Raw genomic sequence first — 141,808 nt, 5'->3', positions numbered from 1 at the left:
TCAATAAAATAATATATATTCAGTTGCTATTCAAGAACTTAAATCCAAACCATCAATAAAATATGGGCGGGCTCAGACTTTAAAAGTGTTATGGCGACTCAAGGGCTGCCCTCACTAAAGGCATTGGTTTATCAATCAAGGAAGAAGAATATGGAGATATCAATTAAAATCTAATCAAAATCACAAACCGATTCTTGAAGATGCTAGAATTAAGGAATTGACAATTCTTATATTATTATGATAAATTTATTTTTTATTTTCCATTGTTATATTTTTTTCTTATGAAGTGTGACATTTATAAATAATGGAAATTATCTCAACAATTATACGTTGAGATTAAGAATCAAACACTTTTGTTCTTTTACCCACAACCTCCTACGAGGCTCCTGGACTCCCGTCTACTCACCAAGGAGCGTGACCCCCATGCCATCCTATCGATGGAAAGTTTGAATTATATCTTCATGATTTTATTCATGTTGCGTTATGCAATTTCTCATTATATGATTAAGATTTTCTAAGTATAGTTCAATGCGCATGTCCCAGTTCATTTTGTTATATGGGCGTTCTGCTGTGTCTCATCAAGAAATTAAGAAGCAACACCGCTCAGTTAAAGTTGGAGGGCGCCAGAAATCCTGCCGGCACGACATGCGTCATGACAAAAGTGAATGGGAGGCGAACCCCTCTTGGTCAGAGAGCAGCCACATGAGACCCCAATGTTGCTTTAACAAAGAGCCGACGTGATAACTAGTGCCCTAATTCAACACATACAATAGAGTTGGTGCGAAGAAAGCTTATAGATAATAAAATGACTGTGCATTGAAGGCCCCGCAAGGAAGCTTCTGGTCAAGTCAAAATTGTCTAGAACTCCTCTCTCTCCCTCTCTCTCTATAAAAATATATAATAATGTTATGAGTTGGTGAAATCCACCAATAACAAGAAGAAACCACCTCCCCAAAAGGTTTGCTTAGTGCACGTCCCATTCTGTCTCATTTTTCTCCATAGCACTCTCGCTTGAAATGGTATGTGTTCATGAGTGCTCTTAGCTTTTTCACTACGTGTCCCGACGCCGGTGCTTAGAGACGAGAAAATAGCCAAAGGGGTCGGCCAGAAAAAAAGATCGATTTGGCACGAAATGCCTTACGGCAACCCTACATCTACGGAAAGACACGTTGTATTTTCATTTGTACGTGGAATTTATCTTTCTACACGTGTACAAAATGGTTGGATGCGTGCGGCCCTGAACGACAACTAAATTGTATGAAGAAGCATATTTCATATGTCGCATACGAAAAATGACACGTGGACGAGTTAGGGTTTCTAGAAAGTGGATTAAGAAAAAAGCTTGAATCATCTTTGGACTTGCGGCTACAGATCACGGTTTCTCAGGGACAAGTTATAGAGAGGGGTAGATTGCCAAAAAAAAATTGGAAAAGATCGATGCAAAAATATGAAAATTGCGATGGACATCCTAACTAACGAGGTAGTCGGGAAGGCCGCGGAATCTTCCTAATTGCTCATTCAACGCGTGGGCGATATGAATTATGAAGGACCGCCCTCAAAATTTTATGTTTTGAAAGTTTCTTAATGAAAAATATTATCTAGGGGGGGTCGAGTACAACAATATACATAATGTTTAGGGCCGTGGCTTTCTAATTTTCTCATTAATGTGAATGGTTTGACATTATGTTTTTCAGTCTATATATTTAATGTTTAAGGCCAAGGCATGAGTCTTTTGTACGGAATCTCTCTCTATATATACAAATGCATTCCAATAATATTTCTGAAAGAGGGTTAGATTTTGATATCAACCGAAAATAATGCTTTTTTATGAGAAAAAAATTTTTGGCTAATATCAAGACTTAAACTAATGTTTGTGCTTTTTGTAAGACAAATAGAAGTTTGAGTTCAATTGTAAACCCGAGCTAAAGTTGGTGTTTTTTTTTCAGGGAATGGGGTCATCTTATAAATAAATTAAAACATTAATTTGAGCATATAACAATCATGATATATTTTTTAAATAGTGAACCCGTTTTAATTAACCGACCAAAAAAACCCATTTTAATTAACAACAATTGCTTTTGATATTTTAATATATGATATTTTTGTCGAAATTAGTGCCATGTCTAAAGTTAGACAAACTATTTAACACTAAAATTATCTCATTTGCGAGATAAGGTGGGTGGGCAGGCTTCGAGCATTTTAATATAGTTTTTCCCCCACGCGTGGGGCAATGAAATTTTCTAGATATTAAATCATGTTGAAACCATGCTCTTTGACTAAGAGCAAGACTAAGTAAATTAGGAGGCTTGGGGGAGAGTACTTTTCAAACCATCCCTAACCCTCATTGAAGAAATAGTCTTTATTTAAATTTTCTCAAAGCTCTCCTTACCAACCTTCTCTCTTCATATTTCAATTTACAAAATCACGGCATGTAATAAGGTCATCACATCAAGAACCCTATTTGCACTTTGACCACCCGTGATTATTCTCTCTTTTTCCTGCAATAAGCGCTCGTCCTCTTCAAAACCAAACCGAACCAAATCAGAAATTCAGTCGACTCTTTCTGTACGAGGGAGAAAATAACGATTGCGCCATTATGACGGAAGCATAACGCACATAATTAGGCATTGATTAAAGTCATTGCTTTGGAAACATCTTTTTCCACAATTAACTTGCTTCTTTTGTTAAATCAGAACACCGCTACTTAGACTAAACGACGAAGAGATGGCCACCGTGACGCGATACTTTAACATGATAGAATACTACATGACTAAAGAAAACTATTGTACATAGAAAACCTCTAGGAGTTGTGGAATAGTTGATTAAGCTATTAGGGTTTCCCAGCTTTGGTACCGGAAGTCACCCGTTCGAACATCACCAATTGAATACAAATCGCTCTTAGTTAGGGTCATCTGCATCGGCCAGGACCTGTATTGAAACGGTTCGTGGGACTTTTAAGATGTTTCATGGTCCGATAGACAGCCAAGTCTATTTGTTAAGTTTTCCTAGTGAAATTAAGGTGGTAAGAGACAAATAGGAACCCTTCTTGGGGACTCCTCTCCGGTACAATCTTTCATTCTTCACTCCACACTTGTGATTTCAATGGCCTCAAGACGCTTGAGCGGTCAATTGTTCGTAACTACGTCATCACAGGTGCCTTCAATCGTACTCCCATTTCTCCTTTCGCTCACATTGTCATTGTCATTGCAATCTTCAGCAAGGTTCATCCATCTCTAGGAACCAATATCGTGGGATGTCGGGAATTTTCCAGAATTTGACATGACAAGAAGGAGCTAATTAGCTCACGGTATCACCTTGATTTCAAGCAAAAATGTATTCCCCATTAGCCAATTCGAAGCTTAATTAGGATTGCAAACGTACTGTAACTTTGCAATTTGTGTAGCAATGCATCATCTCATTCTTCACAGTCATTTGACAGTCAAACAACCATCCTTTTACAATCTCCCAAGTTTTGAACTCGGATGGTATTGGAGAGTTGTATAAATTAGTGACGTCCCATCAAAATCATGTGGATTGACATATTGTTCAAGATGTTTCACATTGCAAATTACTAGTTTTTGTCCGAGGCATACGTTGCAAATCAATATGTACTAAGGAGCAAAAGCGCCATTAAATTGAGATTAACCGGTCATTTGGCTCGTTTCAAGACATTGGATTTTAAACTAATAATACAGGTTGCAGGGCCTCCCCACCCCATTTAATCAGGTGCACAAGATACTCTTCTTGACCAACTCAATGGAGCAATTATCCCCTTCATTTTTGTGTGCGAACCTTCGCTGAAACCCCCATCACATTTATAAAAATACACTCAGCAAAAGATTCACACCAAAAACAAATTAAAATAAATAAATAAAAGAACATGGAAAGTCCTTTTTTTATTTTCGCCGTCGTAATGGAAAGCACTTGTATAAGTAAGCCTTTGTCTGGTTCTCCGTGTCCCTTATAAATAAAAAAAATAAAATAAAATAAAAATAAAATAAAATAAAGCAAAGGAGGTTTTGAGAGAGAAGGTGATGATGGAGGGGGGGTAGGTGAAGGCTTGACCGAACCACCACCTTCGCGTTCGCGTATAGGCTTGGTCCCAAAGTCTTCTCTTTTACTGTTTCTCTCCCTCCCTCCCTTTCTCCCTCCCTATAAAACCACGCCTACCTCTCTATTTTCTCTCAGCTTGACGTTCACTTTCTCTCAAGCGAACACCAAGCTTTTGTCTCTCTCTCTCTTCCAGTTTTCCCTTTCTTTTTTTCTTCTTTTCTTGTGTAACCGGAATAGTAATAAACCGTCGAGTCAGAAACAGAAGCCGAGCGAAACAAGCGATCGAACCATGCAGGCTCTAGCTCCGTCGACTCCCGCCAATCTCCGGGCCCTGGTTCGGCCGGCGCCGCCCCCGTCCCGGATGGCCAGGGCCGTCCGGTGCTCCTTCCGGTCCGACGCCGTCTACTTCCCCAACTGCGTCGGCCACTGCCGCGCCGACTGGCAGAGCTCCTGCGCCATCCTGTCCAGCAAGGTCCTGTCCCTGGAGCAGCCCGCCGAGAAGAGCGGCGGCGGCGCCGACCACGTCGCCGCCGTGAACGGCCACCGGGCCGCCGTCGACCTCAACCTCGTCCCCATCGAGACCAAGGACAGCCCGGCTCCGCTCGTGCCGGCCCCGGTGCCGTCGGCCCCGGCCCCGCAGCAGCCGAAGCCGCTCTCGATAAGCGACCTCTCCCCGGCGCCTTTGCATGGCTCGCTGCTGCGCGTGGCCTACCAGGGTGTCCCCGGCGCGTACTCCGAGGCGGCCGCCGGGAAGGCGTACCCGAAGTGCGAGGCCGTCCCGTGCGACCAGTTCGAGGCCGCGTTCCAGGCGGTCGAGCTCTGGATCGCCGACCGGGCCGTGCTGCCGGTGGAGAACTCCCTCGGCGGCTCGATCCACCGGAACTACGACCTCCTCCTCCGCCACCGCCTCCACATCGTGGGCGAGGTCCAAATGCCGGTCCACCACTGCATCCTCGCGCTCCCCGGCTCCCGCCTCGAGCGCCTCTCCCGCGTCATCTCGCACCCGCAGGCCCTCTCGCAGTGCGAGCACACCATCACGCGGCTCGCCCCGCAGGCCACCCGGGAGGCCGTCGACGACACCGCCGGCGCCGCCGAGTACATCGCGACGAACCGCCTCCCCGACACGGCTGCCATCGCGAGCGCGCGCGCCGCCGAGCTCTACGGCCTGGAGGTGCTGGCCGACGGCGTGCAGGACGACTGCGGCAACGTGACCCGCTTCCTGATGCTGGCGCGGGAGCCCATCATCCCGCGGACGGACCGGCCGTTCAAGACGAGCATCGTGTTCGCGCACAACGGAGGGGAAGGGACGGGGGTGCTGTTCAAGGTGCTGTCCGCCTTCGCGTTCCGCAACATCAGCCTGACCAAGATCGAGTCGCGGCCGCACCGGAACCGGCCCATCCGTCTCGTCGACGACGCCAACGTCGGGACGGCGAAGCACTTCGAGTACATGTTCTACATCGACTTCGAGGCCTCCATGGCGGAGGTGAGGGCCCAGAACGCGCTCGCCGAGGTGCAGGAGTACACCTCCTTCCTCCGGGTGCTCGGAAGTTACCCCATGGACATGACCCCCTGGAGCCCTCCGCCGCCGACGAGCGGCGGCGATAGTGATTGATCGGTCAAATTTTATTTTATTTTTATGTAAAAGTGAAAGAAGAAAAGGGGATGTGATTATTGACTGCACAGAGAAAAGACGGCTATTGAATTGTAATTTAATTTTCTTCTTGTTCTCTCTCGGGAAATATTTCATGTATTGATATATACTTTTGGGTTTCGACCAACCACCAAGGAGAAGAAATATTGGTGAGGGTATAGAATGGGATTTGAAACGATCGATGGTTGACGATGTCATGTCGAGATGGGACTTACCGTTTCTTCTCCCTCTGTCGTTCTATGTTGCTTGGGACGTGAAAGACAGGTACGCGGAGCGAGAGGGGACCGGAGGATGTACAAACATAGAATGGCTCAACTCAATTGCCAGCCTTGTTCGTTTCTTCTTGATTCACCTAACATTTGGTCAAAACGAGAAATGACGAGCTGCAATTCCGATGGGGATAATACCCCCATTCATAGGTCCGAGATCCACGTCTATGAATTGAAAGGTCCGAATGATCAACTCTGCAATCATAGGCTCCTCCGGGAGGCATCGAACATGTAGTGCTCTAGAAGGATGTTCTATAAAAAGGAATAAGTTGCATTAGGGATGGGCATAGACTCGACCAACGTAAGCATTGGAGATGCTGCGCTTTAGAGGATCGTCATTAAAGAACAATAAATGGATGGCAAAGAGAACCAAAAATTTTGCGCATTCTTTGATTGATTTATCCATCCAGCACATCAATATCGATGAGCTCAATCATGACAAAAGTTTCTCGTTTAAGACAACAGCCTCCTCGTGTTACGATCTGGTGTGGTCGCCCCAAGTGTAGGGAACATGTGGCTTGTACTAGTACGATAGCCGACTCAAATGGGCAAAGCTCCAATGCCTAAGGGCGCACGTACAATTCGCACATACTTTGTAAGCAAGAAAGAGAGCTGGTCTTTGGAAAATGGTTCACTCGATTGTATTAGTCAATGGTACAGCTAATGCACCTGAAAGGGGGAGCTATCCGAATATGATAGTTTGAGTGGTTTCACACCGTAAAGGATTTTACGAGCATTATCGATCCTAACAAGATTAAATGTTACAACTGGTCAAGATGACGCCATCTAGACATAATGAAAAAAAAAATGAGAAGGCTAAACTATCCTTACACTACACGGACGTGTGCTCGACCCAAGTGGCCATAAATAATTAGCCGGAGGAATGAAAACATTCGCGATGATCAGCGGCACCGTGGTGGTTGCCGTGACGACATTGGCCTAATTAACCATTTGCCATTGGTGGCGATCATACTGTAGCAACTAGGACCCGGCGATTGTTGCCAATCGACACTTATTGTAAATTCGCAAGAACAATATCCTAATTCACGAAGATATTATTTCAAGTTATAAACTACGAGGATGATTGATTCTTTTATGCCGTAACTATTTTCCAAAAATATGAATAGATGTGTTTAAGTATTCTAATTCAAGATTAATAGATATGACTTTCTTTCTTTTTTTGTCGATTCTACTCTATTTCTATTGAAAAACTCATTTTCAGATTTTTGTCCTACTTCTTTACAAAGCATGAAAATTGCAACCCATACCTAAAACTAAACCGTCTCAATTACAATCCCTAGAAAAAGTAGGATTTGAACTCCCCACATCTCTCTTCCCACATGAGAAGGGTGGCTAGTAAGGCAAACCCCAGTGGTTTAATAGATATGACTTTGAGTGCCAATAATTACTATCATGCAACATTATCAAATACTACTATCATGTAATTCAATTTTTCCAATATCATTATTACCATATCGGATCTAATATTAAATGCCACAATGCTATTCCTTATCATTTGGTCATCAGTTTGATTGCATTTAGTAATTACGTTTTGATACACTTAGATGTTTGGAGCATTTACTTGTCATTAATTAATGTCCTCATTTAAACCTAATAAATATAAACAATAATAGTAATAATAATAACATCTATATCCCTACAATTCAAAAAATAACCAAGAAATGATTCCATTGAAAAGCTTTTAGGTTGAGCACAAGAAAACTCCCGAATTCTACCCATCGACGATCATTTAAAACCGTGGGTCTTATACGCTGTGGTTTTCATGGTTTTCTTGATAATAAATTGGACACTAGGAATAGGTGTTTTCCTTCGATGAAAACAATGATTCATCCAATTTGCTATTAAAGTATAACGAAAGTTTAACGTTAGACCACGGAATTCCTAATGATTGGGTTGTTCTCACTTTATAAAAAAATTTCATGTCCGTGCCATAAATTATGTAAGATTGAAAGCCCTGGGGTCCCTAAAGTTGCACTTCCCATCTTCCTTGACTCGTTCTTCTCCTTTCAAACCGACCCACCAAATAAACTTCAATTGTACATTATCTCTTTAATGCTCATTAATTAATATTCATCGTGCCCTTTTGGATTCACCTACCAAAGGGAAGACAACAAGAGCCATCCGTCGGCATATGCAATGATGAAAGCCTAACATCATCGCCTCAACATACTTCCGTCTGGATAAGCAAGAATATGTGAAGAACAAGTCTAATTTCTAGACCTCATTAATTAACACTTTGCTTTTGGCAGACTTGTGGCTCTAATATACCGGGAAGGGTGCAAAGAGCACATGACCCACTTGCCAGTGTTGATGTGCTATTAAATGCTAATGACAAAGGGGAGAGTTACTAATCCGTGCCCCTGGTTTTTTAGAGTCGTTGCGACTTGCCTCTCAGTATCTCCATTTTAGCATAAGTGCCCCCCGATGTTTTCCAAATTGATTTCTATGTGGCCCTGACATCGGCTCCGGCCAAATTCTTGCTGAAAAACTTGGTCACATGCACTCGCATGATTCGATGGTGCTCCGCCAGGAGGGGCAAAAGGATGCAGTCGAAGTCGACGCTGGGATACTATTGCTAGAATGCCGCAGAAGGGATAATGAAGCCCTTATGCTATTATTGCTTTAGTGCGTAAAACCACAAATTTCAAAGAAAATTTCAAAGATCTGATTGACGTCCGTGACTTTTTATCTCATTATCTTATGGTTAAATGTCGTATCTTCCCCATGGAAGTGAGGTTCATGATGATGATGGTGATTTTGGTACATTGTACACGGAGGATTTGGTGAGAAAAGGGAGGCACGATGAAAATTCAAGGGGTGGTGGTTGGTGAAGATGATGTGCTTGTCATGGTTGAAAGCCAAGTCCAAACAAGTCGAGCCATTCAACAACCTCAAATGTCAGGCCCCCTAGAGAAAAAAACCTCAGGTGCCTTAGTAGCAATCAAGCTAAAAAGAAAAGAAAAGAAAGAAGAAGCAAAAACCAGTTTCAATTATCAATTTTATAATTATTACAAAATATAAACACCATTGTCATATATAGATGTAATTTCAAATAGTTAGGTGTCACGGGCCGATTGATCTAGCGTTTTCTTGCCCGTGCGACCTTAGGATTTCTCCCAATCAGCCTTTCTCACACTCAACTCTCTAAGAAGTTCTGAATTGTATTTATTTGTGAATGAGATGATTACAATGAGACCCTATACAAATCATATCCATAGATCTCTCTTCGATCTAACGGTGGAGATCTCATATCCCCAACTACCATCTACTCGCATTTATTACATACGTGTACAATTACCGTATCACCCGCCCCTAAGAGTATTTTAGAAAACTTGAGAAAACCCTAGATCTCGGGATACAAGCCGAGGGTTGCTTGTTCCACGGATAGGTCACGGCCGTCGTTCAGATACCTCTTGATCGGGTCTTCCTTGGGGCCGTGACATAGGAGTCTGACTTGGAAGACGTGAAAGTACTGAGACACGAAAGATACAATTTTTTGCACATATTTATTAAGAGTTTTTGCTTAAGAGGGGGCTTGTGACCAAAATATTATAATTTATAAGCAATATGACAGCAAGAGATCTAATTTCAGGTACAAAAACACGATCGGTTGATTGCAATGCCGGGCAATTAGCCAACAGCTGGTACTTTAAATTCACGACGTCAGTATCGTACAAGCAATCATTCTAAAATTTAATCTAGATGTATTTTCGGAGAATACTTAGCATGGATACTTAATTTCTCGCGAGTTTTAATCATGGAAACGGGTAGCAACCGTGAAGATTTTCCCGATTTTTCTAGATAAACAAAAGAAATAGGGAGAGAACCATAAGATTTTTATTTTTATTTTTCATTTCTAGTTTCAACTGGGCTTCTGAATTATTTACAGATAAGGGTTTCTAAGCCTGCGAAAGAAGTACGAAAATAGTCTATCAAAATCTGATCCAACATTCACATGCCAACCAGGATGAATATGCAGCTCGATTTGCTACATTTAATATATATATATATATATATATATATATATATATATATATATATCTATATCTCAGGGGACCTAATTTTATACGTGAGCCCAATTTATCAGTTATTATATTTGGTAAATATTATAAGGAAGCAAGCCGCTTATTACGGAATTTTCTTTTTTTAAATATTCGGAAGAAGAAAAGGGACCTTCCCCAGAAGATCTCAAATCAAACCCCAAGTTCATTTAATCTGCCCCTCATCATTAGAAGGTTCGAGTCGAGAGCGCGTTGGTTTTTAATTAATTCCAGCACTTTTTTCATGTGCACAAATAGTTTGAATAATTTGACATTCAGAAAGATCCGGTCCGAGGGTGATCTAAGTAGAAGAAAAGGGACATTTTATATCAGGATTAGGTTAGGGTACCTAACATCAAGGGCATATCCTAGTAGGTTTAGGCTCCATTTATATGACGGAAAATAAATGATTTAGAAAATACTTTCTTAAAAACGATCATTTATATTGCTTACAAAAATAATTTAACAACAAAAATTCATTGTTCACAATGATATTTAAACATAAATTGCTATTTATTTAGAAATATTTTTATTAACTAATTATTTTGAGCATATATTTTTAAATTATTTATTTTTCGCAAAATAAATGGAGACTAAAGGTGGCGAATGACGTGATTTCTAAATACATTCAATTGCCGGGTCAAATCGTCTGTCTTCCCCTAAATGAAGTGTCGTCAAATCGGTTGACTAAAAATTATGATTTTTTTAATAGTTAGGTCAAAATAAAAAAGATAAATCTGAACCGATGATGCAGAATTACATAAGCGGGCTTCACCATGCAACCATAGATTTTGCGTCATTCCCATGGGTTGGGCTAGGAAGGCTGGGCATATTGGAAAGCCCGGCCTCTTACAATGTCACTTGTTATATGATGGGAAAAGACCAAAAATTAAACTTTTTATTATTATTTTCAGAAGGAAATAGTAAATTGTACAAAATTTGGGGTGGTCGTTCTGTTTCGGAAGATAGGAATTTGCAATTTATCTTGAGCGAATAAATGTTGAAGAGATGAAGATCCTAAGCCTATTTAAGTTCTAGTCCAACTTCTGAGTTCATTACCAGGAATTAACGTTGGATAGAACATTGGTTATCCAAGAGGGCTAGCTGAGATTTTGTCTCCCTTTTTTGTAAGGCCTGACATTGCACAACACAAAGCTTACAATTTCAGCCCATTAGGTTATAAAAGCTAAAGAATAATGGTAGGGACGATGCAATTGAGTGGAGTTGAGTCAATATGCTATCGGACATGAGTTGATGATAGATAAATACACTGTCGAGTTTGAGTTCGACTCCAGTTGCGTATCTAATGCTTGAATCTTGATTTGAGTTCTCGATTGAGCATTACATTCTTGCTTGGGCTCGACTCAAAAGATGATTGCAAAATTTGTGCTCGACTTGACTCTTTTTATTACGAATTTCTACGACCAATAGAAATCTTCTGTGAAAAAGAATCATCTAGATATTTGGCAAAGCTTACAAGCCTTTGGATTTGAATATCAGGGAGTTTGAGCTCGAGCTAACAAGCTCTTTAGTTGCTCAATCTTAAGCTCGACTCAAAATCAATCAAGTCATTTTCTAACGTTTAGCAAGTCGAGTACGGACTATTTGCGAGTATCTTAACTCTCCTGGATACCTAATGAAGATAATCACCATCAGGGACGAATCTTGAACAAGCATGTTGGGGAGGCCAAACGTACTAGTAAAGTAATTTTATTTAGCGAATGTGTGGTAGAGAATTCTATCATGATATAAGAATTTATTCATTTCTATGATCACAATCTAATTCATGTAGCAAATATGCATTTTGTTTCTTGAAGTAGAGAGGTATCTAATTAATATATTAAACTGTATAATATATTTATATTCAATTATTGTTAAACTTTTTATGATTATAAATTTATAATAACAAGACTCGCCATATGATTCTTTCCTTAAGAATGGATTTCTTTCCTTAATTCTCCTACAAGAGTTAACAGGTGCAAAATTTTAAGTCAATACAATTATTTCCATTGGCCAAAAATTTGCTAGTCCTCAAGTTGGAAACGATCGATCACTTAATTGTCTTGTATTTTATAAATTAGAAGTATTATCGTTGTAGAATTTAACTTTTAAATTAAAATTTTTCTATTGAACAGTTATTGAAAATACTTTCTAAGAATATCAAACTTCATGAGATTCAACAAATTTGAGGCAAAGTTGAGGATGATCGTCGCAATTGTTTTTCAAAAGCAGGGGCTAGAGCATAAGCCGTCCTTGACTAGTGCAAATAATGAGCACTAATTACATTCTACATCTGAGTAATTTACCAAAAGGTCCCCAGTTTGGGTCCAACCCATTACGTTAGACTACTTTAGGTTAGAGCCTTGCATACAATAAAGATTTAAATTTCATCGGTTTATCATACTTGCGCATGCCTCTTAGGTGGTTGGATATACACGCCTGTATTCTTGGACTATAAAATAAACAACCAGAAAACTGACAATTTTGACCCAATATGTAGTATCTTTTTTAAACTTATGAATTGTTCGATACGACTTTTTTAATTATTTTTAAATGTTCAATCTAGTTCCTCAATTCATAAAAAAAGTCAAATTAGTCTTGCAGTACTATTAACAAGTATTCAAGACAATATTATTATTAAATGAATTTTCAAAAATCAACAAAAAAATATGTTATTTTTCATTACCATTTTACCTTTTTGGTTTTTTATAAATGGAAAGGTAGTTCCAGTTAATGATCACTATAATACAAAAAACATAACCCTATTTAGTGTTGCATCGCTATTATAATTTTATAATTCACACATTTAACTTAGAAAACGCGACAAAAAAGTGAAAAAAAAAAAATTATCCCAAAGATTAGGAGCATGATTCAGATTAATAAACGAGTGTCTATAGATGAATTAAAATGTTTACGAATATCCTTATGAAAATATCTATTCTTCAAAGTAGTAGGAATAAGAGGTTCTATATTTAGTTTTATAGAGACCATAAGCTAAAATACACCTACACGACACTATCAAAACATTAATAAAGATAAAAAAAGATAAAATGGTCATAACAAATAGCATTTTTTTCCATAAGAAATAGATTGAAATGACAAGATACGATAAAATTGAGACAAATGATATGATGAAAAATTTGTGAATAGTACTCGAAGAACCGATTTGGCTTTATGAGATATTACATTGAACAAATTAAAAATTTACATACTATATCAAACATTTAAAAATAGATAAATGACCATATAAAACAATTAAAAAAATTCAAGGATGATATCATCGTACATTTAAAAATAGCTAGAGGACTGTGTGAAGCGATTGAAAAATTCAAAGATGATATAATTACATATTGGATCAACGTTTATGAATTGTTTATATCGTTTTCTCTACAACAAGCTACTAATATTAGCGGTCAGATACGCCGTATATCCTCGGAAGTCGGAACAGTTGGCTGGGCAAGGGGGACGATCGTGCGTCGCGCATTAAATGCCAATGCCCATTCAAGAGCTATGATTGAGCTGGGGGAAAGGAAGTCGCCGGGGGACCACCACCGCCAACCTGGTTTTTAAGCTCCGATCACGCCTAACGGAAGTTGCCGATTGGAAAAAAAAAAAAAAGACCTCCCCCGAGAGAAAATGACACTTATGATTCCATTTTGCGCAACAAGAAAGGGGCCTCGGGTGGTGGATTTTTCCAATTACAGGTCGGGATCAGGTCACGTCGGGCCATCTACGTGCCGAGGCATGATCGGCCCACGGGTTGGGCGGGCCTCACTTGGTTCACACCCGGTCCATGCCGCCGGCACATCCCGAAATCTCGAGATTGCCCTTTTTTGTCTGGTTTTGGACGAATATGGTCTTTGATTATTTTCGTGACGAGAATAATTAAATGAGTGGACACTTATCTTTATTCATACATTAGATAGTTAGACAATTAAATAGCTTTTTAAAAAAAAAAATTCAATTATGAGCACACATATCACACTTCCGATGCTGCATGTGTAAGGATTTTTTTATATTGACAGCGGGCCGGATAATAATCCTACCACCAAAGTCCCTTTTTTCGTAACACGATGATCGGACATTTCAACTAGACAAAATCAATTGATAAATTGACCAAATATTGCACTTTTTAATGTGACGAGGCACCTGATATTTGTCATGTAAGATATGTGGGTCCGATCTAGAAGTTAGAAAAAAGAAGAAGATGTGGGTACATAGATGAAGTAGAAAAATGTGATAAAAGTATCAATAAACGCTAAAAGAATATAAATATAAATTATCCATTAAAGAGAGAGAGAGAGAGAGAGAGAGAAAAACAAAAAAAAGAATGTGAAAAGTTTCCTTTTTTTTCCAGCTGCAAGGCCAGGCATATCGGGTGTGAACCTTTGCTTTTGCCTCTCGCTCAGTGGTACTCTTCCGATCTCTTCTCGGATTTTTCTTCCCTCCGTTTCTAGAACGAGAGCAGCATCGGTCCTTCGTCTTCTCCAGTGGCGACGGAGCGATCGTAGAGAGTTCCGCAAGCCGCGAAGCCCTCCGAATCCCGCGGCGGCGGAGGAAAAGAAAGGGGTCGAGCCCTCAACAATGTCTCCCACGTCCCAATTCGTCGACCATTCCGATCATCAGGCGCGACCGAGCGTCGGTAAAGGCAGTCGTCGTGGGTGTTCCAAAGCTCAGGCGTGCCTCCACAGGATTCTCCGCATAATCGCTTCTTCTTCCAAGGGCCCGTCCCCGAGTCTCCAGAGCTCGAGCGGAGGTCTGGGCATCGATCTGAACCTGCGATTTTGCAGCGCTTCGTTCGGCGAGGAGGAGGAGGAGGAGGAGGATGAGGAGGGAGGAGAAGGGAACGTGGGTCTCGTGGACGAGAGCGGCTCGTTCAGTTCGAGCTCCGTCGCGGCGCCTGAAGTGGGTAAGGGCCCTAAGGGGGATACGGTGCTCGAGAAGAGCGCCGAGGTTGACTGCGAAGCGGGGGAGCAAGCTGAGGAGACGAACTGCGAACGAGTCGTCGTGGGCGGAGATGGAGATCGCGGCAAAGCTGAAGAAGAAGGGGGAGAAGAAGAGAATGGTGACGCGGACAGTGGTTCGGAGATCACGAATGTGCAAGTTCAGAGCTTTGAGAAGAGCGACGAAGATCGCGCGAGCGAGATGAGGCGGTCGAACAGCGACGGCTTCCTGGGCTTGCTCCTCGAAGCAGCGAAATTGGTCTCCGGACACGGCGACGGCGACGGCGACGGAGACGAGGACGGCGAGACCGAGCCAAGCGAGCGACTGGGTCAGCGGCGCGAGCTCCACGAATCCCCTCGAACCAAAGCAGACGCAGCCGAGGCACCGATCAAGACCGAGCTGCCGGGGTCAAAGAAGAAGCGACAGATTCCGGAGGAGGCGTTCGGAGAGCCCGAGGCGGACGCGTCGCCGCCGCCGCCGCAGCCGCCGTCGTCGCCGCCGGTGGTGAGGACGAAGCGGGGGAGGAACCAGGTTCTCCCGTACAGGTTCCGCGACTCGGTCCTGGAGCCGTGGGCCCGGCTGTCCCGGTCGAACCCGGTCCCCACCAAGCGGAGGGTCGGGGTAAAACCGTAATTTGACGATCCGAGTGGGGTGAAGCGACGCTTTTTTCTTTCGTGGAGCGCTGCGCACGCACGTCCGACCGGATCCGTGCCGACGGAAGTTTCTATATCGCAGCAGAGGATGTTGTTCTGTCGCGTGGCGCTGTTCTTTCTTTCCCTTTTTCTTTTTTTTTTTTTCTTTTTTTTTTTTTTTTGCTATAAATCTTATTGTAACTCTCTCTTAAAGGGTGGCAATGAAAGATGAATTGAGTTTCCCGGGATTAAACTCTGTAAATCCAATTTCAGTAGTGATGCAGATATGTATGTCGTGGTGGTACAAATATAGATCAGTAGATGGATGGCTACAAGGGATATTCAGTGGGCAATAGTAATAATATCCAAGATGCCATTAACCATTCCCGCCCATTTGCCTCCTCCCGTGGCAAAGCGTGTTGTCAATCTATTTGTAAGTCACTACGATGAAAGTGAGAGCATGTACTTAGATTAGGTTGGTAAATTTATGATAATTTTACTCCAAATTAATTCGTACAATTATGACAAATTTACTTTTGTTAAATTTTATTATCAAATTGATGAGTTGAATGACGCGTTGTATTGACAAGTTACTAGTTTTGGATTTTACTCACTGTTTGTCATATGTGCATCAATTTTATAATTTTTCATGATATTAATTAAATTTAACGAAAACTAACAAAAAACATACATGTTAGAAATATACCACTTTGAAATTTTTTTGTAGTCAAAAAATTAATTTTTCTAAAATTTATTACCGATATATCAGTTTGAAATTTTTTACGATATTAATCCTTTCATGAGTACTTGATGCGATTTCTCACATTTGTCGCATTATTTTATCCGTTATACTTATCAATCGGTCTTTTGTCTATGTATATTCTTTAGGAAACTGGGTCGCTTTTCTTGGACCTTTTGTTTGGCGAGGGAACCGAAGCTTCTTTGAAAGGGAATCGACCTTATCTTAAGCTAGCAGCAGCTGGAGAATATTTTAGGGCTTCAGGCCATGCCAGTGCTCCTCGTGAAGAAAATTTGGAGTAGACATTAAGTTCGTACGAGCTCAATGCATCTCAATCTTACATAAATTTCATGTAGAGAAGGATGCGATAATTTCTCTTGATGAACATAGAATTGGGGCGATTGTATAAAAAGTCATAAGTCTATAGTACAGCAGCTAATTTAACATAAATATTTTTATTTGGTCAATTTCGTCTTAAAATCTTGTGATGATTTTGAATGTAGTCATTTCGATCAATTTTGACCAAAAATAGCTGATGTGGCCCTAGGCTATCATATATTGTGTAGTTGACATTGTTGTGGACGATTTTCGGTATTTTTTATGTAATTTTTTAATTTTTTAATTTTATTTTCTTTTATTCACTATTCATTTTCTCAAAAGGGGTCGGCAAAGGCTTTGCGGCCCTTGCTCAATGGCCAACTAGGGCAAGCCCTCACCCAATGGCAGGTGACATTGCGAAGGCCTCTGCGAGCCCTGCAAAAATTAAAAAATTAAACAAATTGATATATATATATATATATATATATTTTTTTTTTTTAAATATGAAGAAATCATTCATGTATGCTCTAGCCATATTCTCAAAAGGTTTGTAATTAAATTGATCACATTAAAAAGTTTAAAACTAAGTTGGTCGCCGCCATATGATAGGTTTAAGATGTTTTTGGACAATTATCCTACATAAAATTTGGTCATGATTATTTTAATAACAAATTCGACATTAAGAATATCGTAAAATGTACCCACTCTGCTGTGGATGCATTGGCTCGGGCGTTCCCGCCTCTTCCAATTGGCTAGAGTTTGAGTCACCGCAATCGCATTTGCGTGACTTAAGTGCGGCGCCGTAGGAAGTGGGTCCCTGCGCTAGTGTTATCTTCGGTTTACGTCGCCGGCTGCCGGCTATACAGCAGTTCCCAAGTCATAAAAAAATAATAATAAAAAAAAATAAAATGTAAGTTTTTTTTTCTTTTCATGATCTAAAATTCTATGTCAAGCTTTATCAATTTTTTTTGGGGTCAAGAGATTTATCAATGTGGGGGAAAATTGAAATCAAAATACTACAAGCTAAAATTAGTGGGGGCAAAAGACCCATCTCCTTTGTACGCAGATCCATCTAGATCTTATTCGCATAATTCACATAATTCAATGGTTCCAATTCAAGCTGTCGATCAGTTATTACAATCATCCATAATGAAAAGGAAAAATAATATAATTTTTCAAATGAGATCTAAGTGAATCCATCTCAATCGCAACGTAAATTAATTTTATATAAACATGGAACTAAACAAAACATTTATCAAATATAGACATAAAAAATGAAATTTGACATAATTTCATGCCATTTACATACATCTTATTATATTAAAACTATATAATTGGAGAATTCAATTTAGTTTAATCACAAAACTAACATGCTATATGGCTGTCCAAAGCATTTATCTAAGTCTCTTTTTTGTCTTTTTCTCCTGAGGCGACTTGTCCTTTTTCTCCTTGGGCGACTTGTCCTTTTTCTCCTTAGGCGACTTATGTGCTACTCTATGAAATCTTGGTATTAAAGGTTTAGGAAATCCTGTTTTCCGATCAACTCCTCGTACACAAATAAATCCTGCACATCAAAGTTCATTTATCAGACAAATTTGAATCAATATGCACCTTCAACTCCCAAATTAGATAGTTAAAATTCTTGTTAAACAAAGTGTTGTTAATTACTCTAGGTTGAGAGAAAAAATTGATATGAGCAGTTTGAAAGAGGTCTTTCATACCGTAGCGAAAACAAGACTGAATTTTCTCCAAGATTAATCCTGCTCGAAGAAAAAAAATTATAAGCCATATATTAAGAAATCATCATAACTGAAAAATAGGCAATTTACCTTTAAAAATTGAGGTTGCTGAAGTTCCAAAGTACACAATTCTCCTTCGTAAATTCCATATCCAACTTCTGGGAACATCGATAGGATTATGACTTGATTCATGATCGGCGAAAACCTGAGTAATCAAGACTTCCATGTCAATCTGGATATTAAATCAATTGTGCTTTACGTTTGAGACAAAATGAATATGAAAGTGATTGTGCTCACCTCATTTACTTGAAAGTATGTTCCGTTTAGCGGAAATCTTGCCCTCAAAAATGTTCGACAGGGGATCTGATTAAACGTATTCTATGCGTTAGTCGCTATTGCAAGGGAAACATATTGAGAACAAACGATTCAACTAAGGTGTGAACTGACCAAAAGTGTTCCTTTTATTGTAGGATGACCCTCTTCTCGACAAGTCTGCTCATTACAAGTTTCTAGAGCCAGACAAGAACCGCATGCGCCGTTAGGAGACTTGGATGAATCCGCGCCTTCGTCTGACCATGGAAAAGTTCACAAGAAACGACGGTTATGAAAGTTAACAGAGCCCATATAATTCGCATGACCCGTCTGTAAATCGCCACCACATGCTGTGCCTTTCACAAGATCAAAGGATCAAACGCGCGTGTTTACTCTTCGAAAACATCTAAACCAGTCGTTCATGGAAACAACTCACGCTCTTTTTATGGGCTGTTCATACCTTCAGTCCGTACAAGAAGAAGATAGGGGCATGGATCATCCGCTTCGCGCTTTGGTAACTGTCATACAACAAAAGAAGTGAGTCCAAACATATACTAGAACCAACATCACGTTCATGTAAAAGAGGGAAACCAACTGACCTCTCTAAGGAGAGGATGTGAATCCGGAAGCTCATATCTGCAGGAAAAGAAAATTCATCAAACACAGACGAATTATCGACCATGACTTTATTCACGAATTACTGCAATAATCTAATATGCATATTATAGTTCCTTTTGTTTACGGAAGCCGAACAATTATTTTTCATTGCATGTAAAACTATGATTCCATGAACATAAATTTACAACTTACACATAGTGCTCTGTCCTCAACCGGGTCACCTCTCTCAGTTTGGGCATGGAAATAACGTCGTGTAAAGTGACTAAGGCTGCCGTGTTTTCTTCAGACATGCCAACACCATTTACAGGTCTCTGCGAGCCTGTTGAGGATTTTGCTTGACTGAGGTTAATAGTTAGAAGCTCATCACCGTCATCGTCACGACAAAAATCTTCTATGTCTCTCTCTAACAATTCCTTAGATGCAGTCTTGGGCGACGCCGGCTCTTCAATAATGGGCTCGCAACTTCCGGTTTGATATTCTGACTCTGGAAGTGGAATGGCACCGGGGGCAGCAGTCGACTCTCCATTGCTATTTTCACCATTACTGTTGGGACATGACGGAAGGGAACGTCTCGCACTAGAATAAGATGTTTGATTATTAGATATCAGTCCAAATTACCAAAAGATAGTTCTAGGCTCTAGCAAAATGACTCCTTAAAAAAGTTCTCTAGAATTTTGATTACAATTCATATTTATCCAAATTCTCAATTATTTCTAAGCTTAGGCACAGAACGACAGGAAGTGACACTAGCAGCATCAACAATACTCAATATCTGTACCTCTAAATTTTATTCTGTTCTAAATATCTCCTGCGTGTTAACATCATTATATTTAAAATAATTAAACCACTATTTCATATAATAACTTGAACTAGTTCAAAACAACTGACAATTTAAAGCGGGTCTCTATTTGTTTCCCCCATTATATATTTCCATGCTATAATTTCAAGTCAAAAATTCAGATGTGATGTTATATTTAAATATTAGAATTGCCATTTTATCTAATGGTTTAAATTTTGATCATGCTTTCAAAGAGAAGCAGCAACTAAGAAGAAGAATCCATGAACCTGGCATATGCACTTGCAAAATGCTTGCACTCGCCCCTCAGTGGACATGCGTTGCAATTCGGCTTGGTCTTTGTGCAGAAAACCTATTTCCGCTATAAAACAATCAGCGATAGAGTCCACTGGCACATTCATGATACAGGAGAATGATGAACGGGGCATACCTTTCCAAATGTAATTAAAAGATAGTGCAGTTCATACCTGGAAAATGGGTATAAAAATTTCAGCAAAAAATACGCTATTAAATATCCAACTAAACATTTGGCCAAAAAAAAAAATCCAATTAAACATAAATTGTAACACAATTTCTCTGAAAGAGAAGTAGGCGTTTACAAGGTCCGCTGAGTAAGTTCGCGCAGTCGTGGCATTAAGTACTTCTGAACTTCATCCAGTACTGGGAACCTGCAAGGTAACAATTATTGAGTTTCCACTTTCCCTTCTTCTAAAAAGTCGTGCTCTCGCTTGGTTTCTGGCGGAATTCTTACTTTTCAAGCAGATGTATTTGAAGATTTTCGGGTAATGGTTCAAGGGGAACCCAACCAAGACGCACTGCTATGCGAGCAACATTAGTATCGACCTGCATTTGTGAAAAACTGGACTTGTAAGGCGATTGAACAAACTCCTTTCTAGAATGAGCTTGTCTGTCTAATCACTGCGATCTTTACCGGGAAGGCTACGTGGTGAAGTGACAAAAGTCGCACACACTCCACACTTTTCAATCCCAATCCATCTACTTCTAACAAGTACTCCCTGCGCACACAAAAAAGAAGTGAATGAGTAACAATGGCTTTTACAAAATATCCAGCGAAGTAAACAATCAATAAGTGCCTACTTTGCTTTCTCAGGTGGACAATTTCTTAACCATTCGAGGTCAATGCTGCCCTGTGTCCCAACCAGATAGTTAAGAAAAACCTACATGCATAATAAGTCCTTCATTCACTGAGCCAAATTCTATTGCACAGCTTGTCGTGAAATGAAGTTAAGGGAACATACTTGGATTCGTCCTGCTAGTACGTTATGTTGACCACGCTCTTTGATGGTTGCTGCGACTTCACTTAGCTCTGCACACCTCACTGTCTCCCAGTCCACTGAATCCATATGATCTGCGGACCTTGGTCCAGCACTGGAATATGCCCTCCTCAGTTTCTCCCACTCCAAGGGATCGGTGCTCTTCTTGTCGGCTTTCGTTTTCTTTTTCTTTTCTCTTTTAGTGGCTTCATTTTTCGTTTCTGCTGAAGGAGATGCTTGTTTTTTGGCATGCCCTTTCTTATCAACCACGAGTTGTTCCACAATTTGTTCCAAGATGTTATGGTATTCCTGAATCTTGATTGTTTCTTCTTTTTCGACGATTTGTTCCAAGAACTCCTGAATCCTGTCAGCGATCTTCTTGTTCCCGTTTTGTTCACCATTGACTAGGTAGAGGCGAAACATTGAAGCTAATGACATGAACGCGTTGCTGTAAGTGAAGCAGACACGGTCAACAAAAGCATAATTGATTATATCTTTCGTAAGTTTTATGTCATTAGTAAGAGCAATTTGTACATAGTTTTCAAGAAACATAATCCAGGAAACAAAATTACCACCTTAACTAAACTGAAACAAACCTCGAAAGATAGTCTGACACATTTTGAGTCAGATAAACTCCAACAATTGAGTCCACAACGGAGCCTTTCCAGGGCGTAAAATGTCTATCCCCTGCAGAGTTTGCAAATATGTTTTTCCATTACTTCTTCATGTAATTGTAGACACCCTCATTTTTAAATGAGTAAAATCCTAAGATATATACATTCATCTACTCCAAAATTTGGAAGATTTGACTTTCTCTCAAAGATAATGCTATCTATAGAGCCAGCAGACCAAAATGCCTACTATCAAGCAAAGCTCTATGAGCGAAAATGGCCCGAATCAACCATGAAGCTTCACTTAAATAAAATGAGACATTGGGAGTTCATTCTTCTGTTATATTATAAGTGCATAATATATATATGTATGTATTCAGTATGAAATGGCCAAAACCATTCCGATTTTTTTAGGATTCTCTAGGACTAATCCAATACTCTCCCTAAATTGTTTAAATATAACTCTTGAATGAGCCTTGATTATTTTCACAATAACAAGGATATGTGTGCCTAGAAATCATTCCGATTTCTTTTATCTTGTGTAGAGGCAATGTGCAGAAAATTCCCAGCAAGAATGCAGCACCAAGGATGACCAGCCTAGCATGCCTGGAAATAACCTAGAAGAGTTCGGTGTATAGTGCGTGCGCGAGAGAGAGGAAGACAAGAAGTTTGAATTCTGGCGAGTGAGGTGAGTGGCATGAGTTTGTGTTGAGCAAGTGAAGTTGGTGAGTTGTGCTGTGTAGATTGAGTGGTGAGTGAAAATTTGGTGTGGTTGAAGGTGTGTTGCAATAAAATTTCAAGTTAGGTTGCCAACCGTGCTTTTCCTACTAAACATTCGTTTCTCAGGTTTCTACTGTACTGTGAGGTGCAGGATGATAAAGCGCTGTCGCATTGAGATTCTCACCTAAAATCGGATGCATGATGGCAAGGAACGATCCGATCCGGCCTTGGAAGAGGGCTCTTTCCCGTTCCCACTTTGCATCATCCCTGGCACCACCATCATCTATCAACATCGATAGCTTCCACCTTTGAATCGTCTCCGAATCGAGTTCTACTCTAGGTGCCTTTGTCTTCTTTTTCTCTTTGTAGGGCACTAATGTGCCCTGTGCGCTCCGTGGTTTCTTCTTCTTTTTCGCTTTGTAGGATACCATCTGTTTCCTCGCGTCCTGGTTTTCTACATCGTCAATGTTCAATTCCATAATCTTCTTAATGATGCGCTTGAGTTCCTGCTGCAATTTCAGCTTTGTACCTGCTATAACGTGTCAGGATAAGTTGGCTTTTAATAGTATTTCACAAGACAGGATCCTACCTGAGCTTCTACACTTCTGAAATCAGATTCACTCTTAGCTTAGTCGAAGACCAAGCCATTGCACGGAATCAGAAATTTACTAATTCGAATTTCATTTATTGATATAACATGGTAAATCAATGTAAACGTGCATAAAATATTTATTCAATTCTATACTGACGACCTTATATCAACGAAAAGACCAACAAAAAAGGTTATGGGTTATGTCCAGCGTATTATGTTAATCATTGTATCTTATTTAATTGAACATTATTGTTATATATAAATTCATTTTATGAAAATCTAAAAGTTATTCACGAGTACTCTCCATTTTTTAAATCTCTCTTTATAAAGCAAAGAGATGTTTCCATATCTAAGGGATCTACATCTAATGCATGTTCATAATGAAATGTTATTATAAGTAAGATTATTGTTTTTTCGTGAAATAAATTATATCCATACTTACATGGATTAACTGATGAAACGAAACAAATTAAGTTCGACACCATACAATACTGGATAGTACCTATGTAATAATTGAAAAAAAAAACTTTTTTATACGACTAACAGATAAAAAAAAACTGGATTTTCCATAATTAATTTTCTGGTTATTATCAAGCTCTTCACATGCTACATGTAGTCATCATGTACATTAGTAGGAAAGATGACAATTTATTGGATTTGGATTCAATCAGACTATCTTATTATAGAAGACACATATAATTGGAAGTACCTTTCTCCTTCGCCTGCCCCTTTACGCTCCTTTTACGCTTCTGTCCCTTCACCGCTGTGCCATCCGCTGTCTGTCGATCGACATTTGCACTATGTCCTGCCTCAAATTTGACGCCAATTGCATTAGCGTCAATGGGAATTTCAAGCTTTTGCGTTTCGACTCTTGATCTAAAACCATTCCGCCTCATCGTCCTTTTCTTTTTCAAATCTCTAGGATATGAAACATAAAAATCTCTAGGACATAAAACAAATAACATGTACGTCATTTTCTTCGCCGCCGTCCTCTTTTTCCTTCCTGTCCTCCTCTTCTTGAATTCGATAGGAAAGTTCTGTCCAATTTTTCTGATTCTATTAAGACACCAGCTGTTCTTATTAACCCGCTTGCGTGAAAGTACTTGACCATGTGTCTCATCAGCAATATGACTGTTCCGTTTCGACTGCGCCAGTCCTGTTCCAACTAATAAATCATTTCCACAGTGCTGATCTGTAAACTTTCCATCATGATTTGCACCAAAATCCAATTGCCTCCGACATGATTTCATTTCCGTCTGAGAAGCTTGGCTAACTTTCATCTCCATTACAAATTCTGATGAAATATCCAAATCTCCTCCTTCCTCAAGCTCAAGAGATGGATGACCCTTCACCGTGATAGGATCCTTTAACGCATCAATGTCTACCGATGATGGGCGTCCTTCATTAGGTTCTCTTGCGTGCTTCTTTTTCTTTGGTGATGGAGTTGCCGAGGCCAAATCTTTACGCTTCTTTTTCTTTGGCGATGGAGTTGCCGAGCCCGAATCTTGAGTCTTTCTCTTCTTTGGAGTTGTTGAGCCCAAATCGTTACGCTTCGGAACTCGACGTGGTTTTCCTTCACGAATTACTTTAGGAGTGTGCTTCTTCTTTTTTGGCTTCTGTTGTCGGGGCTTCTTATTCAGATTTATGCCAATTTTTGAGCCGTCCATTTGCGTTGGAGTTGAAGTACCGAAGACATTGTCATGAGTACCCTCAAATGAACTTTGCTGATCAACTGCAATCAAGAGTTTGCAGAGGTCGATCCACATAATTGAAAGCACGATGACAATAATAATGTTTAAATATATCCTCTTCAAACTTGCTTGTCTTCCTTTTTTTGTAATTCAAACTAACACGAATGCATCTCCTTGAGATCATAACTAACAAATGATTATTTATTGCCATACCAACTTAAAACTGTATGGCAAAACATAAGCAAACTTACCTTTCGACGATGGAATGTTGGCATTGCGGTGGGCTGAATCCGGCAACGCTTCTGATGGCTGACCGGCCAATGGTGCAACCAAATTGGACTCCAAACAACTTGAAAAACCAGCCGCCCCTCCATCGGCCAAAAGAACATCCTTATCTCTTGCGGCGGCTGCCTCCGGAACCTCTCGCCGGAGGTCAAGATGCTCGAACGGCTCCGCAACATTAGCGCTCCTCCTCCTCCTCCGTTCCTTCTCTATAACATCTTCATTTGAATCCTCAATTCTCACAGCATTGCGAGACCCACTGAGACTGTCCCCCGATTGCCGTCTAACATAGACCTTGTCTAACTTTTCGGGAGTGATTGGCTCCCACGAATTACGTTCCTTGGAACCTATCTCGACCGCCTTGCCGATTCCCATGACCTCTTCGTCTTCCTAACCCTGGAATTTCTCCATCGAATCAGTGCACAAGACCACCAGCACTAGAAACTACTGCTACATCACCGATTTTTCTCATACTAAAAGTCGAAGGCCGAGGGTGAAAACCCGGGGAGCCGAGGGGAAAAAAAAAAGTTTTTTGAGAGGAATTCGTCAGGTACTCAACACAAAAAACGCAGCGAGATGATGATCATGGGCAGAAAAATCACATGAATCAGAGAACAAAACCCCCCAAAAAAATTACTGCTTTCGCTCGCCGGCATTGCTAGAACCTAAATCACCAGACGATCGACGTAAAGAAAGAACTGCCGAGAGCTCTCTCACCTGCAGATTACGCCGGACGGATTCCATATCTTGGGGTTGACTGACCGAAGCAGAGGAACCTCCGATGGAATCGAATTTCTGCAAAGAATCGCAGAAGAGAATCCTGCTGCGATTTTCGACCGTTGGGCGATGCTGACTTCAGTCTGAGAAGCGAGAAACTGCGCAGATGACGGCGACGGGCGGAGACTGACGGGAGCAAAGTTTGGATTTTTGAGGGACTCTGTTTTTTCCCTTTGGAGAGAGAAAGCGAAGGCGAAGGAGACGGGGAGAGAGAGAGAGAGAGTCAAGGCTGCCGATTGACTCTGCATGGGACGCGAAAGGGGAAAGGAAAAGCTCGGACGTAATCTTTTGGTGCGATGTGTATCTGAATGGGTTAAAGATATCTCTCTTTTGAAATATCCATCTAAAGAAAAAGGAAGAAAATAATTATAAAAATAATAATAATAATAGTTGGCGTGGCTAAAGAAATTATTGTTATTTTGAATTAACAAGTGAATGAAGTGAACATGATAAGAAAATTCAGCCAATTTCCATGAACACAACAAAATTATTAATGATAAAAACTGAAAGATATGTCTTATTTGATTGTACTTGATCTATAAGTTGTGTTGGGTTAATTCTTATTCCTCACATCCAAATAATACAAATAGATAAAAGAAAAACCTTTGCTTTACACATTAATGGTGTCTCGTTCGGTATCTTCTTTATTTCTGAGTAATGAATATCATTGGAAATGAAAACTCAGATTAGTGGTTTCACATTATATATATTCGTCGCCAGACACCATGAAATACTACGGGATTACACAAAAATATTGGATAAGTAAAATAGAAAATCTTGTTCCCATTGAAAGAAGTCCTCCATTTTTTGGAACTTGAAACTAACCTTGCATATCCTAAAACTATACTCACGTTCCTTTATCTATCTTGAAACCATGCTTATCCTTAATTTACATGACAAAACACAGTACTATCTACTTCGTGTTTCCTACATAAAAATAGATACACAAAACGAAGAAAAAAAGTGAATAAAATTTAGGATCGACCATTTTAAATAAAAATAGGAGGATCAAGGGTAATTTTGTTTCTTTAGCGAAAACGAGGTGAATATGAGGGGTATAATGAAATGCGCATGGTCAAGAATTAGAACAGTCGAGTTTGCAAATAGGCCAATAGCTTTTAAACTAATCTTTTCAGTTTTGAGATGCATCCATTTATGCTAACTCTTGACTTCTAAATATCCATGCCGCCCTTTTTATTCTATATCTAACTATAGATAAAGTTATTTCGAAATATGATTGTGAGCCATCTCATCTAATACATTAATGTAGGTTACTAAGAGAGAAATTCGCGAACGTCCACCAACGACGCCTCACGTCAATGACGATAGCAGTTCAATCCCACCAGCTTGCACGATTTATATATTCATAATATATCAATGGATGAAACATCAATAGCCTAGCGATGGCAGCGTGAAATTTTCATGCGTCAAATTCCGATGCCGTGAACTGTGATTAATCTTAACTCGGACGATATGTAATTAAATCTTAAACGAATAAAAAATTAAAAAAGGAAGATAATGGTGTTCAGATAATCTGTAATGTAGAAGATTTAATGCTCTAAAGCCAAGCCAAAGCTGTACATTTCAAGCGGAAAAGGGCCCTGATCTGGGTGCAAAGCCCATCACAGCCTTCAAAACTCCACTCCCTTATTGGGCTCGCGGCCCAGTCTTCGTGTAAAGCCCATCTTAGCCTCCTAAGCTCCACCAACAACGCGAACCAGCAGGAGGCCGCCGCCGTCGAAAAACCCAAGAAGCCGCTCCTCCGGTCCGGACAAAAAGAAAAAAAAAAAAAAAAAAAAACAGGTGAGCCGAAACCTCTCGTCTGCTCTCGCTCTTCACTCCTCCTCGCATCCCATCGTTTCCGCCACCTCTCTCGCCTTATCCTCTTCCTCCTCCTCTCTCCGCAATGCCTACCGACGACTCTCCGGACCGGCCGGACGAACCGTCCCAGCAGCAGCGGGTCGCCCCGAAAGAAACCGACCCGAATGCCGACCCGTCCGACTCCGACTCCGGCTCCGACTCCGACTCCGACTACGACTCCGACTACTCCTACGACGAGGATGAAGGCGCAGCAGCAGCAGCAGGAGGGGCCGACTCGGGAGCCGGCGGCGACGAGGTCCTCGCCTCCCTCCGGGCCTCCGGCGACGAGCCGGGCAAGGCCGAGAACACGCCGGAGGCCAACCTCCGGCGCTTCTCCGAGATCCTCGGCAGCCGCCGGTTGCGGCGGCTGCAGGAGGAGGAGGACCGGAACCAGGTCCCCCACGAGGACCTGTTCAACTTCCCCGAGGACCCCGAGAACTGGCAGGAGGAGGACCTGCAGGAGCTGTGGGCGGACGCGCCGCTCGAGTCCACGAAGCCCGGGTGGGACCCGGCGTGGGCCGACGAGGAGGACTGGGACATCGTGAGGGAGCAGATCAAGGCCGGCCGCGAGCCGACGATCGCCCCGTTCTACCTGCCGTACCGGAAGCCGTACCCGGCCATACCGGACGACCACTACGACATATCGAACCCCAAGGCGGTGGTGGAGGAGCTGGACAGGATCGAGGAGTTCCTGAGATGGGTCAGCTACATTTTCCCCGACGGCAGCTCGTACGTTTTCTTTTGCTTTTCTCTTCTTTGGGTTTTAAAAGATTCAGCAATTTAGAAATGCATATGCAGTTTGTGGGCGTCAGAATTTGTTCTTGCCGTACGGAATTGTGTTCTGGTCTGTATCTTTTTGTTCAATTGCTCATATTGCGTTAGCTTAGTGAGTCTTTGAAAGATGAGTATGCTGATTGTGGGAGTGAATTATTAACTGTCATTGAGATTGGCATTATTTGAAAGATTGAGCATGAGGTGTAATTTTATTAGTTTGAGTAAATTGATCCTATGTGGTCCTTTTCTGTATAATTATTTCAAATTCGGTTTTACAGGTGCTAATCCATTTAGTATGTGCAGTGTTTGCCTGCTATTTTTCCCGTCCACACTATAGTCTATAGTCTCTGCAATTGCTTGTACCATGTTGAATTCAGTGGTTTCAGAAGATTGACCTTGGTGGTTGTTATGAATTTGTAAAGTTATATTCAGTTGTTTTGGATGTGATTGTTTTTGGAGTCACTGTTCATTCTGCGGTATCCCTGTTGACTGTTCGTAAGTATGTTACTTATTCATGCTATGGTTGATACCAGAAGTAATCATCGATGTGTTAACCTATACGTTTGTGCTCACTCTACTGTTGTGCTTGGTGTAGCTTTCAATTGAATTCAACCTCGATTCCATTTCTTTTCTATTTTAATGACAATGTTGATAGGATATGTGAAAATTGTGTTCTGGATGGCTAAGCTGCTTTTGGCTTTGACTCATTGTCGATTGCCTGTTGTATTTTCTTTCAGGTATGAAGGGACAGTTTGGGATGACTTGGCCCATGGAAAAGGTGTCTATGTCGCCGAAATGGGGCTTGTTAGGTTTGCGTCTTGTTCACTTTCACATACTAGGCAGTAGCACTAATATTAATATTTTACAAGTCATTAGATGCATTTCGAAAGGCAATCAGAAGTTCAAAGTTCTGTACCTTATCATTTGATTCATTAATTTGCAATGTGATTGGTTCATGATTCAATACAGGCAATAATGTGAATATAATATTGTTATTCACTTGCTTTATCTGGCACAGTGAATTTTGGTTTATAAATTCTTAATTAGTGTGGCTTGTTGGTCCTCCTAATCAGAACATTGGTAATATCAATGTCAAGCAAAAGAATGATCCCATATATTCTGGAATATTACCTCTTGTCACCAGTTTTTACTGGTACTTTTTGCCAAATGCTTAATCAAGCATCAGTTGTGAAAGATAGAAATCTATCACAATTGATTGAACGTACATATATATCTTTGTTTATGACCTTCTCCCTTTTCTAGGAATTGACCTAGAACCCTCCATTCTTCACACGGTTAGATGCTGCATTTTTCTTGGCAGCATTCAAAGTAGAAGTAATTAAATTGCTAATATAAGTCCATTAATCCGTAAAGGTTTCTGTTGTTAAGAGCCAGGATGTTGCTTTTTAATTGTGTGATTTGCTTGAAATCTAGAAGACTTTGCTTGAAACCCTGAAGCTATCATGTGCTTATCTACAACCATGACATGTGAAATTTACTTAGAGAGCTGGATATTGGAGGATATAAATCCTTTTGATATAAATATTTTTGCTTCTCCCTGAGAGTATTGGTCAAGTTTCCCATAAATCGCTGCTTTTTCACCTTTTTTGGGTTTAAGAAGAAGGAACTATCCAAGTTGACCTTGGCTTAATGTGCCTTATAGCTCAGAGGAATGATTTATGTACTTTTTTTCCTGTAGGTATGAAGGTGAATGGCTTCAAAATAATATGGAAGGACATGGAGTCCTTGAAGTGGATATACCTGACATTCAACCTATTCCAGGTTCCAAGTAGGTTTTGAATTGTATATAGACTCCCCTACCACAGCTCCACAATGAAAATTGTAGTGATCATTCTCCTAGTATTAAGTTGAGATGATATCATTCTTTTCAGGCTAGAAGAGAAAATGCGTGCCGAAGGGAAGATCATAGAAACAGATTATATGACTCCAGAAGACAGGGAGTGGCTGAAAATGGATATAGAAGATAGTGTTCGCCTGACTGACGGAAACTATCAAGTCCCTTTCTATGAAAATGATGAGTGGATCAGACAATTTGGTCAAAAACCGTAAGTTCAATTGCTTCTTCATATATAAACTTTCCAAAAAGCTCCATAAGGTTCTAATCTACGGTTTTCTCTATGTTTAATGATGAAGTCCAAGTGTCCAACTCCACCACACCCACCCCCCCCTTCTTTTCAGCACTAAATTTTTCAAGTTGAGATACGGAAGAAAATGATTCTGTTCTTAGTTCACTTGTTTAGTTTACTAGGTTACTTTACTCCCATTGTAGTAGAAACTAGAATATTCACTTTTCGGGATCATTAATCATTATGGAGCTCCCTGACCAGATCCCTTGACTCATCCACATAGACACATCGCACGAGAGTTTTCTACTGTTAATCTGGTACTCTTAAATTGTTTTCTATGCCAGAGAAAAAGGCCGATATCGGTATGCTGGCCAGTGGAAGCATGGAAGGATGCATGGATGTGGTGTCTATGAAGTCAACGAGCGTACAATCTATGTATGTCTGTTGGGACAAGTTTTGTGTAGTCAAGATTAATTTACTTTTCGGTTGTATAATTGGCATGTGCTTTCTAGCAAATATTTTAATTGGCATGACTATCTGTGTCAGTTATTCAGAATACGTTATCCTTTAGTAATCTGCGATTTGGAATGGCTTTCCCTTAATGGCACACTAGTTTTTTAAAACACTTGGATGAATAGATAAATTCAACTCACTTTCACAAGACATATTATTCATGGGGATATTCTATATCAAGAAATATCTCTTCTAAAAACCTTTTCTTACTTTAATGGGATGATGGTTTTTTAATCATACTTCAATACATTAATCGTCCTGAATAGCATTTAAAATTTGTCTCATCCCAACTGCACAATCAAGAAATCTACTCCTATGGTACTTGAATTTAGTCAAGGTATTGTATCCGTGTTGTGCTCCATTTAATCGAGTCAATGTACTGTCCAGTAATCTTGGCATGACCATCATTCATCATTTCGTGAATCTATTCCAATTCCAAACATGGTGCAGCAGAGATGTGTGCTACATGTGAAAATACCATGTCATGTCAATGGAGTGTTTGAGTGAGGAACTTAGATGGCATGATGACCTCGTATTGGCAAAAACAAGGAAAGAGTTCTTTATATATGGCTTATGCTATGAGGTTAAAACTCCTTTTTTTAAGGAAAAAAAGAAAAAGAAAAAGGATAAATTTCTATTATGAAACAGCTCTGGCCTATAGTGCACGGCCGTGTAGATGGAGAATGATCAAGTCATAGCTTACTACTAGCCTTCAAAATTTGAAAGAGCTTTGCAATCTGGGTGGCTATGCTTTGCAATCTGGGTGGCTATCGTGTGCTTTACTTATTTTTATCTTTTTGAAAGGTCATAACTGCCTTTTTTGTTTCCTTCAGCTTCAACTTTGTAGGATAGAATGAGCAATATTGCATTATGAATGTATGCAGGGAAGATTCTACTTTGGGGAGCTATTACAGGATGAGTATGGCTGTAATGAGGATGTTTCAGCGGTATGTCCTGAAGTTGAGTTCTTTAGCTGTCTGAATAGAGATGTGACGTGTGACTCTTGCATGCTGGCCCTTTTCAGCTTCATTATGGGATAGCGGAAGTAGCTGCTGCTAAGGCAAGGATGTTTACTAACAAGCCAGATGGAAGTATGTCTTTTGAACCCTACAGCATTCATTTATGGCAGAATTTGACTTAGAAAAATTAAAATTTGTGTTAGAGTGAATGTGAGAACTAGAACCTTCTAACCTTGAGTAGATTGCTGCAATCAATATTATTCATTTTTAAGTTCTGCCCAAGCAATACCGGTTATGATATCTCTATATGTTGATATGCTTCTGGATTTACTTGGAATAAACATGACCATATCTTCGTGGTTGGAGATCTGAGAAAGGATGCTCCTATTCTCTTGAATTAAATACTTATTTTCTGTAAGGTCTTTGAGCTGATGTTTCTCTGGAAACTCAAGGGTCTGGAAAAACATCATCCTTGCAACATAGGTTCTCTTGTTAATAGATCCACAATTTGGTTTGCAGGTTTATTTTTAAAATGTCGCACCATTGTCCTTTTACTGCATGCTCCTGCTTGATACTGCTGTTAAAATTTTCGAGAACAGTGACTCGCAACACCGTTTATCAGCTAGATTTATTAAAAGCCCTTCCCTTCTAATGAGCACCCGGTTTATGAGTAACTATCATGTCAGCCTGCCCTTAAATCAAACTTCCACTTTATAGCTCTAATTTTCTTCTGGCAGTGGTCAGAGAAGAGAGAGGTCCCTATGGTGATCCTCAGCATCCTTACTTTTATGAGGAAGAAGATGTGTGGATGGCCCCTGGCTTCATCAATCAGTTCTATGAAGTAAGTTTCATACTGTATTGGTGGATTCAGAGCATTTTTTTTACGATGGGGTTTCACTGTGTTCCTCTTATTGGCAGGTCCCTGATTATTGGAAAACATACGTTGGTGAGGTGGATCAGGAAAGAGAAATGTGGTTGAATTCCTTCTACAAATCCCCACTGAGGCTGCCTATGCCTGCTGAGCTCGAGTATTGGTGGTCAAAAGGTATGCATTCAAGACGCTCCTCCTTCAGTCTCTCTACATGCCTGTGTTTGTGTGGAATGAAGCAAGAAAGGAATGACCCTTCTTGTTTCTGTTCTTTTTAAACTTCGTCGGGCTTGGGAATAATGAAGTGGAACCGGGAGTTTAGGCAGAATTTTTCACCATTCTTTTCCATCAGTGAGAAATGCCCATTTCTGCCCCATCAAAGAACAAAATCGTGAAAATTTGATTTGGGTACAAGGAAGAGCAGCAGTGAAGTTGATGTAATAAACTTAGGATATGCTTTTGCATAACTCTTTTTTTCTGTCCGAACTCTTGGATCCTTATCTAAAATGAGTCATCTGGACTCTGCGACTGCTGTAGCTAAGCTAGCAAAAATAAGCAGCTCCTGCTCACCGTGTAGCCTAGATATATTTTTTTGCTTGTTCTTTGAGTGCTTGCAGTTGGATCTCTAGCTTGCAAAGAACATATGTGTGGATCTTGTATGACATGCCCAGTATTTTCTTGATCAGATCATACTCCAGAATTTGTTCTGATCAATAAGGAACCAGAACCTGATCCGCAAGATCCATCAAAGCTTATATACACAGAAGATCCCCTAATCCTTCATACTCCGACTGGGCGTATAATTAATTATGTTGAAGATGAAGAGCATGGGATCCGCTTGTTCTGGCAGCCAGATGTAAAAGATGGCGAAGATTTTGACCCAGAGAAGGTAGAGTTTCTGCCCCTGGGTTTTGATGAGTTCTATGGGAAAGAAGAGGTGGTTGAGAAGGAAAGCCTTTTGAAAAGGATTATCATGGCAATGGAAAATGCATGTAAGCCCACATTTGACAGACTGGAGAAGTGGACGGAGGAGAAGAAGAAAACCGGTGAAATGAAGATTAAGCTGATCAAGAAGGAGCTTGACCTCATCGAAGCTGAATTGTGCTTGGAAGAGGCCATTGAGGACATGGATGAGGAGTTGAAGATGAGAGAGAAAGAGGAAGAGAATATTGAAGTGGGTTTGCGGGAGGAAGTGGAAGTGGATTCTTCTGTGTCGGCCAAAAAGGATGGGAAAACTTTGGCTGCTGATGAGGAAAAGGAAGCAGAAGAAGTGGAAGAGGAAGAGGAAGAGGATGAGTCTGAAGACGAGGACGATGAACCATCGAGTTTTGGTTCTGTCGCTGTTGATCAGGACTCATCAAAGAATGACAAAAAAGGCAGCAAACCTGGGGGGTCGCCATTTTCTACTTCCTCATTGGGATTTGCTTCATGTGGCCTTGTCTCTGTTGTAAGTATCAAGTTTCCTAGATTACTCTCATGAACCCTTTGTCTTAATTTAAGTTTGATAACTCAACATGGGCTTCTGAGGTGATTTGACCTAGGAAATTTGTGTAACTGTTCCATTATGTCTCAATGCATGTGCATGTCCTGGAACATGTGGATATTATTTTTCTGGTTTGTTAGTATCTTCACCGCAATAGCCTTGCAAACGTATATAGTGGAAGAAATCCATGTGTTGATTTGTGAATACTTTTTGGTGGGAGTTCATGTAGATACTCAATTTCTTTGTGTAATTCTTGTCTGATTTATCACGAACTCTATTGTCCTTATCCCAGTTGCTCTTGTTTCCCTATGTAGGTTTCTTCAAAGTTGCAACACTCATTTTTATCGTGGAAGGAGAGCAGATCCTCAGTAAAGGCAACTCCGGCATTGCAGATCCCAGCCTCTAGTAGCCTGAATCAAGTTCCTCACAACCTCAGTTACACACCAAATCTTTGCAAGGAAGGGAGATTAAGAGCGAGGAGGCAAGAACACCAAAAGCATCAAGCAAGGAGACCATCTAAGGGGAGTGTGGCTCAACTGCATTCCCTATCAAGGATCCTCTCGCCCGGTCCAGCTTCTAGAAAGTCCAAGATGAATGTGAAGGAGCCAAGAAGATGGAGGCATGCTTGGCTGCATGACGCTCCAAAGGATGACTTAAGCAGCGTCTTGTCTTTACATTATTCGCTGTACTATTCGGAATCATACATGGATAGTAGTATGAAGTGAGCTTTGCTCATCTTCTTCTGCAATTTTCTTTTTTTCGACATGAATATGTTACATTTTGAAAGGTCAATTTTGTTGTGTAACATTGGCATTCCTATATTTAGTCTAGCGAAGGAAATAAAATTAAAATGGAGAAGTTTTCACCGAGTTGTATCGTTTCGATTGAGAGAAATACGTGAATTGAGTGGAGTCGAAATAGTATTTTGCTGGAACCTGATTTGTCCCTGGATGTGCATGAAATCTAATATGTTCTTTTTTGCTTTCTAGAGTTATTGTTAATTTAAAGAATCTCTCATCTATTGCCTACCATTCCAGACTCTCCCTTACCATGCCAAAGCCTAGTGGCTATTGCTTGTAAAGGCCGGGAAATTAATGAAAGTCGCAGCATTCTGCTTTCTGAAGGCATGCCCCATCGCGCCAGTGAACTCGTGCAAGTTGCATCGAGGAGTCACATCGAAATGTTCCACATGTTCGTCATCTGATCTGACCTTAACCTACTTGCCTGGAACCTAGATTTTACGTCTGAATTCCACTGGGCATTCTCGATCGTATCTCTCGAAATGAAGAGCCCCTTTTCTCTCGAAATGAAGAGCCCCTTTGCTAGCCATGGATGCTAAAACCCTAACCCTAATCCTCATCAGCCCGACCCTTTTTGCTACCTGATTTCATCTTTTTCTTACCCATGGGCTTGTCTTCTTCTATTACTAAACCTCCCTTCTTCGAGCGAACTTGGACTTCTTTGGAACTGACGATGGGATGGATTTTACGAAAGGATGGCCACTGTTCTTGAATATTCATTTCTAGTCGCGATCTCTGTAAATGAAGATGGGCCCCGAGTTTCAGTTTCGTTTCCACTTCTATCGGTTTGCTTTTGGTTAGTTTCACGCCCTCTGTTCTTCGAATATTCATCTCTGCTTCTTGGCTTTTTTCGGGCCATCTTTTTATCCTTAAGCCTTGGCAGCCAACTACTCTCCTACATTGTTATGATTTCTCAAAGTGTGCTTTTTGGGTACAAATTTTCGGCATGCCATTGGAATGCACGACTGAGAAGTTGATAGCAAAAGCTGTGCAAGATATTGGTTGAGTACTTGAAGTCCGAGTTGATTTTAAAGAGGGAACAACTCCTAGGACAGTTCGTGCAAGGGTTGAACATCAGTTGCAGGATCCCTTACGATCAGGAAAGCTGATTCGTATGGATGGGAAGCTACTTTGGCTTGATTTCCGCTATGAACGTCTCTCCCACTTTTGTTATTCTTGCGGGAAGTTAGGTCATTATGCCAACTACTGTACGACGATCCCCTATGAAAGAAGGGATAGTATGGTCTATGGACAAAGGTGGCTTAGGCTGAAGTTAAAACAATCTAGCCCTTATTGGCAATCATTTTATACACCCCCGATTACAAAAGATCGCATGAAGAGACCATACCGAGACACCTCCATCACGAGATTCAACATGTGCCTCTGTTACTTCCACCACCTCTTCATTGCTTTGCAGAATATCGATCCATCACCTTCTCCAATACCTCGGCAGTTACGGGGATCTCGATCGGGCGCATGAACAGTGAAAATTCTCGATGGACCTCCTATTCATACTGCGTTAATCCGCATCAATTAAAATGAAGGGGGCTCAATCACCGCCATGGATAATAAGTATCATAGGAAGATGAACTCTTTACGATCGACACCTAAAGTAGGGGTGCAAAAAAAAGCAAACGCTATATGCCATATGATTCAAGGGTTCTCTATTGCACGACCTAGATGAGGCTACTTTGATGGAAACACCTGTGCTTCACATGGGAGAAGCTCGACAATGGGCGATGGCGGCTGGCCCTCAACAGCCACCACCTCACAAATGAAACTCATATGTTGGAATTGTCGAGGTGCAGGCAACCCCGACAATTCAGCGCTAAAGGCCATGACGGCCAAGGAAAAGCCCAAGGTATAGTTTTTAATGGAAACAAAGAATGGTGCGAGAGAAGCTAACTAGTATCCAGCGAGCTTTACACTTTCATAATGCTCATGTTATCAATCCTGCCGGTCCAAGCGGGAGGTCTAGCGGTCTTTGGAATGATCGGTATCCATCGAAGTACTTCCTTCCACCAAGGATTATATTGATATGACTTATAGGGAAGTGCAGGAAGAACGCACTATACGTCTAACTTGTATTCATGCTCCTTTTGATTTTCAAATTAGACAACTTGTATGGGCTGAATTGAGAGGGATAAGTTCGGCTAATGTACTTCCATGGATGCAGTGTCGGTGATTTCAATGAAGTACTTTATCCATGGGAAAATGTTGGGAATAGGCCACCTCATCGTTTTCGTATGCAATCTTTTAGGCAGGTTCTGAATGATTGTGCCCTAATGGAGCTAGAGAGCAAAGGTTGTCGGTTCACTTGGATGAATAACAGGGAGGGCGATGATCTGGTGAAGGAAAGACTAGACAGGGCCATGTGTACACTTGATTGGCGACTTCTATTTCCTAATGCAGAGGTCTTTGCATTACAAAGATGGGCTCACGACCATAGCCCATTGATTATCAATACCTCAGCAAAATATCATAGAAGAGGGAAGAACTTTATCTTTGAATCTTATTGGAATGAAGATGCAGATTGTCGACGAATCATTTCCGAAGCCTGGAAGTCAGTGATAGTACAAGGTTTTGATATATCTCCTAAGTTGAAAAAAGTTTCTTTTGCTTTGACACAATGGAGTCGGTCCAAATTCACTAGAGCTGATCTTAAAGTCACAACATTACAACAACGTCTCCAGGATCTCATAAACCAGCAGTATCATAGTTTCAACAGCAATGAAGTAATTCAGATTAAAGAGGAGCTAAGACGGACTTGGCACCAAGAAGAGCAATATTGGGCTATGCGGTCGCGAATTCAATGGTTAAGGTGGGGTGATAAGAATACTAAGTTTTTCCATGCTTACTCTTCGAGAAGGCAGAAAAATCGTATTATCATGTTGAAGGATGATCTGGCCGATGGATCCGTGATTCGAGACTTTGAAAGAAATGACAACATCCTTCTTTTCTAATTTATATACGACGGTGGGAAATAGAGATTATGGTCCTATACTTGCTCAATGTCCGCAGGTTGTCACCACAGAAATGAATGACAGGCTGCTGGATTTGATATCGTTAGAGGAGGTTCAACAAGCTACCTTTCGCCTGGGCACAACTAAAGCTCCTGGCCCCCGACGGGTTCAATGGCTTATTTTACCCGGGCTCATTGGGAGGTAATTGGGACGATCTCTTTCACCTTGTAAAAATTTCTTTCGGGCGGGAGGATGCCTGATTTGAACCGGACTATCATTGCTTTGATTCCTAAGATACCTCACCCGGAAAGCCTAGATCAATACGGACCAATTAGTCTTTGCAACTTTGCTTATAAAGTTATATCTAAGGTACTTGCTAACCGCCTAAAACCTTGGTTACCTAATTTGATTTCCATGGAAACAGTCGGCGTTTGTGAATGGTAGACGATTCAAGATAATATATCGTCGTTCAAGAAGTTCTTCACCGGTTCGAATTCGTAGGAGGTTGAGAAAATTTAATGTCATCCGAAGACTGATATGAGGAAAGCTTATGATAGAGTAGAATGGGACTTCCTTAATGACTATCTCCTAACAATGGGTTTCCATCCAAGGTGGGTACACTTGATACTCCAATGCATAACTACAAAGATCCTACAAGTGTACGAATTAATGGCGAGTTACTTCCTTCCATCTATCCAACTCGCGGCCTAAGACAAGGTGACCCTCTTTCTCCATACATATTCATTCTATTAGCGAATGTGTTATCTACTCCGATTACTCAAGCGCCGACATGGATCACATAAAGGGCATTAAATTAAATAGGTGGTGTCCAACCTTATCCCACCTCTTTTCGCGGACGATGCCATATTTTTCCTAGATGCAACTATTCGCGAATGCCGAATCTAGCAAATATTTTAAATCGTATTGCATGGCTACAGGACAAGAATTGAACAGAAACAAATCGGGACTTATTTTTAGCAAGAATTGTCCTTTGAGTTTACGGGAAAATCTGTCGGCCGAGTTCGAGTCTGGGTGCTACAAAGGTATGGCAAGTATTTGGGAATCCCGTCGGGCGGTCGATCTAAAGGAAATGTTCTCTTGGCTTTTGGGGAGAATACAAGGAAAGTTAGAAGGATGGAAAGAAAAGTTCATTTCAAAGGGAGGTAAGGAAATTCTCATCAAATCATTATCCAAGCAATCCCTCACTATGCGATGTCGATTTTCAAACTCCCTTTGTCTCTTTGTAAAACAATAGAACGAGCATTGCTCGTTTTGGTGGAAGAATGATCGGAATAGAGCAGGGATACACTTTGGAAGAAATGGGATATTATGAAAAGGAGTAAGGAAAATGGCGGTCTTGGTTTTCGTGATCTCATCGACTTTAACCGAGCTATGCTTGGCAAACAAGCGTGGAGATTGATGCAACAACCTCAAGCTTTATGGAGTCAGATTTTTAGGGGCTATACTATCATTCTACAGATTTCCAAGTGGCGGCGAGAGGACATCGACCTTCTTGGGGATGGCGAGTATTCTTGTGGGTAGGGATGCAATTTTGCCAAACGTTAGATGGTCGGTGGGAATGGAAGGAATATCGAATTCGAGAGGATAGATGGTTACCAAGAGGCATTCTTGGTGGACTGTGACAAGAGAAGAACCAAAATTGGTGGCTGATCTCATTGATCCAATCCACAATAGATGGAATACTTCGTGATGAATAATTTTCTAGATGACGGTATAATCGCGAGGCCCTAACCATTCCAGTTAGGCCGAACATTGCTGCCGATAAAATTATCGGACAGCCACAAAGGATGGTAGCCATACGGTGAAAAGCAATTATCATGCTCTGTCTTCTATGGACAAATACATAGCAATAGTATCGCATCAACTTCTTATCGCATCCTAAGCTATTGTGGAAGAAAGTATGGGCTATGCGAATCGCTCCTAAACTGCGTGTCTTTCTATGGTCGGTTGTCAAAATGCACTCGCCACTTCGACAATGCTGCCGTAAGACACATCATTGCCGAACCATTTTGCCGGATTTGCAAACAAAACATCCCGAGGACAGTAGAACACTTATTTCTATCTTGTTCGTGGACTAAAGACATATGGGACCATCATCAAATCAATATACGAGTAAGTTCTACATCGATTACTCGATTCGAAGTTTAGTTATGAAGCACTTTGTATTGCCGAATTGCTTACACAGTGGACCTTGTTGCCAATGTTCTATGGCAAATCTGGAAAATGCGAAACGGTTTTATCTTCCGTGGCCAACGTCCGGACCATTCTTTAGCGTGGAGAATGCCTTATCGCGACGCAGCTTTTCGGGTTTCTGGATCTCCCTCTCCGTCCCGACCTCAAAGACAACTGTACCCACATCAGCTGAAACCACCGGATCGGGCACCTTAAAATGCAATATTGATGCTTCGTTCAAACCGGGAGACACAGATGGATCTATGGCATCGATTTGTAGAGATCACTATGGCCGACTAACCGATATATACTCTGCTCGTTTCCTAGGCGCCGCCTCTTATAGCGGAGTTTCGTGCTCTAACCTTTGCTCTTCAACATCTGCTACATCAGGGGGCTTCATCGAGCTCATATAGACCTGAGTCGGACTGCGCATCGTTGTGGCAGCTGTAACAGGGGAGGATCCGCCGCCATGGGAGACGCGCGTCTTATTTGCGGAGGCGACATCTTTTCTCCCTCTTTTCCCTAACCTGAACGTGCGCTTCTGCAAGCGTGAGGCTAATGCTGTGGCTGACTGGGCCGCGAAAGCCCACAATTCGGCCATGCAGGCCCAAGACTGGAACTTATCTCCTCCTTTCCTTTTGCTAGACCTTGTGTATGTTGACGCTTTAAAGGCTGGATGTAAGTTACCGAAGCTATAATATTTTCTCTGTTTTCGTCCAAAAAAAAAAAAAATTCCACTGGGCATATATTCTCATGTGCACACAGAAAGCAGAGAGGAGTCTTGAGTAAATATGAAGCTGTGATGATGTTTTTCTTCGTGCTCCCTAATCGAGTTCAAGTAGCTGCCCATCATTGACATCTTCTTTGAAAGAACTAGAGCATAGTGAAGGATCTCTCTCCCCCTTAAGTGCAGGTGTCGGATTAGTCTTCTGATAATGAGCAACTTTTTTTTTTCCTGCGAAAATCGCGAGGGGCCCATTCTTACTCAGGACAATCACTCGGGATCAAGTCAGGAGGAAACAATTCCTCAAGGACCCTCTCTGTTCTTGTTGCGGGTGACCGGTCTATGATCAGACCGGAGACTCGAACTTGATGGGCGGTCGAAAATGAGCTCACTACACTAATCTGACTGCTGGAGAAAGGAATACACTCGGAAAAGAATCAAATCACCAACAGAATGATCGGTGAATTCAGTCATTTCACCAGATAGAATCTGTCCTAAGTTTCATGTGGTGACTGAGCCCCGTCGCACCACAGCCATTTAACACAAAGCAATAAGGAACAGAGAAATTAAATTTGTCTGCCCCACAACTTAATGTACTATCCTCAGTCCCACTCGGACCAATTGTCGTCGTCATTAGCCAGTCCGAAGATGCATTATGAAGAGGAGAAGATGCAGATGTCGATTTGAATGGAAAGGCTAGATGTAGACTGGCATTTGGTAGCATCTTAACCATTCCCTACCCGACCACCTACATTTTCTCTATCTGTCACTGCGCATGATGTCGCTTTTCTTTTGCCCGATCAAACAGATGAATAGCCTCTTCCTGTACGGTGACTAAATTGGGCGATCAAGTTATTAACCGATTTTTTAGATCGACTCTCGTTCAAGCCGCTTATCAACGCTAATTTGATCAATTCCAAATTACCAATTTTATTTGAGTCACTCGTCATTTCTTTTTTGCTAAAGTTATAAATTATGTTTGCATCAGATACAAACTTTCCAAAAAGCTCCATAAGGTTCTAATCTATGGTTATCTCTATATTTAATGATGAAGTCCAAGTGTCCAGCTCTCTCCCCACTTTTCAAAACTAAGGATGCATTTGGTAACGATTTTATTTTTGGGAAGTTTTTTTTATCAGAAATGGTTTTTTCTGATTCTACTTCCGGAAACAATTTCTAAGCAAAAGAACGCATTTGGAATCGTCCAAAATTTCTATTCTCGGATAAAAACGTGTTTGATAGGATTCTTAAATTCTTTTATTTCTTTTAATTTTTTAATACTTTTATTATATTTTCTTTCTTTTCTTTTTCTCTTCTTCCTCCTTTTCTTTGTAGCCAGTCACCGGCCATGGCTAGACAAGGTCTGGCAAGCTTGCCGGAGGCTCGCCTTGGCCTAGTGAGGCTGAGCCTTCTCCTGGCTTGGCGTTGCCAGTCCTCGTCTAGCCAGTTGCTGACCATAGCCGAAGCCAACAATTGGCTAAAAGGAAGAAGAAGAAAGGGGAAGAGAAGAAGAGAAGAGAAAAGAAAAAAAAAAAGAAATTGATTATAAGAATTATTCCCAAGAATAAGAAACTATTTTTGTACTTCTTGATTCTGTTCCAAATCTATTCTCGAACAAAAAAAAATATATTTTTGTTCCTAAAAACAAAAAATTTATCAAACGGATTTCTATTTTTTTTTTTCGTTTCGAAAAACGAAAGAACAGAAATTGTTGTTCCCCATGAGGTTACCAAACATGATCTAAACGTTTCAAGTTGAGATACGAAAGAAAATAATTTTGTTCTTAGTTCACTTGTTTAGGTTACTTTACTCCCATCGTAGTAGAAACTATAATAGTCATTTTTCAGACCGGATCCCTTGACTCATCCACATAGACACATTGCACAAGAGTTTTCTACTGTTAATCTGGTACCCTTAAATTGTTTTCTATGCCAGGGAAAAAGGACAATTTTGTTGTGTAACATTGGCATTCCTGGTTTTAGTCTAGCGAAGGAAATGAAATTAAAATGGAGAAGTTTTCACCGAGTTGTATCATTTCGATTGAGAGAAATACATGATTTGAGTGGGAGTCGAAAAAGTATTTTTCAGGAACCTGATATGTCCCTGGATGTGCATGAAATCTGATATGTTTTTGTTTGCTTTCTGGAGTTATTGTTAATTTAAAGAATCCCTCAACTATTGCCTACCATTCTAGACTCTCCCTTACTATGCCAAATGCCTAGTGGCTATTGCTTGTAAAGGCCAGGAAATGAATGAAAGTCGCAGCATTCTGCTTTCTGAAGGGAAAAGTGCCAAAAAAGTCCTAAACCTTTTGGGTTTGTGCCGATTTAATCCTAAATCTTTTTTTGGTGTCGATTTAGTCATAAACCTTTTTACGTTGTGCCAATTCAGTCCTTTCCGGCCAATTTTGGCCCGATTTTGCAGACTGGATGCCGGCCGGCTGACGTGACCTGATCGATCGCGCCGACGCGTACAATTTTTAATAATATTTTAATATTTTTAAATATTTTTTTAATTTTTAATTTTAATTTTATTCTTTTCTTTATTCTTTTTCTTTTTCTTCATCTTCTTCCTCCAGCCGGTCGCCGGAGCTCGGCGACCGGCGAGGCGGCGGGCCGGCGAGGTCGACCTTGCCGGCCACCTTGCCGGTGGCCGCGAGGCCGCCCTCGCGGCTCCTGGTGGCGAGGCTCGCCCGCCGGATTTGGCGAGGGTCGAGCCTTGCTCATGGCCGGCGAGGGTCGAGCCCCGCCCGCTGGCGCGAGGCCGGTGGACTCCTCCCCGGCTCCGTTCTCCGATCCCAATCTCGCACTAGAAATTTCCTCCCTTCTCCGCTCGTCATCGTGCGTCTCTAGGGTTTACGGGAGCTCGGGGTTTCTTCGGTCGCGCGGCTCGGCCCGGATTTTCACTGTTCTCCCACGGCGGCGATCCGTCGGGGTGGGGCTTTGTGATTCCCGGGGTTCTCCGGGCGGTAGCCTCGCCCTCACCGGCCATGGGCGAGGCTCGACCCTCGCCGATCCGGCGGGGCGAGCCTCGCCACCCAGCCGCCCTCGCGGCCCGGCGAGGTGGCCGGCGAGGTCGACCTCGCCGGCCGTCGCCTCCGGCCGGGTCGGCGGGCTCGAGCTCCGGACCGGCTGGAGGAAGAAGATGAGAAGAAAAAAAGAAAAAGAATAAAGAAAAGAATAAAAATAAAAAGAATAAATAAAAGAATAAAATATTAAAATATTATTAAAAATTGTACACGCCAGCCGATCGACATGCCACGTTAGCCGGCGTCCAATCAGCAAAATCCGGCCAAAATTGGCCGGAAAGGACTAAATTGGCACAACGTAAAAAGGTTTAGGACTAAATCGGCACCAAAAAAAGGTTTAGGACTAAATCGGCACAAAACCAAAAGGTTTAGGACTTTTTTGGCACTTTTCCTGCTTTCTGAAGGCATACCCCATCGCGCCGGTGAACTTGTGCGAGTTGCATCGAGGATTCACATCAAGATGTTCCACATGTTCGCCGTCTGATCTGACACTCAACCTACTTGTTTGGAACCTAGTTTTTCCGTTTGAACTCAACCTGGCGCATATGATCATGTACACCCGGAAAGCAGAGAGGGGTCCTTGAGTAAATATGAAGCTGTAATAATGTTTTGCTTCGTTTTCCCATTCAAGTTTAAGTGGCTGCCTATCATTGACCTCTTCTTTGAAAGAACGAGAGCATGGTGAAAGTTCTCTCTCCCCCTTGTCAGATAAGAATCAAATTATCAACAGAATGATCAGTGAATTCAGCCATTCATCAGGATGAATCTGTCCAAGTTTCATGTGGGGACTGAACCTCGTGCAGCACTGCAGCCATTTAACGCAAAGCAACAAGGAACAGAGAAATTAAATTTGTCTGTTCCCCAACTTGATGTACCATCCTCAGTCCCACTCGGACCAATTGTCGCCGTCATTAGCCAGTCCGAAAATGCATTATGAAGAGGAGAAGATGCAGATGTCAATTTGAATGGAAAGACTAGATGCAGACTGCCATTTGATAGCATCTTATCCATTCCCTATACGACCACCTACATTTTCTCTATGTCTCTGCGCATGATGTCGCTTTTCTTTTGCCCAATCAAGAAGATGAATAGCCTCTTCCTGTACAGTGACTAAATTGGGCGATCAAGTTATTAACCGATTTTTTAGATTGACTCTCCTTTGAGCCACTTATCAATGCTAATTTGATCAGTTTCAAATTACCAATTTTAGCTGAATCACTCGTCATTTCTTTTTTGCGAAAGTTATAAATTATATTTGCATCAAATGCCTTATATGAACCACTGACGAAATCTAAAATCACCGGCTTTTACATTAAAATCACTGACTCCATATGAGTCTCTTACCCACTAATTTTAGATTACCAACTCTTATAATATTGGTTTGGTTGATCTCTACGCATGTAAAAGATGATAGACTGTTAAAAAGATTTGATAATCCAAAAAAAGATCTAATAAACGTTTTCAAGTGATGCAAAGATGAAAAAGAGAAACGTTTTAATTCAAAAGCATCTAGAGCTTGTTTGGTAATCATTCTCTTTTTTCTTTTTTAATTATTTTTTGTTGTTTCGTAAAATAAAAAAGAAAAGAAATTTGTTCAGTAATTTTAATTAATTTTTCTATTCCCCGAAAAAGAATGGTGGTTAGAAAAAGATTTGTAATAGAAATGATGAGTAAAAAAATTACATTTGCAAGAATAGAAATAGAAAAAAATTATTTTTGAACATAAACTGTTTTCGGGAATAGGAATGTCATCAAACTCACTAATGTCTTGTGAGTGGCCAGTAGCCTAGGAAACTCACTCCCAACAAATATTTAAATTTCGTACATCATTTCCCATATGCAAAGGTGGGTGAGGTAAGCAATTCAATTTAATTCCCAATTCTAGCAATCGTGTGCCCAAAAATCCTCAACTCTGTCTTTCCCAATGTTCTGTTGCGCGAACCTTATCGATATTGCAGCATACATCGTTGTCGATTGGGTAAGAAAACATCATGAAATTTTTTGTTTAGATTTATGCAACTCCCCATGCCTTGCTAACAAGGGAAACCGACCCCTTTCTGGCCTGTGCCCCAATCCCAAAGCAGATCGAAAGATTCAAAGCCCGGACGCTGAATCTCTGCTCTTCGTTCCTGCCTTTTCGCCCATCGTTCCATGCATCATGAATCATGATGTGAGCTCATCTCCAAATCAGATCTCACTGACCAAAACCCAATAATTGGCCCCAAAACAAAAGAAGAAAACAACGACGAGTATACTGAAAATTGTGAAACTGAATACGAAAATATAATTAAATTATAAAATTTATCATAAAAATGCAATCAGGTCCTAAAACTCATCGAATTGGTATAATCGAGTTTTTTCGTCAATTCCGTTGAACTTGACTAACAAAAAACATTGATGTGATATTTTTTTTCCCTCTCTTATATGACGTTGATGTGATTAAAACATGAAAGATAAAAGTAAAATGACATGCTCCTGGTTCATACTTAATTTTTTTAATCTTAATATTATTTAAATCAGATTAAAAAACTAAATTTAAAGAAAAAGACAACACCAGGCAGGTTTTTCGTTCCTTCCTCTCTTTTTTTAGTCTAATTTAAATAATATCTAAAGTAAAATCATATTTAGATCAAAGTGACATTATTTTAGTCTTCTCTTTCATGTTTTAGCCATATCAACGCCATATAGAAGAGAGAAAACAATAGTAATAAAGAAAGCTACGCTGGTGTTTTTCGTAAGCTAAGTTGGGCGAAATTAATAGAACAATTCAATTATATCAATTTGACAAGTTTTAGAACTTGATTTTAAATTTTAGTTGCACGTTTGTAATAAGTTTTAACGCAATATCTTTATAAAAAAAAAATCTGATATATATATTTAAAAAAAAAGAAAAGAAGAAGAAGAGATGAGAATCCTTTTTAGATTTGTACAAGATGGAACCATTCTCAGAGAGACGATAGAAGGAAGCTCGGTAGGACAGAGGGCAAAATGGCCCAGGAAACCAAGAGACAGCAATGTACCAATGGCCCCCCACCCCCACCACAAAAGGTGATGGCTATGACAAATGACAATCCGAGCTTCGCAGCACCCGGCTCTGTCAAGTCACGTACATTAGTAAGACCCACTCTTTAAAATGATCACGGACTCATTCATGCATTCCTCCTCTTGGGGGCCTTCCGCTCTCGTCCTGTCATTGCAGTCCGGATGGGGATCGAAGCAATTGTATCGGACTCCCTCCTACAAATGCGTGAAGCTCGAGGGCGGTTTAGGCCTCTAATCAATCTGATCAGGGCGGCGCAGGAAAGTTGCCTCCTTGGTTTTTGTCATCTCGCCAAGTGCAGCTCTCGCCTCACGTCCATGTCCATACAAATTTCTTACATGTTTCTGGGGTATTCCACGTGCGATAATAGAATTTCGAAGGCTTGAGATGCGAAAGTTCATTTTTTGTGTGTGCTCTGTAAATCAAACCCAAAAGTTTAAGTCAATAAATTTGTTCCGGTATCATATTAGGAAGTCCCAATCAAAAATTTAAATGGACAGGTGGAGAGAGAATCAAGCGATGTTACATTTGCTAAGTGCAAAAATCACGTCAACTTATCAGAAATTACGTTCGAGGTTTAGATGTCGCGTCTTTTTCTTATACTTGTCCTATTGCTAGGGCCCACACGAACAATTCAGACCTAGTAAGTTCCTAAACTGGTTCTTTAGAATTCTGGTACGTGAAAGATTCGCGGGTATTCCCCCACTAAGTAGGGAAGAAATTACATTCGGGAATGAGATGTCGCAATCTTTTTCTTATCCTTGTCCTATTGCTAGGGACCACACTGCAATACCAAGTGACAGTGTCAATCATTGCAAGCACAATCACGTTTTTTTATTTTTTATTTATTCCAATTTACTTCTGATGAATCATTGCAAGCGCAATCACGTTTTTTACGAGGAACGATCGCTGAATAAGCGGCATGCCAAAAATGAAATGCCTCATCCCCCATCTATCTATTTATATAATATTATAAACTCGTCTACTCCTCATTAAATGAGCTATGTTTTTTTTTTTTTGGCCTGAAGAACCCCTTGCGGTCAGTGGAGGAGTAACTCTCTGGAGAGGACGCGAAATCACCACCCACGCACCCCGAGCAAGACACCACACAACGCTTCAGCCTCTTTGCTTCGCAGGGGCTTCGAACCTGGTTCTCCTCAGTGGAGAACACAAGCTCTACCCTCTATGCTGCAACGGTGGGTGGTATTAAATGAGCTATGTTCATTACAAGTAAATTGAAAAAAAAGAAAAGCGGTAGTTAAATTTTTTTATTTTTAAATTCTGTTAAATAATATGACTCATTATATTAGTCATTGGTTATCGAAAAAATATAAAGACCAATGGGGTATGGATAAGACTATAAGAGTACCTTTAAACTAGCGTTACTCCAAGAAGCGGTGGGAATTTCTCCACGTTCTCCTCATTTCAATTTGTCCACAAATGACTTTTCCGAAGAATTGTCAATATTTCGAAACAAAAAAAGAAAGAATTGTCAATAAAGAAAGGAATATAACAAGACATCTCTCGAAAGCAATTAAATAGTAAAACAAAAATGAAGAAGATATGAGTCTCATCAATCGCATTGCTTTTAACTGCTTGTCATTTGGAATAAACTGGATTAAGGGTCTAGACTTTTCCATTCGAAAAACAAATTAATAAATCAAATCCAGCCATTAAGAAAAATAGTAGGCCGGACTTAATCTAATAGACTATGCCAATCACAATAATAATAAAGAAAATTAAAAAGGGAGACCTACAAAAGCGGGCCATGCTTACAAATAAAGGGGATCCAATAGACTTTTCACGATGTAATTTGTCGTATTCAGTATTGGTGCTGCTTGTAATGTTACCATGAATACCCCTCAATCTATAAGCTTGTACTTGGTCCTTTGCCCCAAATGATCCACGATCACACGGTAATGAATGTTCGTTCTTTTTTTACCCCAGCATGATCATTGTAATCCTTTTTTTCAGCTGAATAGAAACAAGATTCGAAGCAAAATTAGACTACATCAATCATAATAAAAAAAGAAGAAGATAAAAGTAGTGGGACCCGTAGGCGGGTCTCGATTGGCTTTTCACGATATGATTTGTCGTGTTCGGTAGGCGCGACCATAATGTTGCCCTAGATATCCCTCGTACTTGGCCCTTAGCCCCAGACACTCCATGATCCATGAGGCGGCAACGAACGCTCGTTCTTTTTTTAGGACCCGACACGGCAAACGTTATCTGACGAGAAGGATCATCCTAATCCTTTTTCTGGCCGAATAAAAACAAGATTCGAAGCTAAGTTAGACACAACTTTCCGGAAGCAGGCGTTTCCCATTTCGCGACGGCAGGCGTGCATCCCCATCCCTATCCGTGGAAGAGAGACTCTTCCGAATAAAACCCTCCCCAAGCATGCATAAACCTTCGACCAAAAAAAAAAAAAAAAAAAAAAAGGTACGCCCATACCCATTTATGATATTTATGACATCTTTTGTATATATACAGTATAGTGCCTAAACAAGCTCCCGGTGGAACGTCAAACTTAGTTTACTTATTTGAGTGCACGGTTGTGATTTTTAACATGGTTTCACACATAAATGTTTTTAAGTACAGAAAAAATTGTTTAAAAAGTCATGACCTTATTGGATGGTAGCCACTTTCACCATAAACTTTGAATTTGAATTTAGTCTAAAATCTTTTAATGGTAAATCAATAGTCATTTTGGCCAATTTTGATAAAAAAAAAATGTTGATGTGATAGTCTAGTTGATCTTAATTATTCTATATAATATAAATGGTGTTGATGTGGACGATTTTTGTAAATTTCTGGATTTTTTAAATTTTCCTTTTTTTTTTTACTACCCTTTGCTGGTTGCCAAGATCTTAGCAATGGTCAACGGAGGTCTCCAGCCACACAAGTGCTCACAGGCCCTCGACAGAGGAAGAAAAAGAGAAAAAAAAGAAACATGAAAGGAAAGGAAAGAAAAGGAAAGGAAAAAATGCAAAAATTGTCCATGTACTTGCCATGGTCTACCTCAACAATTTCTAGAAAGATTATATTGACAAATTGTAGAAAAGATTTAAGACAGAATGAACTAAATTAAAAATTTAAAATTGAATTGGCTATTGTACCATGGGTTCTGGGCTTCTTAGGGCTTTTTTGACAATCATCCCTTCTAATATATCTATTATTACACTTATGGGTGCCACCATCATAGCCCTGAAGCAAAGAAAGCCTCCAAAGTCTCGTTCTTTAGCTTCAAGTAAAAGACGTTCTTGATGCATTTCATAAAAGAAGCAACTTCCTCCACGTAGAAAAGCATCGTCAAATCAAACTTCGGGAGCCATGCGATGACAGGGAGGTCGAGGTCGAGGTCGAGTTAGGTCAGTGTTCGGGAAGGAAGCTACGTCCAACGCCACACGTACCGTTCAACACAGTCCAAAAGCACTATCCAGGAATCTCGACGAATGATCGATAAAGAGCAAACGTGACCCACTCGAACAGGTGAGTCCACAGTCCAAAAGCCAGTCTTCTTGAGCAGCCATAGCCGAGAGTAGACTCGACGAATTTTCCCACTTGTCTCCTCCCATGTTTTGTTTCGCATGTCGTTTTGCTATCTTCCCCACCTCTCCAGACCCACCCTCCACCAGGTGAGCCCGCTTTCCTCCCCCTCTCTCGTGTCGTTTTGGGGAAGGCAGACGGCAACCCCACCCGCCCAAACATCCTTGTCAAATCATAGAGCGGGACAAAGCAAATGCAGTGAACGAATAAACAATTATTGAAGAAATAAGCAGGAATTCCCTACCCAAGATGTGCAAGCGTCGCCTCCACCAGATGCAGCCACGTACATGCCATTCTCGACCGGTACGCAATACCAGAGGCTCACGGCAGACCTTAGCTTCTCCCCCTCCTTTCGTGTTGCGTTATCGCATTCTGATCTGGGGAGGTGCAATCGAGGAGCTCCTTTCAATTGGTGCCGTTGTTTGGCTTTTTTAGATCTGTAATGATTGGCGTGGATGCTGAAAGATTTACCGTTCCCAGTCGCTATTACTTCGAGAAGTCGCACGCGGGAGAATCAGGGGCGAAAGGGACGACGTCGTCGCTGCTCGCCCGACATGTGCACGCGTGCCATGGCAGGATGGTTGGAGTGATTATTCGAGCTGCTGACGTGACTGCGATGCTCCTGCTGAATGCAACGAATGTACCCGTTCTCAGCACTGAAAGGGCGGGCCGCCGGAAAGAGGAATAGTCGTATGAAACCTCGGCCATAGGGTGCATTCGCACTATCTAACGTTTTCTACTAACTTGACTGGAAAAGTCAGGCGAAAATGAGAGGTATAATTATATACGACCTAAATCATATAAGCCAAATATAATGTGAAGAAAAGGTTGAACAGGAAATTAGATTCAAACATGAGATTATTTGTACTTCAACGGCTTGGAAAATGGAAGTACAATGTTTACTTGATGGCTAATATTTGTCAAGCCATACCCGGCATGCTGTAAAATCATGTTTCAAAGATAACGGATCTTGCAATTTAAGTCTAACAAGGGGAAAAGAAATAACGGGTAAAATCAATGAGGAACAATAAGGATATGGATATTTACGTGGTTCGATTCAAATACCGATACCTACTTTATCTAGATAGCCAATTATTAAAAAACCAATTCGGAAATTGCAAAGTTACTATCGTTCAAGTGTTTCTCAGATTAGATTATTCCCCAAAGCAAGCCACAAGTGTTATTTCACAAACTTTCAAAAATGAGTCACTCGAAATACTTATAGAGAGAAAATCATGACAATCCTATTATTTGCCTTAACATGCTAAAATCAAAATCCACCTCTTATCTATGAAATATTTGCATCCAAACAAGAAAACCCTTTTAGTCGAATCAAACTAGAAATCCAATTCCAACAAGGATTTGTCTGTCATTTGACATATTCGGTCCAAGTTTAAGGTCGAGCTTCGTTCACATATTCAAATTCAGGATACAATCTAGCAAGACATTTCATGCAGCGGAAACGAGCCCCCCTTTTTGACCTTTGATTCACTCCTACATGCGAGATTCACCATACTACGTAGGCCAAATATCATGCGGGAATCTAGTTGAAGCGCAGGCGTCACTTATTAACTGTCCTAAGTGTCAAAGCTCAAGCATCTTCTCCCGCCTGAACGTATCCTTTTTCGTGAACTTGCGTTTGGCGTCAATTTCCAGTGGTCAAGCCGCCTTTCCCTTTCCTGATGTCTTCCTTTCCCGCACGAAAGCTAGAGCAAGTGCAGGAAGTCATCTTTGGTGTTGAACTTTTGCACCGAATGACGTGATGACCCATTTTGCTAGTGCGTCATCCTTGGAAGATTTACGACCCCCCGCCATGCGGCGAAACAAATTCCAATTTCCGGGGCCCAAATTTTGCTTCCTAGGTCTTGGTACGTCAGTATCTCTCGTGATTTCGTATTTGTCGTGTATTTCTTCTCTCGTTAATGAAGTGATATCTCAAGTTCCCACGATGTTGTGATTTGAAAAGACTTCGATTGGTTGTGATTTTTCTCTATGTGAATAAAATTACTTGCGCCGACATTTTGAATGGATATAAAGCCGTTGTCACTTGATTTTGATAATTAATATGTTAGATAACCTTTATTTAGAAATATCGAATCTTGACCGTTTGTGGTATATTTTATACGAAGGGCTAGTTCAAAATAACGATTACCATATCGAAATTATAATATTTTCTTTTTGATTATTTTACAAGAGACATCAAATATTTATACATGTTTGTTCTTTTCAATAATTACAACTTATTGGGTATATTATTTCAATCTCCACACAAAATTAAGCTTATGGTTTGATTGGGGCTTGGCTAAGAAGTATCCAAACCATTTCCTTATTTGATTAAAGTTTACTTTTGAAAGTAAGTCAATCTAATATCCCAACGACAAATGTTTCTACATCACATCATTTAAAAAGGCATTTTGTATGTCATCTATATTGCATGATACTTAGTTGTTATTCTTTTCGTAAATAAAACACAATGAATAATATAGAGCGCGAGTTGTAATTAGTCATATTTGCACGGGGATATTAATGCTTTCGAACATTAGATTTTCTTTTTCGGTTCGACGGCCACCAGGACTTCCATGTAAGTTCCGACAATGGAACGATCGGGTCGCCTTCACGCGCACGTGACAAACGCATGGATTTCGACGGGCCCAACCAGGAAAGCCGCCTAAAAGAGGTCGCGTGGCTTTTTTTGTCTGCTTTCCCCGGCTCTATGCGAACGCGAAGCGATTACTCGGCGAGGTGAGGCCCACGCCACTCGCCTCCGTCCACGTGTCCTGCCACGCCAGCCGTTCGAACCCGGCAAGCGCACGGGCACCACAGACGATGCCCCGGGCACGGGCGATAGCCCGTCGACCGTCCCGCGTCGACGGGTCCAGCAACCGGCTGGTTGCTCCGTCAACAAAAAATCGTGCAACTCTATCGTTCTCTCCATCTCCTTCTCGGCCTTATCTATTTCGCGGGTATAAATAGGTACGCGGGGCGTCGCTTTTTCTTCGTCGTCCGCCACCGTCTCCGAGCGAGAGTGATAATCGTTTGCCCTCGGGAGTCGCGTTTATTACGGGAATACCAGCGCTGGTTCATGGTCGCTTCCGGTGACCGGGAATCTGAGAGCCCCAGCTCCTACGTCGCTCTCGGTTTCCCCCGCCCCAGGTTCTTCCGCTACCGCCGGTTGAGGTGAACCCTCTCGCCGACCCTTTTGATTGATTCTCGCCTTCAGGCGATGCCGAACTCGAAGGCTCACCGGAGAGGCCACGAGGAGAGGAGCCGGAAGGGGAAGCCGCAGCTGCTGTCGGAGAAGGCGTCGTCGTTCCACGGGAGGAACCCGGCGGCGATGGACGCGGCGAAGCAGCTCCCGAGGCCGCGGACGGTGCCGGACCTCATCGCCGCGAGGGCCCAGGCGGGGGGCGCCGACGAGAGGCCCCGCCTGACGAAGCTCCTCCTGAACGTGACGTTGCAGGGCAGCCTAGGGCACGTGCACGTGGTGATGACGCCGGAGTCGACGGTCGAGGATCTGATCGCGGCGGCGCTCCGGCAATACCTGAAGGAAGGGCGCCGGCCGATATTGCCCACCGCCGATCCCGCCGGCTTCGACCTCCATTACTCTCAATTTAGCTTAGAGAGTAAGTCTTGTTCTCAGCCGTTCGATCTCCTGCTCGCTTTCGAGTTTATCCCGATTACGAATGAGCGCGCGCACGTGTAGCGAGATGATTGACGGGGTTTGTTTGCGGTTTGCTCGTACCAGGTTTGGACAGAGAGGAGAAACTGATGGCGTTGGGGTCGAGGAACTTCTTCCTCTGCGCAAAGAGGCCGCCGAGGGACGGCGTCGCCGCGGGAAGCGGCGGCGGCGCGTCGCCGGCGTCGTGCGGGAAGGAAGCCGAGAAGGCGTCGAAGAACGGATTCAATTGGCTGAAGTTCATGGATTTCATGAAGTGAATATCGCTCTGATCGTTGCGCTCGTGAACGTCAGCGCCAATTTTTATTTTTTAATTTGTATTTTTATATCAATTGATGATGCTTGTGCAAAAAATAAGTCTTGAATTGGTGGAAATTTGTTGCTGGTTTGTTGGGTTAGTTCTCTTGGGGGATCCATCAATTTTCCTTTTTTTTTTCCTATTTACCAGATGAAATTTAGATTGCAAATCTCAATTGTAGTTATTCTATCAAGTGTACAGTATTGTTTGGACTTGAATTATTGAGCTTGCTTTACTCGGGGTATTTCGACGAAAGGAACAGAGGAAAGAAACAGACAAAAAGAGAGATCATGTGATCCCGTAAGAGTAAAAAGGAAAGAAACATGGTCTACTCCGAATGAATAATTAAATGATTAAAACATATTCAACTGCTCTTTAAAAGTTGCTATGGAATCATGAATTGATTTTTCCATCGTCGTCACTCTCATCATCTGCTTTTGCACTTAGCAAATTCTTAATCTTTCCTTTGTCTGGTGGTCCGTCATGTATTTGATGGTTCGATGGTAGCGAATTTCATAATATTCCTTGATATATCTTGACTGTTTCACAAGCTTGCGACTCGGTCGGCATGGTCCAACAATAAATGATCCTGGGGAAGAACTAGCTCCAACCTACTCTTTGACAAATATTTTGCCCAAACTTCTCCTAGATATTTACTCAACCTTCTCTTCATATTCAAAAAAGAAAAGTCAAAGTTCAACTTATTAGTTGAGACGTCGGGAGTATCACCTCGAGCAATAAATATCATCCATTCATGTCTCATCAACTACCTATAAACTATTCTGAATTAGAGTCATTTGCACAAATATAAAGTTTTGACTTGATCGATTTGTGGTTGTTCTATTAGCCTTTAGGTGATGGGGCCTTTGCATGTGTGCTCTTGGGTTATGAAAAAGAAAAGAAAGAAAAAGAACTCGTTCCAATCATATGTCCTTGGCGTTCTTTGATGACCTTTATCCGCACCAATCCACGGGGGACAAGTGTTTCTAACACTATCCAAACTCGCTTTGTGACTAATGACTTCCCCTCGAACATGGATTTGGTAAGTAATGAGTGATGATTACGAGACGATAAGGTTAATGGGAGTTTTTCATAAGAAGAATTAGATGAAAAAAAAGGCGAACAATAATTTAAGAGAGAGACCAGAGTGAAGAGTAATAATAGATTACAATATAATGGAGAGAATTACAAAAAAAAATTATAAACCTATTATAATATATCAATTTAATCTTAGTTTTTTTGCGTCAATTTAGTTATAAATTTTTGTAATTATGTATGTTCAGTCTATCTAATCAAATTTGGCTAGTTGGCACCAAAATGGATGCCAACCATTTGACGAACATTAATGTGAACAATTTTTTAATTTTTTTTTATTTTTCCTCTTTTTTCTTTTGCTTCGCTAGTCTCGTCTTGCCATTGGCAAGGGTGAGGACGACCTCGTCATCGTTGGATGAGGTCAACTTTGGCCAATCATTAGGAGGCAAGCCCTCACTAGACCTAGTGAAGTCTCACCTTGCCCAACGACAATGAGGTACAAGGCTATCAGGGGCGAGCGAGGTCGCCCTCACTCTTGCTAGTGGTTGGGCAAGCTTAGTGGCAAGGTGAGACTATCGATTGGCCCTCACCTCTGGTAGGTTGTCAGCCAGTTGCCTCTAATCGCCCAAAGGAAGAAAGAAGTGGAAAAAAAACCTAAACAAAAGAAAAGAAAAAAAAATTTAAAAATAATTAAAAATTATCTACATTAACACTTATTGGTCGGTCAAATTTGGTTGAATAGATTAAATTGGCACAATTGTAAAATCTTTACAATTGAATTGGTCAAAAAAATTCAGAATTAAATTGAAACAATTATAATAACTTTAAGACTTTTTTTTTGGATAATTTTCATCAAGATAATGTGCTGTAAAATTTGTATGCCTGTGGACATGTTTTGAAGTTTCTGGAGTTCTTTAAAATCACTCATTCCTTTATTTCCTTTAGGTGGAGTTCAACATCCATTCTTGGATATTCTTCGGAGGAAAAGATCCAGAATCTCTTGAAAAAGAACATGGAGTAAAAGACGCTTTCTTGTATCAAAAAGTGTAATTGTGAATCATAAAATTTTCAAAAAATTGATATTGATAATGTTCTAAAAGTCCAAATACATATATTTTTAAAGAAAGGCTAAACTTCGTCTCTCCTTTCTCCACGCGCTTTGCTTTTCAAGGCAAGTGGTTCTCTCCGCACCTCAACAATTATGGAGCAATACCATTAATTAAGTACCCTAATCCCAAAAACAAACAAATAAATATATATCAATGTCGCTAATCATTGCGGTTTGGAAGAAATTTGGAACACCCCAAAAATTTCAAACTCGCAATTCCTTATTCACACCGAAACCACAAAATCATACAAATATCCTTTATCCTCCAATAACGCGAAGAAAGCAGGAAAAAGTATTTCCTTTTACATTCATGATCTAATGAAGTCGGCTCCATCATTACTCACCACTAAGACCCAAAGAGAGAGTACAATAATTCAAATAATGCTTGTCGTAATAATAATCTATAAAACCTGTGAAGAAAAATGATATAGTTTTCCTCTTTATATATCATGCGATGAAATATGCGAAAGAGATAAGAGCTACTCACTTAATTTCTCTCGAATCAATATAATCGGAAAACCAAATAAACACCGATTGTCCTAGAACAACCCCCTTCAATATGCTTACAAAACTCGATTCTCATCAGAAATTCAGTTCCTATCTTAGCTTAATCCTGTTTTAAATCGCAATCAACCAAATCCAGAAGAATTTAGAGCTAGTCCAATTGTCTACGGAGCAACCACCCTACTGTAAAACAATCTAATAATCTCCACTAACATAATAATCCAAGAACAAATTAAATCGACAGCCAACGATAGTATCTTCCCACAAAACTTAACTTGCTCCTTAACAGTTTATTTCCATAATCATCAAACAATAAGTTTCTTTTTATATTGGTATGTCACGATTCAATTGAAAGTTGGGGAATGGAATTGCCTATCAAGCAAACACTCGGTAATCTCACTTAAATCCCAATTCGAAAGTTAGATTCTCTCGTGGTTAAAAGAAAGGCAGCATGGTCGATTAGATTAGCCATAAATGGTGAGAATTTTTTTCATAGGCACTTGAAAGCACGTGAACCCGATATATATTAACCGTTAGATCACGCGAGCTTCTCTTGGATCCAGGGTATTTAGCGCTAGGGATAAGACGGGCTAACGATGCTCAAGGAGCACACGCAAGAATTGCTGCAGAAATTGGATTACGTAGTTCCGTTTTTCAAGATATAAAAGAAAAGACAAAAAAAAAGAGGTTGGGCTTTTGGCCATGGAAATAAGATGGGCCGGGCCTAAAGCAAACCCCATGGCGAGACAAAGATACTCCGACGCCGAAGGGAACGGGCCCATTGGGCCGAACCCGAGCCCCTTCCGAAATAGAAACCGAAGGCGGAACTCCCATCCGCCATCTCCACCCGACTGGAAACCGAAAAACCCTAGCTCGTTCCCCGCCCTGGCAACGAGCGAAAATCGCTATAAATTCCCTCCTAAACCCTCGCCTCGCTCTTCCTCCCTGAACCCTCGATCTCTCTCTAGCTAGCTTTTGGCGCCCGGCAGAGCTTCCTCTCCTCGCCTCGCCTCGCCTCGCCTCGCCTCGCCTCCTCTCTTCGAGCTAGAAAGCTCTCGATGGCCCTTCCGATGGAGTTCTGGGGTAAGCTCTCGCGACCTTTTGCAGTTGCTCGCCGCGAGCTTCGCGGTGTTTCTGTGTGCGTGCGTGTGTTTCTTGGCATTTTAGTAGTTCTCGCGGCGTCGCTCGTGGTTTTTCTGTTACGCCGCTGCTGCTGCGTTTTGCTTCGAACGTGCGTGGGTGCTGGTTTGTTGCTCGTGTCGTCCGGACACGTGTGGATGTGCTCTGGCGTGTCGGGGCGTTTTGCTGGTGCTGCCGAGGTTTCGCGTGTTGTTGTCTGGTGAGTCGGAGGGATTTGATCGGTCGTGTTTGATTGGCTCGACGGGATTTACCGATGCCCTGCTGATTTATTGTGCGCCTTTTTCCTGGCCTTTTATTGGGCACTCGCTGTTTTAGTTCGTTTGCGACCGTGGAGAGCGTCGGTTTCGCTTTTGCCGGGCTTTGTGTCTTGTTCTGCTCTTGGAAGTTTGATTTTTGCCGTTTCTGTAGTTTTTTCCCTCCAAAATAAGGCATTGTGCATGTATCTATGCAAGCCATGTTGATTCGTTTGGGTGTGTTTTCTTGTTGTTGCATGAGAATGCGTTGTGTCTGACCAGTAAATGGTAGTCCTTACTGGGTTCGCTCTTGGGTACATTCGTTTGATCTTGAATGGTCATCATCGCCAGTTCAAATGTTTCTGAAACTGAGCGACTGTGTTCCAAACTACTTCAAACTTTAGATGGATCCTTGTTTTAATAGCTGTATTTTGGACAAAAGCGAGAATAAATGCTGGCAGATGATTGGATGAGACTGACTATTGGAATAATTAGCTTGCTCTCTCTCTCTCATCAGCTTAGCCATTCTCATGGGCTCGATCTATGTTTTGTTCTCATGAAATTTCATTGCTTCCATTTTTGCAGGAGTTGAAGTGAAGGCTGGACAGCCCCTTAAAGTCAACCCTGGCAATGCTAAAATCTTGCATCTTTCTCAGGTATGAAAATATCTCCTCATGGATTTGGATGACAGTTTGGTTTCAGAGGAATTTGTCCGTGAATAGACTTGAATTTGCTTTTCTGTAGGCATCACTTGGCGAATGCAAGAGTAGCAAAGGAAATGAATCAGTGCCTCTCCATGTGAAATTTGGCGATCAGAAGCTTGTTTTAGGAACTCTCTCCACGGAGAACTTCCCTCAATTAGCATTCGACTTGGTTTTTGAGAAAGAGTTTGAACTATCTCACAACTGGAAAAGTGGAAGTGTCTACTTTTGTGGATACAAGTCTGTCGTACATGATGAATATCCTTTTGTGTTTCCTGCTGCTCAGTCATTACATTATGTCAAATTTTTTTCGGTTTCTAATACTTTTTTTTTTTTTATTTCTGCTGATTTTCTGTAGCTTTTAATGTAGACGCCAAGTCAAATATGTTTTTAATGCTATCTTTAATACATGGCGGCCATGATGGCTGGCAGGTTAAATATATAGAAGGTCATATATATTGCTGAAGGTAACCCTTTAAGGCAAGCTATTAGGTTTTCCCAAAATATAGATAGATGTTTAATTCCAGTTACTTCGATGTGCTGGGCCAGTTATGACAATTTTGGAGGGTTTTTTAATCTCTACTCTGTCTCTTCACCCTTATAAGCTGATGCTATACTTTGACACTCTGCAGTTATCCCTTTAGTGTAGGATAGTCAATGAGAAAGTGTTACTTATATAAGCTGATGCTCACATTCCTTTGACACAATTGTTTTCTCCTTGACTTGCTGGTTTCCTCCTCAGCACTGATGATGAATTTTCTGGTGAGTATAAATTAACGTCTATTTTTTTCCATCAGTGCAACCTACTTATTCATAGTTTTGTGGCTGATGTTGCCCAACTGTTTTCTTTTATTTAGATTTGGAGAGTGATTCCGAAGAGGAAGATCTTCCGATGATTGGTGTGGAAAATGGTAACTAGCTTTTAAGCAATTAAAATTCCATCTTGTTACCATTGAAATTAGGTGTACGTGTCATAAACTCATGCAAATGCAAACTTAATTCAGGAAAGGTTGCAGCACAAGCATCAGCTAAGACTGCTACTGCCAGTGCTAATGCTAGCAAGGTTGAATCATCGGGAAAGCAAAAGGCCAGCATTCCACAACCAATGAAAGTTGATGAGGATGACAGTGATGAGGATGATGATGAGGATGATGACGACGAAGATGAATCTGATGAGGTACCTAAATTGTCAGCCGTTGTATATTTGTGAATGTATTTTCTTTGGTGGTGTCCAATCACTTCTCGTTATTTTCTTGGATTCAACAATGTTGTTTAATCAGGTAGTTGAATTCAGGGGATAGGTTTTATTCACATGCAGATATTAGTTAAATTGTTCTCGACACTTTTTAGGACTTTCTAGTTTCAAGGCAGTGTCAAAGAGATCATCTGTAGACATATTTTATGCAATTCTTGTTTTCTTATTAGAACTTATTATGCAAGACTGGGTTCAATATGTGCATATCATTTTTTAAACAGGGAGTTGATGGTGAGGCTGATTCTGATGAGGAGGAAGATGAAAGTGATGAGGAAGAGACTCCAAAGAAGGTAATGGCGCGGAGATTTCTGAGATGCTTCACAGCGCTGGATTTGACCATTTTGCAAGTCTATTCTCATTTGCATGATCTCTCTTTTCTTTTTCTGTAGGCTGAAATAGGCAAGAAGAGAGCTGCGGATTCTGCAACTAAGACACCTGTCCCTGCCAAGAAGTCAAAGTTACCTACTCCACAGAAGACAGGTCATTCAGTTTATTCCAATAAGCTGGCGCATTAATTGGCGGAATACTTTTCTGATATTGCATTTTTTCGCTGTTTATGTATTCCATCTGGATGAGCTATCTGTTTGTTTTGATGAGGTGTTCTCTTTTAGTGGTTAGTCATGATAAGATGGAGCAAATTTGATTTACATGTTTTACATTGTGCATAAAAACCTTGAATCTGCACAAGTACTTCATAAGGTATTCTTTAGTTCCTTTACAGTTGATCGTTAGTCGCCTAACTGCTTATTTGTTTTCAGATGGTAAGAAAGGTGGCCATACAGCAACTCCTCACCCTGCAAAACAGGCTGGAAAGAATCCTGCCAACAGTGCCAACAAGTCGCAAAGCCCCAAATCAGCTGGCCAAGTCTCTTGCAAATCATGTAGCAAGTATGCTCTCTCTTTCTCTCTCTCTCTCTCTTTCTGCCCTGAAAAGTATTGCTTTAGGGGCTGAGTGATCCTCCTATTTATTCTTGTCACTGACGTTGTGGTGTTTGAAACAGGACGTTCAATTCAGACGGTGCTCTTCAGTCTCATTCAAAGGCTAAGCATGGTGGCAAGTAAATTAAAGAACCAAGATAACCATCCGGAAATAGTCGGATGTTTTTTGTTCGTCATCTTCTGTCCCCCCAAAAGTAGTGTTTGAGGTGTATCTCGGAGGAGGTTTTGTTGTGAGGGCTTGGTAGGTTTTCATTATATTGTAATGTCGACGACAGAGATTTTGGATGGGGATTCTTTATTCTAATCAGCAGTAATTAGTCATTGGGTTGTCAACTCTTCCCTCTTTCCTTCACTTGGTCGTGGTACATTTTGCTTGTATTGTGATGGATTTTTGACTGGTCTAGTTGTTACTATCTTCTCTTCATCTCTCTATCTACACTAAAATCACCGTGCTTGAATTTGTCAGTATTACGCTCTTCTAGAAAGGCTGATGATGTCGGGCTGAGGTTAAATGCTGTGAAAACAATCACAAATGTACACGATTCTAAATGCCGATTGTCACTGGTGCCCTGAAGTATATGGCAGTAGCTTGATTCTGGTTTCCATCATTTCGAGCGCCGATTGAGAAATCAACGTGGGTTTGGTTTGGAAGAGTTACTTTGATTGTAGCATAAATTTGTTCTGGGGACTTTGGTTTTTCGGGCCATTTCGGCCTTGGACCCGATGAAGGTAGGATCGCTAGCTGCGGGGATATGGAGTTTTAGGTGCCATTTTGACGCAACGTCCTGGAAAATGGAAAAGATTTAGCACGAGGAATGCAACAGAAATGGAAAGTAGGGATGCGTCTTCTAAGGATCGTTAGAAAAGGCTCTTTCCTAGATGCTCCTTTAGCCTTTTACACGAAAATGAGTCTCTTTTGAATCGTTTCAATGCAATTTAGGGCCCGTTTGGTTTGGTTTTGGCAAATCGAAAATGGGAAAATTCAGCAAAGGGGTTTGTCTGAAATGTAAATAGCGTTGGTAAATTATAGTTTTAAAATGCATTGTGAAAGGACAAAACTGCATTTTGTAAAGGATTTTTACTAAATTTTATATATAAAAAAATTTGTAATTATTATTTTTTAAATGTAGCCACTGGCGGCTAAAGCCATCGGCCTCATTGAGGTCTGCGACCTCAGGTGGGGGTCGCTTGCTACTGGACCTCAAGCAATGGCGCCTGGGTCGCGCAGCTGTCGCGTGACCCAGGCGTCGCTTGAGGTCTGACGAACTCAAGCCTTCGTCGCCTGGGTTGCGTGAACCCAAGCAACCACCACCCGAGGTCGCGCGACCAAGCGACGCCTAAGGTCGCATGACCATCGCTTGGGTCACATGACCTCAGGCGGCGGTTGTTGAGTCAAGCGACGGTCGTCGGTGTGGGCCACTCCTTGGCCGACGGTCATTGGCCTCTATTCGTGTCTCTCCGAAGAAGATGAATATTACTGGGAAGAAGATGAATAGTACCGGATTTGCATTCCGAAGATGCAACTTCTCAAAGTATCTCTAGAGCTACATTGGGCTAAAGGCCCTTAAAACCATATGAAGATGTAATTGCATCTCGCCAAAGTTGTCCTAAAAATTGAACCAAATGTGTTTGCATTTGGCCAAGAGACTTTAGAGTTCCAAAACCGAATCAAACGGGACCTTACTATGCATATGCTATCTCTATAACGGACACAATATTATTTATAGGATAAAAGCTTATGGGAAAACGGTAAAGTAAGTCTTTACATAAGGGTGGGTTTTACTGTAACGTGCTACCATTTTAGATAATAGGGCCTGTCAAATGCGCATTCTGTGGTGCGGTGTGACATAAGGCGGATGCATCTTAAGGTTTGACTCTAAATCTGAGAGCCAAAAAGGTTGCACACTCATCATCCTCACCGATGTAACTCCTGGTTGTCTAGTCAGAATCATGCGCTTTGGAGACTCGAAGCCCAGACACATTCCTAGTACTCTGGCGAGGCATCGTACTCGCCCACGGGGGTCGCCAAAAGAGGCAGCTACGTTTGTTTTTGGTCGAGCTGTGGTCGCGTGATCGGATCCGTCCTAATAGAGTCGGGCAGAGGATGTCTGGGCTTAAAATCCTTCTGGGCCTCGAAGTGCCTTGCTTGTGGGGGAGCACTTACCCAAATTTCTTTTCCTTTAAATAAAAATAGAGGAGAACAGTCCCCAGAAGCGAGCTGGTTTGCCCGAGAGGTTAAGGGGGAAGACTTAAGATCTTCTGCACATAAGTGCGCGTGGGTTCGAACCCCACAGCCAGCATCTCTCTCTCTTTTCCTTTTATTTTTCTTTTCTAGCCACTATTTATTGGCAAAATAAATAAAAATAAGTGTATAATAATAACGCTAAACATCTGTCTTTGCCTTTGGTTTGTGGGCCTCACAGTCGTATTTTTCTTTTTCTGGGCAAGCTCAAACTTGTACTTATTACAGAGTCATAAAAAAGCAAAAAGATTAAAAATAAAATGAAACGGATATGCGTCTGCCGGGAGTCGAACCCGGGTCTATTGCTTGGAAGGCAATTATCCTAACCGTTGGACTACAGACGCTCGGTTGATGAAACGTCTGGACATATTACTATATATATAATTGTGCGATACTTTCGCAAGCCAATGTTAAAGTTTGATGGCGCGAATTACTAATTAGCAACCAGAGATCATATAATTTACATGAGCTGAAACAGATAGGTTGAATCCTCTTGCAATCTCCAAACGAAAATGCAGGTCCAGGACATGAATGAATCCTCTTGCTTCCTTGTATGATTTCCGGGGCTTTAGAGAGAGAGACAAAAAAGACCCACTTGCTTGTTGGTTCATTATGATTTTTATTTTGCAAGCCCAAAAAAGGCCCACCTTTCCTATAATTTCCAAAACCCATGCTCCTCATATAATGGGGCGGAAAAATAAAATACAAAATAAACAATAAGTCATATTTCTGTGTTGTATGGTGGGAAATGGAATGTTATGAGAACTGGTGACCCCATTGCTCAAGAGAAATTCAATTTTATATATATAAGTGAATTTTTGCAATAAACTAAGAATGAATGAAACAAGACATCACCAATTCCCAAAGACCCGACCACGGGACAAAGGCAGCAAGTGTCAGAAGAAGACCCCTCACCCAACTCGCCATAAATTCTTAAACAACCTTCTCTGCAATTTGCATAATTTCCCGCAATTTTTATGTTTTATTTTATTGAAGCAGTAATTCTTGCAAAAAAACTTATGAATTTGAAAATATGTTCAGTAAGACAGCCCATTTCTTTTTTCAGGGGTTTAAATTTATTATGTCTGAGAAATTTCTGAATGGAACTGAAATTCTTGGTATTTTTAACGTTAATCAATGGAAAGTCTTGGGTCCAGCCACAACTGCTCCAATTAAAATTATACCCTCAACCTCTAAATCTTACTTTTTTTCTCCTCCTTGGACCGAGTAAAATGATTCCATACTCAAAGAAATGTTGGGGCAGGTGAGACTTGCCAGCAATTCTTACCGGAATATTCTAAATATTATTAATTTTTCTCCCATATTTTTAAAGACCTTATGTTGTGCAAACGAATCGTCTCTTCTAGTGCGTCAACTACATGGAAGAAAGACGTTAAGATCACATTTTAATTAGCCATTCAGCTAGTTTCGATTAAGTTATAGGGAATTGTTTAGTTAATCAAAACTCTTTTTGGACAGAAACTGTTTTGCAGTGATCACATTGATTTAAAAAACAAAATATAAAGAAAAAAAATTAATGTTTGCCATTTATTTGATTTATTATCATAATTATTTTTTTCCCTTTTGCTTGTAATTTTCTGCGGGGAGAGAGAGAGAGAGAGAGAGAGAGAGAGATGTGGTTTTCATAAGGAAAAGAAAGAACTTTGGAGGGATAATGAAAACAAGAGCAACAAGCGACATTATCAAAAGCTCCCCTCGTGTTTTGTCAATTCCTACTTTCCTCCGTCGCGGTCCACCCCCTAATCATACCCTCTTCCTTTTGGAAGTTTTCATGGACGTCAATCTTCAAATCGACTCAACCTCACAAATGCGCCCGGACCGTCTCCTCCATTCTCGCGGCAGCGATGTCACGTGCCCGTTACAAAATGATTCGACCCGACTTTTGGAAGCAAAACAGAAGAGAAGCTCGGCAAAGATGGCGGCTGCTTTCCTTTCCTTACAAGAAACCAACCAACGGGGGGACATTTCTTACCCTAATTGCCCATCGACAACCTTTTTATTCTAATGCCAACGCTATAATGACGGAAAAGGCGAAGAGAGCGCAATAAAGGGGGGTCAAAAGAACCAATCCTCGTCGCATTCTCCATAGTCAACAAATCATTGGAATTATGTCCCAAGGGGAATTGCCAAGAAGCTTTCAATCATCAAGATTCGAGATGGGAATTGAGGGAGGCTTGGAAAGATGAATGATGTTGGTGTCTTCATTGCATGTCTCCAAGCAATGATCATCTAAAGCGTGACTTTGCTGAAAGACGCAGGGACAGTGCTTTTGGACCACTTGTGCACTCATTCAGCTAGGCTACAATCACCCTAAGAGGGAACAAAGTTCTGATTTGTGGAAAGAACAAAGGTCTGTAAGTGTAAAACATGGATTGCATCAGAAACTAAACGAAGCATGTTAAGCAGTAAGTGACGGCAGTGAATTTGGAATCACCAAAGCTTTCTTAGCTCACGAAAACTACTTGATTGATTGCAAATGATCGACATTGTATACATCGGGACCTTATGAACCTCCAGACAAGCGCAAATACTATGTAGTGTGAGGTAAGTATCTGCGAAAAGTTCACAGTTCACTTTTGCTATTACAGCTTAATAACTCCCTCCATCACCATGGTAGAAGTGTGCAGCATCTCTATCTCCCGAACCCTCCCTCTACGATGATGTGGAAACACAGAAAACAGGAGGCGACTGTCGGAAAAATTAAAGAAGGATACGTACAACCTATCGAGATGATACAATCCCATTCCTCTGTCAACTAAAACTAATTAACAAGCTTTGTTCTTATTTGCCCCTACATGACTGAATTGTGAATGTAGAAAGAATGCAACATTGGTTCTTGTTCTTTCACCCTTTTGTACTTTCCTGACACTAGTTTACCCCAAAAACAAAAAGCCAACATATGTATGGGATGAAGCATGGCAAGGACTTTCCGCCACAACTCTTTTTTTGGGACCTGATGATCTGAATAATCAATAACTTAATTGGAGGTTTCTCCTCAATTCCACTCATTATAAACTATGCTGTAAAACACAAATGCTGGAAACACACTAAATTTCGGGTCTTCTGCTGTTTGGTCGTCTGATGACCATTGCCTTTGGGTTGTCGGTGGTGAGCCACGTTTTACACAATTGTCCCGATGTACCCAAATCCCGCAATGAAGAAAGTGATCGTCTGGAGCCACAGGTATACAAAGTAGTTGTTCTTCCCATACAAGAAGTCGTAGCACCCGGTGACGAATAGGAATACTCCAAACCCGAGCTCCAAGAGATGGAGTCTGCAAATGCAAGAGCCAGTGAGCAAAGCGACTTGTGATCATCAATTCTTCGGAACAATGTCGAAACGGATCTTTCTGATGCTAAGCTCAATAATTGTTGCAAATGACTTTTACCCCCCTAGAGATGAACTTAATAAATTCGGAGCTACTTTCTTGATAAATGGCTTTGTTGTAGATAGGATTTGGTGGGGGTTTGGTGAAGTATATTGCCTCTCTTATCTCTTATCATATATGACTATGACAATTTATAAACATCACATGCAGTTTCTAACTACTCCGCGCAGTTCACGTGAATTACTTCTTGTTCAGCTGACTCCACATGTTGATGCATTAGGAACTGAGAGGATAAGACAAAAAGCAAAAATAACTTACCTATCTGCAAAATTGAAAGTGAATCGAAGCTTCTTCGACTTGTTTTTGAGGGTGTCCCCGAGTTTTTCTGTGACGACCCACTCGTTGGCTCTCCCGGCTTCTAGGAGACCGATGAAGGTGGCCTTGGTCCGGTGCATGGACATCACGTTCTCGAAAAGGATCCAGTAGAACAACAGGTGGATCGACCTGCCCGATTAGAATAACCAAATCCAATTAGAAAGCCGTGGACAACAGTAAACAGCAGCAAAAGGGTGTTAGAGAATTTAAGCGAGCCGACCTTGGAGTTCCGACCGAGTTGAGGATGGTGATGATGGAAGGGATGTAGACGGCGCCCCAGATCGGGACATGGACTTCGGGGACCCAAATGGTGAGGGGGAGGACGACACAATAGAAGAAGAAGGTGACCATGTGAGCTATAATCTTCCGGACGAAGAAAAAGCTGTATATAACGTACACTTTCTTCCAGAATCTGACTTTCTGCATTGAATTCAAAGAGAAATCGACCAAGTTAATAAGATAAAAAGCCAAGATCAGATGCTCAACTTCATCACATGGGAAATTTCTGAATTCCTGTGGATGATTTCGATTCACTTTCATCCATGAAAGTCACTTTATCACGACAGGTGAAGAAAGAGACAGACCTTGTTCCTGACAATCTCCATCACCATCTTCCTAAACAGATTGGCAGGACCACAGGACCAACGGTGCTGCTGGAAACGGAAAGCCTTGAAAGTGCTGGGAAGTTCACTTTTCACCTATCCCACCACAAAAAAATTGCGACTTTGATTAGATAATATCCTTGGTTATTCAAATAAACATGCCTCGTCGAAATGCATTAAACCAGAGCAAGAGCTTATAGTCGCCTTTGCTGCGACAAGTCACGACACTCGGCGGTAAATGCCGGACGTGGTGGAGGATAATCTTGGACACGACGGGTTATACATTACTCAGCTCAAAAAAGACAGTTTCCTCGTGCAGATTTATCTTTTGCATTGTACTGTTGTCTGTCGGCGGAGGAAAAGGAGATTCTCGATAGGTACCTGCAGGTCGCCGAGATAGACAAACTTCCAACCGCGGAGGCTAGCCCTGACAGCGAGGTCCATGTCCTCCACGGTGGTCCGATCCTTCCACCCACCCGCCTCATTAATGGCCCCGATCCTCCACACACCCGCAGTTCCTGCACACACGGCATCGGATTCCTTTCAGCGCGCCGTCGCCCTCGAACATTCACACTCACTCCCAACTCTATATACCAAATAATGAATTCAAATAGCCCACAACAGCGACAAGAGATCGATAACGACACAAGGGTAACACAGCATATACTTCCGAAGTTAGGACAAGGGAAATTCAGCTCGACCGTAGAAACAGGGAACAACTGAGTAAAGGATATAAATTAGATTCCCTTAGTCCTCAAATTCTGTGGACATTGCATGTTTCGGAAGCGACGTGATGCCAAGTTATTCCCCATACCGACAGAGTTACAATGTCTTTCCCTGACGGGAAGACGAAGTGAGACAAATGTTCGGAACAGGGGACTGACCGTTGAAGCCGAAGAAGGCGTGCGTGGCCGACCCCACCTCTTGCTCCACGGTGAAATGGTAGTCCAGCGACATCTCCTGCATCCTCGTCAACAAGCACTCGTTCGAATTCACTGCACAAACGAAAGATCCCACCAAACCTCATCAGACACGTGGCCAAAAGAAATCCCCAAAATTATCTTGCACATAAATGCATCCGAAAGGCTATTCATCCCCAGTGACAGCCACTAAATAGTTAACGCCCCCAAGAACGACGTGCGCGCGATCTAACTCGAAGTTAGCTACGAAATTATGATAGAGGCAAGCCCGGGTCCGAAAGATCGAGCTTGTTACGTCATCATCGATCGAACTGAGGAAGACCCATTTGCTGAATTTTTGTCCAAAAGTCATAGATCCTTGCATGACAGTACAGAGAGTGTCAAATAATTGAAGAGGGAGCATGTGCGATTTTCGGCCCGAGCCCCACTGCCCTTGCGTCCGGACAAAAGCTCGATCTGACACACGTGAGTTGGCCACGGCCACCCCTATCATTCGCTATCCAATGGGGGACTTACCCCCTCATCTCGAGCCTCCATGTGTCTTCTAGCCCACGTTATCGAGAAATTTATAGCCGTTTCCGATCGCCACGCTGTCTCTAGACTCTACCTCCCGTACCCCATTCTCGGTCGGTCACGTGACGCTCGCGTGATCCCGCCACGTCACCCCTGGAGGGGGCACCCCCCCCGGGCCTCCGGCCTTGGGTATGTTTTTTTGCTCCAAGTGTCGGCAGGCGATACGGTGTGGTCCACCCCACACCACTGAGACCTTCACGTACGACCCCCCGCACATGCTAGAAAAAGCTGCTGCGGATGCGCAAAGACGGTTTTACCCCCCCTCCTCCTTCGCCATTTGCTCTGTTGGTGGCGGGGTAAAGAGGGTTTCTCACTGACCCCGCCGGGGGGGGCCGAGGCAAGTTGACCGGGGGCCTCCGTACTATCCGGCCGCGCCATAAAAAAAGAAAAAGAAAAGAAAAGAAAAAGCACCCAAAAAACCACCGCCCTTGCATTTATGCTGTTGGAAACGACGCAATCGCCCCCCCTGCCCTTGGTATTTAATTTAAAGAAGTGTTTCCTTTCTACGTTCAGACAAGCTGAAAACGAACTGGTGCGTAACTTTCAGGCAAAGGGGAAAAAATCTCTTTGTATATATGAAATTATTAGCTTAAATGGGGGAATTGCTTGAAGCAAAGCAAAGATCCATGATTGCTTTTTGGGGAAGGATTATGATAAGTGAGCTTTTTGAGCAAACCTTGATGATCCGCCCTTCTTCTTTAACCATAATATAATATATATCATTATGAAAAATTGACATTATAATCATTTTGGGTAAAAATGGGGAATTAGAAAATTCGGATGGGGAAACATCAAAGGAGAGACTCGTTCAAGCAGAACGTGCCTCGACTCAATCAAAGCCAAATTTGGAGTGAGCTGTCGTGCTAGAGTTGCTATTGACTAAAGTGCTAGTGTCGTAGGGGCCGGCTCTAATCAGGTGCGACGCAGGGCCGCGGGCCCCACCGCCCGCGATGTACGGCCGCTAGCCGCCCCCCTCCCCGAGCCTAGCGAGGGGCCCCACATGGGGGGAGGAGGAGAGTGTGCGTGATTGATGGACCTCCCTTTCTCGTGGACCCACCACCCCCGGCTGCAGAGAGCAATGTGCGAAATTTCCCCCCTTTTTCCCTCTTTATTGATCAAATCTTTCATAAAATAAAATTCTAAAAAATCAGAAAAATGTAAAGTCGCGATCGGGTATTATATCTAGTGTAGACGAAGGCCACCGACACTTCTAAAACCCTCGTTTTCCCTTAAAATTCACAAGAAAGACCCCTTTAATCCCCCATCTCAATCCACATCCCGAAGGCCGGCTCGGACCTAACTCCGATTTGTCTTAGCCCCGATTCAAGAGAAGCCGCCCGCCCGCTCGCCCGCCTCCCCGCATTAAACGGCGGAAATTTGGGAGAGAGAATATACTTCCTCCCGTGCCTAAGTACAAGGGGGGCAATCGGGTCGATGTGCGGTCGACCTCGACCGTGGAATAAGATTTTAACCCTAATATGGTCCACGGCGCTACATGAAAAGGAGCGATTAGTTAGGTGATTTTTTACTGCTTGAAGCGATCGCGATCATGCGTGCGGTCTCACCATGATTTTCTCCCTTTTCTGGCTTTGTCCTATTCTCTCCCCTGCGATTTGCGCTTAATAATCCTCGACAAATTCAGCTGGGCCCCACCACATGACTGACTCCCGCGAAGTCATGTAACGTAATAATAAAAACAAAATAAAATAAATCGAACCCTCCCTCCCTCCTCCCCACCACTAATTAATGCGAAAATCACCCCCCGACATTAAATTACGTGCATCGCGGAAAGTTAGATGGAGAATTAAAAAAACCAGAAAGAAAAACAGAGGCGAATTCGTATGGCAGGGGTGGGTGCGGGACGTGGGAACTTACCGAACCTCCAGCGAGCTTGAACCAGGGCGAGGTCCGGGTTGCGGAGGAAGTAAGGGATGGCGCGCTTGAGGTAGTCGGGCTCGGGGCGGAAGTCGGCGTCGAAGATGGCCACGAACTCGCAGTGCTTCACGTAACTCCGCTTCAGCCCTTCCTTGAGCGCCCCGGCCTTGTACCCGCCCCGCGTCTCCCTGATCTGGTACACTATGTTGATCCCCTTGCTCGCCCACCTCTGGCACTCCAGCTCCACCATTTGCTGCCAGCGAGGGAAAAGGGAATCGATCAATGTCGAGTCGAAAGACCCACGTGAGGAAATCAATTTAATTTCGCGATTCTGCCGACGAAAAATTCAGTAATGCTGGTGCTGGTGCTGGTGCAGTGGTGTCGGCTATGAAATTGGCTGTTCTGATGGCGACTACCCAGAAGCAGGATTGAAACGGGAAATGGGTAGTGACGAGTTCGTGTGTTGTTTCGAAAGCAGAGGCGCAATCTGCAACGGGGAAAAGGCGAAAAGGGCGGAATCGGGCACCAAAGCGACGTGGTTTACCTTAATTACGGGATCGGTGGAGTCGTCGAGGACTTGGATCACGAGGCGGTCGGCCGGCCAGGACAGCCCGCACGCTGCTCCGATCGAAATCTTGTACACCTGTTCGAGCATTTCACACGAGCGCAATGAGGGTCTTGTTCTCGAGTGGTGCAATGCGGCGGCTACCGCTAAATCTAGGGGCGGAGGTTTACCTCTTTCTCGTTGTACATTGGGATTTGGACGAGGACGAAGGGGAAGTTGGAGCTCCCGGACTCGAGGTCCTCCTCGATGGGCTCCCAATTGTAGCGCTTCTCCGGCTTCTTCCAGAAGAGCTTGACGAGGACGATGACGATGCCCATGTAGACCCTCTCCATGAAAAGCATGAGCGCCATCGCGAGGCATACGTAGACCGAGAGCCGCAGCACCGGGACGATCAGCGGCGCCTTGATCAGCTCCCACACCATCCCCAGCTGGCCCGCGATGTCCTCCCGGGACATGGTTAACGAGTCCGGGATCAGGTCCTTGGCCGAGATTTGCGCCATTTCGAGACAGAGGCTCGAGACTCTGTTTTCTACCCTGCTCTGTTTGGCGCTGCTCTGTTTTCTGGAGCAGAGCACAGAAAGCAAAACAGAGGAGAAAAACAGGGGATGTTATTATCTAGGATTTGGAAAGTTGGGTTTGGACTAGGAAATCGTTCCTCAGATGGAATGGTAATCGAGGGGTGTCTTAACTAGGTCAAAGCAGGCATTTTGAGAAGCTAGTGTACGAAAAAGGTAGATCTCACTCGCTGCCTCCCCCTCTCTCTCTTTCTCTCTCTTTCTCTCTCTCTCGAGCAAATGAGGCAAGCAGAGGGGAAATGCTGCCTCCGTTCGGCTTCCTTCTCTCCCCTTTTCCTCACTTTCCTTTTGCACCCTTCCAAGACCACCTGCTTCTTCAGTCCCTCTCTCTCTTTCTCTCTCTCTGAGTTCGTGCCGACGGAATGCCTCTGTTCTTGTCCTCGACTAGAGCGAAGCCAGGAAGGAAAGGAACAGACGCATTGCTGCGGAAGAGAGAGAGAGAGGGGAGGGAAAGAGAGCGAGTGGAGTGGATGAAGAGGGGAGAGGGTAGGGGCAATGGAGAGTCGCAGAACAGGGGTGGTCTTTTATAGTACGGCTCGCTCCCTATTCATTAACTTCCAATTAATAATTATTTGATTTAATTTCTTTAGGGGGACGATAATTACTTCTTCGATTTCCTTCTTTTGCCTTAAAAAACCCCCCCATACGGAAATTATAAGAAAATGGGAGGGGAGAGAGGCGTTTCCGTAATTTCGGTATTATAAGCATCCAGATGGGCGTATTTATTGGTACCCCTGAATGGGAAACATATGGCTCGACATCCGCATCGCGACGTGGCGTCCCGCGATTGGGCGGTGAGGAGGAGCGGTGCAGGACTGACCCGGTCTCTGACCGGACCCCTGTGACCCGAAAATGGTTGGCTTTCTCGGAGGGGGATGCGCTCTCTTGCACTTTTCGGCAGTGTTTTTTCTTCTTCTTTTTTTTTTTTTTTCAACTGCCGTGCGTGAAATCACCACAAAAGGTCACGGACACCTGTCGGTGAACTTCCCCCGGCGGGACTGGGAAGAAAAAGGAGATTCTCTTCTGTCACAGGGTATTAATCGGTCTCACAAAAAGTGATGGCTGACGAATGCACAGTAATTGATTTCGGGGGGGTAGCGAAATAATTTGGGTCACATTAGAATATCCGAACTAAACAAGTAGACGTAGACGGATAGGTGAAGAGAGCTCGTATTGATATGAAGTGAGATGGAATTATACTTAATACCTACAAAAAGAATGGCTTTAATGAAGCTCTGTGATTTGAACACGATTTTGTAATTTAGCATACATAGATCATGTCATGATTGGATTGAAATCTAATCATTTGATAGAAATGTTGAGTTTGGAAAGGCCGAAAGAGCAATTAATCAAGAGGGCGTCTAAAAATTACAAAAACCTAATCTGTTTTGTGTTGTTTAATTAGAGTTCCGATTTTAGTTGATTTTAGCATTATCAAAGCTTTTTTTCCACCACTAAATCTCCATGTTGTGACATCAACCGTCTTGGCTTCATGGGGATAGCCGGCGAGTGTCCAATGGACAAGCAAAGATAGAAGCATTGAGGTAATTTTCTTGATTCTATGCATTAACTTGGGAGAGTTTGAAGGCTAAAGCTCTTGAAAAGCTTATGAGATGAAGAATAATCCACCACAGATGCTAAACAAGAATTTACCATTTATCACTATATTGAGTTAATACAAAGCTGGAAGAGGTAAAGAAAAGAGAAGATGAATAAATGTTTTACTTGTTTCGGTCTACTAAGGAAAGATTCCTTATAAGCCTATTTCCATAGTTGAAATCCCTATTTGACTTAGTTTATTGGGAAGATTCATTCTCCTCGAACAAACAAAACTACAGCATAGTGGCTAAACATAGCCTATAATTTTTATGGTAAACACAGCTGTTACACATTAAACCTTGACCTTCAATCTTTATCCTTGATTTGGCAAGCCTATTGCGCCAATGCTCCCCCTCCAAATCGGGGCGAAACTTGGCCAATATTTATTGAAATACTTCTTTAGGAAGGGGTTTGGCAAACACATTAGCAAATTGTTCTTCGCTTTAAACATAAGAAGTCTTAATAATTTTGCCTTGAATATCCTCTCAAACAATTTGCTGTCAACTTCTATTAGGGGTGAGTGGTTCTATGTTTCGTACATATTTTACTTAAAACTTGGAACCTGCTCGTTTTAATAAATTTCTCATTTTTTGAAACTTAGAACCTACCCAGTCACAAGTTCTAGGGTCTACCTAGGTTCTATCTGTATTATTAATTGAACTATTGTAACAAATTATCACCTTTAATGACCACCACTTGTTACTACAATTCATTGACCATAACTTATATTTAGACACACAAAAAATATAAAAATTAACAAAGTAAAATTCTCAATCATAAAATAAAAGTTTGGATGAGTGGTTCTAGATTATACAATCATTATCGAACGCCATGCAATACCACAAGATTGCACGGAGATATAGATTAAGAAAAGCATAAAAACTTATTTCAAGTTCTAGGTTACTGATTATAGGTTCTAAGTTTTATGTTTCAAGTTCCAAGTTTGTGGTTACATGTTCCAGTTTCCAAGTTTTACTAATCTAAACCCGAAACCTATCGGTTGAAACAGGTTCCCCAATTTTTAAAACCTAAAACCTATCTTTTGCATACTTTGAAACCTCAAATCGGACCGTGGGAACCTATTCGGTTTCATATTACAAGTTCTACCATGAAATCATGCTCACTTCAAACTTTCATTTGTTTTCTTCTTTCACGGAAGGTCGAATTTGACGAAATGTGAGTTATTGCTTGGTTATCACGAAAGAGTTTCATATGAGCACAAGATCCTTCAAAACCCAAGTCACTCAATAGCAAGTGAACCAAACCAATTCACAAATAGCTATAGCTCTGTATTATGCTTCAGCGCTCAAACGAGTAACTACACTCTGCTTTTTGCTTTTCCACATAATGGGATTACCTCCTACAATAGTGCAAAAAACAGTGGTGGACCTCTTATCAATGGGACCGCCGGCCCAATTGGCATCGGTATATCATTCAACCTCTATATGATCATGTTTCTTCATAAGAATGCCACGTCATTGACATGACTCCATATACCTCAACATACAGTCGACATGCTTCAGGTGACCTTTGGTAGGAGCATGCATAAATTGACTTACAAAGCTAATAACATATGAAATGTTTTCTGTAGAGTGATAATCGGATAAATTAGCCGACCAACTAATCTTTGAAACTAGCCAAAATCTTGGAGAGGAGTAGTTTTTTTTATCAATTTGTTCCCAAAATCCATAGGAGACTTTGTAGGTTTGGCCCCTAATTTTATCATTTCCTCTGATAAATCTGATGTGTATTTTCTTTGAGAGAGTAACAAGACTTTATTGGAATTGGCAACTTAATTCTAAGGAAGTACCGCAACCGACCCAAATCTTGATGTCAAACTTATCAAAGATGAACGAAGGTTTTATGTAAAAAGATCAACCAAGGGAAGGTTCCTTGGAAGCCTACTTCCGCAGTAGAAATCCCGTTCGACTTAACTTCTTGGGGAAGCTTCATTTTCTTAAATAAAGAAGACTACAGAATAGTGGCTAGTGGCTAAACATAGCCTGTGATTTTTAAGGTAAAAATACAATTGTTACATATTTGACCTCGATCCTCAACTTATCATGACTTGGCAACCTTGTCTAGCCAACAACCCTTATATATGCATACATCCAAAAGAGAAACTGAAATCACCAACCGTGATGGTCAATCCCGGAGGAATTAAGGGCAAACATCGAGGCACTATCAATTGCAGAAATAGCGCCCGAAAACGACCTAGACAAACATCAAGTATCCACTTAATGAAAGAGAAGCATTCGATTGCTCAATATCAAACGATTTTAAAAACAATAAAAGAACGAAGAAATCAGGATTCGATGAATGTTCAATCGGTTTGTAGACTAAATCCGTGTATAATCCACGCAAAAAGATCCGGAAAGGGATGTTCTTTTGCCCTTTAGCTACATCCAATCGCTCCGCATGTAGTGCCACTCCCCGAGGTATTTGATGATTCGGTAGTTAGGTCAAAGCCTCAATCTAATTTTCGTCCGAACGACTCCATTTTGTCGATACTTTGGGGTCAACAAAATTAGATGCCGCCATTCACATGCAACGTGGAAAGATCAAAGTAATTACTGGTCGGGTTTTGTCACATGAACTTTATCATGTTAGTTGCAAGGGATGAGGGCCACGGTGGTCCATAGGAAAGACAGTTTGGACCCCCCCAACGTAGTTTACGAAATTATCCTCGTGTTGAGAAATGGTTGTTGTCTTAATCAGGGTACAATTTCTTAGCTTTAGAACCCAATGACAAAGGTGAAGTAGTCTGATGCCTCGTCCTCTTGGGTCGAACCTTTCTCGTTCGAAGTTAGACACTAAACACTCGTGTCTTGGGTCGGCAATTCACCATTTATAGCGCCCACAATAAAAAGAGCACCGCATAAATTGGATCGGTACAAAAATATACTCGACTTGATATGAGAACATTTGGATAGACGAGTTCTACAATTTGGCTTCAGAAGCCAGCACAATTGACTCAAGTATCAAATGCATGTGACAGGATGGTTTGCGTGTATTTATAAAGATAATTGAAGCTGAATATTGGAATGTCCCGTTTTATTTATTAAAAAAAAAACCAAATGTGCAATTCGATACTTTATAATGTAAATCTCCTATACTACTAAACCCATGATGCAAATCAAAATTCAGATATTACTGATCAAGAAAATTAAAACCATATTCCATGTAAGGAATAAAATGGAGATGTTTTTTATTTGTTGAGATCTAAGAGTTGACTGAGATACCAAAATGGGGGAGAGTCTTTGTTAAGGCCGTCTAAATAGCAGTTGGCATTTCACTTTTTCCTCGCCGCCCGGGCTTCAATCCTTTTGTCCACCCAAATAATTTATGTGCATATAATATGACCTTCAATGATAGGGTACTATACTAGCTACACCATGTTTAATAAGTCCGGTCAATCAGATCGGGACTTGACAAGTAGGGAGGGCATATGCAAAGTCCCCCAATTTTCTAAACTCGATTCTTTGTTTCAATTTTTGTAATTTATGAAACATATAAATAAATATATCAGGTGCACAAACTTCAAGATCTTCATTGTTTTTGGCCTAGAAGTAATGTCAAAGTTCATTTAATGCTCTGAAAACAAATTCGTATAATATCCCAACCGAATTATAATATACGGACCAACTATAGTATTTTTTAGGTTTTAGCTTCAATTTATATCCCAATTTAAGCAAACCCCCAGCGTCATGTTCCTGACTTCTTTACTCTCGAAAGCACAATAGTCCATCGGTCCCGTTTGATTTAATGATGGATCGAGAAGGACCAATCACGACCTGCGTGAGTCTAAATAAGATCTGCAAATCCATGGCCAAATCGACACTCGAGGTACTCCAAGCACCTCAAGTTGCTGATCCGCAAGTCGTTCTTGTTGGCGTGTCACATAGAAAACGGCTCATGAAGGTCTAGAATTATATTAGAAAAATTAAAATGTTAATAATTGAATTGATAAATCGATCGAATAATTATCCCAATCAACCCATGTCTTCAGAAATCAATCTCTGCGTGATTTACGGGGTATCGTAAAGGTCAGGGGACGAAACGTGGGGTTTAGGGAGTGAAGGCAACGTCCACTGATTTCTGGATTAGATTACGGTGCGATGTGTACGTTCTCTTTAATTATCTTTGTACTATGACCATGTCGTGATTCACGAAAGTGGGAATTCGGAAGCGATATGGTCTCGGCATAGAGCCCTGCGTCAAAGTGACTTTTCCACAGTTTTCTCCTTCTCTTGCCTTCGTTGATGGTTTTAAAGGAGACCGACGCCCACCAAAATCAAAGCCAGTAACAACCCTAGCTAGTTCCCGCCTCTGGCGATAACTACAGGTGCTTTTTAGCTTGGCATTGCTGAATTCTTTATAATGTGCTTTTGATGTTGGATTATTGCAGATGAACATTCTATCGACCACTGAGAAATGTAGAGTAATAAGTTGTTCAAATGGAGTATAAGGTAGAATTGCGAAACGCTTCGTAAAGTTGGATATATAGTGCGAACAAAAGATAGATAGAGAGAAACTCTATATAAGTTGCAAAGCGACAAGACTTTATGCACAAGAAAGGCATCGACTCATGCGGGATAGGACTTGTCCTTTTGGTATGAGATCTTGTTCAATGGCAATCTTTAGGTAGTAAAAATTAACGTGTTGCTAAAGCAGGAAAATTTTACAAGCAAGCATACTTGGGGAAGATTCTAAAAGAGAGACCCAAATCACTGTACATGCGCCGCAAGATTCAATAGGAAATGACTGAAGATCTAATACCGCGATGACCCTTTTAAAAAAAAAAAAAAGATACAAACATCCATCGCTAGAAACTCCGTGTAAGAAAAGAACAGCACAGCATCTTCCTTCAGAGAGCTGCATGTTACCCCCATGTTCTTGACAGAACGTTCTCAGAAAACAACTGTCTCTGATTGTTTTTAATCTTCACTTGAAAATATAATTAATCCCGGACATGAAAGGCCAAAGAGCAATGCGTTACGATGCTATTAAACTAATCATTGTTCTTAATTCCCGTTGTCTATAAGTTGCAGGACTATGTATGATGAAAGCAGGAACTTAGTTTGCTTAAGCATCAAAGAACCTATAAAACTAGTTTAATACTGCATTATTTATTCTCTAGCAGATGTAGCGCCAACATCACGCAGCAAGCACTGCTCTCGTACTTAACTTTAGAGTGAATTCTCAGTCACAAGAATGAGGAGAACATCTTTCCAATGATTGACCTGATTCAGCAAGGATTAATCTAAAATTACAGAGTGGCCATCAAGATTCAGCAGAAGGGTCCAAAGTGCCCTCGTCCAATGGGAAGTCGAAGCCATTCACGAGAAGAATGTGCACAAAAGCATAGACATAATACTGAATTATAGAGAAAAAGATAACGAACGAGAGAGGAAAAAGAAGAAAGCTTTTTGGACACCACGACCTACCACTTCTTGATTGTGGTGCTGATATTTCCCGCCATACCCTACCTTATGTTGTCCGCTTTACCTCTTTGGTTTTTTCTTTTGGTTAGATAACACGTATACAAGATAATGCAGAGTGAATAGGTAGTAATGCTTTTTCACTTAAATAAGGGTAATGTTTAATTTTTCTTCCTCCTAAGTTAGAAAAAGGCAAGTTGGCAAAGACTTTTCCAGCCAAAGAAAAACCAATCTTGGTCATGTGAGTTTCAAGAACACGGGAATTAAGATAATGCAGTGCGTTGCTTGTGTACACTACCCTAGCAATGCGCAAAGTAAAGAAAAGAAAAATCAACGGTGGAGCTTCTTTTCCCAACAAGCTGATCATGTCCCTTCATATGACAACTCTCTCTTTCTCTCTCTCTCTCTCTCTCTCTTTCTCTCTCTTCCGGCCGACAGTCCTCTCCCAACTGCATATGCTTGTTCGGTTGATTATGCTTTGGATTCCCTCACGATTTCTGTCCTTTCTCAAATGCCTTTAGTCGCCATAAATATCATGGAGAAAATGAAGAAAAACTCTTTTCCACTTCATATCTCTAAAATAATCAGCACATGATTTTGGGTTTTTTCCTTGTTTATTCATGTAAATCTATTGGATGTCTTTTTTTCATTTCGAGTCAGATCAAATCAAAGAGCAAAAGTAAATTTAACAGGTGTGTGTTGTTGACTAACGCATGGAGACAAGAAATTTGAGGGACTAACTAAGAAACGAAAATAATGCAAATCTGATGTTTACCCTTGATCTAACACCAATTCATATAAACAATTTTGGGCCAAAACCAACCTATATTTATTTATTGTACGGCAGTTGAATGCCTAAGTGATCGTTCCCATTAATAATTAGGATGATAAAACCCTAACCCAAGTGTCGGTAGTCCTACGTGGAGGTAGTCGAACTTATTCTTTTTCCAGCTGTACATCTGCAATTGTGCCAAACTGTGCCCAAGTAGGATCGGCATATTCCTTCTCTTCTCTCTAGATTTTGACGTTTATTGAATGAGTGGTGTGTCCTGCGAGGAGATCCTCAGACCTCTATCTTTTTTAAATATAAGAAGTTAAAAAAAGATTATCATTTAAGTCTTCTTTTTTTCGCTTAAGTTTATTAGCATTACGTAATCGCCAGTCCAGTTCACTAATTTTTTCTTTCTTTCTATGAAACAGTTGCACTCTGGGGATAGATAGTTCAAAGAGCACGACCTAACTTGCCTATTTGAATCAGCCTAAGACATATATTCGACGTTTATTTTACTTTATTTTATTTTATTATTTTTTTGGTGACTGAGGATCCGCCAAAATATACTCTTGTCGGCTTACGTCGATTCGGGGTCTCACAGGTCTCCGCAATGGAAGCTTAACGGCGACTATATCTCGAGAGAAGTTGGCCCAGCAACCTACCACTAGGACCTCCCACTTAAATCGCTAGTATCTTGGGAATTCAACTCTCGACTGCATCAAAATGTGGAGAACGAATACCAGCGTGGCTGCCCATAGATGGGTACATATATTGGATGTTTGTCAATGGGTTTTGTGAATTATTTACCTAAGTGGACTTTCTCGATATATAAAAAAGAAAAGAAAAAGTCCATTGAATGTTGTTTTTAAAGGATGAGTTTGGCAATGCTTTAGCTTTAGCATTTTGCATTTAAAAAGAGTTTTCGTTGGAAGCAAGTAGTGTTTGATAATCACATTGTGATAAAATCATAAAAGCAACCTCAGAAATGAGGGAAAATTAAAAAAGAATTATATAAGAAAGGGCATGCCGGAAAACTGCTGTTGAAGCTAGGGGATGAGCTGCACAACCCCGTCACGTCAATGTCGACATATGCAACGCTAGGGTCGCTCAACCCCAGGTGAGGTCTAGATCAGTACTACTAATCCAATCAAATAAAACCAGGTCTATTGCTCATCAGCATCACTTGCTTGGTAAGGGTCTTGCGGCCAAATGACATCTCACAAGCAAGTTGCCACAACCTCTAAGGATGTTGACCCGAGCTAGATCCCATAGGTTCTAGAGAAGCGCAAGCCCAGCCGAAATCTAATCGGGATTGCCAAATCTCACCGGCGTCATGCTACCCCCTGACGGAGCTTCTCCAGCATTCTCAACCCCCTTGATTGACCTCCATTCTTCATGTGTTATGACCCGTGATTGTGATACATAGCTAATGTGAAAAATACCTTCTAGCCAAGACTTGGCCATTAGTTTTTTCAATATAAAGCAGACAAATAACTTGAAAGCGGAAAGCTTCCAATCCCTTTCCAAATCATGGAGGCAAATTCATGCTTTTTCCACAACTAATCAAAGAAAATATGCTATCAAATATATAACTAGGGAAAATGTTCGATAGCAGCGTGCGCACATGGTCGGTCAGGTTCTAGATTATGTTCCTTAAATATTCATATATAAAAGATACTAAATCTCGGTACTATCATGCATGTCTCGCATCTTATTTTCCTCCTTTTTTTTTCCACTGAATTTTCTCTTGTTCAACCTTCTAAGTGGGTCACCGAAAATCCTCACGCCTGCGAAATCAAATACGTAGCCAATCCAATTTCAAGCTGCCGAGACAAAAGGACCTTGAATGCTGACAAGTCAATTAGGCATATAATTCAAAATTAGGCGCGGATTTGTCAATATTGCTATAAATTTTGGTATATGGTCGTGGTCACATTATATATCTTGTGTAGTATTGTGACCACAAATATCTCTTAGAGTCAATCGCAAGGTGCTGTTCAAGTGTCACATCTATAATCATATGATTTGATAAAATAAGAGAATAACTTACGTCACTTTAAAAAGAGAAAAAGAAAGAAAGATGATGATGCCATAGATTCCCAATTAACAAGCTAACAACCCCTCATTTGGAACTCTTGAGCTCAAGGTAGATGGAGATAATCTGGAACCATGAGTGTACTACACAAGGCCCTCTTGTTTCAATAAAAGGGGGGAAAAGTGTGGACAGATATGCAGCTCAAGCCCTAGATTGTGAAACAAGAATTCGAGATTGATAATATCTTTTAGGGTTTGTGGGTGAGAGAGAGAGAGAGAGAGAGAGAGATGGTATCTTCCTCCTTTGAGACCTACAAGAGATGTCAAGGACACTAATATATCTCCTTGTTGTCTAACAGATGGTCCAATCAAACACTGTGAGTGCAATTCATGTTTGAAATTGTAGTAGAGTCAGCCGCACAAGGCAATGTGTCCACCGACACTCGCACCAGAATACTGAGCTGATGTTCTCTTCCACCAAACTCGAGGGAAAAGCAAGTGACGAAAAGTGGCACAAGCTACGGAAGCACCAAACTCAAGGGTACAAACAAGGCTAAAAGATTTGATAAAATCCACTAAAGGCTCGACCAGCTTTGCATTATTGGATTGATTATGATTAGAATGTCAACATCCAAAGTAATGAGCGATCGTTCTACTATATTCACTGCAGATGAGCACGAACATCGTCGATCTCATGTCACGTGCTCCTACGACAAGCCAAGTATGCTTCTGAACATTTTAGTTTAACTGGCGATGAACTTGAAATCAGATGTAGATATCCTATGCCTTTACTATAGTAATGATATGCCATTAGAATGAGCAGGCAAAAACCCCTCTCGGTGCTCAAAAGGAAGCTCCCGATTGCTGACTTTTTCTGCCTCTTTTTCCTTCCAATCTTCCTATACTTGTCCTCTTTACCCAAAAAAAAGCCTGCTTCTGCCGACAATCCCACCTCAAGTTGTCTCAAAAAACAATATGAAAAATCAGTACTCGACAAAGAGTCGTAGCCCTTAATTTATGGCGTGGCCACATGCCATTTGCCAAGTGCTTTCTCAAAAGAAAATCAATATATATATATTGAATAATCTGCTGACGTCACCTCGCCAGAAACCCCGCCCATAAACCTTACAAAAACCATGATTATATGGGCCATGTAGATCCTCCTTTGAGTCTTTTAAGGTTGTATAATCTATTTTGGCCCTCTAAATTATGCATGTTTCTAGCAATATGGTCGCAATGGCTTGACTTGTTTCGGCAAATATGGCTTTAATGGGGGCTTAAATCCTTCTTTTGTACGTAAAGCAGATGCTTGAAATCTTCGCTCCTTTTTCCATCAAACATTATGCAGACAATACGCTCCACTGATGAAAATGTCTCATGTCTTACAGAGTAAAGGCTTATTTAGCCTGTCGCTTTGTGAAAATGTCTCTTTCTTCCACCAACATTCACGTTTTCTTTTTTCATATAAATCATCCGACATCGATTTGCAAAGCATGAAAGCGTCATTTGCAGATTCTGTAATCTTCGTGTAGACGCGGCATTGTGCGAGGAAATCTGGACTTATTTGCGACAAGCAATTTGTGATGGTCAAGTCAGAGCCGGTGCTAAATAAAGAGGACTGAGTTGAATATAAAGAAGACCGATAAAGTGGACTGTTGCCGACATTAAAAGATAGGTGGCAATACAGGAAGTCTGGAGATTGCTTTAGAACGCCATTGAAGTGGCTTGCGTAGGTTCAAAGAGTGACTTGGAATTAGTACCGCAAGAGAGAAGCTTTTGATATGATTCCAGGGATGTGTTTTAAACTAAAAAAGCTTGTTCATCCTTCCTCGTGCCGAATCCAGAGAGGTCCGGCACCCAAGAGTTCACTTGTTTATAAGGAAACTCTGTCTTCACCACCCCTCACAACGAGCACAGAAACCCCTTTTCGCTGCACAATTGATATTTTCTCGTGCGTGCAGGCACTTTTTACTCATGTAAATTTCACTTCAACAACATTTGACATAGTGAATGGATCTAACGATTACCAGGTGTACCTCATATTCATCCCAGAAGAAGCAATTCTGACAAGGGTTAATCCAGAAGGCACATCTAAATTTGCTTAGACACTTATGCTCTGCTTCATGATGGTGTGATTGTCTGAAATAATTGTAGTGGTAAACATTCTCACGACTCAAGGGTGAACACCAAAGGCCACGCAGCAAAAACTGTGATTGGACTCTCTGATATCAACCTGGAATTACTACCAGCAGTTTGGGGCTACACTTAAGAGAACATTATTAAAGTTCCAATTCCTCTGCTAGACACAGAAGTACAATGCAATCACAGGCACGGCATGCATCGCCTAATTTAGTCTCACTTCCATGGATATAGAGCTTACATCCATTTCAACTTGTTTCAGCATCACATTAATTGCTGTAGGTCATGGAAATTATTATGCACAGAAAGGAAGACGAGCAGGATCACATAGAACAAGTACTATTGCATTACTGTGATGAGCATACAGTGTACATGGATAATTGGCATATAAACCATCTGTCTGCTGAAACCCATGAGTCCCGGAACCGAATCAAAACAACATCAAGTACCTCTCGAGTATGAAGTGATGTAAAGCAATAAGCTCACTCCATTCTAGGCTAATAACTTCCCCCAGTAGAAGAGTATGACCGATGATGCAAAAGGCGAATTCATTCTATAAGAAGAAACATAGACAACAACGGATTCAATTTAAAGTTAAAGTATGAAAAACTTCTGTTCACATACCCCACAAATGTTTTCTCTTTTTTAAGCAAAATGCTATGACATTACTAGACATTTAAATTATTCTCGTCCAGAGAATCACAGGAGGTCATGTTCTCCATAGCAGATAAAAAGGAATTGCCATCCGAAGTTTATTGTCAAGATTGAAGACACTGGCTTTCAGTGGCCTTCAAGTCTAAAATAGCGACATCACAAATTAACCCAGTGATTGCAGAAAGTTCCTGGATCAATAATTTTGCTGAGGCTAATTCAAATCCATCAGATTGGACCACAAGCAGATAAAAGAAACTGCCATATGGGCATAGGCAAGATAAAATCATGTAATAAGTGAAAAGCAGAATACATGCTATTGTTTTGCAACTCATAGTCAAATTGAAGGTTAACACAATTCATAACAGCAATGTTTGATAGACAATAAGGAAAGTATGAAATATATAACAAGAATGAGAGAAACTTTAAATGACAATAACAATTTGCAGTAACCCACCATGTGGGAAAGAATAAACCACCAGTCTCAACTTGCCATCGCGGCAAATGAACCAAACTTCCTTATTGCAGCTCAGGGACATTAGCTTTGGTGTCTGTAGACATGTTCCGATCCAACACTGGCTCCACCAGTTCCAAGGGATAATGCTCATCAATGCGCAGAGAAGCAGGGTTCACATCATTGTTTCCGAGAGTGATAGTAGTCTTTGCTTCCTGGTCAGTTGGCTCTGGCAGCACAGAGGTGAGAGTGCCGGAATTGTCGTCAACTTCTGCCATTCTTGCAATTTGCTCAGGTTGGTTCACTTCATGAATTGGATTTGCAGAGACACCGTTAACTGCACTTGCATAAGGATTGGTGTACTCCACTCTTATAGGTGTATTGCGCACGACATCCTTAAAAGTGGCCACTACAATCTAATGAAATAAACAAACCAAAGTGTCAGATTCATATGGAATATCGGTGAAATGGAAAATTTAATTTTCTTATCGCAAAAAAAAACATTTGAACAATATGTAAGCACTAAATGAACCCCATTGTACCGGTATGTTATGATCATATCAACAAACTTATACTAAAGCTTCGTTTGTTTCACAGAAAATTTTATGATAAAGGATAATACTTTCCACCAATCTAAGCTTGTTGTTTCCAGTTCATGAAAAATGTTTTCAGCAGACCAATTCGCTTTTTATTATCCAAACGCTGGAAAGTCGGTTAATAATTTCACGGAAACAGTTTTTCATTAAACAAATGGACCCCAAGAGTAAATCTAACTCATTGGTCGATATAGAGCAACAGAGAGTCTACATCCACTCTAGTGTGGTGATCTAGCTCTTTCTATAACGAGCAACTTCGAGAAAGAAACAATTTAGGACCAGATGTAAAGGGTGTAACCAATGTACGAGAAAAGTTTGGCAATTTCACTTTACATGACAATTATAAAAGCATTACTTGAGTAGGGCCAGCAGCTGTCAATGGACCCGCAACTCTACCGCCAAAAACCTGACCATCAGGCCTTGCAAGCATGATACTGACCAAGCTAACTTCAGGGCGCATACAAATTCTACCTTCCCAAATTGTAAATGAGCCATTCAGGGCCAGAATTTCGAAACACCCCTGCACAGCGAGGAGAACATAAAAAAGCCAAACTAAAACTTGCAGTCAGTAGCTCTTTCAATTATTTAAAGGATCTCATCCGTACGATAGTAGGATTTGGTTGGTAATGGTTGGCCATTAAGCGTGAAAAATAAAAGACTTAAACCGATACGAAGATTTTCCCTCATCTCATCTGTTCCTCTCATCGATAAGAGCACGTTCAGAACTTGCGATTCCAATCTAGAAAACTAAAAAAGCGGTTGAAATTGGAGAATCTTGTTCAAAGAAAGTCCAAAGGTAGCAACCAGTTGCAAGGCAATGCTATGATTAACTGCTATAAAGGGTGCCGGAAGTTGTCTAAGAGATAAATAAACTGTTGTTTCATAGTAGGAAAACTGCAACGAGGATCGGCCATTTCCCCGAGAACGCAAATAGCCCTCAGCAGGAAGTTCATGCTATCCTTCTGTACTACGTATGTCCATTTAGGATGAAAGCTCTGGCTTCGTCATTGTACTATATAACTACACAGGACTCAGACGATAGATTCATATCACGTTGCGGATGCACCCTTTTAACCACTAAGATACGGAATGTAGATGTTCGTGATTTCAGTACATGATCCAGCATGAGGAATGACATAATACCTCGTAAGTCAAAAGACCGCCCAGAGGCCCAGGTTGGCGCACGACGACACTGGAGATAGAACCAGTTGCCGAAAATACGGAGAGTGAATGAGTGCCTGGTTCGATGAAAGCTGATAACTTGGCAAGGATTTCCTAAAGACAACGCCAGTTTTTTTAGAATGGAATCCCATCACATTACATTGTGTACCGGGAAAGAAACACAGTCTAGGAAACATCCATATCTCACCTCCACTCTGTGTATGGTCACTATCTGAACGTCAAAATTTCCTGCAAATTCCCACGCTGGACCTCCAACTTCACAGAACAGGTCGAAATATCAGGAGTATAAGGAAGCATGCCCAAACTGTTACGTTAAAGCAGATTTGCATACACAAATTGCGTGAAACGAAGAGCGACCACTCACCCACGGGAGGGACATGCAGAATTCCACCGGAGGGACCTCGGGGCCTCCCTCTGCCACGGCTCGCCAAGCCCCGCCGCGCAAGGCCAGGAGACGAGGATGCGGACTGCAGGGCTCCTCGGCCGAGTCCGTACTTCCTCGGCCTCCCTCTTCTCTTCCTGACCACAGCTCCAGCGACGCCGGCACCCAACCTCCCTGCACCCGCTTGGGACCTCGGCTTCCCTCCTTCGGCACCGCCATGATCTCCTCCTGCCGCTACGCCGAGCCCCGCGCTCCCCTGTGGCGTGACCTGCGAACCCAGCAACTTGGCGACGCCTCCGTTTTCCATGGACGCGGATCCTTCGCACCGCAGCGAGCCCTGGAAGCAGAAGCAGAAGCAGCGCGAGACATTCTCGAGCGTTCGTCAACGGAGCTCGGCGAAAGAAAGAGGAAAGGCGCTCGCGCGCGAGCATTTAAACAGTCCGTGAGCGTGTGCGGATGAGTCCGCTCGCCGCCGACGGCTATGACGACGACGCCGCCGCCGCCTTTGCCGACGCTCCACTCTCGAGTCGAGAGGATCGCGAAACGGAGGCACGTTTGAGTGAACAGCGAGCTTTGCAAAACGCGCCAGGAACGAAAGAAAAAGGTGGAAAAAAAGGAGGAAAAGAAAAAGGAAAAATGAAAAATGAAAAATGAAAAAGAAAAGGAAAAGAAAATTCACCTGCTTCCCGCTGACGGCTGACGGCTGACGGCAATGGATATTGGGGTTTGATTTATTTAAACGCCCACAGGTAATCCGGAATCCCCAAAATGGCCCTGGAAATTGCCAACTAATCTTTAATTACTTTCCTCCCCCTCTTTTTCTTCGGTATATATTGCTGTATACGGTCACTTTCCAAATAGCCCTGCATTTTGGCAAAAGGATTGGATTTCCTCATAAATTGTGATAGATTTGTTACCATATTCGATAAGTCGAATGCTGAAAAAGCATGAGTTTTGTTGTGGAAAGTGACCATTTTTAGTATATTATCTCTGAAAAAATAAAAGGAGAGGAAAGTAATTCAAAATAGTTGACAATTTTCGGAAAAATCATAAGTTTCCATTGTTGTCCCTTGCTAAAAACAAGAGATAAATAAATGATCAAATTATTAGATGAATGAGGAATAGAGTCGATGACAAAGAAACTTGTAGACGAATGTAAGATCTTCCGTCTTTACCACCATATGTACCTAATCAATCCATATATGAAATTTGTATTAGCAAAAGTGATCAGCCTAAGCTAAGCAGACCAAGTCAGATAAAGAAATTCCGCATATAACTTGAATATACTCCGAGTAAGAGAACTAGCATTCTGAAGCGACTTGACTTTCATATTTCTCCGCATATAACCCATATATAATTAGAACAAATAAATCCCACCACAATGGTGATATAGCCAAACAAAATAAGCATTTTAAAAAATGAAAAGAAAAGTAAAAGGACAGAGAGTTACCAATGTAGAAGGAGGAGAAGGCTGCGTTTCCTTAAGCTAAGTGCAATTGCAAAAAGATGGATTGACAGAGGAGAAAAGGTGCGAGAGCACATCAAGCAAGAACATCCATCCATAGCATTTTGATCATGTCCTGCGATTAAACCAGCCCGCGAGCTCCGCCGTCGTTCGACGTCAAAGGCTCCTAGCCATCATCCCCCTTTGTCTTACGCTCTCTCTCTCTCTCTCTCTCTCTCTTATATATCTAGAACCATCTAATCCGTTGGATGATGGATCCAACGCTCTAGACCTCGACTTTGAGGCTTGCAACCTTATATCCAAGTTTGTTGGCCTCAGGAAACCATAGAGCTGGGGTCATCTGAGGGTGGGGTTCACGCTCGACATCGATTGTGGCCAAAGGTAGAGGTCATGACCACAAGCTCGCGTTTGTCAAAACTAGAAGTGGCGGCTAACCCTAAAGGTCACTCGAGATGGACGAAGGAGGAGGAAAAGAATAAGATTTGATTCGGGCGAGTCTATATTTATATTATATCCGAGCGCCGACCAAATACTGTATAAGGTATTATAAATCCCATCATTATCATAGGTGATCTTTATCCTATCCGACCTTATCCTAGTTGATAAAAACATCCAAACGACCGAATGCAACATATAAGTTCAGCTTGTTTGGCTTGGCTCAGCTGGCCAAGCTGCCAAGCCCATAGTTGATTCCAATGGCTATTAGGATGTGTTTAATCTGTCGAGTAAAAATTTCAATGACCGAATGGACCTAAATCGATATATATTCCTAACTATTTTTAGAAAATAATCTAATAGCCGGTCAATATTATTCCATCCTATCATATCCTATTAGCCTCTTTGCATGCATTTGCAATGAAAAGATCCATGAACTTGTCTAGCCACCAAAAAAGCTGATCGATCACCCACAGACACTAGTCCATAGTTGGTCAGTGATATGTTGAAAGCCCAAGTTGCCAAGATAATTTCGTAGTCCCGGCCATACTCATAGTTGTCTATCTATGATTTGGCTCTTCAATGTCGGCATCTCTTTCTCCCTCGACATTATGAATCAATTCAATTTCGCAAAATGAAAATTCCCAATGCACCAACAGCATTTGAATGAAAATGGGTTGAGAAGATGAACGTGACATTAAACAGAACCAGGCTTCTTTCATTCCGCCTCATCCAGATGTGCAAACAAGTCTTTCCAGTGAGACGAAGCTTTCTCCGGCGTCCGGAAAGTCCAAATATGATACTTGGCTTTCTTGAGGATTTCTAGGATTTCCTGTGAAATATTCCGATCCTTAATTAGTTTCAACATAAAAGAGACGGATAAATTCTTATAAGCGAATTTCTGATTAGTTTCAACAGCGTAAAGACCAAGCCAATTGTCTCAAATTGAACTTCCACCATAACCCACAACGACGAGGAAAACGTGTGACAATATCATTCAGCAGAACAATTTTTAGCTAGTTGCATAATAGGAGTAGGGAAACAACGATATCAACTAAGTGGAAGTTTTCCCCGACTTGCCAAATGGAATTTGTGCTGCGATATGCAGGAGAAATTTTAATGCACGAGGGCGACAAGTTCCATATCTTGGCAAAGGGAGCATTACAACAGATAAAAGATCTCTATAAATAGCATGAACTTCCTGTTCACAGAGGCTTGGTTCTCCCCCTCTTACAGTCCACACGACAAATGAACGTACAACATTCTCTTTTGGAATGAGGATTTGTCAAACTTTGATCCTCCAAAAAGGGAAAAGGCTTGAAAAAAGAAGTGCATTTCTACTCCCTTACACTAGCAGAACTCTGGGTATCAGTAGTGCATGCAGAGATATACTTCACACTGTCAAAATTGAGTCCACCAACTGACACATGATATCTGAATTTTCAAAGGTAACTAAAGGTTCAATGGCCATCCTTTTAGTAGAACAGGTGACAGAGAAGAAAGAAAATTTATGCACTTCGATTCAATTTTTTTAACAGTAGAAGAGCAGACACCCGGAATTTGGAAATCCTATGGTCATGCTCCTCGATTGAAGATTTACTGTCATCCAGAGATAAAGCTCCACCAAAACACCAAGAAAACGAGGAATTCGCCAATTTAAACGGGAGAAAGAAGCTAGCTCAAAAGGGCGTACAACAGAACATGATGGAATGGAAAGGAAGCAAGCCTCTCGAGCATCATTCTTGTTCTAAAATCTTTTTAAGTCATTATCAAAGCAGGGGGATTATACAAGTACTTCTCGTCAAACCTAGAGTTATATATCCAACCGCTTTCACAAAACCAACCAGCTTCCAGCTCTTCCAGGGGAGAAAGAAAAGAAAGACGGAGGATTTCTTCAAAATTCCTTATCTAGCTATAACAAAACTATCGGTGGAATGTTAAATAGAGGAGGATTTAAACATAAGAAAGGATAGAAAGATGATCCACAAGACATACTGCTTAATTTCTTTAAAGGATGAGGACCCAAGCGCATTAGTGAACATGGCAATGAAAAAAGCAATTGCAGAAGAATACCAGCGTTCACCATCGCATGTCAAGGAGGAACCATCGATCAAATCTCAAAGCCATAATGATACAAAAATCATATAAAGAATATGAAGTCCGCCCAAAATGAGCTCGACTGATGTGACATGAACTATCACCATTCCGCATGGATGCTCACTCTTTTCACCTCCCTCTATTTTAACTTGAATTCAATCCAATCATCTTTACTTTGTTAAGTTCCCATCTAAGAATATGCAATCCACCCTCAATGACCTAATTGACGTGACATGAATTGTCACCCTTCCGCACTAATGCTCCGTCTTTTCTCCTACCTCTATTTTAACTTAAATCCAATCCAATCATCTTTACTTTGTTAAGTTCTTGAGATCATTATGCAAGTATTTCTTTGACTCTTTGAGACAATTAGAGTTAGGTGGTTATGAGCCTCTCTCTCTCTCTCATACTCATAAACTGACCACCAACCATTTCCACAATCGATATGAGAAAACATGAACAATCTCCCCCTCACACATTGGACCTCGGTCGGAAGCCCAACAACCCATAACTCTCCCATGTGACTTTTTTAGGTCTAGACTTGTTGGCAACTTGGGCTCCGATTTCGTTTATTAAGTTTATTAACAATGAATAATAATGAAAGGACTTCTTTTTTTTCGAATAAGACATATCAAATTGATGGTAATGGAAAAAACAGGATACGCCCTTTTATTACTATTACTAATTTTGTCACTAAAAATACTTTCTCTTATCCTCATGAATCGGACAATACCATGTTATTTTCTATGGTTATATTAGTGCTATTTACTTTGTTTGTTGGGGTCGTAGGAATTCCCTTTGCTTTTAATCAAAAAGGAATTCATTTGGATATATTATCCAACAAACCCCTTTCACAACTGTTGTGGGATAACCTCAACAATCTTCCCCTCACACAACCTCCCCCCATAACCGATGTGAGACAACCTCAACAATCTCCCCCTCACACATCGAACCTCAATCGGAGGTACAATAATTCGTAACTCTCTTGTGTGACTTTTTTGAGTCCAGATTTGTTGGCGACTTAGGCTCTAATATCAGTGTTGGGTGGTGTAAGATCTCTCTCATCCCCAAAGTTAGCTCAAAATGTGAGGTTTTCCTTCACACGTATAAATTGACCACTAGCTCCTTCCACAACCAATGTAGGACAACCCCAATAATTATATCTATTTCTAGACTAGGGTGATTTTTGTATTTGTCAATTTCAAGAGCAAAATCATAGCATCGCTTTTTGAAGTGATTCCAAGTCACAATTTGTGGTATTTCATTCTCTTTTATGGCTAGCATTAACTTTGAAGAGTAAATGCTTCATCCCTTACATAGTTCCAAGCCCATTAATCAATTGTACTACTCTCAACATAAAAAGAGAAGCCAGGACCACCAAAAGACTTCATTTCTTGGAGCAGTTGTTGAGAACCCCCAACCAATAGTATTGCTACATTTGTCAGATCGAAGCTGCCGCAACAGAATTGCCAAGAATTATCAAATCACAATATAAAAAGAAGATAGAAAAGGAATGGCAGAATTGTAGGCCAAATCCGAGGCACATGAGGTCAAAGATGAAGTAGATCCTCTGTGAGTGTGTGTGTGTGTGTGTGTGTGAGTGAGAGAGAGAGAGAGAGAAAGAGTAGTAGAACCAAAGAGCGTTGAAGCAGGTGGTGCATGATAGCTGCCACCAATGGACAGAGGAGGCTTATTCGTCCCCCAACGCCATGGTGGCGAAGGATTCGCTTGATGGAAACTAGCTAAGTAGCACCGATACACAACACACAATGCAACACAACACGTCGATACATTATTTATCAAAAAATAGAGAATTCCACTACATCAGGACACTTTTATGTTAAATATATATTATAGTAAATTATCATTTTTATGATTATTTTAATCAAATTAATTTTATTTAAATTAAAAATTAATTAAATAACAGTAAAAGAACCTATAATGAATTTACACTAAAAACATTAGTCCATCATTTATTAATATCACCGATTTTTTTAATTTGACAAATTCAACTCCATTCCAATAATCCATAAAACTTGGAGGAAAAAAAAAAAGCAATCCACATTCTACTTGCTTGTTAGAGTGTATCGAAAGAGAAGAGGAAAAAACCTTCGTATTGAATTATATGTCACAGGAAGTGAGAATTAGAAGAGAAGAGAAGAAAAGACTAGATTTTTCTTCTTTATTTAATTATTATTTTATATATTTTAATTCTTTTTATAAATTTACATTTTAATCCCTCATTTATTGAAATTTTTTAAAATTGACTCCGTTCATGTTAAAATTCCGAACTCGCGTGTCGAAATTCCAAACTCACGTGTCAGAGAATATTAGAAAAGTTGACTAAATGTTGGATTTTTCGATAACTGTTGATCAAGCGTCAAACACGTATTGGAGTGTTCGACACGATATGAAGGCTCTCAAAGAGTATCGATGGTTCCTAGGAAACTAGTTGTTGGGCCGGCATTCCGCCCATGCCAATGGCAGAACGCAAGGGCAAGGGAGGTTTTCTTGAAGACCCGTTGAGGCCTGCGAATTTGATCTAGGCTTTAAGCCGGGTTGGGTTCCATTTCCTATCCAGCTTTTTTGCTACCGGAGTGCTACTGTTAGAAGAAAATATATAAACACGATTTTGTTTTTGACATCTTTGACATGGTGTAATTAACCAATTGATCATTTGATTTGTATTGCCACCAGTGCTTGAATTTGAAAACTCTCTTCTTATTGATTATTTACCACATATGCCATTGACACGGGATGTAATTATCACACAACATAATGATAGAGTCGAATTAAACTATAAGCAAGTAATTCAAAATTAGTTCCACGATTACTCAAAGATCAACTCATTTGATGTTCAGTTCATTGAGCTACTCGAAATTTTATCAAGTCAAGCTCAAGCTCGCTAACACTCAACCCAAGAGGCTCACAAATCATATAAAATTATTTTTTCCACAACCCTGAATAAAAATAAATAAATTCTACTATATTTTTGGGACAACAGAATATTTCAAATTGATATATTTATAGCCAAATTATCCTAAATTAGTTTTTTATTACTAAAAAATCCATATTGGTAAATTGTGACGAATGCATACACAAATCGAGAGAAAAACGTTATCACAGTTCAGGGACATTAGCATTGGTGTCTGTGGGCATGTTCTGATCCAAAATTGGCTCCACCGGTCCCAAGGGATAATGCTCATCAATGCGGAGAGAAGCAGGGTTCACATCATTGTTTCCAGAAGTGATAGTAGTCTTTGCTTCCTTGTCAGTTGGCTCCAGCAGCACAGAGGTAGGAGTGCCAGAATTGTCATCCACTTCTGCCATTCTTGCAATTTGCTCAGGCCGTCTCACTTCATGAATTGGATTTGCAGAGATACCAATAGCTGCCCTCGCATGAGGATTGGTGGACTCCGCTCTTATAGGCTTATTGCCACAACATCCTTAAAAGTGGCCACTACAATCTAATGAATAAACATTTGAACAATATGTAAGCGCTAAGTGAAACTCAATGTGCTTGCAAGAGATCATATGAACAAACTTATACTAATTTTCCATTTGTTTCACTAAAAATTTCATGATAAAGGATAATATCCTTCCCCTCAATCTAAACTTGTTATTTCCGGTCTATGGAAGAGAAACGTTTTTCATAGACCGATTAGTTTTTATTATCCAAATACTGGAAAGTCAGAATATAATTTCCCGAAAATAGCTCTTCATCAAGCAAATGAACCCTAAGAGTAAATCTAACTCATATTGGTTGATATAGAGCAACAAAGAGTCTACATCCACTCTAGTGTGGTGATCTAGCTTTTGCTATAACAAGCAACTTCAAGAAAGATACAATTTAGGACCAGGGGTAATGGGTGTAACCAATGTATAGACGAGAAAAGTTTGGCAATTTCACTTTACATGACAAATACAAAAACAGTACCTGAGTAGGGCCAGCAGCTGTCAATGGACCCGCAACTCGACCGCCAAAAACCTGACCATCAGACCTAGCAAGCATGATACTGACCAAGCTAACTTCAGGGCGCGCACAAATTCTTCCTTCCCAAATTGTAAATGAGCCATTCCGGGCCAGAATTTCGAAACACCCCTGCACAAGGAGAACATAAAAACGCCAAACTAAACCTCGCAGTCAGGAGCTTTTTCTATTATTTAAAGGACCTTATCCGTACGATGGTAGGATTTGGTTGGTAACGGTTCGTCATTAAGCGTGAAAAGAAAAGGATTTCTATAGAGAACCAAAACTGATACCAAGATTTTCCCTCATCTGCACCTCTCATCGATAAGAGCACGTTCAAAACTTGCGATTCCAATCTAGAAAACTAAAAAAGCGGTTGAAATTGTAGAATCTTGTTCAAAGAAAGTCCAAAAGTAGCAACCAGTTGAAAGGTAATGCTATGATTAACTGCTATAAAGGGTGCCGGAATTTGTTTAAGAGATAAATAAACTGTTGTTTCAAAGAAGGAAACTGCAAAGAGGTAATGCTATGATTAACTGCTATAAAGGGACCTCGCCAATCCTCGCCGAGCGAGGCCACGAGATGAGGATGCCGACCGCATGGCTCCTCCACCAAGTCTGTACTTCCTCGGCCTCCCTCTTCTCTTCCTCACCACAGCTCCAGTGACGCCAGCACCCAATCCCCCTGCACCCGCTTCGAACCTCGGCCTCCCTCCGTCGGCACCACCACGATCTCCTCCTGCCGCTGCGCCAAGCCCCGCGCTCCCCTGTGGCGCGACCTGCGAACCCAGCAACTCAGCGACGCCTCCGTTTTCCATGGACGCGGATCCTTCGCACCGCAGCGAGCCCTGAAAGCAGAAGCAGAAGCAGCACGAGACATTCTCGAGCGTTCGTTAACGGAGCTCGGAGAAAGAAAGGGGAAAGCCGCTCGCGCGCAAGCATTTAAACAGTCCGCGAGCGTGTGTGGATGATGTGCGGTCGGCTCGCCGTCGACGGCGACGACGACGACGGCGCCGCCGCCGACGCTCGATTCTCGAGTCGAGAGGATCGCGAAAAGGAGGCATTTTTGAGTGAACAGCGAGCTTTGCAAAACGTGCCAGGAACGAAAGAAAAAGGAGGAAAAGAAAAAAGAAAAAAGAAAAAGAAAAGGAAAAGAAAATTCACCTGCTTCCCGCTGACGGCTGATGGCAATGGATGGAGATTGGGGTTTGATTTATTTAAACGCCCACAGGTAATCCGAAATCCCCAAAATGCCCTGGAAATTGCCAACTAATCTTTAATTACTTTCCTCCCCCCTTTTTCTTGGGTATATATTGCTGTATACGGTCACTTACCAAAAAATCTTGCCCTGATGCTTATCCTATCCTTCTGCATTATGGCAAAAGGATTGGATTTCCTCATGATAGATTTATTATCATATTCGATAAGTTGAATGCCGAAAAAAGCATGAGTTCTGTTGTAGAAAGTGACCATTTTCAGTAAATTATCCTCGAACAAATAAAGGAAGAGGAAAGTAATTCAAAATAGTTGACAATTTTAAGATAAATCATAAGTTTCTATTACTGTCTCTTGCTAAAAACAAGAGATGGATAAATGGTCGGGTTATTAGATGAACGAAGGACAGAGTCAATGACAAAGGAACTTGTAGATGAATGTAAGATCTTTCATCTTTACCACCATATGTACCTAATCAATCCATTTATGAAATTTGTTTTAGCGAAAATGATCAGCCTAAGCTAGGCAGGCCAAGTCAGATAAAGAAATCCCACATATAACTTGAATACACTCCGAATAAGAGAATCATCATTCTAAAGCGACTTGATTTTCATATTGCTCCGCATATAAACCATATATAATCCGAATAAATAAATCCCACCACAATGGGGATATAGCTAAATAGGATAAGCATTATAAAAAATGAAAAGAAAAGTAAAAGCATAGAGAGTTACCAATGTAGAAGGAGAAGGCAGTGTTTGCTCATGCTAACTGAAATTGCAAAAAGATGGATTGACAGAGGAGAAAAGGTGCGAAAGCACATCAAGCAAGAACATCCATCCATAGCATTTTGATCATGTCCTGCAATTAAACCAGCCCGCGAGCTCCGCCGTCGTTCGACGTCAAATGCTCCTAGCCATCATCTCCCTCCGTCTTACGCTCTCTATATCTAGAACCATCTAATCCGTTGGATGATGGATCCAACGCTCTAGGCCTCGACTTTGAGGATTGCAACCTTATATCCAAGGTTGTTGGCCTTAGGAAACCATAGAGCTGGGTTCATCTGAGGGTTGGGTTTACACTCGACATCAACTGCGGCCAAAGGTAGAGGTTGCTGCCACAAGCTCACGTTTGTTGAAACTAGAAGTGACGGCTAACCCTAGAGGTCACTCAAGACGGACAAAGGAGGAGGAAAAGAATAAGATTTGATTCGGGCGAGTCTATATTTATATTATATCCGAGCACCAACCAAACACTATATAAGGTATTACAAATCCCATCATTATCATATCCGATCTTTATTCTATCCGACCTTATCCTAGCTAATAAAAACATCCAAACGTTCGAATGCAACCTATAAATTCAGCTTGTTTGGCTTGGCTTGGCTAGCCAAGCTGCCAAGCCCATAGTCGATTCCAATGACTATTAGGATTGTGTTTAATCTGTCGAGTAAAAATTTCAATGACCGAATGGACCTAGATTGATACATATTCCTAACTATTTTTAGAAAATAATCTAATAGCTGATCAACATTATCCCGTCCTATCATATCCTATCAACTTCTTCGAATGCATTTGCAATCAAAAGATCCACGAAAATGGCATGTATTTAGGGAAGAAATATGCTCTGTCTTGTTTTGTCCACCAAAAAAGCTAATCGATCACCCACAAATATTAGTCCATAGTTGGTCAATGATATGTTGAAAGACCAAGTTGCCATGATAATTTTGGAGTCTCTGTCATACTCGTAGTTGTCATCCATGATTTGGCTCTAAGACGTCCGCATCTCTTTCTCCCTCAACATGATGAATAAATTCAATTTGGCAAGAAGAAAATTCCGAATGCACCAACAACATTTGAATGAGAAGGGGTCAAGAAGACGAAGGTGACATCAAACAAAACCAGGCTTCTTTCATTCCGGCTCATCCAGATGTGCAAACAAGTCTTTCCAGGAGAAGAAGCTTCTTAAGCGTCCGGAAAGTCTAGATATGATACTTGGCCTTCTTGCGGATTTCTAGGATTTCCTGTGAAATATTCCGATCCTTAATTAGTTTCAACAGAAAAGAGACGGATAAATTCGTATAAGCGAATTTCTGATTAGTTTAAACAGCGTAAAGACCAAGCCAATTGTCTCAAATTGAACTTTCACCATAACCCACAATGACAAGGAAAAGGTGTGACAGTATAATTCAGCAGAACAGTTTTTAGTTAGTTGCATAACAGGTGCAGGGAAACAACGATATCAACTAAGTGGAAGTTTTTCCCGACTTGCCAAATGAAATTTGTGGAGCGATATGCAGGAGAAACTTTAATTCACGAGGGCAACAAATTCCAAATCTTGGCAAAGGAAGCAGTGGAACAGATGGTAAGATCTCTATAAATAGCATGAACTTCCTGTCCACAGAGGCTGGGTTCTCCCCCCTCTTACAGTCCACACGACAAATGAACGTACAACGTTCTCTTTTGGAATGAGGATTCGCCAAACTTTGGTCCTCCGAAAAGGGAAAAGGCTTGAAAAAAGAGGTGCATTTCTACTCCTTTACACTAGCAAAACTCTGGGTACCAGTAGTGCATACGGTGATTTTCTTCACACTGTCGAAATTAAGTCCACCAAGTGACACATCATATCTGAATTATCAAAGGTAACTAAATGTTCAATGGCCATCCTTTTAGTAGAAAAGATGACAGAGAAGAAAGAAAATTTACACACTTCGATTCAAATTTTTTAACAGTAGAGGAGCAGACAGCCGGTATTTGGAAATCCTATGGTCATGCTCCTCGATTGAAGAGATACCGTCATCCAGAGATAAAGCTCCACCAAAACACCAAGAAAACGAGGAGTTCGCCAATTTAAACGGGAGAAAGAAGCTAGCTCAAAAGGGTTTACAGCAGAACATGATGGAATGGAAAGGAAACAAACCTCTCGAGCATCATTCTAGTTCTAAAATCTTTTCAAGTCATTATTAAAGCAGGGGGACTATACAAGTACTTCTCGTCAAACCTAGAGCTATATTTCCAACTGCTTTCACAAAACCTTCCGACTTCCAGCTCTTCTAGCGGAGAAAGAAAAGAAAGACAGGATTTCTTCTACATTCCTTATCTAGCTATAACAAGACTATCATTGGAATGTTAAACAGAGGAGGATTTAAACATAAGAAAGGATAGAAAGACGATTCACAAGACATACTACTTAATTTCTTTAAAGGATGAGGACCCAAGTGCATTAGTGAACATGGCAATGAAAAAAGCAATTGTAGAAGAATACTAGCGTTCACCATCACATGTCAAGGAGGAACCATCGACCAAATCTCAAAGCCATAATGATACAAAAATCATATAAAGAATATGCAGTCCACCCTAAACGAGCTCGACTGATGTGACATGAACTGTCGCCATTCCACATGAATGCTCACTCTTTCACCTCCCTCTATTTTAACTTGAATCCAATCCAATCATCTTTACGTTATTAAGTTCACATCTAAGAATATGCAATCCACCATAAAGGACCTAATTGACGTGACATGAACTGTCACCCCTCCGCACGAATGCTCACTCTTTTCTCCTACCTCTATTTTAACTTAAATCCAATCCAATCATCTTTACTTTGTGAAGTTCCTGAGATCATTATGCAAGTATTTCTTTGAATCTTTGAGACAATTAGTGCTAGGTGGTCATGAGCCTCTCTCACTTCCTCATACTCATAAACTAACCACCAACCCCTTCCACAATCGATATGAGATAACCTCAACAATCTCTTCCTCACACATCGGACCTCAATTAGAGGCGCAACAACCTGTAACTCTCCCATGTGACTTTTTTGGGTCCAAACTTGTTGACAAATTGGGCACTGCTTTCGTTTATTAAGTTTATTAACAATGAATAATAATGAAAGAGCTTTTCTTTTTCTTTTTTGGAATAAAACATATCAAATTGATAGTAATGAAAAAAATAGGATAAACCCTCTTATTACTGTTACTCATTTTGTCACTAAAATTACTTTCTCTTATCCTCATGAATCGGACAACACTATGCAATTTTCTTTAGTTATATTAGTAGTATTTACTTTGTTTGTTGGAGTCATCGGTATTCCCTTTGCTTTTTAATCAAAAGGGAATTCATTTGGATATATTATCTAATGAACCCCTTTCGCAACCGTTGTGGGACAACCTCAACAATCTCCCCCCACAACTGATGTGGGACAACCTCGACAATCTCCCTCTCACGCATCGAATCTCGGTCGGAGGCACAATAACTCATAAATCTCCTGTGTGAATTTTTTGAGTCCATATTTGTTGGCGACTTGGACTTTGATATGAGTGTTGGGTGGTCTTCGATCTATCTCACCCTAAAAGTTAATTCAAAATGTGAGGTTTTCCTTCACACTTATAAATTGACCATTAGCTCCTTCCACAATCAATGTGTAACAACCTCAACAATTAGATCTATTTCTAGACTAGGGTGACTTTTGTATTCATCGGTTCCAAGAGTGAAATCACGACGTTGCTTTTTGAAGCGATTCGGAGTCGCAATTTGTGGTATTTCATTCTCTTTGATGGCCAGCATTAACTTGGAAGACTAAATGCTTCATCCTTACATAGTTCCAAGCCTATTAATCAATTATATTACTCTTGACATAAAAAGAGAAGCCGAAACCACCAAAAGACTTATCATGATAGCAATCTTCAAGTTTGGCAAAGGACACCCGTGATTTAAAGTCCTGATTGTGCTATCTGCAAATGAGACGAATTCAACTAAGCTTAGGAAATGAGGTGACAACAGTACGAGGATAAAGTAATTGCTAACTTGAACCCCAGACGTTCACTTGGTCTTGAGAGCTAAGCAATCGAAGACGGCGCTTCATTTCCCAGAGCAATTGTTGAGAACTCCCAACCGATAGTATTGTTGCATCTGATGGATCGAAGCTGTCGCAACAAAATTTCCGAGAATTATCGAATCACAATAGAAAAAGAAGATGGAAAAGGAATGGCGGAATTGTAGGCCAAATCCGAGGTACGCGAGGTCAAAGATGAAATAGATCTTCTATGAGTGAGTGAGTGTGTGTGCGCATGTGTGCGTGCTCGAGAGAGAGAGAGAGAGAGAGAGAGTAGAACCAAAGAGCGTTGAAGCAGTGGACAGAGCAGGCTTTTCGTCTACCAATGCCATGGTGGTGAATCGGTCGCTTGATGGAAACTAGTTAAGTAACACCGACATCAACACACAACATATCGACACATCATTTATCAAAAAATAAAGAATTCCACTATGTCGGGACACTTTGTATATTAAATATATATTATGATAAATTATTTTTTTCATGATTATTTTAGTCAAATTAATTTTATTCAAATTCACAAATAAATAAATAACAATAAAGAGCCTATAATTTGTTGAGTAGGTCACTCCCAATTGGAGAGGCCAATGCAATTATGTATATCTATAGTAGAATATGTATTGTAGTGAGTGTGTAAAAGAAAAGAAAAAAAGGAGAAAAAGAAAAAGAAAATATCAAAATAGATTGGAAGATAAATCAATGGGATCTTCCACATCTAGAAAATCAAGGGAGATTGGGAAAGAAATCAAGTGATATTTTCATATATACAAAATCACGAGAGATTAGGAGATAAATCTACGTGATTTTGTATCGTACAATTCCAATTGGGATTGTATTTGCTCCTATAAATAGGAGTCCTCCTCAACGGAGAAAAGGTTACACAAAAGCAAGAATATCATAGCAGCCTAGCGGAAGAAACGGTTTTCTTCTTCCAAGAAAAAGAGTCATGTTTGAGTGAGTTGTGAGAGGTTCAGATCCACAAATTGAAGACAGCAAGAGATCCACCTTTGGGTGAAGTTGTATCCCATTATTTATCATAGTGGAAGTTTGAAGTGGACTACGGTCCCATGGTTTTTCCCTTCACCTTGAAGGATTTTCCACGTTAAAATTCTGGTATTATTTATTATTTATCCTTATTGCTTTCAGTTAGTATTTTATCCTATTTAATTTTCACAAAAATAGTAGTGGGAAAAATTTTATGGGCGTTCTCCACAAATATTTTTCCCAAAATAATGAATTCACACTAAAAACATTAGCCCACAATTTATTAATATCACTCATTGTTTCAATTTGATAAATCAACTCCATTCCAATAATCCATAAAACTTCGAGGAAAAAATAAATAAAGCAATCCACATTCTACTCGCATGTCATAGCGTATGAGAAGAGAAGAGAAAAAAACTTGAAAGGTGAATTATATGTCATAGGAAGTGAGAGTTTGAAGAGAAGAGAAGAGAATACTAGATTTTTATTCATTCCCCATTTATTATTTTTATTATCCTTTTGTTTTATACATTTACATTTTTTTTTTTTTTTGGTGAAAGTAAGAGAACACATATACATTTTTTTTTTATGACCCATAAACCCCGTACAGCTGATAGCCGGCCAAGCAAACCTAGGGGGACGCTAGCGGAGACCCATCACCCCAACATCCCGCTTAAGACACCAAGTGCCTCACTGGGTTTCGAACCCCTCACTGTTGGGCAAGGATCAGCGAAGTTTTTATCCAGCAAAGCCACCACAGCCGGTGGTAGAACACATTTACATTTTGATCCCTCATTTTTCAAAATTTTTAAAATTGACTCTGTGCATGTCAAAATTCTGAATTCGCATGTTGAAATTTCAAACTCATGTGTCAGAGAATATCAGGAAAGTTGACCAAATGTTAGATTTTTCGACACTTATTAACCAAGTGTCGAACATTAATTGGAGTGTCCGACATGATACAAAAGCTCCCGAAAAGTGTCGATGGTTCCTAGGAAATTGGTCACTGGGCCGACATTCCACATGTGCCAATTGCAGAACACGAGGACAAGGATTTCTTGAAGACCCATCAAGGCCTGCGGAATCTAATCCAGGCTTTAAGTCGGGTTTGGTTTCATTTCCTATCCAACTTTTTTGCTACCAGAGCGCTACTGTTAGAAGAAAATATATAAATATGATTTTGTTTTTGACATTGTTGACATGGTGTAATTAACCAATTGATCATTTGATTTGTATTGCCACTAATGCTTGAATTTGAAAACTCTTTCTTCTTATTGATTGTTTCCTACATGTGCCATTGACACGGGACATAATTATCACTTAACATAACGATAGACTTGAATTAAACTACAAGCAAGTAATTCAAATGATTACTCAAAGATCGACTCATCTAATGTTTAGTTCATTGAGCAACTCGAAATTTTATCAAGTCAAGCTCAAGCTCGCTAAGCTCAAGAGGCTCCCAAGTCGCATAAAATTATTTTTTACACACAACCCTGAATAAAAATAAAGAAATTCTACTATATTTTTGGGACAACAGAATATTTCAAACCGATATATTTATAACCAATTTATCCTGAATTAGTTTTCTATAATTAAAAAATCCATACTGGTATAATTGTCATAAATGCATTTACAAACCGAGAGAAAAACATTATCAGAGTTCAGGGACATGAGCATTGGTGTCTGTAGACGTGTTCCGATCCAGCATTCGCTCCACCAGTCCCAAGGGATAATGCTCATCAATGCGCAGGGAAGCGGGGTTCACATCGTTGTTTCCAGAAGTGATAGTCTTTGCTTCCTTTTCAGTTGGCTCCAGCAGCACAGAGGTAGGAATGCCAGAATTGTCATCCACTTCTGCCATTCTTGCAATTTGCTCAGGCTGTCTCACTTCATGAATTGGATTTGCAGAGATACCAATAGCTGCCCTTGCATGAGGATTGGTGGACTCCACTCTTATAGGCTTATTGCGCACAACATCCTTAAAAGTGGCCACTACAATCTAATGAACAAACATTTGAACAATATGTAAGCGCTAAGTGAAACTCAATGTGCTTGCAAGAGATCATATCAACAAACTTATACTAATTTTCCATTTGTTTCACTAAAAATTTCATGATAAAGGATAATATCCTTCCCCTCAATCTAAACTTGTTATTTCCGGTCTATGGAAGAGAAACGTTTTTCATAGACCGATTAGCTTTTTGTTATCCAACTACTGGAAAGTAGGAAAATAATTTCCCGAAAATAGTTATTCATCAAACAAATGGACCCTTAGAGTAAATCTAACTCATATTGGTTGATATAGAGCAACAAAGAGTCTACATCCACTCTAGTGTGGTGATCTAGCTTTTGCTATAACGAGCAATTTCAAGAAGGATACAATTTAGGACCAGGAGTAATGGGTGTAACTAATTTATAAACAAGAAAAGTTTGGCATTTCACTTTACATAAGAAATATAAAAACAGTACCTGAGTAGGGCCAGCAGCTGTCAATGGACCCGCAACTCCACCGCCAAAAACCTGACCATCAGGCCTAGCAAGCATGACACTGACCAAGCTAATTTCAGGGCGCGCACAAATTCTTCCTTCCCAAATTGTAAATGAGCCATTCAGGGCCAGAATTTCGAAACACCCCTGCACAACAAGGAGAACATAAAAACGCCAAACTAAACCTTGCAGTCAGAAGCTCTTTCTATTATTTAAAGGACCTTATCCGTACGATGGTAGGATTTGGTTGGTAACGGTTCGTCATTAAGCGTGAAAAGAAAAGGACTTCCATAGAGAACCAAAACTGATACCAAGATTTTCCCTCATCTGCACCTCTCATCGATAAGAGCACGTTCAAAACTTGCGATTCCAATCTAGAAAACTAAAAAAGCGGTTGAAATTGTAGAGTCTTGTTCAAAGAAAGTCCAAAAGTAGCAACCAGTTGAAAGGTAATGCTATGATTAACCGCTATAAAGGGTGCCGGAATTTGTTTAAGAGATAAATAAACTGTTGTTTCAAAGAAGGAAACTGCAAAGAGGATCGGCCATTTCCCCGAGAACGCAAATCGCCCTCCGCAGGAAGTTTATGCTATCCTTCTGTACTAAGTTTGCCCATTTAGGATGAAAGCTCTGGCTTCGTCGGTGTACTATATAACACCACAGGACTAAAATGATAGGTTCATATTATGTCGGGGATGCACCCTTTTAACCACTAAGATACAGAATGTAGATGTTCGTGATTTCGGTACATGATCCAGCATGAGGAATGACACAATACCTCGTAAGTCAAAAGACCGCCCAGACGCCCAGGTTGGCGCATGACGACACTGGAGACAGAACCAGTTGCCGAAAATATGGAGAGTGACTGAGCACCTGGTTCGATGAAAGCTGATAACTTGGCAAAGATTTCCTAGAGACAACGCAAATCTTTTTAGGATGGAATCCCATCACATTACAATGTGTACCAGGAAACAAACACACTCTAGGAAACATCCATATCTCACCTCCCCTCTATGTATCGTCACTTTCTGAGCTTGAAAATATCCTGCAAATTCCCACGCTGGACCTCCAACTTCACAGAACAGGTCTAAATATCAGGAGTGTAAAGAAGCATGCTCAAATTGTCACAGTAAGCAGATTTACATACACAAATTGGGTGAAACAAAGACCGTTTTCGAATCAAGTGTCGGCGACCACTCACCCACAGGAGGGACATGCAGAATTCCACCGGAGGGACCTGGGCGCCTCCCCCTGCCGCGGCTCGCCAAGCCCCGCCGAGCGAGGCCACGAGATGAGGACGCCGACCGCATGGCTCCTCCGCCGAGTCCGTACTTCCTCGGCCTCCCTCTTCTCTTCCTCACCACAGCTCCAGTGACGCCAGCACCCAATCCCCTGCACCGGCTTCGAACCTCGGCATCCCTCCGTCGGCACCACCACGATCTCCTCCTGCCGCTGCGCCAAGCCCCGCGCTCCCCTGTGGCGCGACCTGCGAACCCAGCAACTCAGCGACGCCTCCGTTTTCCATGGACGCGGATCCTTCGCACCGCAGCGAGCCCTGGAAGCAGAAGCAGAAGCAGCGCGAGACATTCTCGAGCGTTCGTTAACGGAGCTCGGAGAAAGAAAGAGGAAAGGCGCTCGCGCGCGAGCATTTAAACAGTCCGTGAGCGTGTGCGGATGATGTGTGGTCGGCTCGCCGTCGACGGCGATGACGACGACGACGCCGCCGCCGACGCTCGACTCTCGAGTTGAGAGGATCGTCGAAACGGAGGCATTTTTGAGTGAACAGCGAGCTTTGCAAAACGCGCCAGGAACGGAAGAAATGGTAGGAAAAAGTAGGAAAAAAAAAAGGAAAAAGGAAAAGAAAATTCACCTGCTTCCCGCTGACGACTGACGGTAATGGAGATTGGGGTTTGATTTATTTAAGAGGAAAACGCCCTCAGGTATTCCGGAATCCCCAAAATGTCCGTGGAAATTGCCAACTAATATTTAATTACTTTCCTCCTCTCTTTTTTATGGGGGTATATGTTGCTATATATGGTCACTTTCCAAAAATTCTCGCCCTGATGCTTATTCTTCCGCATTTGGCAAAGGGATTGGATTTCCTCATAAATTGTGACAGATTTATTACCATATTCGATAAGTTGAATGCCGGAAAAAGCATGAGTTCCCGTTGTGGAAAGTGACCATTTTCAGTAAATTATCCAAAAAAAATAAAATAAAAGGAGAGGAAAGTAATTGAAAATAGTTGGCAATTTCCAAGAAAATCATAAGTTTCCGTTTGCTGTCTCTTGCCAAGAACAAGAGATGGATAAATGGTCAAGTTGTTAAATGAATTAGGGATAGAGTCGATGACAAAGGAACTTGTATACAAATGTAAGATCTTCTGTCTTTACCACTGTATGTACCTAATCAATACATACGTGAAATTTGCATTAGCGAAAAAGATGAGCCAGGAAGGCCAAGCCAGATAAAGAAATTCCACATACAACTTGAACATGCTCTGAATAAGATAATCGACGTTCTAAAGTAACTTGACTTTTATATTTCTCCACATATAACTCGCATATAATCCAAATAAATAAATCCCACCTACTATGGGGATATAGCCGAATAGGATAAGGGTTATAAAAAATGAAAAGAAAAGTAAAAGACAGAGAGTTACCACTGTAATAGGAGAAGGCAGTGTTTGCTCATGCTAAGTGAAATTGCAAAAAGATGGATCGACGGAGGAGAAAAGTGCAAGAGCACATCCAGCAACAATACCCATCCACAACATTTTAATCATCCCCTGCGATTAAACCAGCCCACAAGCTCCGTCGTCGTTCGACATCAAAGGTTGCTTAGCCGCCATCTCCCTCTGTCTCACGCTCTCTTTCTATATCTAGAACCATCTAATCCATTGGATCGGTGCGATCCCGACGCTCTAGACCTCGTTTCTGAGTCTTACAACCTTATATCCAAGGTTGCGGCCTCAGCAAACCATAGAGCTGGGGTCATCTGAGGGTAGGGTTCACACTCGACATCGACTGTGGCCAAAGGTAGAGGTTGCGACCACAAGCTCACATTTGTCGAAACTAGAGGTGGCGGCTAACCCTAGAGGTCTTTCGGGATAGACAAAGGAGGAGGAAAAGAATGAGATTTGACTCGGGCCAGTCTATATTTATATTATATCCGAGCGCCGACCAAACACTATATAAGGTATTATAAATCTCATCATTATCATAGCCGATCTTTATCCTATCCGACTTTATCCTAGCTGATAAAAACATCCAAACAACCGAGTGCAATCTATAAGTTCGAGTCGTTGGCTTGGCTTGGCTGCCCGAGCTGCCAAGCCCATAGTCAATTCCAGTGGCTATTAGGATTATGTTTAATTTGTCAAGTAAAAATTTGACTGACCGAATGAACCTAAATCGATACATATTCCTAACTATTTTTAGAAAATAATCTAATAGCCGATCAACATAATTCCATCTTATCCTATCCTATCAACTTCTTTGCATGCATTTGCAAAGAAAAGATCCATGAAAATGGCATTAATTTAAGGAAGAAAGATACTCTCTCTTGTCTTGCCACCAAAAAAAGCTTATCGATCACCCATAGATATCAGTCCATAGTTGGTCAGTGATATGTTGAAAGACCAAGTTGCCATGATAATTTCGGAGTCCCTGGCCATACTCATAGTTGTCTATCTATGATTTGGCTCTTCAACGTCGGCATCTCTTTCTCCCTTGACATTATGAATCAATTCAATTTCGCAAAATGAAAATTCCTAATGCACCAACAGCATTTGAATGAGAAGGCGCCGAGAAGACAAGGTGACATCAAACAGAACCAGGCTTCTTTCATTCCGGCTCATCCAGGTGTGCAAACAACTCTTTCCAGTGAGACGAAGCTTTCTCAGGTGTCCGGAAAGTCCTGATATGATGCTTGGCTTTCTCGTGGGTTTCCAGGATTTCCTATGAGATATTCCGATCCTCAATTAGTTTCAACAGAAAAGAGATGGATAAATTCGTATAAGCGAATTTCTGATTGGTTTCAATAGCATAAAGACCAAGCCAATTGTCTCAAATTGAACTTCCACCACAACCCACAACGACAAGGAAAAGGAGTGAGTATAATTCAGCAGAACAGTTTTTACCTAGTTGCATTACAGGATATCAACTAAGTGGAAGTTTTTCCCAACTTGCCAGATGAAATTTGTCGTGCGATATGCAGGAGAAACTTTAATGCACGAGGGCAACAAATTCCAAATCTTGGCGAAGGAAACATTAGAACAGATGGTAAGATCTCTATAAATAGCATGAACTTCCTGTCCACGGAGGCTGGGTTTCCCCCTCTTCCAGTCCACACGACAAATGAGCGTACAACATTCTCTTTTGGAATGAGGATTCGCCAAACTTTAATCCTCTAAAAAGGGAAAAGGCTTGAAAAAAGAAGTGCATTTCTACTCCTTTACACTAGCAGAACTCTGGGTATCAGTAGTGCATGCAGTGATTTTCTTCACACTGTCAAAACTAAGTCCACCACGTGACACATGATATCTGAATTTTCATAGGTAACTAAAGGTTCAATGGCCATCCTTTTAGTAGAAAAGATGACAAAGAAGAAAGAAATTTTACACGCTTATATTCAATTTTTTTAAAAGTAGAGGAGCAAACACTCGATATTTGGAAATCCTATGGCCATGCTCCTCGATTGAAGATTTACCGTCATCCAAAGATAAAGCTCCACCAAAGCACCAAAGAATGAGGTTTTCCCCATAAGTATAAACTTATCACTAGCCCTTTTCACAACCGATGTGAAAAAATCTCAATGATTAGATTCATTTCTACACTAAGGTGACTTTTTTATCCATTGGTTCGAGGAGCAAAATCATGCCGTCGCTTTCTGAAGCATTCGGAGTCACAACTTGTGGTATTTCATTCTCTTTGATGGCCAACATTAACTTGGAAGACTAAATGCTTCATCCCTTACATAGTTCCAAGCCCATTTATCAATTATACTACTCCTGACATAAAAAGAGAATTCGAAATCACCAAAAGACTTTTCATGACAAAAATCTTCACATTTGGCGAAGGACGTGTGAGCACTTCACCCGTGATTTAAAGTCCTGATTGCACTATCCACAAATGAGTCGAATTCAACTAAGCTTAGGAAATGAGGTGAGTGATGGTACAATGATGAAGTAATTGTTGACGTGAACCTCAGACGCTCGCTTGGTCTTGAGAGCTAAACAATCGACAAGGGCACTCCATTTCCCTAAGTAGTAAGTAGTTGTCGAGAAACCCCAACCAGTAGCATTGTTGCATCTTATGGACCGAAGCTACCACAATAGAATTGTCGAGAATTATCAAAATGAATAGAAAAAGAAGACAGAAAAGGAATGGCAGAATCGCAGGCCAAATCCAAGGCATGGGATCAAAGACAAAGTTGATCCAGAGAAAGAGAGGAGCAGAACCAAAGAGCATTGAAGTAGGTGGTGCATGACAGGTGCCGCCGAGGGACAGAGAAGGCTTCTTTGTCCCCCGACACCATGGTGCCAAATCGGTCGCTTGAGAGAAACTAGCTAAGTAGCACCGACACCGACACCGACTTGCAACACATGACATGACTTATCAACACATGATTTATTAAAAAAAAAAAAAAAAGAAAGAAAGAAAGAAAATTCTAACACCTCGGGACATGTTATATATTAAATATATATCATGATAAATTATCATTTTTACGATTATTTTAATCAAATTAATTTAATTCAAATTCATAACAACAACAAATTAATAATAAAAGCCTAGAATAAATTTACACTAAAAACGTTAGTCTAACATTTGTTAATATCACTCATTATTTTAATTTGACAAATTCAACTCCATTCTAATAATTCATAAAACTTGGAAGGAAAAAAAAAAAAACAATCTACATTCTATTCGCGTGTCAGAGCATATTGGAAGAAAAGAGAAAAAGAATCGTGGGAAGTGAACTATATATCACAGGAAGTGATTTATTATTTTATTTTTTACATATTTATATTTTGATCCATCATCTATTAAATTTTTTATATTGACCACATGTGTGTTAGAATCACATGTCGGCATTCCAAACTCTAGTGTTGGAATTCCAAACTCACGTGTTAGAGAGTTGGATTTTTTTACATCAATTGACCAAGTGTCGCAGAGTGTCCAACACAATACGAAAGCTCTCGGAAAGTGTCTATACTTCTTAAGAAACTGGTCATTGGACCGGCGTTCCACACATGCCAATTGTGGAATGCAAGGGCAAGGGAGGTTTTCTTAAAGACCCGTCGAAGCCTACAAATCCGATCGGAGCTTTAAGCTGGGTTGGGTTTCTTTTCCTATCTAGCTTTTTTACTACCTGAGTGCAACTATTAGAAGAAAATATATAAATATGATTTTGTTTTTAACATCATTGATATGGTGTATTTATCCAATTGATCATTTGATTTGTATTGCCACTAATGCTTGAATCTGAAAACTCTTTCTTCTTATTGATTGTTTCCTGCATGTGCCATTGACGCGTGACGTAATTATCACACAACATAACAATAGAGTTGATAAAACTACAAGCAAGTAATTCAAAATTAGTTCCATAATTACCCAGAGATTCACTCATCTGATGTTCAGTTCATAGAGCTACTTGAAATTTTATCAAATTGAGCTGGAGCTCGTTAACACTCAACTCAAGAGGCTCGCAAGTCCCATAAAACTATCTTTTTTCACACAACCCTAAATAAAAATAAAGAACTTCTACGATATTTTTGGGACAACAGAAAATTTCAAACTGACATATTTATAACAAATTTTATCATAAATTAATTTTTTATTATCAAAAAAATTATAGTGGTAAATTGTGATGAATACATACACAAACCGAGAGAAAAACATCATCACAGTTCAGGGACATTGGCATTGGTGTCTGTGGGCATGTTCCGATCCAACATTCGCTCCACCAGTCCCAAGGGATAATGCTCATCAATGCGCAGAGAAGCAGGGTTCACATCATTGTTTCCAGAAGTGATAGTCTTTGCTTCCTTGTCAGTTGGCTCCAGCAGCACAGAGGTAGGAGTGCCAGAATTGTCATCCACTTCTGCCATTCTTGCAATTTGCTCAGGCTGTCTCACTTCATGAATTGGATTTGCAGAGATACCAATAGCTGCCCTTGAATGAGGATTGGTGGAATCCACTCTTATAGGCTCATTGTGCACAACATTCTTAAAAGTGGCGACTACAATCTAAAGAAATAAACAAACCAACGTGTTAGATTCATATGAAATGTCGATGAAATGGAAAATTTAATTTTTTATCGCAAAAAAACCCATTGTACTCACACAAGATCGTATCAACAAACTTATACTAAAGCTCCATTTGTTTTGCTAAAAATTTCATGATAAAGGATAATATACCTCCCATCAATCTAAGCTTCCTTCTCCATAGATTGATTAGCTTTTTGTTATTTAAACACCGGAAAGTCAGAAAATAATTTCTCAAAAACAATTCTTCATCAGGCAAATAGACCTGAGAGTAAATTTAACTCATGTTGGTCGAAATAGAACAACAAAGAGTCTACATCCACTCTAGTGTGGTGATCTAGCTTTTGCTATAACGAGCAACTTCGAGAAAGATACAATTTAGGACCAGGGGTAATGGGTGCAACCAATGTATAACAAGAAAAGTTCGGCAGTTTCACTTTACATGACAAATATAAAAACAGTACCTGAGTAGGGCCAGCAGCTGTCAATGGACCCGCAACGCCACCGCCAAAAACCTGACCGTCAGGCCTTGTGAGCATGACACTGACCAAGCTAACTTCAGGGCGCGTACAAATTCTACCTTCCCAAATTGTAAATGAGCCACTTTGGGCCAGAATTTCGAAACACCCCTGCACAACAAGGAGAACATAAACGAGCCAAACTAAACCTTGCAGTCAGTAGCTCTTTCTATTATTTAGGACCTGAACCGATCTCTAACACATTTCAAAGAAGCCGATACGTACGACCTCAAGTATTTACTGTCCCTCATCCGTACGATAGTGGGATTTAATTGGTAACGGTTCAGCATTAAGCGTGAAAAGAAAAAATTTCTATAGAGAACCAAAACCGATGCAAAGATTTTCCCTCATCTGCACCTCTCATCGATAAGAGCACGTTCAAAATTTGCCATTCCAGTCTAGAAAACTAAAAAAGAGGTTGAAATTGTAGAATCTTGTTCAAAAAAAGTCCAAAGGTAGCAACCAGCTGAAAGGTAATGCTATGATTAACTGTCATAAAGGGTACCAAAAGTTGTTTAAGAGATAAATAAATGACACCCGGACTCTTGGAGTGCCAAAAGTTGGTACAAATGACATTTAAGTGTTAAAAATTATGAAAATGATATTTAAATACTAAAATCGAAATAAAATAGATTACTTAAAGTCCCACCGACAAGAAAATCCGGTCAAAACGCTAACGTGACAATTTTCCGGCGAGTTGCGTGCAAAACAATGTCGTTTTGCATGCTAATGTGGCTAAATAGTGTCAAAACAACATCATTTTGGTATAATTCAAATTTTAATATAATAATTAATTAAATTAAATTTTAAAACATTAATTAATTAATTAATTTTTAAAAACAAAAAACAAAAAACAAAACAAAAAAAGGGGGAGGAAGAGAAGGGAGGCAACTGGCGGTGAGGGCCGAGCCCTCAGCAGGAAGTTCATGCTATCCTTCTCTACTGCGTATGCCAATTTCGGATGAAAGCTCTGGCTTCGGCTGTGTACTATATAACTACACAGGACTCAAATGATAGATCCATATCATGTTGCGGATGCACCCTTTTAACCACTAACTAAGATACAGAATGTAGATGTTCGTGATTTCGGTACATGATCCAGCATGAGGAATGACCCAATACCTCGTAAGTCAAAAGACCAGCCGGAGGCCCGAGCTGGCACACGACGGCACTGGAGACAGAACGAGCTGCCGAAAGTATGGAGATCGAACGAGTGCCCGGTTCAATCAAATCTGATAGCTTGGCAAGGATTTCCTATAAACAACGCAAATCTTTTTAGTATGGAATCCGTCACATTACAATGTGTACCAGGAAAGAAACACAGTCTAGGAAACATCCATATCTCACCTCCCCTCTATGTATGGTCACTATCTGAACGTCAAAATTTCCTGCAAATTCCATCGCTGGACCTCCAACTTCACAGAACAGGTCTAAATATCAGGAGTATAAAGAAGCATGCTCATATTGTTACGGTAAAGCAGATTTGCATACACAAATTGCGTGAAATGAAGACCGTTTTCGAATCAAGTGTTGGCGACCACTCACCCACGGGAGGGACATGCAGAATTCCACCAGAGGGACCTTGGGGCCTCCCTCTGCTACGGCTCGCCAAGCCCTGCCGCGCGAGGCCATGAGATGAGGACCCCGACTTTATGGCTCCTCCACCGAGTCCGTACTTCCCCGGTCTCCCTCTTCTCTTCCTGACCACAGCTCCAGCGACGCTGGCACCCAGTCCCCCTGCACCCGCTTGGGACCTCGGCTTCCCTCCTTTTTTGGGGGGTACCTATTGCTGTATTCCATCACTTTCCGAAAAATCTCGCCCTGATATCCTATCCTTCCGCATTTGGCGAAGGGATTGGATTTCCTTACAAATTGTGATGGATTTATTACCATATTCGATAAGTTGAATGCCGAAAAAAGCATGAGTTTCCGTTGTGGAAAGTGACTGTTCCCAGTCAAATTATCCAAAAAAGAAAAATAAAGGGAGAGGAAAGTAATTGTAAATAGTTGGCAATTTCCCCAAAAATCATAAGTTTCCGTTGCTGTCTTTTGCCGAGAATAAAAGATGGATAAATGGTCAGGTTATTAGATGAATTAGGGATAGACTTGATGATGAAGGAACTTTGTAGACAAATGTAAGATCTTCAGCCTTTATCACCGTATGTACCTAATCAATCCATATATGAAATTTGTATTAGCAAAAATGATCAGCCTAAGCTAAGCAAGCCAAGCTGGACGAAGAAATCCCGCATAGAACTTGAATATCCGAATAAGATAATCAACATTCTGAAATGATTTGACTTTCATATTTCTCCACACACACAGAAATAATTCAAATAAATAAATCCCACCACAATGGGGATAAAACCAAATAGGATAAGGATTATTAAAAATGAAAAGAAAAGTAAAAGGACAGAGAATTACCTATGTAGAAGGAGAAGGCAGTGTTTGCTCATCCTAATTTAAATTGCAAAAGGATGGATCGACGAAAGAGAAAAAGTGTGGGAGCACATCAAGCAACAATACCCATCCATAGCATTTTTATCATCTCCTGCGATTAAGCCATCCCGCAAGCTCCGCCGTCATTCGATGTCAAAGGTTGCCTAGCCACCATCCCCCTCTGTCTCACGCTCTCTCTCTCTATATCTAGAACCATCTAATCCATTGGATCGACACGATCCAACGCTCTAGACCTCGACTCTGAGGCTTGTAACCTTATATCCAAAGTTGTCGACCTTAGGAAACCATAGAGCTGGGGTCATCTGAGGGTGGGGTTTACGCTCAGCATTGACTGCGGCCAAAGGTAAAGTTTACGACCACAAGCTCGTGTTTGTCAAAACTAGAGGTGGCTAACCCTAGAGGTCGCTCGAGACGGACAGAGGAGGAAAAGAATGAGATTTGATTTGGTTAAGTCTATATTTCTATTATATTCAAGCGTCGACCGAACACTTTATAAGGTATTATAAATCCCATCATTATCATATCCGATCTTTTTCCTATCCAACCTTATTCTAGCTGATAAAAACATCCAAACGACTTAATACAACCTTTTAGTTCAGCTTGTTTGGCTTGGCTCAGCTGGCCAAGCCACTAAGCCCATAGTGGATTTTAATGGCTATTAGGATTGTGTTTCGTATACCAAGTAAAAATCTAAATGATCAAGTGGAACCGGATTGATACATATTTCTAACTAATTTTAGAAAATAATCTAATAGCTTATCAACATTATCCCATCTTGTCAGATCCTATCAACTTCTTCGCATGCATTTGCAATGAAAAGATCCACGAAAATGGCATGAATTTAGGGAAGAAAGATACTCTATCTTGTCTTGTCCACCAGAAAAGCTAATCGATCACCCACAGATATTAGTCCATAGTTGGTCGGTGATATGTTGAAAGACCATGTTGCGATGATAATTTTGGAGTCTCTGGTCATACTCGTAGTTGTCTACCCATGATGGCAAAAAGAAAATTTCGAATGCACCACCAACATTTGAACGAGAAGGGGTCGAGAAGACGAAGGTGACACCAAAAAGAACCAAGCTTCTTTCATTCCGGCTCATCCAGATGTGCAAACAACTCTTTCCTGTGAGACGAAGCTTTCTCAAGTGTCCCGAAAGTCCACATATGGTGCTTGGCTTTCTCGCAGGTTTCCAGTATTTCCTGCAAAATTTTCCTATCCCAAATTAGTTTCAACAGAAAAGAGATGAATAAATTCTAACAAGCGAATTCCTGATTAGTCTCAACAGCATAAAGACCAAGCCAATTGTCTCAAATTGAACTTTCACCATTACCCACAGCGACAAGGAAAAGGAGTGACGGTATAATTCAGCAGAACAAGAGTAGGGAAACAACAATATCAACTACGTGGAAGTTTTTCCCGCCTTGGCAAATGAAATTTTTCCTGTGATATGTAGGAGAAACTTTAATGCACAAGAGCAACAATTCCAACTCTTGGCAGAAAAAGGATTAGAATGGATGGTAAGATCTCCATAAATAGCATGAACTTCCTATCCATGGAGGCTGGGTTCGCCCCCACTTACAGTCCACACGACAACAGTGCATACACCATTCTCTTTTGGAATGAAAATTCACAAACTTCTATACTCCAAAAAGGGAAAAGGGGTGAAAAGAGAAGTGCATTTCTATTCCTTCACATTAGCAGAACTCTGGGTATCAGTAGTGCATGCAGTCATTTTCTTCACACTGTCAAAACTACAAGTGATACATGATATCTGCATTTTCATAAGTAACTAAAGGTTCAATGGCCATCATTTTAGTAGAAAAGACAACAGAGAAGAAAGAAAATGCATATGCTTTGATTCAAATTTTTTAAAAGTAGACTAGCATGTAAGAGTTTTCCTAATGTGGGAGACAATAATTAATATTGTAATTTACCATTTTACGGGATTGGTCTAAGATGAGATGAAGGTTTTTTAATTAATCTAATATGAGACTAGTTAGTGTGGAACAAGTTGAGTCTAGCCCATAATGAGAGGGATGACTGAAAATTCTAAAATAGTGCTCAAGTCTCTCCTCTAACCCTAACACACATAATTATCCTTATAAAGTAGCATTTACTAAGTATTAAGGGTAAAGGCTTTCTCATTAGCCAATAATACAATAGGCAACAGAAAGAAGTTCTTAAGTTTGGACTGTCGCTATTTTGCATTAAGAACAATGATCCAAATCAAGTGCATTAATCTCTCTACCCAATTATATATGTGTTCTTGGTTCTAGCTATGGAGATCTTGGGGTGCGCTTTCACATCTTACAAAGCAAACACTTGCTACTTGGAAAATTTTATAGTCATGCTCCTCAATTGAAGATTTACCATCATCTCGAGATAAAGTTCCACCAAAACACCAACAAAACAAGGAATTCACCAATTTAAATGGGAGAAAGAAACTAGATCAAAGAGGTGTACAACAAAACATGATGGAATGGAAAGGAATCAAACCTGTGACGACCCAGACCCAGGGCAGTATGGAGGGATGGACTGAGATCTCCTTGGCAATACGCAGGCAGGTTAAGGGCATTTCTCTGTCCCACATCGCTTAAGGGGGAGTCCTGGGGCTAGTTTATAAGGCTTAAGTCCCTTTAATCTGTATAACGCGTTTTAAAGCCGTAAGGACTCAGTGTCCAAAGCGGACAATATTATACAGTGGGGCCCGGGTCGTTACAAATGGTATCAGAGCCGACTCCTGACCACGTGTGGGGGCCACAGCGAGGGCGCTGTGCCTTAAGGGGGGAAGAATGTGACGACCCAGACCCGGGGCAGTACGGAGGGATGGACTGAGATCGCCTTGGCAGTACGCGGGCAGGCTAAGGGCATTTCTCCTGTCCCACATCGCTTAGGGGGAGTCCTAGGGCTAATTTATAAGGCTTTGAGTCCCTTTAATCTGTATAACGCGTTTTAAAGCCGTGAGAACTCAGTGTTCAAAGCGGACAATATTATATAGTGGGGCCCGAGTCGTTACAAAACCTCTCTAGCATTATTCTAGTTCTAAAATCTAGCATTATTCTAGTTCTAAAATCTTTGTAAGTCATTATAAAGCAGGGGACTACACAAGTACTTCCCATCAAATTTAAAGTTATAAATCCAACCACTTTCACAAAATCAACCAGCTTCCAGCTCTTCCAAGGGAGAAAGAAAAGAAAGACGGAGGATTTCTTCAACATCCCTCATCTAATTATAACAAGACTATCGGTGGAATGTCAAACGAATGAAGATTTAAACATAAGAAGAATAGAAAGATGATCCATTAGACATACTGCTTAATTTCTTTAAAGGATGAGGACCCAACAACATTAGTGAACATGGCAATGAAACATGCAATTGCGGAAGAATACCAACATTCACCATCACATGTCAAGGAAAACCAACAAGCAAATCTCAAAGCCATAATGATACAAAAATTATATAAAGAATATGCAATCTACCCTAAATGAGCCTAATTGATGTGACATGAACTGCCACCCTAATGCTCACTCTTTTCTCCTACCACTATTTTAACTTGAATCCAATACAATCATCTTTACTTTGTTAAGTTCCTGAGATCATTATGCAAGTATTTCTTTGACTCTTTAAGACAATTAGTGTCAGGTGGTTAGGAGCCTCTTTCACTTCCTCACATTTATAAATTAACCACCAACCCCTTCCACAATCAATGTGGGATAACCTCAACAATCTCCCCCCATAACTGATGTTGGACAACCTCAACAATCTCCCCCTCACACATCAAACCTTGATTAGAGGCACAACAGTTCATAACTATCCCATGTGACTTTTTTGGGTCCAAAGTTGTTGGTAACTTGAGCTTTGATTTTGTTTATTAAGTTTATTGACAACAAAAAATAATGAAAGGGTTTTACCAAAAATAAATAAATAATGAAAGGGCTTCTTCTTCTTCTTTTTTTGTTGGAATAAGACATATCAAATTGATGGTAATGGAAAAAAACAAGATAAGCCCTTTTTATTATTATTACTCATTTTGTCACCAAAAATGTTTCCCCCTATCCTCATGAATCAAATAATAATATGCTATTTTCTATGGTCATATTAGTGCTATTTACTTTATTTGTTGGAGTCATAGGAATTCCCTTTGCTTTTAATCAAAAAGGAATTCATTTGGATATATTATCTAATCATTTCATTCCACAACCGACATGGAACAATCTCAATAATCTCCTCCTCACACAATCTCCTCTCACAATCGATATGGAACAACCTCAACAATCTCCCCCTCACACATCGGACATCAGTCGAAGGCGTAACAACCCGTAACTCTCACCCGTGACTTTTTTGGGTTCAGACTTGTTGGCAACCTAGGCTCTAGGTCTTGGGCATCTATCACCCCAAAAGCCAATTCAAATGATGAGGTTTTCCTCACACTTATAAATTGATTACCAGCTCATTTCCACAATTGATGTGGGATAATCTCAACAATTAGATTTATTTCTAGACTAAGGTGACTTCTGTATCCGTCAATTCCAAAAGAAAATCACACCATCACTTTCTAGAGCCATTTGGAGTCGCAATTTGTGGTATTTTTTCATTCTCTTTGATTGCTAGCATTAACTTGGAAGACTAATTGCTTCATCCTTCAAATAGTTCCAAGCCCATTTATCAGTTATACTACTCTCAACATAAAAAGAGAAGCCAAAAGCACCAAGGCCCTATTTGCTAACGTTTATGTTTCTCCCATTTTTTATTATTTTGTTTCCCAGAACAAAAAAAGAATAGAAATCCATTTGGTAACGCCAATTAACTTTTCTATTCCTCGGAATAGCGATAGATTTGGAACAGAAATAAGAAGTAAAAAAGTAACTTCTTGCTCCCAAGAATAAATTCTAAAAATAAGTTATTTTTTCTTTTCTTTTTTTCTTTTTTTATTTTCTTCTTTTCTGGCCGCCACCCCCTCAGCCAACTGTCGCTTCTTGCCGCTGGGCGCCTGCCAACTCCGGTCAACCGCCAATGACAACGGCCGGCGGATGACTACAGCAATCGGCGGCATCAACGGTAGTAAGAAAGAATAAAAAAAAAATTAAAAGAAATTCTACATTACAAAAAATTTTGCAAATCGTACAAAACGCATTCCTATTGTTTTTTATATAAATTTTTTTATAGTTACCAAATGCATTCTTTTATTGAAAATTATTTTTTTCTTTTTGGTAAGTTTTATAGAAATTGTTCTGGAGAATAGAAATAGAAAAAAACTATTCCTGCAAAGAAATTGTTCTTTGGAACATAAACATTACCAAACGGACCTCAAAAGACTTCTCATGACATCAATCTTCACATTTGGTGAAGGATGCATGAGCACTTCACCGTGATTTAAAGTCCTTATTACACTATTTGCAAATGAGTCAAATTCAACTAGGCTTAGGAAATGAGGTGAGCAACGGTATGAGGATGGAGTAACCATTGACCCGAACCTTAGACGCTTGATTGGTCTTGAGAGCTAGGCAATCAACAAGGGCACTCCATTTCTCGGAGCAATTGTCGAGAACCCCCAACCAGTAGTATTGCTACACCTGATGGACTGGAGCTGCTACAATAGAATTGCCTAGAATTATTGAATCACAATAGAAAAAGAAGATGGAAAAGGAATAGCGGAATCCCAAGCCAAACTTGAGGCACGAGAGGTCAATGATGAAGTACATCTAATGGATCAGAGTTGCTGCAACAAAATTGCCTAGAATTATTGAATCGCAATAGAAAAAGAAGATGGAAAAGGAATGGCGGAATCCCAAGCCAAATTTGAGGCGCGAGAGGTCAAAGATGAAGTAGATCCTTTGTGTGTGTGTGTGCGCGCGCGCACGTGTGTGTGAGAGAGAGAGAGAGAGAGAGAGAGATAGCAAAACCAAAGAGCATTGAACTAGGTGGTGCATGACAAGCGCCACTGAGGACGGGGGAGGCTTCTTCGTCCCCTAACGCCATGGTGGCGAACCGATCCCTTGATGGAAACTGGCTAAGTAGCACCGACGCCGACAATGACACGCAACACATGACATGACACCACACAATACATTGACACATCATTTATCAAAAAATAGAGAATTTTGACACGTCATGACACATTCTATATTAAATGTATATCATGATAAAATATCATTTCTATGATTATTTTAATCAAATTAATTTAATTCAAATTCACAAATAAATAAATAATAATAAAAGAGCCTAAAATGAATTTACACTAAAAATATTAGTCAACCATTTGTTGATATCACTCATTTTTTTCAATTTGATAAATTAAACTACATTTCAATAATCCATAAAATTTGCAAGAAAAAAAAACAAACAATCCACATTCTACTCACTGTTAGAGCATATCGGAAAAGGAAAGAAAAAAAACTTGGACGGTGAAGGTAAGATATATATTGTCACGGAAGTGAGAGTCAGAAGAAAAGAGAAGAGAAGATTAGGTTTTTCTTTTTTCCCCTTTATTATTTTTATTATTTTATTTTTGTCATAATTATTTTATTTTATTTTGGTAAAGGTAAGATATATATTGACTTTAACTGAGAAGCTATACAGCAAGAAACTCGACACCAAAACTTGCACTCAAGAGGACAAACAATTCAGCTTGAGTGGAAGGGTGCCGAGCAAAGGAAAAGGAAAGGCCAAACAAAGGCAACCCTCAAGCTAACACAAAAGGAAGTCCTGACACCCAAAGCGCTGAAAAACACGCACGGTGATGCAGCAGAAGCAATAACAACCCAAAATTATAGGGAATTATCGAACAGCGCAGGCGAGAAAACAGATGGGTCAATTCCCCAATTGCGTTGGATCCTCCTATTCCTTAAAGTGTCCGTGACATTGCTAAAAGTTAACGTTTTATCCTTGACGACTTTGACAAGGTGGTTCTTTAAGGCCGGAATAACCAGCACTTGTTCCCGAAAAAGAATGTTATTCCGTGTTTTCCAAATAAGGTGGCAAAGGGCTCCAAAAGAGAAGCGAGCAATGGAATGATAAAATTCTTTGCCTGATAGAAACTTCAAGGCCCAGTGGAGATTGTCCTGCCAAGTCCTGTTTCGCCAAGGAAGGTTGCACTTAGCAGCCCAAAAGAATGCAAGGCCGGCTGTAATGCGACATCCAAAAAATAAATGATCGATAGAGTTCGGCCTAGAATTGCAAAAAGCACACAAGACGTCTTCAATTCTCCCATAGGAAAGTAAAAGAACTTGTGTAGGCAACCGGTTCTTAACGATAAGCCACAAAATGAGTTGGCACCATGGAGGAAGCGAGCTACTCCAAATAAGCGAGAACCAAGGAACTAAGGTTCCTTTAGGTCGAATATAATCCCAAGCAGACACTATTGAGAAAGTGTCGGATGTACTCTCAACCCAGCGGAAGTGGTCCGAAACAGGCAAACAGAAGGGAAGGAGAAACTCCCAAGCCTCCAAGGTGGCCCTAACCTCCTAGCCTGCAATGGAGAACAGATCCACAATCGACACCGTCCTGGGTAGCCTGAATTGGTAGATGTACATGTCCGAGAGCAACAAATTAAGGGGGCCTCTAGGATGCCAATGGTCAAACCAAAGAGATACGGAGCAGCCATCCCCGATAGTCCATTGAAAGGACAGGCGAAAATCTCTTCTAAGAATGAGTAATTTCTTCCAAACCCAAGAACAAACCGTAGGCTTATTAACAACTCAGAAGTTTTTTCTTTTCAGAAAATTTGAGTGAATTGTCATAATTACATTTTGATCTCTCATTTATTAAAAATTTTAAAATTGGTCATGTGTGTGTCGGAATTTCGTCTGAATAACACGTCGAAATTCATAACCCGTATATTAGCATTCCGGACTCACATGTCAGAGAGTATTAGGAAAGTTGACCAAGTGTTGGATTTTTTTACACTTGTTCAATGAATGTCAGAGAGTGTCTAACATGTGTAAGAGTATCCAACAAGACATGAAGACTTTCGGAGAATATCGATTCTTCCCAGGAAACCGGTCGCTAGGCTGGTGTTCTGCACATGCCAATTGCGGAACACAAGGGCAAGGGAGGTTTTCTTGAAGACCAGTTGAAAACTGTGAATCTAATCCGGGCTTTACACCAAGTTGGGTTCCATTTCCTATCTAGCTTTTTTGCTACCCAAGTGCTATTGTTAGAAGAAAATATATAAATACGATTTTGTTTTTTACATCATTCACATGGTGTAATTAACCAATTGATTGTTTGATTTATATTGCCACTAATGCTTGAATTTGAAAACTCTCTCTTCTCATTGATTGTTTCCTGCATGTGCCATTAACACGTGATGTAATTATCACACAACATAACGATAGAGTTGAATTAAACTACAAGAAAGTAATTCAAAATTAGTTCCATGATTACTCAAAGATCGACTCATCCGATGTTCAGTTCATCGAGCTGCTCGAAATTTTATCAAGTCAAGCTCAAGCTCACTAACACTCGACTCAAGAGGCTCACAAGTCGCATAAAACTATTGTTTCCTCACAACCCAAAATAAAAATAAAGAACTAGTATTATATTTTTGAGATAACAGATAATTTCAAACTAATATATTTATGATAAATTTATCATAAATAATTTTTTATTATAAAAATCCATGCTAGTACAATTGTAATAAATGCATATTCAACTCAAGGGAAAAACATTATCACAGTTTAGGGACATTAGCATTGGTGTCTGTAGACGTGTTCCGATCCAACACTGGCTCTTTCGGTTCCAAGGGATAAGGCTCATCAATGCGCAGGGAAGCGGGGTTCACATCGTTGTTTCCTGGAGTGACAGTAGTCTTTGCTTCCTTGTCAGTTGGCTCCAGCAGCACAGAGGTAGGAGTGCCAGAATTGTCATCGACTTCTGCCATTCTCACAATATGGTCAGGCTGTCTCACTTCATGATTTGGATTTGCAGAGACACCGATAGCTGCCCTTGCATGAGGATAGGTGGACTCTACTCTTGTAGGCTCATTGCGCACAACATCCTTAAAAGTGGCCACTACAATCTAATGAAATAAACAAACCAGCATGTCACATTCATATGGAATATCGATGAAATGGACAATTTAAATTTCTTATCGCAAAAAAAAAACATTTGAATAATATGGAAGCGCTAATGAAGCCCATTATATTCGCACGAGATCGTATCAACAAATTTATACTAAAACTCTATTTGTTTCACTAAAAATTTCATGATAAAGGATAATATACTTTCCCTCAATCTAAGCTTGTTATTTCTAGTTCATGAGAAACGTTTCCCATAGACAGACTAACTTTTTGTTATCCAAATACCAAAAAATCAAAAATAATTTCTCGAAAACAGTTCTTCATTAAACAAATTGATTCTAAGAGTAAATCTAACTCATATTGGTCAATATAGAGCAACAGAGAGTCTACATCCACTCTAACGTGGTGATCTAACTTTTGCTATAACAAGCAAATTCGAGAAAGATACAATTTAGGACCAAGGGTAACAGGTGTAACTAATGTATAAATGTGAAAAATTTGGCAATTTCACTTTCCATGACAAGTATAAAAACAGTTGCTGAGTAGGGCCAGCAACTATCAATGGACCCGCAACTCCATCGTCGAAAACCTAACCATCAGGCCTAGCAAGCATGATACTAACCAAGCTAACTTTAGGGCGCTTAGAAATTCTACGGGGTAAGTATACTATCAGTGCCAAAAGTTGTGTACGGTGCTCACTTTAATGCCAAAAGTTTATTTTGAATCACTTAAGTGCCAAATTGGAGGAAAAATAATCACTTTGGTGCCACCGACAAGAGATTCCGCCCAAAATGATTACATCGCTTTATATTTTTTTTTAAAATCGACATGGCTTTTAAACGACGTCGTTTTCCATCCTCCTTAAGAAAACAACGTCGTTTTGCCGTCCTAAATGGATGGCCTCATAAAAACGACACCGCACAACTCATTTGGGGATTTTTTTTAATTATTTGGAGATTGAAATTAGGGTTTTTTTGTCCGATTTTCACCCAACGCCGACCTAGCTCGCTCAGCCGCTGTCGCTCGACCATCGTCACTCGGCCACCGTCACTAGGTCACCATTACTCGGCCTCCATCGTAGTTGCTCGCCACCGTTGCTCGGCCTCCGTCATAGTTGCTCAACTAGGCGAGCAAGGAGAGGCTGGGGTTGTTGCTCAGGCAAGAAGCAATGGGAAGAATAGGAGGCGAGGGCAGAGGAGGAGAAGGAAGAAGGGGGGTCGAAGGTGAAGAGAGCGAAGACGAGGAAGGCGAGGGAAATAAGGAGGGCGCGGATGAAGATAGCGGATTGGGCTCTGCTCAGGGAGTGGCTGAAGTAGGTCGTTCTAAAGGGGGAAGAAGGAGGAGGACAAGAGCTTGGACTTATCAACAATGTCGGACGAATCAGAGGCGGAGTTGTGCTAGTGCGCTACTGGTGTCGCTGGTAGCTAGTACTGGTGTTGTTATTCGGGGAAGAAGACGATGGGAAACCCATGCCATGCCCTCTCTCTCTCTCTCTCTCTCTCTCTCTCTCTCTCTCTCTCTCTCTCTCTCTCTCTCTCTCTCTCTCAATTTGGGGATTTAGGGTTTTGAATTAGGAGAAAGACACCAAACGATGTTGTTTTGTTGTTTAAATGCTTACTGTACTCTCTGACGAGCCACATCAGCTTCAAAAATTAATAAAAAAGTACCACGTCAAATTTCTGGTCACTCAAATCGGCGTTGACACCAAAATGATCATTTTTCAAACTTTTTGGCACTTAAGTGATCCAAAATAAACTTTTGGCACAAAAGTGAGCGCCATACACAACTTTTGGCACCGATAGTGTACTTAGCCCCAAATTCTACCTTCCCAAAATAGTGAAGGGGCTTATTGAACATAGTTGGCAATTTCCAAAAAAGGCATGAGTTTCCATTGCTGTCCCTCGTCAATAACAAGATATGGATAAATGGTCAGGTTATTAGATGAATTAGGGATAAATTCGATGACCAAAATAATCTAGACAAAGAAATCCCACGTATATTCTAGATTTTCAAAATGCCCCTAGAAATTGCCAACTTATTTTCATTTAATTCCCCACTTTTTTTTGGGGTATTACTAAATACGGTCACTTTCCAAAATGCAACCCAAAGTCATGCTTTTTTGGGCATTCAACTTATTGAATATGGTAACGAATCCATTGGAATTTATGAGGAAATCCAATCCACTTGCCAATTATAGAATGATAGGATAAGCATCAGGCCGAAATTTTTTGGAATGTGACTGTATCGAGCAACCCAAAAGAAAAATTAAATGGGGAGGAAAATAAATAAAATAAAATGGCAATTTCTGGAAAAAGCATGAGTTTCCGTTGCTGGCTCCTTCCTAGAATAAGAGATGGATAAATGGTCAGGTTATTAGATGAATTAGATAGATTCGATGACAAGGAACTTGTAGACGAATGTAAGATCTAAAGTCTCTACCCCATATGTACCTGATCAATCCATATATGAAATTTGTATTTTCGAAAATGACCGGCTGAGCTAGGCAAGCCAAGCCAAATGAAGAAATTCCACACCACCTGAATATACTTCGAATAGGATAATTGGCGTTTTGAAGTGACTTGACTTCCATACTTCTCCATATTAACCTAGAAATAATATGGATAAATAAATCCAACTTATAATGGGCATATAGCCAAATAGGATAAGTAATATAAATAATGAAAATAAAATAAAAAGTAAGGGTGTGCAACTGCAGGACGGATATACCCGGTTCTGGACCGACCCACCCGGAAAATAGGGTCGGAATCGGTTCCCCATTGAAACCGGTTTGGGAATCGGTTCCCAAAATTGGGAACCGGTTTAAACCGGTCTAGGAATAGGTTCAGTGATTACCCACTGAAATCGGTTCCTGGACCGATTTTGGAACCGGTTCCCGACCCGGTTTTGTAAGTTGAGGTCCAAAACCATTTTTTCCCTCGATTTCTTATTCTTACTCCCGCAATCACCCATGTTTTTTCTCTTGGCCCTTTCAAACACGCATGGTACTCCTCCTTTGTCATTTCTCTTCCTCACTTGCTTCCCTCTCTCACCAGCTCCCTCTTGCACCATCCGATGGACGAACGGTGTTCGTCGCTGCCAAATTCTTATGTATCACATGGATTGGCTCGCCTAATTTCTCTTTTGTAGGAGGAGTTATGCTTGCATAAATAAGTAATTTCATGTAGTAGTTGAGGGAATAAGACTAATATTAGACCCATGTTTGTTGCTAATTCTTTGTCTTACGATTTTATTTATTATAATTAGCCTTGTGGATTCTTAATTTTTCGTTTAGTCAAAAAGTTTATGTATTTATTTATTACAAGTGCTTAATGCTTCAATATAAATTAGGAGGATTATTTTTTTTTCTCATATATTAATATAAAATTCGAAGTCCTATAAGATATCGGGAGATTGCAAAACAAGTTCTAGTGGAAACAGAGTTGACCTTGGAACCGGATCGGAAAAACGGGGTGGGTCGAGTACAAGGTTCAATACAAACAGGATCGAATATAGGATCCAGAAAAGAGGAACCGGTTATAACAGGGTCGGGTACAGGGTTTAGGTCTAGACCCTACCCACCCTAGACCCTATCACTCCTAATAAAAAGGATAGAGAGTTACCGATGTAGGAGGAGAAGGCAGTGTTTGCTCATGCTAAGTGAAATTGCAATCGACATAGGAGAAAAAGAGCAAGAGCACATCAAGCAACGATTACCATCCATAGCATTCTTATCATCTCCTACGATTAAACCAGCCCGTGAGCTCCGCCATCGTTCAACGTCCAAGGTTGCTTACCAATCAAGCCCGTCTCACACTCTCTATATCTAGAAATGTCTAATCCGTTGGATCAATGCGATCCAGTACTTTAGACCTCGACTTTGAGGTTCGCAACCTCATATCCAAGGTTGTCGGCCTCAAGGAACCATAGAGCCAGGGTCATACAAGGGTGGGGTTCACGCTCAACGTCGACTGCAGCCAAAGGTAGAGGTCGCAACTACAAGCTTGCATTTGTCAAAGCGAGAGGTGGTGGCTAATGCTAGAGGTCGCTTGAGGCGGACAAAGGAGGAGGAAAAGATTGAGATTTGATTTGAGCGAGTTTATAGTTATATTATATCTAAGCGCCGACCAAACACCGTATAAGGTATTACAAATCCCATCATTATCATATCCAATCTTTATTTTATCCAACCTAATCCTATCCGATATAAACATCCAAACGACCAAATGCAACCTATAAGTTCGGCTCATCTAGCTTGGCTCAGCTAGCCGAGCCGCCAAGCCCATAGTCGATTCCACTGGCTATTAAAATTGCGTTTCATCTACCAAGTAAAAATCTAAATGACCAAATTGAACTGAATCAATACATATTCCTTACTAATTTTAAAAAATAATCTAATAGCTGATCAACATTATCCCGTCTTATCATATCCTATCAACTTCTTCGAATGCATTTGCAATGAAAAGATCCACGAAAATGGCATGAATTTAGGGAACAAATATACTCTCTCTTGTCTTGTCCACCAAAAAGCTGATGGATCACCCACAGATATTAGTCTATAGATGGTCAGTGATACGGTGAAAGACCAATCTACCATGATAATTTCGAAGTCGCTGGCCATACTCATAGTTGTCTATCCATCATTTGGCTCTTTGACGCCGGTATCTCTTTCTCCCTCAACATTATCAATCAATTCAATTTCGCAAAATGAAAATTCCGAATGCACAAACAGTATTTGAATGAGAAGGGTCGAGAAGACGAACATGACATCAAACAGAACCAAGCATCTTTCATTATGGCTCATGCAGATGTGCAAACAACTCTTTCCAGTGAGACGAAGCTTCCTCAGGCGTTCGGAAAGTCCAAATATAATGCTTGGCTGTCTCGCGAGTTTCCAGGATTTCCTGTGAATTATTCCGATCCCTAATTAGTTTCAACATAAAAGAGGCAGATAGATTCTTATAAGCGAATTTCCGATTAGTTTCAACGGCATAAAGACCAAGCCAATTGTCTCAAACTGAACTTTCACAATAACCCTCAACGACAAGGAAATGTTAGGATGCACGTATAAGTGAGCTGTGTTAAATAAGTCATATATCAGAAAATTGATGTAGTGTAGAACACTTAATATATCACAATTGGCTCATAACTCATCGGCTTAAACTTTTGAATGAAGATGGATCCAATTGAATATATTGATGGTCTCGTATTTAGGCTCCCTCTCGGTGATCTTCTCAGAAGAATGTATTAGACTTTTGCTGTGCACTCCCAACAAAAAAGGTGTGACAGTGTAATTCAGCATAACAATTTTTAGCTAGTTGCATAACAGGAGCAAGGAAACGACGATATCAACTAAGTGGAGGTTTTTCCGGGACTTGCCAAATGAAATTTTTCCTACGATATGGAGGAGGAACTTTAATGCACAAGGGTGAGCATTTCAACTCTTCGCGAAGGAAGCATTAGAACAGATGGTAAGATCTCTATAAACAGTATGGACTTCCTGTCTACGGAGGCCGGGTTCTCCCCCACTTACAGTCCTAACGACAAAAGAGCATACACCATTCTCTTTTGGAATGAGGATTCGCCAAACTTTTATCCTCCAAAAAGGGAAAAGGCGTGAAAAGAGAAGTGCATTTCTACTCCTTTAGCAAAATCTGGGTATCTGTAGTGCATGCGGTGATTTTCTTCACATTGTCGAAGCTAAGTCCACCCAGTGACACATAATATTTGCATTTTCATAGGTAACTAAAGGTTCAATGGCCATCCTTTCAGTAGAAAAGATGACAGAGAAGAAAGAAAATTTACACGCTTCAATGCAAATTTTTAAAAGTAGAAGAGCAGACGGCCGGTATTTGGAAACCCTGTGGTTATGCTCCTCGATTGAAGATTTACCAAATTAAATAGGAGAAAGAAAGTAGCCGAAAAGGGTGTACAACAGAACTTTTGGAATGGAAAGGAATTCAGCCTCTCGAGCATCATTCTAGTTTTAAAATCTTTGTAAGTCATTTCCAAAGCAGGGGACTATACAAGTACTTCTCGTCAAACCTTAAGTTATATATTCAACCGCTTTCACCAAACAAACCACCACCCAGCTCCTTCAGGGGAGAAAGAAAAGAAAGACACGGGATTTCTTCAACATCCTTATCTAGCTATGACAAGAATATCGGTGGAATGTCGAACAAAGGAGGATTTAAACATAAGAAAGAATAGAAAGATGATCCATTAGAGATCATGCTTAATTTCTTTAAATGATGAGGAATTAGTAAAAATGGCAATGAAACAAGCAATTGCGGAAGAATATCAGCTTTCACCATCACACGTCGAGGAGAAACCAAACAAGCAAATCCCAAAGCCTTAATGATAGAAAAATCATTTAAGAATATGCAATCCACCCTAAATGTGCCTGAGTGATGTGACATGAACTGTCAACCTTCCACACGAATGCTCACTCATTTCCCCTTCATCTATTTTAACTTGAATCCAATCCAATCATCTTTACTTTGTTAAGTTCCCAAGATCATTATACAAGTATTTCTCCAATTCTTTGAGACAATTAGATCTATTTCTGGAATAGGGTGACTTTTGTATCCACTGGTTCCAAAAGCAAAATCATGTCATTGCTTTTTGAAGCAATTTGGAGTCGCAATTTGTGGTATATCATTCTCTTTGATGGCCAGTATTAACTTGAAAGACTATATGCTTCATCCTTTACTCAGTGCCAAGCCCATTTTATCAGCTATACTACTCTTGACATAACTAAAGAAACCAAAACCACCAAAAGACCTCTCATGAAAGAAATCTTCACGTTCAGCGGAGGACGCGCAAGCACTTCCCCCGTGATTTCAAGTCCAGATTGCACTATCCGCAAATGAGTCAAATTCAACTGAGGTTAGGAAATGAGGTGAGCTACGATATAACGATGAAGTAATTGCTGACCTGAACCTCCGACATTTGCTTGGTCTTGAGAGCCAACCAATCGACGAGGGTGCTCCATTTGCCGGAGCAATTGTCAAGAACCCCCAGTTGATAGTATTGCTGCATCTGATGGACCGGAGCTATCGCAACAGAATTGCTGAGAATTACAAAATCGCAAAGAAAAATGAGACGGAAAAGGAACGACAGAATCACAGGCCAAATTCAAGGCACGCAAACAAAGTAGATCCTCAGAGAAAGAGAGAGAGAGAGAGTAGGCTTCTTCATCCACCGACGCCTTGGTAGCGAACCAGTCGCTTGATGAAAACTGACCAAGTAGTACCCACATCAACACGCGACACACAACACGACAAGATATGATACGCTGACATGTCATTTCTCAAAAAATAGAGAATTCCAACACATTATATATTAGATGTATATTTTTATAAATACATGATAAATTATCATTTTGATTATTATATTAATCAAATTAATTTGATTCAAATTTACAAATATAAAAAGAGCGTAGAATAAATTTACATTAAAAATATTAATCCACCATTTGTTAATATCATTTGTTATTTCAATTTAACAAATTCAACTCCATTCCGATAATCCATAAAATTTAGAGGAAAAAAACAAGTAACACAAATTCTAAACTCGCTGTGAGAGCATGTCAAAAAAGGATAAAAAACAAACTTGAGATGAATTGTATATCACAGGAAATAAGAGTTAGAAAGAAAAGGAAACTAATTTTTTTCTTTTTCACTTTATTATTTTTGTTATTTCTTATTTTATTTTTTTTATATTTACATTTTGATCCATCATTTATTGAAAATTTTTAAAATTAACTCGTGCATGTTGGAATCATGTGTCGGAATTTTGAACTTGTATGCCGGAATTCCAAACGTTTCAAAAGTGTTGGAAAAGTTGATCAAATGTCGAATTTTTCAACACTGATCAACACATATTAATCGAATGTTGGAGAATGTAAGACACATATTGAAGTGTTTAACATAAACATAGAAGCTCCCGGAGAATGTCTAAACTTCCTTGGAAACTGGTCGCGGGGTCAGCGTTCCGCATGTGCCAATTGTGGAATGCAAGGGTGAGGGAGGTTTTCTTGAAGACCCGTCGTAGCCTGCGGATTCGATTGGGGCGTTAAGCCGAGTCAGATTCCATTTCCTATCCAGCTTTTTGCTACCCCAAGTGCTACCTTAGAAGAAAATATATAAATACGATTTTGTTTTTGACATCATGGGCATGGTGCAACTAACCAATTAATTGTTTGATTTTTGTTCAAACTAATGCTTGAATTTGAGAACTCTCCCCTGTTATTGATCGTTTCCTCCATGTGCCATTGACACGCGAAGGAACTATCACACAACGTAACAATGGAGTCGAATCAAACTACAAGCAAGTAATTCAAAATTAGTTCCACAATTACTCAGAGATCAACTCATCCGATGTTCAGTTCATTGAGCTACTTGATATTTTATCAAGTCGAGCTTGAGCTCGCTAACACTCGACTCAAGAGGCTCGCAAGTCTCATTCAACTATTTTTTCCGAACAACCATAAATAAAAATAAAAAATTTCTACTATATTTTTCAGTTAAAACAATGGAAAATCTCAAACCGATAAATTTGTGATAACTAAACCCAAACTATTTTTTTATCACCAAAACAAATTATATGTATAATTTCTTTATTCTGATAAGGTTTAATCTCGACCCCTCCAAGAGTTCTACTCTAGATCAATCGGCGATTGCAAAGAAAATAGTAAAGGTGCTAATTCCAATCAAAATCGACCAATTTATTTGATGAGCGTGTTACGTCAGACTGATATGAGAATGAAATATCGATTTTAGGGTGAGAATGAATCTTGCTAGATAACTTCTTGCAACACTCATCTTTTGGTTCCAAAGAGATGAGTCATATTCAAAAGCTTACTACTCCAACTTTCGCCTACCCTCTTACTTTTCTTAAGGTCTTGCCAAACATTCTAGTGGGAAAATAGGTAAAAGGGCATTTCCCAAGCTAGCCGGAGACAATTTTTGAAGTGAGACTTTTGATATCAAACTTATATAGTTGCGATAGATAAATGCACACTCAAACTGAGGGAACAACATTATCACAGTTCAGGGAGATCAGCATTGGTGTGTGTATAAAACATGTTCCGATCCAACATTGGCTCCACCAGTCCCAAGGGATAATGCTCATCAACGCAAAGAGAAGCAGGGTTCACATCATCGTTTCCGGAAGTGACAGTAGTCCTTGCTTCCTTGTCAGTTGGCTCCAGCAGCACAGAGGCAGGAGTGCCAGAATTGTCATCAACTTCTGCCGTTCCTGCAATTTGCTCAGGCTGTCTCACTCCATGAAATGGATTTGCAGAGACACCGATAGCCGCACTTGCGTAAGGATTGGTGGACTCCACTCTTGTAGGCTCATTGCGCACAGCATCCTTAAAAATGCCCACCACGATCTAATGAAATAAAGAAACCAGTGTCTCAAATTCATATGAAATAGCGATGGAATGAAAAATTTAATTTTCTCACCGCTAAAAAATATTTTGACCAATATATAAGCGCTAAATGAAGCCCATTATACTCGCATGTTATGATTGTATCAACAAACTTATACTAAAGTTTCGTTTGTTTCACTGAAAATTTCATGACAAAAGATAGTATTTCCCCTCAATCTAAGCTTGTTGTTTCCGGTCCATGAAAAACATTTTCTGTAAATTGATTAGTTTTTAGTCATCCAAACGCCGAAAACAGTTTGTCACTAAACAAATGAACCCTAAGAGTAAATCTAACTCATATCAGTCAATATAGAACAACAGAGAGTCTACATCTACTCTAGTGTGTTGATCTAGCTTTTGATAAAATGAGCAACTTCGAGAAAGATACCATTTAGGACCAGAGGTCACAAGGTGTAACTGATGGGATAAAAGTTTGGCAATTTCCTTTACATGACAAATATAAAAACATTACCTGAGTAGGGCCGGCAGCTGTCAATGCACCCCCAACTCCACCGCCAAAAACCTGACCATCAAGCCTAGCAAGCGTGACACTGACCAAGCTATCTTCAGGGCGCGTAGAAATTCTGCCATCCCAGATTGTAAATGAGCCGTTCAGGGCCATGATTTCGAAACACCCCTGCACAACAAGGAGAACATAAAAAAGCCAAACTAAACCTTGCAGTCAGTAGCTCTTTCTACTATTTAATGTTCCTCATCCGTACGATAGTAGGATTTGGTGGGTAATGGTTCAGCATTAAGCGTGAAAAGAAAAAAAACTTCGATAGAGAACCAAAATCGATACAAAGGTGCCTCGGGTAACGAGTATTCGGAGTTTTTCCTCATCTGCACCTCTTATCGCTAAGAGCACATTCAAAACTTGCCATTCCAATCTAGAAAACTGAAAAAGCGGTTGAAATTGTAAAATCTTGTTCAAAGAAACTCCAAAGGTAGCAACCAGTTGAAAAGTAATGCTATGATTAACCGTCATAAAGAGGGCCGGAAGTTGTTTAAGAGATAAATAAACTGTTGCTTCATAGAAGGAAAACTGCAAGGAGGATCGGCCGTTTCCCCGACAATACAAATAGTCCTCAGCAGGAAGTTCATGCAGCCCTTCTGTACTACGTATGCCCATTTAGGATGAATGGCGGCTATTTTGCAACTAATAGAGGGAAGACCAGATGAAAGCACCGGCTTCGTCAGTGTACTATATAAGTACACAGGACTCAAATGATAGAGTCATATCATGTTGCGGATGCACCCTTCGACCATTAACTAAGATACGGAATGCAGATGTTCATGATTTTGGTACATGACCCAGCATGAGGAATGACCCAATACCTCGTAAGTCAAAAGACCAGCCGGAGGCCCGAGCTGGCGCACGACGGCACTGGAGACAGAACCAGCTGCCGAAAGTATGGAGAGTGAACGAGTGCCCGGTTCGATCAAATCTGATAGCTTGGCGAGGATTTCCTATAGACAACGCAAATCTTTTTAGTATGGAATCCGTCACATTACAATGTGTACCAGGAAAGAAACACACTCTAGGAAACATCCATATCTCACCTCCCCTCTATGTATGGTCACCACCTCAGCTTCAAAACTTCCTGTAAATTCCGGCGGTGGACCTTCAACTTCACAGAAGAGGTCTAAATATCAGGAGTGTTAAAGAAGCATGCTCAAATTGTTACAGTAAGCAGATTTGCATGCACAAATTGCGTGAAAAGAAGACTGTTTTCGAATCAAGTGTCGGCGATCACTCACCCACGGGAGGGACATGCAGAACTCCACTGGAGGGACCTCGGCGCCTCCCCCTGCCGCGGCTCGCCGATCCCCGCCTCGGGAGGCCACGAGACGAGGATGCCGACCGCGTGGCTCCTCGGCCGAGTCCGTCCTGCCTCGGCCTCCCTCTCCTCCTCCTGAGCACAGCTCCAGCGACGCCGGCACCCGCTCCCCGCGCACCCGCTTCAGACTGTGGCCTCCCTCCGTCGGCACCGCCAGGATCTCCTCCTGCCGCCGCGCCGAGCCCCGCGCTCCCTGTGGCGCGACCTGCGAACCCAGCAACCCTGTCTCGGCGAAGCCTTCGTTTTCCATGGACGTGAATCCTTCACACCGCGTCGAGCCCTGGAAGCAGAAGGAGAAGCAGAAGCAGCGCGAGACATTCTCGAGCGTTCGTTAACGGAGCTTGGAGAAAGAAAGGGGAAAGCGCTCGCGCGCAAGGATTCAAAACATTACGATGCGCGCTCGGCCCGTCGACGACGGCGCCGACGACAACGGCCCCGCCGCCGCCGCTCAACGCTCGAGTCGAGAGGAGCACGAGACGAAGGCATTTTTGAGCGAGCAGCGAGCTTGCAAAACGCGCCAGGAACGGAAGAAAACGGGGAAAAAAGAAAAAGGAAAAAGGAAATTCACCTGCTTCTTGCTGACGGACTAGTTTTTGCTTTAACCCTGTTTGGAGACTTGAGCATATACAACTCCGGGTGGGGGCTTAATTTATTTAAGCTAAAAACGCCCATTGATATTTCGGATTCCCCAAAATGCCCCTGGAAATTGCCACCTATTTTCAATTACCTTCCTCCCCAGTTTCATTTTCTTGGGTATTTTACCGAATACGGCCACTTTCCAAAAAATCTCACCCCGATGCTTATCCTATCCTTCCGCATTTGGCAAAAGGATTGGATTTCATCATAAACCGTGATAGATTTATTACCATATTCGTTAAGTGAATGCCGAAAGAAGCATGAATTCCCGTTGCATTTTGGAAAATGACCATTTCTAGTAAATTATCCCAAAAAAAAAAGGAGAGGAGGAAAGTAATTGAAAATAGTTAGCAATTTCCAGAAAAAGCATGAGTTTCCATTGCTGTCCCTTGTCAATAACAAGAGGTTATTAGTTGAATTAGGGATAGATTCTAGATTTCCAAAATGCCCCTAGAAATTGCCAACTCGTTTTCATTTAATTCCCCACCTTTTTTGGGAGGTATAGCTAGATACTATCACTTTCCAAAATGCAACCCAAAGTCATGCTTTTTTCAGCATTCAACTTATCGAATATGGTAACAAATCCATCGGAATTTATGAGGAAATTCATTGCCAATTGTAGAATGATAGGATAAGCATCATGGCGAAATTTTTTGGGATGTGACTGTATTGAGCAACCCAAAAGAAAAATAAAATGGGGAGGAAAATAAATTAAATAAAATGGCAATTTCCAGAAAGAGCATGAGTTTCCATTCCTGGCTCTTGCCAAGAATAAGAGATGGATAAATGGTCAGGCTATTAGATGAATTAGGGATTAGATTCGATGACAAGGAACTTATAGATCTCTACCCCGTATGTACCTCATCAATCCCTATATGAAATTTGTATTTGCGAAAATGACCGGCCTGAGCTAGGCAAGCCAATCCAGATGAAGAAATTCCAAACCACCTGAATATACTTCGGATAGGATAATTGGCGTTTTGAAGTGACTTGACTTCCATACTTCTCCATATTAACCCAGAAATAATCCGGATAAATAAATCCCACTTACAATGGGCATACAGCCGAATAGGATAAGTATTATAAATAATGAAAAGAAAAGAAAAAAAAGGACAGAAAGTTACCGATGTAGGAGGAGAAGGCAGTGTTTGCTCATGCTAAGTGAAACTGCAATCGACATAGGAGAAAAAGAGCAAGAGCACATCAAGCAACGATTACCATCCATAGCATTCTTATCATCTCCTACGATTAAACCAGCCCGTGAGCTCCGCCATCGTTCAACGTCCAAGGTTGCGTACCCATCAAACCGCTCTGTCTCACACTCTATATCTAGAAACGTCTGATCCATTGGATCAATGCGATCCAATACTTTAGACCTCGACTCTGAGGCTCGCAACCTCATATCCAAGGTCGTCGGCCTCAAGGAACCATAGAGCCAGGGTCATATGAGGGTGGGGTTCACACTCAACATCGACTGCAGCCAAAAGTAGAGGTCGCGACTACAAGCTCGCATTCATCAAAGCTACAGGTGGCGGCTAACCCTAGAGGTCGCTTGAGGCGGACAAAGGAGGAGGAAAAGATTGAGATTTACTTCGAGCGAGTCTATATTTATATTATATCCGAGCACCGACCAAACACCGTATAAGGTATTACAAATCCCATCATTATCATATCCGATCTTTATTCTATCCTACCTAATCATATCCGATATAAATATCCAAATGACCAAATGCAACATATAAGTTCGGCTCGTGTAGCTTGGCTCAACTAGCCGAGCTGCCAAGCCCATAGTCGATGCCAATGGCTATTAGAATTGTGTTTCATCTGCCAAGTAAAAATCTAAATGACCAAATGGAACTGAATCGATACATATTCCTTACTAATTTTAGAAAATAATCTAAAAGCCGATCAACATTATCCCATCCTATTATATCCTATCAACTTCTTCGAATGCATTTGCAATGAAAAGATCCACGAAAATGGCATAAATTTAGGGAACAAATATACTCTCTCTTATCTTGTCCACCAAAAAAGCTGATCGATCACCCACAGATATTATTCTATAGATGGTCAGTGATACGGTGAAAGACCAATCTGCCACGATCATTTCGGAGTCCCCGGCCATACTCATAGTTGTCTATCCATCATTTGGCTCTTTGACGCCGGCATCTCTCTCCCTCAACATTATGAATCAATTCAATTTCGCAAAATGAAAATTCTGAATGCACAAACAGCATTTGAATGAGAAGGATCGAGAAGACAAAGGTGACATCGAACAGAACTAGGCTTCTTCATTCCGGCTCATCCAGATGTGCAAAAAACTCTTTCCAATGAGACGAAGCTTCCTCAGGCGTCCGGAAAGTCCAGATATGATGCTTGGCTTTCTCGCGGGTTTCCAAGATTTCCTGACAAATATTCCAATCCCCAATTAAATTCAACAGAAAAGATACAGATAAATTCTTATAAGCGAATTTCTGATTAGGTTAAACAGCATAAAGACCAAGCCAATTGTCTCGAATTGAACTTTCACCATAACACACGACGACAAGGAAAATGTGTGACAGTAGACAGTATAATTCAGCAGAACAGTTTTTAGCTAGTTGCATCACAGGAGAAGGAAATGATGATATTAACTAAGTGGAGGTTTTTCCCGAGTTGCCAAACGAAATTTGTCCTGCAATATGCAGGAGAAACTTTAATTCCGACTCTTAGCAATGGAAGCATTAGAACAGATGGCAAGATCTCTATAAATAGTATGGACTTCCTGTCCATGGAGGCCAGGTTATCCCCCTCTTACAGTCCACATGACAAGAGAGCATTCACTGTTCTCTTTTGGAATATGGATTCACCAAACTTTTACTAAAAGAAGTGCACTTCTACTCCTTTATCCTAGCAAAACTCTGGGTATCAGTTGTGCATGCAGTGATTTCTTCACACTGTCAAAACTAGGTCCACTAAGTGACACATGATATTTGCATTTTCATAAGCAACTAAAGGTTCAATGGCCATCCTTTTAGTAGAAAAGATGACAGAGAAGAAAGAAAATTTACACACTCCAATGCAAATTTTTAAAAGTAGAGGAGCAAACACCCGGTATTTGGAAATCCTACGGTCATGCTCCTCAATTGAAGATTTACCATCATACAGAGATAAAGCTCCACCAAAACACCCAAGAAAGCCAGGAGTTCACCAGTTAAAATGGGAGAAAGAAACTAGCTCAAAAGGATGCACAACAGAACATGATGGAAATGGAAAGGAATCAAACCTCTCTAGCATCATTCAAATTCTAAAATCTTTACGAGTCATTTTAAATCAGGGGGACTATACAAGTGCTTCTCATCAAAACTAAAGCTATATATCCAACCGCTTTCACAAAACCAACCAGCTTCCAGCTCTTTCAGAGGAGAAAGAAAAGAAAGACAGAGGAGTTCTTCAATGTCCTTATCTAGCTATAACCAGACTATCAGTGGAATGTTAAACAAAGGAGGATTTAAACGTAAGAAAGAATAGAAAGATGATCGATTAGATGTACTGCTTAATTTCTTTAAAGGATGAGGACCCAAGAGCATTAGTGAACATGGCCATGAAACAAGCCACTGCAGAAGAATACCAGCATTCACCATCGAGAGAACCAACAAGCAAGTCTCCAAGCCATAATGATAGAAAAATCATCTAAGAATATGCAGTCCACCCTAAATGAGCCTGACTGATGTGACATTAACTGCCACCAATCCACGCTCATGCTCACTCTTTTCCCCTCCCTCTATTTTAACTCGAATCCAATCCAATCATCTTTACTTTGTTAAGTTCCTGAAATCATCAAACAAGTATTTCTCCGACTCTTCGAGACAATTAGATCTATTTCTAGACTAGGGTGTCTTTTGTATCCGAGGGTTCCAAGAGCGAAATCACTGCCACGGAGTCGCAATTACTGGTATTTCATTCTTTTTGAAGACTAAATGCTTCATCCCTTACTCACTTCCAAGGCCTCATTTCATCAGTCACACTACTCCCGACATAACAAAGAGAAGCCTAAAACCACCAAAAGCCCTCTCACGACAGCAATCTTCACGTCTCGCGAAGGACGCCTGACCACATCGATCGCGATTTCAAGTCCAGAATGCACTATCCGCAAATGAGCCTAATTCAATTAAGGTTCGGAAATGAGGTGAGCGACGGTACAAGGATGAAGTAATTGCTGACCTGAACGTCGGACGCTCGCTTGGTCTTGAGAGCCAAGCAATCGACGAGGGCGCTCCATTTCCCGGAGCAGTTGTCGAGAACCCCCAGCCGGTAGTACTGCTGCATCTGATGGACCGGAGCTGCCGCAACAGAATTGCCGAGAATTACAAAATCGCAAGAGAAAGGAATGGCGGAATCACAGGCCAAATTCGAGGCGCGCAAGGTCAAAGACGAAGAAGATTCAGAGAGAGTACAGTAGCAGAACCAAAGGGAGTTGAAGCAGGTGGTGCACGACAGGCGCCGCCGGGGGACGGAGGAGGCTTCTTCGTCCGCCGACGCCATGGCGGCGAGCCGTTCGCTGGATGGAAACCGGTCGCTGGGGGCCGGCGGTCCGCACGTGCCGATTGGGGACGCGAGGGCGGGGAGGTTTTCTGTAAGACCCGTCGAAGCCTGCGGATCCGATCGGGGCTTTTAAGCCGGGTCGGGTTCCGTTTCTATTTCAGCTTTTTTGCTACCCGAGTGCTATGTTAGAAGAAAATATATACATATGATTTTGTCGATGACAACGTTGACATGGTGTGATTAACTAATTAATGGCTTGATTTGCATTGCAACTAACTCTAATGATTGAATTCCGAAACTCTCCCTTTCTATTCATTTTTTTTTTATTATGTACGATTAATACGTGATATAACGATTTTACGTATAAAGTTGAGTCAAATTAATAACGAGTAAATCAAATTACTTTGGAAATCACTGGAGATTGACTCATTCAATATTTAGCTCCCACTCAAGTTGGACCTACTCAAATATCTTATCAATTCAAGC

At 40.9% G+C, this 141,808-nt stretch overlaps 10 protein-coding genes, 2 long non-coding RNA genes and 2 other non-coding genes across 14 annotated transcripts; 5 read left to right on the top strand and 9 right to left on the bottom strand.

Annotated features, from left to right (window-relative positions):
* The first annotated feature begins 4,199 nt into the window (after window positions 1-4,199).
* Window positions 4,200-5,879, top strand: LOC104421260 (arogenate dehydratase/prephenate dehydratase 6, chloroplastic). The gene has a single exon (XM_010033154.3). It carries the CDS (start codon window positions 4,343-4,345, stop codon window positions 5,663-5,665), a length of 1,323 nt encoding a protein of 440 aa, XP_010031456.1. The 5' UTR covers window positions 4,200-4,342; the 3' UTR covers window positions 5,666-5,879.
* A 12,117-nt stretch (window positions 5,880-17,996) lies between these two features.
* On the bottom strand, window positions 17,997-20,092 carry LOC104423394 (transcriptional activator DEMETER). The gene is made up of 9 exons (XM_039303687.1): window positions 20,019-20,092; window positions 19,529-19,912; window positions 19,318-19,354; window positions 19,179-19,236; window positions 18,854-18,975; window positions 18,704-18,769; window positions 18,497-18,611; window positions 18,389-18,427; window positions 17,997-18,231 (listed from the first exon to the last, which is right to left on the bottom strand). Exons 1-9 carry the CDS (start codon window positions 20,090-20,092, stop codon window positions 18,062-18,064), a joined length of 1,065 nt encoding a protein of 354 aa, XP_039159621.1. The 3' UTR covers window positions 17,997-18,061.
* A 309-nt stretch (window positions 20,093-20,401) lies between these two features.
* Window positions 20,402-20,780, bottom strand: LOC120288665. Its single transcript, XR_005546765.1, has 3 exons — window positions 20,732-20,780; window positions 20,563-20,599; window positions 20,402-20,484 (listed from the first exon to the last, which is right to left on the bottom strand). It is a non-coding gene; the product is annotated as an uncharacterized LOC120288665 (long non-coding RNA).
* Window positions 20,781-20,881: 101 nt separating this feature from the next.
* Window positions 20,882-21,310, bottom strand: LOC120288664. Its single transcript, XR_005546764.1, has 3 exons — window positions 21,231-21,310; window positions 21,064-21,148; window positions 20,882-20,975 (listed from the first exon to the last, which is right to left on the bottom strand). It is a non-coding gene; the product is annotated as an uncharacterized LOC120288664 (long non-coding RNA).
* Window positions 21,311-27,866: 6,556 nt separating this feature from the next.
* LOC104421259 (protein TIC 100) lies at window positions 27,867-35,557 on the top strand. The gene is made up of 11 exons (XM_010033152.3): window positions 27,867-28,668; window positions 29,451-29,522; window positions 30,413-30,502; window positions 30,606-30,779; window positions 31,145-31,235; window positions 32,198-32,260; window positions 32,338-32,404; window positions 33,010-33,113; window positions 33,191-33,317; window positions 33,827-34,587; window positions 34,938-35,557. Exons 1-11 carry the CDS (start codon window positions 27,986-27,988, stop codon window positions 35,346-35,348), a joined length of 2,643 nt encoding a protein of 880 aa, XP_010031454.2. The 5' UTR covers window positions 27,867-27,985; the 3' UTR covers window positions 35,349-35,557.
* Window positions 35,558-53,896: 18,339 nt separating this feature from the next.
* On the top strand, window positions 53,897-55,129 carry LOC104421258 (uncharacterized protein At4g22758). Its single transcript, XM_010033151.3, has 2 exons — window positions 53,897-54,543; window positions 54,666-55,129. Exons 1-2 carry the CDS (start codon window positions 54,144-54,146, stop codon window positions 54,854-54,856), a joined length of 591 nt encoding a protein of 196 aa, XP_010031453.2. The 5' UTR covers window positions 53,897-54,143; the 3' UTR covers window positions 54,857-55,129.
* Window positions 55,130-58,397: 3,268 nt separating this feature from the next.
* Window positions 58,398-62,233, top strand: LOC104423392 (histone deacetylase HDT1). The gene is made up of 10 exons (XM_039303877.1): window positions 58,398-58,624; window positions 59,500-59,570; window positions 59,659-59,873; window positions 60,361-60,377; window positions 60,473-60,526; window positions 60,620-60,792; window positions 61,092-61,160; window positions 61,260-61,350; window positions 61,629-61,758; window positions 61,872-62,233. Exons 1-10 carry the CDS (start codon window positions 58,600-58,602, stop codon window positions 61,930-61,932), a joined length of 906 nt encoding a protein of 301 aa, XP_039159811.1. The 5' UTR covers window positions 58,398-58,599; the 3' UTR covers window positions 61,933-62,233.
* A 1,793-nt stretch (window positions 62,234-64,026) lies between these two features.
* TRNAL-UAA lies at window positions 64,027-64,109 on the top strand. The gene has a single exon. It is a non-coding gene; the product is annotated as a tRNA-Leu (tRNA).
* A 214-nt stretch (window positions 64,110-64,323) lies between these two features.
* Window positions 64,324-64,395, bottom strand: TRNAG-UCC. Its single transcript has one exon. It is a non-coding gene; the product is annotated as a tRNA-Gly (tRNA).
* Window positions 64,396-66,752: 2,357 nt separating this feature from the next.
* LOC104421257 (glucomannan 4-beta-mannosyltransferase 2) lies at window positions 66,753-73,376 on the bottom strand. The gene is made up of 9 exons (XM_010033150.3): window positions 72,481-73,376; window positions 72,290-72,388; window positions 71,746-71,998; window positions 69,262-69,372; window positions 68,759-68,895; window positions 68,360-68,473; window positions 67,996-68,195; window positions 67,719-67,904; window positions 66,753-67,346 (listed from the first exon to the last, which is right to left on the bottom strand). The coding sequence occupies exons 1-9, from the start codon at window positions 72,808-72,810 to the stop codon at window positions 67,193-67,195; spliced, it is 1,584 nt and encodes a 527-aa protein (XP_010031452.1). The 5' UTR covers window positions 72,811-73,376; the 3' UTR covers window positions 66,753-67,192.
* Window positions 73,377-85,853: 12,477 nt separating this feature from the next.
* On the bottom strand, window positions 85,854-88,661 carry LOC104421256 (AT-hook motif nuclear-localized protein 7-like). The gene is made up of 5 exons (XM_010033149.3): window positions 88,118-88,661; window positions 87,941-88,008; window positions 87,715-87,846; window positions 86,927-87,091; window positions 85,854-86,391 (listed from the first exon to the last, which is right to left on the bottom strand). The coding sequence occupies exons 1-5, from the start codon at window positions 88,440-88,442 to the stop codon at window positions 86,041-86,043; spliced, it is 1,041 nt and encodes a 346-aa protein (XP_010031451.2). The 5' UTR covers window positions 88,443-88,661; the 3' UTR covers window positions 85,854-86,040.
* Window positions 88,662-95,147: 6,486 nt separating this feature from the next.
* LOC104423391 (AT-hook motif nuclear-localized protein 10-like) lies at window positions 95,148-107,206 on the bottom strand. The gene is made up of 5 exons (XM_039303685.1): window positions 106,825-107,206; window positions 106,624-106,706; window positions 106,398-106,529; window positions 96,070-96,234; window positions 95,148-95,599 (listed from the first exon to the last, which is right to left on the bottom strand). The coding sequence occupies exons 1-5, from the start codon at window positions 107,204-107,206 to the stop codon at window positions 95,555-95,557; spliced, it is 807 nt and encodes a 268-aa protein (XP_039159619.1). The 3' UTR covers window positions 95,148-95,554.
* Window positions 107,207-112,523: 5,317 nt separating this feature from the next.
* On the bottom strand, window positions 112,524-115,297 carry LOC104423388 (AT-hook motif nuclear-localized protein 1-like). Its single transcript, XM_039303684.1, has 5 exons — window positions 115,081-115,297; window positions 114,752-114,834; window positions 114,527-114,658; window positions 113,351-113,515; window positions 112,524-112,868 (listed from the first exon to the last, which is right to left on the bottom strand). The coding sequence occupies exons 1-5, from the start codon at window positions 115,295-115,297 to the stop codon at window positions 112,524-112,526; spliced, it is 942 nt and encodes a 313-aa protein (XP_039159618.1).
* Window positions 115,298-138,730: 23,433 nt separating this feature from the next.
* LOC120289003 lies at window positions 138,731-141,393 on the bottom strand. Its single transcript, XM_039303393.1, has 3 exons — window positions 141,235-141,393; window positions 141,002-141,120; window positions 138,731-139,203 (listed from the first exon to the last, which is right to left on the bottom strand). Exons 1-3 carry the CDS (start codon window positions 141,320-141,322, stop codon window positions 139,090-139,092), a joined length of 321 nt encoding a protein of 106 aa, XP_039159327.1. The 5' UTR covers window positions 141,323-141,393; the 3' UTR covers window positions 138,731-139,089.
* Window positions 141,394-141,808: the final 415 nt, after the last annotated feature.

This window comes from Eucalyptus grandis, chromosome 10 (assembly GCF_016545825.1).
Source record: "Eucalyptus grandis isolate ANBG69807.140 chromosome 10, ASM1654582v1, whole genome shotgun sequence".
In the NCBI taxonomy this organism is placed as follows: Eukaryota; Viridiplantae; Streptophyta; class Magnoliopsida; order Myrtales; family Myrtaceae; genus Eucalyptus; species Eucalyptus grandis.
Note: the sequence above shows the minus strand (reverse complement) of the source record. Positions and strands in the feature narration are given on the sequence as shown.

What these genes read in the sequence shown, in the direction of transcription:
- LOC104421260 (XM_010033154.3), top strand. Translation starts at nt 4,343, where the DNA reads ATGCAGGCTCTAGCTCCGTCGACTCCCGCCAATCTCCGGGCCCTGGTT.
- LOC104423394 (XM_039303687.1), bottom strand. Translation starts at nt 20,092, where the DNA reads ATGCTGCTAGTGTCACTTCCTGTCGTTCTGTGCCTAAGCTTAGAAATA. An exon ending in AATTTGGATAAATATGAATT is followed by an intron (nt 19,913 to 20,018) that starts GTAATCAAAATT and finishes ATCTTATTCTAG; the next exon opens with TGCGAGACGTTCCCTTCCGT. An exon ending in TTGAGGACAGAGCACTATGT is followed by an intron (nt 19,355 to 19,528) that starts GTAAGTTGTAAA and finishes CTTTTCCTGCAG; the next exon opens with ATATGAGCTTCCGGATTCAC.
- LOC104421259 (XM_010033152.3), top strand. Translation starts at nt 27,986, where the DNA reads ATGCCTACCGACGACTCTCCGGACCGGCCGGACGAACCGTCCCAGCAG. An exon ending in GTAATGAGGATGTTTCAGCG is followed by an intron (nt 32,261 to 32,337) that starts GTATGTCCTGAA and finishes GGCCCTTTTCAG; the next exon opens with CTTCATTATGGGATAGCGGA. An exon ending in TACTAACAAGCCAGATGGAA is followed by an intron (nt 32,405 to 33,009) that starts GTATGTCTTTTG and finishes TTCTTCTGGCAG; the next exon opens with TGGTCAGAGAAGAGAGAGGT.
- LOC104421258 (XM_010033151.3), top strand. Translation starts at nt 54,144, where the DNA reads ATGCCGAACTCGAAGGCTCACCGGAGAGGCCACGAGGAGAGGAGCCGG. An exon ending in CTCTCAATTTAGCTTAGAGA is followed by an intron (nt 54,544 to 54,665) that starts GTAAGTCTTGTT and finishes TGCTCGTACCAG; the next exon opens with GTTTGGACAGAGAGGAGAAA.
- LOC104423392 (XM_039303877.1), top strand. Translation starts at nt 58,600, where the DNA reads ATGGCCCTTCCGATGGAGTTCTGGG. An exon ending in ACCTACTCCACAGAAGACAG is followed by an intron (nt 61,351 to 61,628) that starts GTCATTCAGTTT and finishes ATTTGTTTTCAG; the next exon opens with ATGGTAAGAAAGGTGGCCAT. An exon ending in TCTTGCAAATCATGTAGCAA is followed by an intron (nt 61,759 to 61,871) that starts GTATGCTCTCTC and finishes TGTTTGAAACAG; the next exon opens with GACGTTCAATTCAGACGGTG.
- LOC104421257 (XM_010033150.3), bottom strand. Translation starts at nt 72,810, where the DNA reads ATGGCGCAAATCTCGGCCAAGGACCTGATCCCGGACTCGTTAACCATG. An exon ending in CCACCGATCCCGTAATTAAG is followed by an intron (nt 71,999 to 72,289) that starts GTAAACCACGTC and finishes CCTCGCTGGCAG; the next exon opens with CAAATGGTGGAGCTGGAGTG. An exon ending in AACTCGGTCGGAACTCCAAG is followed by an intron (nt 67,905 to 67,995) that starts GTCGGCTCGCTT and finishes CTAATCGGGCAG; the next exon opens with GTCGATCCACCTGTTGTTCT.
- LOC104421256 (XM_010033149.3), bottom strand. Translation starts at nt 88,442, where the DNA reads ATGGAAAACGGAGGCGTCGCCAAGTTGCTGGGTTCGCAGGTCACGCCA. An exon ending in GCGGTCTTTTGACTTACGAG is followed by an intron (nt 87,092 to 87,714) that starts GTATTATGTCAT and finishes CTCGCTGTGCAG; the next exon opens with GGGTGTTTCGAAATTCTGGC. An exon ending in CAGCTGCTGGCCCTACTCAA is followed by an intron (nt 86,392 to 86,926) that starts GTAATGCTTTTA and finishes TTATTTCATTAG; the next exon opens with ATTGTAGTGGCCACTTTTAA.
- LOC104423391 (XM_039303685.1), bottom strand. Translation starts at nt 107,206, where the DNA reads ATGTCTCGCGCTGCTTCTGCTTCTGCTTCCAGGGCTCGCTGCGGTGCG. An exon ending in TGACGATACATAGAGGGGAG is followed by an intron (nt 106,530 to 106,623) that starts GTGAGATATGGA and finishes CGTTGTCTCTAG; the next exon opens with GAAATCTTTGCCAAGTTATC. An exon ending in CAGCTGCTGGCCCTACTCAG is followed by an intron (nt 95,600 to 96,069) that starts GTACTGTTTTTG and finishes TTTATTCATTAG; the next exon opens with ATTGTAGTGGCCACTTTTAA.
- LOC104423388 (XM_039303684.1), bottom strand. Translation starts at nt 115,297, where the DNA reads ATGGTAATAAATCCATCACAATTTGTAAGGAAATCCAATCCCTTCGCC. An exon ending in AGAAGAGGGAGACCGGGGAA is followed by an intron (nt 114,835 to 115,080) that starts GTACGGACTCGG and finishes CCTGATATTTAG; the next exon opens with ACCTGTTCTGTGAAGTTGGA. An exon ending in CTGGTCTTTTGACTTACGAG is followed by an intron (nt 113,516 to 114,526) that starts GTATTGGGTCAT and finishes CTTGTTGTGCAG; the next exon opens with GGGTGTTTCGAAATTCTGGC.
- LOC120289003 (XM_039303393.1), bottom strand. Translation starts at nt 141,322, where the DNA reads ATGGCGTCGGCGGACGAAGAAGCCTCCTCCGTCCCCCGGCGGCGCCTG. An exon ending in CTCCCTTTGGTTCTGCTACT is followed by an intron (nt 141,121 to 141,234) that starts GTACTCTCTCTG and finishes CTGTTGCGGCAG; the next exon opens with CTCCGGTCCATCAGATGCAG. An exon ending in AGCGAGCGTCCGACGTTCAG is followed by an intron (nt 139,204 to 141,001) that starts GTCAGCAATTAC and finishes AATATTTGTCAG; the next exon opens with GAAATCTTGGAAACCCGCGA.